The following is a 128,292-nucleotide window of genomic DNA, read 5'->3' on the forward strand; positions in this document are numbered from 1 at the left end:
AAAAAGCAAATAAAATTGATAAACCTCTGGTCAATTTGATTCAAAAAAAGAAAGAAGAAAACCAAATTGCTAGCATCATAAATGAAAAAGGTGAACTCACCACCAATGAGGAGGAAATTAAAGTAATAATTCAGTATTATTTTGCCAAATTCTATGCCAATAAATTTGATAATCTAAGTGAAATGGATGAATATTTACAAAACTCTAAGTTGCCCAGGTTAAATAAAGAGGAGATTAAAAACCTAAACAACCCTATCTCAGAAAAAGAAATTCAATAAGCCATCATTAAATTCCCTAAGAAAATATCTCCAGGGCCAGATGGATTCACAAGGGAATTCTATCAAACATTTAAGGAACAATTGGTTTCAATTCTATTTGTAAAAATAGGTGAAGACAGAACTCTGCCTAACTCTTTCTATGACACCATTATGGTGCTGATACCTAAACCAGGAAGAGTTAAAACAGAGAAAGAAAATTATAGACCTATCTCCCTGATGAATATAGATGCAAAAATCTTAAATAAAATCTTAGCAAAATGACTACAATAAGTTATCACTAGGATAATACATTATGACCAAGTAGGATTTACCCCAGGAATGCAGGGTTGGTTCAATATTAGGAAAACCATCAGTATAATTAATTACATCAATAGCAAACCTATCAGAAATCATATGATTATATCAATAGATGCTGAAAAGGCTTTTGAAAAAAATATAGCACCCATTCCTACTAAAAACAACAGAGAGCATAGGAATAAATGGACTGTTCCTTAGAATAATAAGCAGTATCTATCTGAAACCACCAACAAGCATTATATTCAATGGGTAGAGGCTAGAGGCATTCCCAATAAGATCAGGAGTGAAACAAGGGTACCCATTATCACCATTATTATTCAATATTTTATTAGAAATGTTAGCTTCAGCAATAAGAAAAGAAAAAGAAATTGAAGGAACTAGAATTGGGAAGGAAGAGATAAACTCTCACTATGTGCAGATGACATGATAGTATACTTAGAGAATCCCAAATGATAATCTAAAAAACTACTAGAAATCATTTCCAACTTTAGCAAAGTTGCAGGATATAAAATAAACTCTCAACATTTCTATGACTAGCAAGATGCAATAGAAAGAGCTAGAAAGAGAAATCCCATTCAAAGTAACCTCAGACAATATAAAATACCTGGGAGTCTACCTGTTAAGGTAGACTCAGAAACTTTTTGAAAACAATTAAAAAACACTTCTCACACAAACAAAATCAGTCTTAAATAACTGGGCAGATATCAACTGCTCATGGATATGCTGAGCAAATATAATAAAAATGACAATTCTACCAAAATTAAACTACTTGTTTAGTGCCCTACCAATCAAAATTCCAAAAAATTACTTCAATTAGTTAGAAAAAATTGTAAGTTTCATATGGAGAAATAAAAAGTTGAGAATCTCCAGGGATTTAATGAAAAAAAGTGCAAAAGAAGGTGGCTTAGCCCTACGAGATCTAAAATTATATTATAAAGCATCAGTCATCAAAACTGTCTGGTATTGGCTAAGAAATATAGTGATGAATCAGTGGAATAGACTAGGTGCAGTAGCAGGAAATGATTATAGTAATCTGCTGTTTGATAAACCAAGGAGTCCAGCTATTGGGATACTCTTTCTTCGATAAAAATTGCTGGGAAAATTGGAAGTTAGTATGGAAGAAACTTGGATTAGACCAACACCTCACACCCTTTACCAAGATAAGATCCAAATGGATACAGGATTTAGACATAAACAACAATATTATAAGCAAATTAGAAAATCAAGGAATAGTTTACCTGTCAGATCTATGGAAAGGGAAGCAGTTTATGAGCAAGGAAGAGATGGAGAACATCACTAAAAACAAACTAGATGATTTTGATTACATTAAATTAAAAAGCTTTTACATAGGCAAAACCACTGTAACCAAGATCAAAAGAAATGTAGCATATTAGGAAACAATTTTTATGACTAGTATTTCTGACAAAGGACTCATTTCTAAAATATACAGAGAACTGAGTCAAAATTTTTAAAAAAAGACAACCCATTTCCCCAATTGACAAATGATCAAAGGATATGCAAAGGCAATTTACAGAAATCAAAGCAATCCATAATCATATGAAAATTGCTGTAAATCATTAATTATTAGAGAAATGCTAGTTAAACATCTCTGAGATACCACTTCTCACCTCTCATACTGGCCAAAATGACCAGAAAGGACAATGATCAATGTTGGAAGGGATGTGAGAAATCTGGGACACTAATACATTGTTGGTGGAGCTGTGAACTCATCCAACCCTTCTGGATAGCAATTTGGAATTATGCCAAAGAGCAACAAAAATGTGCATATCCTTTGATTGAGCAATACCACTACTGGGTCTATATCCTGAAGAGATGAGGAAAAAGGATAAAAACATCACCTGTACAAAAATGTTCATTAGCAGCTCTGTTTGTGGTGGCAAAGAAATGCAAACTGAGGGAATGTCCATCAATGGGGGAATGGCTTAACAAACTGTGGTATATGTATGTCATGGAACACTATTATTCTATTAGAAACCAGGAGGGATGGCAATTCAGGGAAGCCTGGAAGAATTTGCATGAACTGATGCTGAGCGAGATGAGCAGAACCAGAAGAACATTATATACCCTAACACCAACATGGGAGTGATGATCAACCTTAATAGTCTTGCTCATACCAAGAGGGCAACAATCAGGCACAATTTGGGGCTACCTGTGTTGGAGAATTCCATCTGTATCCTGAGAAAGAATTGTGGAGTTTGTACAAAGACCAAGGACTATTACCTTTAATTTTAAAAAAAGGTTGTCTTATTATGTAATTCTGCTATGTCTTATACTATATGTTTCTTCCTTAAGGATATGATTTCTCTCTCATCACATTCAATGTCGATCAATGCATTTTATGGGAATGATGTAAAGACTAGCAAACTGGCTTCTGTGGGGGGTGGGGGGAGGGAAGCAAGATTGGGGAAAAATTGTAAAACTCTAAATAAAACCTTTCTAAAATTTAAAAAAATAAAAAAAGTTTTTAAAAAGAGCTACTATAAATATCCTTGTAGAAATAGTTTATGTTTCATTTTAAAAATCTCTTTAAGAGTGACTTAGCTGTGGAATTTCTGGATCAAAGGATATGCACATTGTTACCACCCTTTGGGCATATTTCCCAATTGCTCCCAGAATAAAAAAGTCAGTTTTATGAATGTGATGGAGAGTTGTTCCCAACTATCAGAATCTCTGATAAAATAATTGGCATACTAAGGATGAAAATGAAAGACTATCAATTTCAAGTGCATTCGCTAAAAACAAACTGGAGCTATAGATAATGGTTCCCCAATATTAAACTATTTTCTGATCTGGTAACCTCTCCCCTGTGTGGCTCATCAGTAGGTCTCTTAACTCATTCTCTTAACTTTGGGATTCCTAAGGTTCCAAAGATATAGGGGTATCTTTGGATACTTTATTTCTGTTGATGAAACCAACAATGTTTTTCTCATGAATTAACTAAAATACAACTCACAATATTAAATATTGTTTTTTTAAATGTATGAAGGAACCTTCATTCTCCATCAAAGTTACTCTTATTTCTGTGTGATAAAATAGCAGATTATGGATGATTTCCCTACTTTTGCTAATGTTGGTGTAACAATTAACACCAAGAAAATAGAGGTTTTCCACAATCTATCACCATCCCTATGTAGAACCACTGCTTATCGAAAATGGAGAAATTTTGAATCTTATGATATATTAATTTATCTTGGAAGTGCACTTTCTAGCATGTCCACAATGATGATATAGATGTTAAAAGGAAATAACCTTTGAGTCACTTATTGATTTACTTTGATTTATTCTTTATTGGATTGTAAAGTTAAGGTCCTCTCTTGTAGCCCTGAAAACTAAGCCAGACTAACATAGATTCTCTCAAATCTAGGTTACCTGTAGAATTCATAAATACATAGATAAAACTTTATCATTAGGTCAGAGATAATTTAGAATAAGACACATTTCTTTGTAGGCATAAAGTTATCATGGGATTATAAAACTCTGTTTAAAGGTTAAGGTCTCTTTTGTGGCTGGGAGAAAGGGGGTTAACAAAACACTAAGTTCCTCTTTCTTCAGATTATAGACCCCTTTAAAGCAATACTTATGGTTGCAAAATGCATCAACTGCAGGGCAAGGGCTAATGGGGTAATTACACTTAGACAGGTATGTTGATAAACACAGGATGAATTTTGGTTAAGAAAATCCATGGTACTATTTTATGGAGAACTCACTCAGGGCAAATGCTCTTATAATAGTCAGAAAAAGCAATACAAGGTCAGTCTCAAGATCTCTTAGAAAAACTTTGGAAATGATTGCATGATAAAGCCTGACCTCATCAGAGAGAAGGTACTGTGCTCCATGTGTAAAGCATTGCAGTAGCTCCACAATACGATGGGCTGTGTAAATTTAGAGTCATCACCACTCCATATGCTCATGTGGACTATTTGTGCCCAACATGGAGATTGCATTGGTCTGATCAGTCATGGTCAGACCTAATGTATTTTGACCCTAAAATAGTGATATAATGGTCACCTTTTTACCTGAAGAACCTTAGATATCAACCAACAGAGAAACAAAAAAGTATAATTAAGGAATAAATTATATTGACAAATAAAAGCAATCTTAAAGCAAGGACATAAGATGTTTTGTTCATGAACAGTTCCAACACAATTAGCCTCAAGCCCATGACGTAACAACAGATAACTCTCTTTCATTTGACTGGAAAATCTTATACCCAGGTCAGTTCAGTTGTAATTAATTTCTCCTTGGAATTCTCTTCATGCTTTATCTAGTTAACTTGGTTTCAGTCTTTTAGAAAATAAACTAATCCTTTTCCTTTTCTTTCCTCTTTTTTTGTAATCACTTGTAAATTGTTTCCCCAGATTAAAATGTGTTTGCCAGTTTCTCACAGACATTTCACAGACTTTTTTTTATAGCCTGTTATTTATAACAACTCTGATTTGGAAGAAAATTCATATCATCTTGTCTTTCTCCTAGACAGATCCTCTTATCTCACAGCTAGAACATTTACTTTCTCTCCCATTCTCATAAGCAAACATATTCCATAGAAAGACATGGTTCAACTATACTGGACTAGATAAATTCTGAAGTGTCTTTCACCTTTAAGCCCTATGACTTTTGATGGTTTAGGACTTGGTGATATTCAAGGATGTGGCTATAGACTTCACCACAGAGGAATGGGGGAGGATATAGACCCTTCCCCCCGATGACTCTGAGTCTTCAGTGTAAGGTTAAATATTTGTTCCTGAGGGTGCTGAGTTTCAAGCATTTATCATTTACTAGAAAGGGAAAAGTGTTTGTCTCCTGTGTCCAAGAGAGAGTCCTCCTGCTACCCTTGTTTCTTAAAAAAAGATCTGTACATGATGTGAAAAGAACCTTGAGCTTTTCTTTTTCTTTTTTTAAGTTTCTGTAAGGCAATGGGGTTAAGTGGCTTGCCCAAGGCCACACAGGTAATTATTAAGTGTCTGAGGCCAGATTTGAATTCAGATACTCCTGACTCCAGGGCCAGTGCTCTATCCACTGTGCCATCTAGCCACCCCTGAGCTTCTCTTGTTACTGCTGAAGCTGTCCTTTACCAGTTCTAGGTAACTTAACATGAAAGATCAGATCAGTGAGGTTAAGGTGCTTTCTTTGCAATATGATGTCATTAGGTGATATTATCACCCCCATTTTACAATTGAGAGAAGTGAAGCAAGCAAAAGATAAATGACTTGTCCAAGAGCAAAGAGCTAGTAACTGTATAAGGGCAATTTTTTTTTTTAGGTTTTTGCTAGGCAATGGGGTTAAGTGGCTTGCCCAAGGCCACACAGCTAGGTAATTATTAAGTGTCTGAGACCGGATTTGAACCCAGGTACTCTTGACTCCAGGGCCGGTGCTTTATCCACTGTGCCACCTAGCTGCCCCTTACATTCATGACTTATGATTTAGGGTTTTCTCCAGTAAGTACCAGCTACTTTTACATAATGAAATCTAAGCAATGACTCCATCCTCCTATACATTAACTACAATAAGAACAAATTTTCTGATTCCAAATTGGGTTCATGACCTTTTCTCAATCTCTCACCAAAGTTCAAAAAATACATGCTATGGAAGCATCTTTAAGCAATTTTGGTAGCCATCCTGTGCTCCTTGCCTGCCCGCCACTGTCAATGGCAGGATAAACAGACTGGCCAAGAATAAGAATTTGGATCAACTAACATTCACTGAATTCACCAGCAGGAGATTGTCACCTGAAGGAAAGACTCTCAGAAGGAAAAGAAGATACGGTTTTTTTTTTAGATTTCAGGAAGTGAGAAGCAGGGTAGGGAGACGGGGCAAAGGACAATTCACCAGGGTCATTTTGCTGGGGTTTCAGGCTGACTTTTTTTCTGTTTTTGGACTGAGTTTCTGCTAGAATGGAACAAGGACAGGGGTGGACAGATTACATCTCTCCAAGAACAGGTGGAAAAACAGAATATTGCAGCACATCCTATTTTGTGCTGTTGCAGTATCTCCATAAATGGGAGAATACTATTATATGAAAAATTATCAAAAGTAAAAAAATGCTAATGAAGGAAATCCTTCCTACCGTGTGTGTGTGTTCAAAAAAAATCTGTCCCATTTTGCAATATTAGAAGAGGTATAGCATATTTTCATATTTGTCCTCTGGAGTCCCTTCTTTGACTAGTTCATGTTCTCTGCCCACCAGATACTTTTCTGCTGAAGAGACTTTTATTTGCACATGTGGATTACATGAGATTACTTTCCCCTCCCTAATGAAGGAAGAACAAACCCAAAAGGAAACAGGAAATGAGGGAGGGGAGAAAGTTTTCAATTGGAAGGGGGCGGGGTTAGAGAAATGAATCTGTGAAGTTCTTTGAAATAGTGGAGCCAGGGTAGAAATGAAGAAATGTCTGACCTGAGCTTTTTCCTTAAATAGAAGGGGGGGAGTTCATAACCCAGCCTTAGGGTGGTGAATGATGTAGATGGAAAGACTGGTAAGAAATAAGGTTTGGAATAGCTTCTCTTGGGAGTAATTTATTAGTCAATCAATTTGGGAACAATTTCTAATCAATAAAAGGAATGACTGCTCTCTTACATTGAGAGGTCAGTGTTTGAATAAATAGTTTGCAATGAAGAATAGTGACTCAAGGGATCCTAGTATAAAGGAAAGGTTTGTAAGCTCTTGGACATCTCAAAAAGTGGCAAAAGGATCAATAAATTTATGACCTGTTTAGGAGTTTCTAATTAATACACATAAAGGAAGTTAAAGATGAAATATTGATTACAAATAGTGCTTAAATCAGATGTTTTCAAGAAGAAATGGGGCAGCTAGTTGGTTAATGTGCAGCTGTGTCCAAAGATCTGCTTAGGGTGAGGAGATCTTAGAAGCAGCTGTGGTTGTCTTTTAGTGAGGAAACCACAAAGCTCTGTGACTTAAAAGGATCAAAAAAGGCCACATTTTCATTCACAGGTTACTGCAAATAGGTTACAAGTTAATTCACAGAGTTGTTTAGCAAGGTAAGCAAAGTTAGGTCTTATTCAATGAAGAAACAGCTACAAAAGCATTTGCTGAGAACATAAAGGACAACCAAGTATAGGGACAGGAGCAGTGGAGAGAAATATAGCTGTGACTAAACAGCCAGGCTGATTAGCTAAAGTCAGCTAAGATCAGCAGTTTGGAGAAAGTGAGCAGAACTCTTGGTATCACTTTTTTTTAAATTTAAGGCAATGGCGTTAAGTGACTTGCCCAAGGTCACATAGGTAGGCAATTATTAAGTGTGTCTGAGACCAGATTTGAACTCAGGTCCTCCTGACTCCAGAGCTGGTGCTCTATCCACTGCTCCACCTAGCTGCCCTTGAGCAAAACATTTTCAATTTTTTTAAATGTATTAAGGCAATGGGGTTAAATGACTTGCCCAGGGTCATACAGCTAGGTAATTATTAAATGTCTGAGGTTGGATTTGAACTCAGGTCCTCCTGACTCCAGGGCTGGTGCTCTATCCAGTGCACCACCTAGCTGCCCCGAGCAGAACTCTTTTTTTTTTAAAGTTTTTGCAAGGCAAATGGGGTTAAGTGGCTTACCCAAGGCCACACAGCTAGGTAATTATGAAGTGTCTGAGACCGGATTTGAACCCAGGTACTCCTTACTCCAGGGCCGGTGCTTTATCCACTATGCCACCTAGCCGCCCCCCGCCCCCCCCCCCCCCCCCCCCGAGCAGAACTCTTAAAGGTAACCTAGTTCACCTTCTGTGCAGGGGAATTAGGGGAGGGGTTAGGGTGGCACCAGGAGCCTTGAGGAGCTAATGATGTAGAACAAGCAGAGTTGGTGAGATAACTCGGAGACAACAGTTTAGATAGGATTATATGGCAGACTAATGCAGAGTTTAATACAGGAAGGTTCAACACTTCAGAGGATGAACGATTTTCTTTTTTCTTTTTAGAAGGTATGTAGAAAACTAGGGAACAATTTTCATAGCTAGTGTTTTTATTGACTGACATCTTTTATTTTAATTTTTTTTCACATTGTTACAATAATCTTGCTGTGAAAGTAAACATAAACCCTCCCTCCCCCCAAAAGGTAGAGCTACTTCAAGAGAAATAAAAAAGTGTTCTTCAGTCTTTGTTCAAATATCATTGACTCTGCCTCTGGGATGCATTGTATTCTTTTTTTTTTTTTTTTTTTTAGTTTTTGCAAGGCAATGGGGTTAAGTGGCTTGCCCAAGATCACACAGCTAGGCAATTATGAAGTGTCTGAGGTCAGATTTGAACTCAGGTCCTCCTGACTCCAGGGCCAGTGCTGTATCCACTGTGCCACCTAGCTGCCTCGATGGGTTGTATTCTTTATCATAAATCTATCAGAGAAGTTGCTGCGATATCTTTTCCCACAGTTGCTATTTTTTATTGTATTACCCTCCATTCTATTCCTCCCCACTCCTATTCTATTCTCTCTCTCTACTTTCACCCTGTCCCTCCTCAGAAGTGTGTTGTATTTGACTACCCTCTTCCATGATCTTCCTTCCCTTCTATCACCTATTTCTCTCCTCTCCTCCCGTCTCCCTTATCCCATGTTTCCTCTCATTTTTCCTCTAGTGTAAGATAGATTTCTATACCCTATTGAGTTATATGTTATTTCCTCTCAGCCATTTCTGATGAGAATGGAGGGTCACTCATTCCCCTTACCTTTTCCCCTTCTACTTTATTGCAAAAGCATTTTCTTGACTCTTTGTGAAATATCCTAGCTCATTCTACCTCTCCTTTCCCTTTCTCTTTTTTCACCCATTGACTCGGTCTTTAAACTATTTGATACATTATATTCAGCTCCTTCCTATGCCCTGTGTCTGCTCCTTCTAACTGCTCCTGTAAATGAGAAGGTTCATAAGAATTTCCATCATCCTCTTCCCATGCAGGAATATATGCTATTCAACATCATCAAATCCCTCATAATTAGTCCTTCTGATCCACCCCCCCTCTATGCTTCATCTAAGTTTTGTACTTGGAGATAAATCTTTCTGTTCAGCTCTGGTTGTTTCAACAGGGAAGTTTGAAAGTTCCCTGTTTAATTGAATGTCCATCTTTTTCCTTGAAAGAGGAAGTTCAGTTTTTTGGGTAGTTGATTATTGGCTATTGCAATACAAGCTCTTTTGCCTTCCAAAATATCATGTTCCAAGTCATATGAGCCCTTAATGTAGATGCTGCTCAAACCTGTGTAATTATGATTTTATGCTGCAGAAGCTGAATTGTTTAATTTTGGTTGCTTGTAGTATTTTTATCTTTGACTTGGAGGTTTGGAATGTGGTTATAATATTCCTGGGAGGTTTTTTTGCAGGCTCTTTCCGGAGGTGATTGGTGGATACCCTCAATTTCTATTTTACTCTCTGCTTCTAGGATCTCATGGCAATTTTGCTGAATTATTTCTTGAAAAATGAAATCTAGGCTCTTTTCATGGTTATGATTTTTCAGGTAGCCTAATAATTTTTAAATTATCTTTCCTGAAATAGATTTACTCCTCACTTTAATTAGAAATCACATCTCCCACTTGGGTAGGGTCCTCCCTAAGATGGAAAAGAAAGTTTCCTTGGTTAGTCCCATCTCATTTCTAGTCCTGTCCTTCCAAGATTGTCTGACCTTCAAGGGAATATCTGAAACATGAAGCAAAAAGAGGAAAAAACCAACTGTGAACCCTAAAACAACAAAAATCTTAAAAACACAAGGTTTTAAACAACATAGCAGGAAAATATAGATTTGGGATTTATGAAACAAACCTAAAGGCACTGGAGACTATTGAATGAGGGTCAAAAGGAAACTGGGCAAAAATTAAACTTGGTACTATTTGAGAAAGGGGGAAAAATAATCAACCTCCTTAGTGGTCTGTACATAGGAATTTGCAAAATATCTCTAACTCAAATTTATTTAAAAAGATGATCATTTCTGTATCTCTTTCTGAATTCTTCTCCTAACTCTTCCTGGGAGGATGGTCTCCTTCCATCCTGAGCATTGGTCTAAATTGTAATTAGCACTGAGAGCTTAATTTTTTTTTTTTGTTTTTTGCAAGGCAAATGGGGTTAAGTGGCTTGCCCAAAGCCATACAGCTAGGTAATTATTAAGTGTCTGAGGCAAGATTTGAACTCAGATACTCCTGACTCCAGGGCCGGTGCTCTATCTACTGCACTACCTAGCTGCCCCTAGAGCTTAATTTCTAACTAGTGAGACAAGATGATCTGATACAGACCTAGTATTCTCTTGTGAACCCTAACATTATTAAAACATTCAAAAAAGAGGGTTAGAAAACATAACAGAAAAAATAGACTAGACTTGAAGTTTTACTCGCTGGGATTTATCAAACAAAACCACTAGGTCATGGGGACCAAGCTATGATGGTCCTCAAGAAATTGAGAAAGAAAGTAGATTCTTATATCAACTGGGAAATGTGAAAAATCCTTAACATCCTTAGTGGCCTATGTACAGGAATTTATACAATATCTCTACTTGAAATTCATTTATAAAAGTTATCATTTTTTTTAGGTTTTTGTAAGGCAAGCGGGGTTAAGTGGCTTGCTCAAGGCCACACAGCTAGGTAATTATTAAGTGTCTGAGACCGGATTTGAATCCAGGTACTCCTGACTCCAGGGCCGGTGCTTTATCCACTGCACTACCTAGCTGCCCCCAAAATTATCATTTTTGCATCTCTTCCTGAATTCTTCTCTTGTCTCTTCCTGGCAAGATGGTCTCCTTATATTCTGAGCATTTTTTTCTCCTGGAATTTATGATTACCACACCAGTGTTAATCTGATCGGAAGCCTAGTATTCTCTAAATGGAATTAATCTTTTCTCACAATATAGTTATGAGGCATTATTATTGCTTTCACACTACTAATAACTAAACTACTAATAATTGGTTATGAATAAAGGAAAATAAATATTTCTTTCAATATTATTCCATATGCAGTTTTGTAGTTTTTATCATCAGTGGCCAGACAAGGTAACAGGTAAAAATAACTTCAACCTTCTAAAAACCAGTCCCTGTCCCCACTCCTTAGAACTGGAACAACCAGCTTTCAGCAGTTCCTTCTGAAAAGCTGAGAACATTTCAGGACTATTTCCAAAGAGAAAGGTCTAAGGTACCTGCTATGGCTCCCCCTAAAACTTCCTAGTTATTGAGTATTTACAAGGTCTTTGGTACTTTCCCCAAATGATGTTATTATCTTGATCTTTTTTTTTTTGTTTTTAGGTTTTTGCAAGGCAAATGGGGTTAAGTGGCTTGCCCAAGACCACACAGCTAGGTAATTATTAAGTGTCTGAGACCAGATTTGAACCCAGGTACTCCTGACTCCAAGGCCGGTGCTTTATCCACTGCGCCACCTAGCCGCCCCCATGATCTGTTTTAAAACAAAATATGTCCAATTAAATAGTTTTTAAACAATGGAACTTCATTCTTCATTGATCATTTCATAGCATCATGATCTAAAAATGGGATTTAGTAAGGGTTTAATTGCATGACCCTTATTTTAAAATTTGCAAAATACAATAATTTCAAGAAAACCTAATAAAAGAAATGTTAGAATAAGATAAATGCTATTTTGAAGCTAAAATGTGAGCTCAAATGATTGTAAGTCAATTGACAATAATTCAATTCAATGTATTTCCAAATTATCATACATCAAAAATCACTTCCTGCTTATATTGATTTGCCATTCTGGCTATATTCAGAGACCTAATAGCAACATTTTGATCCAACTTCATTTTTCTGATTCTTAACAATTTTAAATATATATCATCTTCTTATTAAATTTTAAATATTTTATATCAAGGTCTGACCTCCCCAAACAAGGTCAAACATCAGAATTATCCTAATAAAGAAACATGAGGCTTGAAATGATAACCCATTATCATTCAGTTTAGGACAAACTCAATCCCATCCAATCTGGATCTGGAAATATGAATGATACCATAGGGAATCTTATTTCATCCTCAAACTATTTGGCTCTCTCCTTAGTCTGCTGACCAATAGGTTTCACTGCATTCTTTCTACTGAGAAAGAGGAGGATCTGAATCTCAGGAAGGGGGAGGGAGGTGCATGTGGGCTGGGGGGGGAGGAGCTCTCCAAGGTGATCAGGGGACTGAGGCCTAGGTGGAATTGGAGCCTTGAGGAAGAGTTTGGAAGACTGGGAGGAGTCTAGAGAAGAAAAGGGGATCATTTCAGGATTGAGGATCAGTCAGGATCCTGAGGTCCTGGGCAGGGTGGGATTAAAAGGACCCTCCCAGAGTGGGCAGAAAAAAAAGTCATGCCTCTCCATCAAACCCCCCAGCCACTGGCTCCCTGGCATCAGTCTCCCTTTAGGGATTCTAAGTCTTAGCTATAACAGAGGGTTCCAGGAGCCCTCCCAGTACCTAGATAGACTCAGAACCCCGTCCTGCTTTCCCAGACTTAGTGTTCCTCTGGAGCCCTTCTGGGTCTCTCCCTGACCTCGGTGCTAGGAGTTTCCTAGACTCTCCCTCTGCTCCTGCTGCCTTGCCTCCTCTGCTTTCAGTCCTTAGTCCCTACCAGGGACTGATTCCCAAACAGGATTTAACCTCCAAGTCTCAGAATTCCCTTGCTCATTCCCAGGACTCCAGCCCCTGCCCTGCCTTCCTTCCCTCCTGAATCTAGTTAGCAGTCAGTCTGTTGTCTAGATGTGTGTGTGTGTGTGTGTGTGTGTGTGTGTGTGTGTGTGTGTTTGTGTCTTAGTTGGTGAGATGGGATGCAGGGAGGGCTTAATACCACCTGGAGGGAGAGCACTGAATCAAGGGCCACTGAGGCTACGACTGTGTCTCATCCCTTCTGGGACCCTTTGTATCTCTCTTGGAAAGGATGTAGGAGTAGGAGAGGGAGGGGAGCAATCTTCTTGAGAAAGATTCTGGCATGCCGTACTTGGAGTTCCTAAGCCCAGGGAACAAGGCTTCTAGGGATCTCAACACCTTGGTTCTGGGAAGCAGTCCTTCCCCCAACAGAAGATCCTAAGAAAAAGGCCCAAAATGGAGAAAGGCCAGGAAAAAAACAAGGTCTATTGAATGTTACCTTGAAGATAAGAATACCAGCTCAGAGGAGAATATGAATTGGTCTCCAGCCCAGAAAGACTTCTTTGAAGAGATCAGGAAGGCATTTAATCAAATGGAAAAATTGGGAAAAGAAACACAAAAGAAAATTAACTCTATGCAAGAGAAAATTAAAATCTTACAATAAGAAAACAAAGCCTTGAAAATACAATTAGACAAGTGCAAAAAAGAAAATAATTCTCTCAAAAACACAATTACGCAAATGGAAAATTCCTTCAAAAATAGAATTGACCAATTGGAAAAGGAGATGCAAAAGGTAAATGAAGAAAACTTTTCTCTAAAAAAGACTGGAATTTGTGGAAACTAATGACTTCATGAGACACCAAGAATCTGTTTTAAATTTAAACAACATTTAAAAAATGAAAAAAATGGAAGACAATGTAAAATACCTCATCAGCAAAACAACAGACCTGGAAAATACAACCAGGAGAGAATTTAAGAATCATAGGACTTCCTGAACACTTTGAAGAGAAAAAAAAAAACCTGAACTTCATACTTCAAGATAGAGTGAAGTAGAATTGTCCTGATATCCTGATACCAGAGGGCAAAATAGCCACTGAAAGAATACATCCATCTCCTCCTGAAAGGTATCCCAAATGAAAACACCAAAGAATATTGTGACCAAACCCCAGAACTATCAGTTTAAGGAGAAAATCCTGCAAGCAGCCAGAAAGAAACAATTCAAATACCACAGTCAGGATGATACAACACCTGGCTGCATCAATATTATGGGATTGAAGGGCCTGGAATATGATATTCTGGAGAGCAAGAGAGCTTGGAATACATCCAAGAAGTCACTATCCAGCAAGATTGAACCTTCTCTTCCAGGGGAAAAGATGGACATTTAATGATATAGGAGACTTTAAACTCTTCCTGATGAAAAGACCAGAGCTAAACAGAAAATTTGGTCTTCAAGCAGGAGACTCAAGAGATACATGAAAAGGTTAAAAAAATTGTAACTAAATTCATATAGAGAAACAGAAAAATCCAGAATATCATGGGATTTAATGAGAAAAAAACTCAAAAGAAGGTGGTTCAGCCTTCCCAGGTCTAAAATTATATTATAAAGCATCAGTCATCAAAACCATCTGGTATTGGCTAAGAAATAGAGTAGTGAATCAATGGAATAGATTAGATGCAAAAGAGACAGCAGGAAATGATTATAGTAATCTGCTGTTTGACAGACTCATAGAGTCCAGCTTCTGGGATAAGAACTCACTCTTTGAAAAAACAAACTGATGGGAAAACTAGAAAATAGTATGGCAGAAACTGGCATAAGACCAGCAACTGACACCCTCTACCAAGATAAGATCAAAAAGGGTGCAGATTTAGACAAAAAAAGACATTATAAGCCAATTAGGAGAACAAGGAATAGTTTACCTCTCGTATCTATGCAAAGGGCGAGGGGGTTATGACCAAGGAAAAAATAGAGAACATTATAAAAAAATTGGATAATTTTGAATATACTGTATTAAAAAGCTTTTGCACAAATAAAACCACTCTAAGATCAAAAGAAATATAGTAAATTGGGAATTTTTACAACTAGTATTTCTGACAGAGGATTGATTTCTAAAATATAGAGAACTGAGTCAAATTCATAAAAAACAAGCCATTCCCTAACTGACAAACGGTCAAAGGATTTGCAATGGCAATTTTCAGATGAGGAAATCAAAGCTATCTATAAAGGAAAATTTATATCTCTGAATACTTAAATCAAAAAAGTCCCAAAAGAGTATGAAGAATTGGGTAGGCAACTAAAAAAAGGTAAAAAAAAAAGTTTAAATCCCCAATTAAAAACTAAATTGGAGGGGTGGCTAGGTGGTGTAGTGGGTAAAGCACTGGCCCTGGAGTCAGGAGTACCTGGGTTCAAATGTGACCTCACACACTTAATAATGACCTAGCTGTGTGGCCTTGGGCAAGCCACTTAACCCCATGTGCCTTGCAAAAAAAAAGTAATTTGGATCATAATGACTCTTCTACTCTGACATCTTAAAAATGAAGTTTGAGATGATAAAAAATTGAGTCCAAAAGTATTGAATAAGTAAAATTATGAGTTGGTTTTATTAAAAAAAACAAATTAAACAATGAATTCATTTGATTTTTAAAATAGAAGGGTGAACGTACAAAGTCACAAAGTTGAAATTAAGACAAAAGGAGTTATTTTGCCTACTCACTTTAAAAATAAATTCAGCCATTAAAATAAAATGAAAGAATATTTAACAAAATATTAATTGCTTCTAATTGGAGAAGAGGAAATAGGATATGTAGACCTGTTTTAGAAAAGGAACTTGAACACAGCATAAAGGAGTTCCTTAGAAAGCATGGATGTGTGCGGATCGGTGACCAGAGATGTGTTTAGGTATTTACTGGTTGGCAAATTGTGTCTTGCGTTTCTTTTCCATTCTTCATCATTCTAGTTAGCAAGGACATGTTTGTCGGTGCACTAGATCCCTAAGGAAGGCGAGCTGACCTGACTCAGTGCTTCAGAATGTGAATTTCCTGAGGGGCTGTTGTTGGGTCATTTCAGTCTTGCCAGACTGCACCCCTTTAGGGTTTTCCTGACCAGACGTACTGGAGTGTTTTACCATTTTAGACACAAGGCACAAGAAGTGACTGGCCTAGAGTCCGCCAGCTAGCGAGTCTCTGAGTCTAGATTTGAACTCGTAACACTGCATGTGGCCACTGCCAAGCCCTGGGCTCTGTCTGCCGAGCCTCCCGGCGGGGGGGCCCCGCGGTCTCCCTCCGTATCCTCTGCACTTGGCCTAGGCCTGACGCCTAATAGGCGATGGATATGATGACGTCACCTGCCAAGGAAGGAGGGAAGGAAAGGGGGGGAGGGGAGGAAGGCAGGGGGGCCCGGGGGGGGGAGGAAGGGGGGCCCGGGGGGAGGGGAGGAAGGCAGGGGGGCCCCGGGGGGGAGGAAGGAAGGGGGGCCCCGGGGGGAGGGGAGGAAGGAAGGGGGGCCCGGGGGGGAGGAAGGAAGGGGGGCCCCGGGGGGAGGGGAGGAAGGCAGGGGGGCCCCGGGGGGGAGGAAGGAAGGGGGGCCCCGGGGGGGAGGAAGGAAGGGGGGCCCCGGGGGGAGGGGAGGAAGGCAGGGGGCCCCGGGGGGAGGGGCCCCCACGCTGCTCCAGGTGGGCTCCTCTCCAAGCTCTCCCATCCGGGCTCAGACACTCCGTCAGGAGCCCCCGAAGGGCCTGCGGGCCCCAGAGGCCACGCGCCCCCGGGACCCCGGGGCCTCCCCGCAGCCGCTGCGCTTCGGGATCGCCTCGGGGCCCGTTTCCCAGAATCCTCCCCCCGGCCATTGAGGGCCAACGAGGCCGATGGGGGCCCCCCCGGCCCCCCAGTGCCCCCCCCGGCCCCCCACTCCCGGGGCCAATGAGCAGCGGTTTGGCCCCGGACAGGGAGGGGCCGAGTTTCGGACCCGGGAGGCGGGACCCAGGGGCGTGGCTTGGGAGGGAGGGGCGGGGCCTGGGGCCGCAGCCCGGGCTGTGATTGGAGCGGCGGCCCGTGGGCGGGGCCGGCGCGGCTCTCCCAGAGTGCTCTGCCGCCGCCCCTCCCCCTCCCCGGCGCCCGCGCGGCGCTGGGCGCCCCCAGGTAGGCCCGAGCCCCGCCCCCTCCCGAGTGTTCCTCGGCTTCCGGAGCCCCCCCGACTCCTCTCCAGCCCCCCATCACTTCCCCCACGGCGGGCCCCCTCCCCACATTTCCCTTGGCCCCCCAGGGCCCCTGGAGGGGTCCCCAGCTCCCCCTTCCCGCCCCCCCATCGGGCCCGGCCCCCGCCTGCTTCCCGGCAGCCCCCGGGGCTGCAGTCTCCCTTTCGGGGTTCCAAGCCTCCGTGCCCCCGGGGGTCCCCGGATCCTCCGCGGCTCCCGCGTCCCCGGGGCCCGCCGCCCCTGTCCAGGGTCCTGGACCTCCCTGCCGGGCCGGGGCAGCTTCTCTTCCCTCTGGCCCCCCTTCTCTGGGAGCCCCCAGGCTGTGGCCCCCGGTCCCGCCCAGAGGCCCCCCTCCCCGGCTTCCCTCCCCCCCGGAACCTTCTAGATCTGCCTCTAGCTAAGGTGTGGGTGTTAGTGGGGGTCCTGCGGAGGGGCTCTGCCCCCTGGGTCTCAGGAAGGATGGGCAGGAGCGGAGGCAGGAGAGGGGGGATCTTCCTGTCAAGTCTGGCCGAATTTCTCCCCCTGTAGGTGGGGTCTGTGCCCCGAGGACGGGGCCTGGGCCTTCCTAACTCTTGTGGGGACCCCCCCCCATCATTCCTCAGACCAGCCTCCCGCTCAGAGGAACATGGATCCCCCCTCTCTCCTCTTCTGGAATCCTCGTGCCTTCCCAGCCCAGCCCACCGGGGACCAAGGCCTGGGCCAAGTGGGAAGCCCGGAGGGAAGGGCCCCCGGGACCCTCCAACCTCCAACGCAGGTGAGTGCAGTCCTTCCAGATTTGGGCAACATCAGCCGGTGAGGCCACATCCCTACACATAGCGGATGCTCTGGGAAGTTGCCGGTGCCTCGTTGATGGATCATTTTCTTATAAAAATAGACATGAGATCAAATCCAGTAGGACTCGCCGGCTCTCTGCTTTCGGCCTTCAGCAGTGGCCCCTGGGGTCTAGCACTTCCCCCTCACCTCCCCCGTTGCTGCACCCACCCCCACCTCTCATTGCAGCTGACTGCCAAGGATGACCACGTCCGGCCTGCCCAGCAGGGATGGGGGTGGGGAGATTCTAGTGACCAAATTGTCCCTCGTGACAACTGAAGGTTCAGGAAACCCCTTCTCACAGAGTCTTGTGGGCAGAGCCCTGAAGGCCTCCCCAGCTCCTGTGCTTGGCAGTGCAGTCAGCGGAGCAGACAGTGGCCTCCTGGGGCTGCTCATGTCCTCCTGCCTCAGGGCCCCCAGCCTTCTCAGACCTCTCTGAATCCCTCTCCCTTACAAGTTCTTAGTCAGTAAGGATTCAGAAAGGCCCTACTGTGTGCCAGCACTGTTCCAATCATTGGCCACAAAGGAACATGCCTGCCCCCAGGGAACTCCCAGTCTACTGGGGCAGAGATCCTGGCAGCCGCTGTGTCCAAACCAGCCCTACATAGAGAGCATGGGAGGTTCTTTGAGACTGAAGACTCTGCCAGCTTTAGGGACCAAGGAAATCACTTTGTCAGAAAGAGGAATGTTAGCTGAAAACCTGAAGGAAGCCAAGAGGCCTGGTGAGGAGATAGTTTCCCAGACCTGGGAGCCCTTGGAATGGCACAATCAGGTGAAGGGGGGTCCTAGTCAAGGGTCAGCTTGGAGGCCAATGTCTCTAGGGCAGAGAGGACGATGAGTGGAAAGGGAGTTAAGCCTGGTCATAGCAACCCAATGGGGACCATCTGAGGCACCTTAGACATTGTCCCTTATTTGTCTTTGCCCTCCCCTCATTTGAATCCAATTTACTTGCCTGTCTTAGGGTCAACTTCCTGAGGTCATGGTTTTCTTGGAGAAGCAAGGACAAAATAAGACTTGACAATAAGAATGAGATCATCTGTGTCAGAATAAGGATGACTCCTAAATTCAGGTGTTTTCTAGTGTGCCTCCCCTTATTCATTAAGGCCTTTGGATCTCTATGATCTCCCAAGGTCACTTGCAAGTTGATCTGGTAAAGAGATGACTAGACCAGGATGTAGACCCTGGATGGAGAAGGAGGGACAGAATCTGCTTGTGATCTTCATGAGAGTGAGGCTCATGAGAAAGATGCAGGAGTTCAATGAATTTGGAAAGAATTCCACACAGCTTTTTGTTTTTTGGCCAGGCAATGGGGTTAAATGATTTGCCCAAGGTCACACAGCTAAATATTAAGTATCTGAGGTCAAATCTGAACTCAGGTCATCCTGCCCCCAAAGCCAGTGCTCTATTCACTGGGCCACCTAGCTGCCCCCAATTCAGCTTTTGAGCCAGAGATGTCAGGGAAATGAAAAAGTTTTCCCATTCATGTGAATATTAAAATAACAAGAAACTTAAATAGTAATCAGTGCCACCTAAGATAAAGAATAAGGATTTGAAAAACATGTCTGCATCTAGATATTTGCAAATTTTTAAAGTTTAATCTGCTGGAATTGAGTTCAAGAATTAAAAGGATAAAGTGAATCCTACCCTTATGATGGAACTGGAAGATCATCCTTTCTAAGCCCATATGCTGACATATAGTTCTTGAGAAATAGAGATGATCCCTCCCAAGTATCAGGGTATTTTAGATGTGGCCAATCTCTCCTGTATGTGGTCTATCAATTGCTTATTAACTCATTCTCTTGTCTCTTGTTCTCCTGAGGTTCTATCCTTCTAGGGAAATGTTGAGATCATGTCTTTCTCTTAAAATACTGGCAACATTTTTCTGATGAATTGGCTCAAACAGAACCCAAAGTAATTAAAATTGCTTTTTTTAATTAATGAAGCAAGCTTCCCTTCTCTATCATTCAAACTCTTCTTTCTTTGTAACAAAATATATAAAATGACCTCCAGCCCTCTGTGAAAGAACCAGATCACTCCAATTCACTTGCCTTCAAACTACCTCATATCATTCAGATTCTCACCAACACAATCTTATAATCTTCTGCGTCTTTTTATTCAGAGAAGATATCATTTCTGACATTCAGGAAGCAAACTAAATCTGTTCATTAACTTTGTTAAATAAGAGAGCATATAAAACTCTCCACTCACCCCCAGAATACCCTGTATTTGCCAGCTTCTCACAAATTCTTCACAGATTTTTTTTTTTGTGTGATATCATGCCTATCAGGTCATTTTCTTCCTTTCTCCTCTACAAATAAACCTACTTCAGAGATGGAACACATCAATTCTCTAGGATTCCAAAGGAATACATTTCTCAGCTCTTTTTTCTGATTAATCATTAGGCTGTTCTTGCCCATGATTTCAAGTGTTGACTTTGACACTGGTCAAGGGTGTGACCCACATTGAAATCCCTTCTCTGTGCTTCAGGTTCCTCCCAAATTGATGATTTTTTTAGACCAGGGGAATATGGATGTGTCCTGTAACTCTCCATCCTATACTTTTGATACTTTAGGAGATGGTGACATTGAAGGATGTGACTGTGGAGTTCACCCAGGAGGAATGGAACCTCTTGGACCATCCTCAGAAGGAGTTGTACAGAGAGGTCATGTTGGAGAATGTATGGAACCTAGTCTCCGTGGGTAAGGATGTTTCCCCTCCTAATTGAGCCTCTATTCTCTAGAATGCAGGGTCTGGAGCATTTATCAGTTAGTAGAAAGAGAAAAATTCTGGTCTCCTGTGTCAGGGGCAAGGTCCCCTTGATGTCCATTGTCTTATAAAAGGAATCTGAGCATTTCCTTTGTTGCTTCTGAAAATCTAGGTACTTTCAGGTCACAGATCAAATCAGTGGAGCAGCATCTCAGATATGGAACTCATTTCACAGGCTATTTAGGCTAATTACCGCTTGATTTATCAGCTCCAATGGGGAGAACAGATACCTGTTTCAGTATCCATGTGACCCTTTCCCTAAAGAGAATTAAATTACAAATTTTTCTACAAGCTCATCCCTAAATGGTTCCTCATGTCCAGGGCTTCCAGTTCCCAGAGATGATATGATCTCTTATTTTGAGGAAAGGGGAGCACCCTGGATGCTGGAACAACAAGTCCCAAGAAGCCCCTGCCTAGGTGAGTGTGGCAAAAGCAGGTAGATGAGAGATGTTTACTAGAGGCTTCTCTGTTTTATGGTGAAGCAAGTGCTAGATTGGGGGGGGGGGCAGGAAAACCTGCCTTGGAATTCTTTTTCAGATAATCTTTTGGCAGTGACATCCTGGGCTAGTCCCTGAAACAGTGAGCGGCCTGAGTTTTCCCATTTGATAAAATAGAGCCCAGTGTTTGGTGTCAGCCCTGGACTCAGTCAATTTGTCAATCATTGATTAAGCACCTTCTATCTTTTAACCCTTGTGTGGTCTCTGAGCATGCAAAGAAAGGCAAAAGCAATCAATTGCTGCTATCTAAGCTCACAGTCTGGTATACAAACATGGAGATGGTATGAGAAGAAGCAGTAGATCATGACCTTCACACTTAGCTGATCCAGTTGTAAATACATTTAGTTCAACAGGGACATAAGGAAAGAGGAATCACTGTAATAATAGTTTTAGAAGGTGAGCAGAATTGGGGAGGAAAGAACAGAAATCAACAGAATGATAATAATAATAACACACATTTTGTTGTTCAGTTTCTAGTCATTTCTTACACTTTGTGACCCCATTTAGAGGTTGTTCGGGTTTTTTTTAGTTTTTGCATGGCAGTGGGGTTAAGTGACTTGCCCAAGGCCACATAGCTAGGGAATTATAATGTGTCTGAGGCTGGATTTGAACTCAGGTCCCACTTGACTCCAGGACTGGTGCTCTATCCACTGTGCCACCTAGCAGCCCTCCCACTTAGAGTTTTTGACAAAGATACTGGAGTCATTTGCCATTTCCTTTCCAGCTCATTTTACAGATGAGTTAATGAGAAGGGTTAAGAGATTTAATTGGGATCATACAGCTATTAAGGTTAGAAGGCCATATTTGATGTAAGGAGTATAAGTCTTCTTAACTTCAGACTTGGTGCCCTATGCATTGTACCAACTGCCTAGTATTTACATAGAGATGGAGGTGGGCAGGGAGGGAATATGCCATGCATTTTATAAATATTATCTCATTGAATTCTCATAATAAAACTAGGAGTTATGTGCTACTATTATGCCCATATGACAGATGAAGAAACTGAGAAAAACAGAGGTCTTTGACCAAGGCCACAAGATTAGAAAATTTGGGTCATCTTGACTTGAGTCCAAGCATGTTGTTCATTGTACTACCACTGGTATTCCAATTTTTTTTTTAACAAAACACTGCAAAAAACCCCCACAGATGCATGAGTTAAAAATAGAAGAAAAATTGGACAAGCTCTTGCTATGGGTTCGAAATGTATATTTTCTTTTTGATTTTGTTTTTAGCTCCCTTTCTAGTCAATACAACGAACTGCTGTTTACTAAATACAAGATTTTCATCTTGGCTCATGACAAGTTGTGTATTGATAATGCTAAATGAGCTGGAAGGTCAATTTTACATGTTGCTTTGTTAATATTTTTCAAACCATTTATTCTTAAAATCACCTCTGTAAGGATAGAATTTCTTCAGATTTCACTTTCTCTTTTCTCCTTCTGGCAATCCAGCTACATCCTTACTGAAACTCTACTGAATGGCTAATCTGTATTACCAAACAATTCCTTGGAGAGACTTCCAGGGAGCCAAATAATAATAGAAGTGTGTGATGGTTCCCAGTAAGGAGGTTCTGTGCATGTCAATGAGATTTTGCACATGGAAGTTTAGAAAGTATGGAAATAATTTAATGTCAAGTGGAAAGGATATGGGGTACTTAGTCTGACATAGTCTATGATGTCATCACTTAATGATCTCTTAAAACTTTAGAGACCTGATTGCAATGATTTGCAATCATTGCAGACAGAATCTTGTTATGGTGGAAACCATACTTGTTATCAGAAAGGAAAAAATGTCTTTGTAACAAAATTGGGCCTTTTCTTTGCTGCTTAGGGTGCCAGTGACTTCAGTGGTTTTGTGTGTCACTGAATGGGGAGTTCTGCAAGAGGAATCATAGGGAGGCATGCTGTACAATTCCTTGAAAAGCTGCTTTGCTGAATGTCCTAGGGAGTCAGGGAGATGTCAGAAGATTGCTTTGTCAAAAGGAGGGCCCAGCTGAGATGTGTACCCCAAATTTTTTAGTGCACCTAAAAGATGATAGATTCAACTTCCTTTATGAGACAGATTTTCATAAATGGGAAATGACATGCATTTTTTGAACTAGTGTTCTATATAAGTAATTTATTTTATTAAATATCTATATTTTAGACATTGTAAGATAATTTTTTACACAGAATTAATAACTATCTTTCCCAAGCACAGTAATGTGAAGCAGCAAGATTCAAAGTAGAGCCAATTTGTCTGTTACTATGGATAAAGCATGCCCAGTCACAATGTTTGAGTTCCAATCTCAGCTGCTGATATTTGGGTGAAGTCACTCAGTCATAATTCATGGCCTGCGTTGTGAATGTAATGAGAATGCTAGTCCTGCCTGTGTCACAACAGATTCTTGTTTTGGATCCAATGTGATTGTGACTCATCAAGTGATCTAGTGTGAGCTAATGAAATTTTCTAATGATTGATTCTGACCATTTAAGTTTGAAGAATTTTTTCTTTGTCTGGGGTAACAGAATGTAAATTAGTCAGCATTCTGCCAGTAGAGGGAAGGGAATATGATTATATATGGATGTATGTGTGGCTGTGTTTGTCTATGTAATATTTGTATCCTTTAGAAGGAGAGATCAGACTTGAAGTCAAAGAGAAAACTGCGGAGATGAGGCTTTTAGAGGAAAAAACTCAGAAGCAAAGATTCATCAATGATATGTCCTATGAATACACTTGGAGAGAAATCTGTGCTCTATATAAGAGAATTCCCATTGCAGAGAAGCCATATGAATATAATCAATGTGGGAAAATGTTCTATAAAAAAGGTAAACTTGCTAAACATGAGAGATTCCACACTAGGGAAAAATATTATGGATATAATACACATGGAAGGACTTTTACAAGAAGGGTCAACCTTTCTGTACATCAGGCAGAGAAACGCTATACATGTAATCAGTGTGGAAAGATTTTCACACAGAGCTCCAGTCTTTCTGTACATCATAGAATCCATACTGGGGAGAAACCTTTTGAATGTAATCAGTGTGGAAAGACTTTCAGACTGAGTTCCAGTCTTGCTGTACATCAGAGAATCCACACTGGGGAGAAGCCATATGAATGTAATCAGTGTGGAAAGATTTTCACACAGAACTCCCATCTTTCTGAACATCAGAAAATCCACACTGGGGAGAAGCATTATGAATGTAATCACTGTGGAAAGACTTTCATTCGTGGCTCCAGTCTTGCTGGACATAAAAGAATCCACACTGGGGAGAAACCTTATCAATGTAGTCAGTGTGGAAAGACTTTCAGAGAGAGCTCCCATCTTAATATACATCAGAGAATCCACACTGGGGAGAAGCACTATGAATGTAATCAGTGTGGAAAGACTTTCATTCGTGCTTCCAGTCTTGCTGGACATCAGAGAATCCACACTGGGGAGAAACCTTATGAATGTAAGCAGTGTGGAAAAGCATTCAGATGGAGCTCCCACCTTGCTGTACATCAGAGAATCCACACTGGAGACAAACCTTATGAATGTAATCACTGTGGAAAGACATTCCGACTGAACTCCCATCTTTCTGTACATCAGAGAATCCACACTGGGGAGAAACCTTATCAATGTAATCAGTGTGGAAAGACTTATAGACAACGTTCCGGTCTTGCTGAACATCAGAGAATCCACACTGGAGAGAAACCTTATGAATGTAATCAGTGTGGAAGGGCATTCACAACAAACCATATCCTTGCTGAACATCAGAGAACCCACCTTGGGCAGAAACCTTATGAATGTAAACAATGTGGAAGGGCATTCACAACAAATCGAATCCTTGCTGAACATCGGAGAATCCACACTGGGGAGAAGCCTTTCCAATGTAATCAATGTGGAAGAGCATTCACAACAAACCGCATTCTTGCTGGACATCAGAGAATCCACACTGCAGAGAAACCTTATGAATGTAATCAGTGTGGAAAGCCTTTCAGAGAGAACTCCAGTCTTGCTGTTCATCAGAGAATTCACACTGGAGAGAAGCCTTATGAATGTAATCAGTGTGGAAAGACATTCACAACAAATCGCATTCTTGCTGTACATCAGAGAATCCACACTGGAGAGAAACCTTATGAATGTAAACAATGTGGAAAGACTTTCAGACGGAGCTCCCATCTTGCTGAACATGTGAGAATCCACACTGGGGAGAAACCTTATGAATGTAATCAGTGTGGAAAGACTTTCAGACGTAGCTCCCATCTTGCTGTACATCAGAGAATCCACACTGGGGAGAAGCCTTATGAATGTAATCAGTGTGGAAAGACTTTCAGAGAAAGCTCCCATCTTAATGTACATCAGAGAATCCACACTGGGGAGAAGCCTTATGAATGTAATCAGTGTGGAAAGACTTTCATTCGTGGCTCCAGTCTTGCTGGACATCAGAGAATCCACACTGGAGAGAAACCTTATGAATGTAATCCATGTGGAAAGATTTTCACACAGAGCTCCAGTCTTGCTGTCCATCAGAGAATCCACAATATGGAGAAACCTTATGAATGTAATCAATGTGGAAAGACTTTCATTCATGGCTCCAGTCTTACTATACATCAGAGAATCCACACAGGGGAGAAACCTTATGAATGTAATCAGTGTGGAAAGATTTTCACACACAGCTCTGGTCTTGCTGTACATCGTAGAATCCACACTGGGGAGAAACCTTATCAGTGTAATCAGTGTGGAAAGACATTCAGAATGAGCTCCAGTCTTGCCGTACATCAGAGAATCCACACAGGGGAGAAACCTTATGAATGTAATCAGTGTGGAAAGATTTTCACACAGAGCTCCCATCTTGCTGAACATCAGAAAATTCACACTGGGGAGAAACGTTATGAATGTAATCAGTGTGGAAAGACTTTCATTCGTGGCTCCAGTCTTGCTGGACATAAGAGAATCCACACTGGGGAGAAACCTTATCAATGTAGTCAGTGTGGAAAGACGTTCAGAGAGAGCTCCCATCTTAATATACATCAGAGACTCCACACTGGAGAGAAGTGTTATGAATGTAATCAGTGTGGAAAGACTTTCATTCATGGCTCCAGTCTTGCTGTGCATCAGAGAATCCATACTGGAGAGAAACCTCATGAATGTGATCAGTGTGGAAAGACTTTCAGAGAGAGATACCATCTTAATATACACCAGAGAATTCACACTGGGGAGAAACCTTATGAATGTAATCAATGTGGAAAGACTTTCAGGCTGGGCTCCAGTCTTGCTGTACATCAGAGAATCCACACTGGCGACAAACCTTATGTGTGTAATCAGTGTGGAAAGACTTTCAGACGGAGCTCCCATCTTGCTGTACATCAGAGAATCCACACTGGGGAGAAACCTTATGAATGTAATCAATGTGGAAAGACTTTCAGAGAGAGTTCCAGTCTTGCTGTACATCAGAGAATCCACACTGGGGAGAAACCTTATGAATGTAATCAGTGTGGAAAGATTTTCACACAGAGCTCTCATCTTGCTGAACATCAGAAAATACACACTGGGAACAAACCTTATGAGTGTAATCAGTGTGGAAAGACTTTCATTCGTGGCTCCAGTTTTACTCAGCATCAGAAAATCCACACTGGGGAGAAACTTGCTGAATTTAGAGAACTGACAAAGATCTGATCTGCAACAGAACTATTGTCTTCTCTTTTGAATTGCTCTTTTTTTGTTGTAATCACTTATAATATTGACATAAAACATTGGGATTTCTTCCTTTCCAACATATCACAAGTATAAGAATTTATTCACTCACTTATAGTGATAACCTGACCAGTTTCCTGCTTTCTCTTGGTGGTCTTTACTCCCTTTGTGAAAGCCCAAACTTGCAAATGTAATCAGAGGTGGACTAGGCTGTTTCACACAGACAGATCCTGCCTTCATTATCACTGGAGAGATACAGACTTGTGGAGGGCCGAGGCTAACATTTAGACTTTCCTCAATTAGAGACTGCTAAAACAGTCTTTGATCAGAAATATAGAGTTAAAGAGTGTCACACTTAGACATTCCCCCATTTTGATCACATAGCCTTTTCTTTAGATCTATGGGCATGTAAGAAGAAGGATGACATCTTTGGGACCTAGTTTTGTCAAGAGACGTGACTAGGCAATGTAAGGAAGGTCTAAAACAGTAAGTAAAGTGAGTAAATACAATTACATTGTACAAATAAAAGGCAAATTTCAGAGATCAAAAGAGGTCAGTCCCCTCTTGGTTAAATAAATTAGTCAGTTAAGAAACAGAAAATAGCAAAGGGAGAAATTCAGGTCCATTTCATCTGGAGTTATCTGGTGCAGTTCTATGACTTCAAATGTTGTTTCAGAGATTTCTTCAATCTGGTTACTTGTAGAGATTTTCCTTTCTTATGAAAGAACTTTAGAGAACATTTTAAGCAAGTCAAAACCAATTATTTCAATTGCTAGAAAAAGAAATTATGGAATTCTTTAGATCCTCATGATTTGCAATTTGATTTGCCAAATGCCCTATTGATATTCACAGAAAATTCATTTACAAATAGATATTTGCATTATTATTTTTTTGTTGTTGTTTCCCATTTGGAGGATGCTTTTACACTTAAGTAAAATAAACTTTCGGGCAGCTAGGTGGCGCAGTGGATAAAGCACCGGCCTTGGAGTCAGGAGTACCTGGGTTCAAATCCGGTCTCAGACACTTGATAATTACCTAGCTGTGTGGCCTTGGGCAAGCCACTTAACCCCATTGCCTAGCAAAAAAAAGAAAAAGAAAAAGAAAAAGAAACTTTCATAACAATAAAAATTCCTCTGCAAAAGTTATGCCAAAATCTCCCACTAGCTTGGCTGGCTATAAGAATTTAGATGACTTAAAATTTCTATATTCATTTTAATATTGATCACCTGAATTATTATAGCAATTTATCATAAAGATCAGGGACATAAATGGACATGTTCCCTACAACATTTTGATGTCTGTTCCAGACACAGGTTATGTAAGAAGTCAAATGCGTAAAGTCAGACTTTAAGTCTGCCAGGAGAGACACTTTCCAAATGCCACATTTTCAGAAACTAAGTTGGAAAGAATCCAATCTCAGAAATTGTTGAAAATGACCCTTTCAAATCTAATCCCATGGAGCCTTTGACCTGCAGTGTCCAACCCCCATTGGGTTTTCTGGCTTCTATAGAGTGTGACCTACTAGCATTTCTTTGAAACCTGGACTTCAAATTCCAGGTAGAAGGCCATTTTTCAGTCCTATGAAGTCATGGACATCAACTTCCTATAATCAGACAGATTCAACACTAAAGTTATAATCTAAAGAATCATAAAATGTCAGTGATTTCCATGTTAACAATAAGAAAAACATCACAGGGGAAAAATCACAAAATTTTATCCAGGTTTCACAGGTGATTTTACAACAAAATACACCATTGTATCCAGAATCCTTTTAAAAGCTGATTCTGAAACACTTGTATGTATTTCTAGAGATAGTCTAAATTTGAGATGTATAAAAAGAGTTTATATAGTGAGAATACCTAGATATCTTTGCTGAAAATGGAAAGAGAAAAAAATGAATACTAAAAGAAAAAACCCAGCAATAATTGTTTTAAAGAATAATAACCCAACTTATATATGAGGTTGAGAACATTATCTATAATTATTTTTTGATTATTACAGAATTGCAACTGACATTTCAAAATATAAAACTATTATAATGCTATATGAAAAATCTTATACCAATCCTAAAAAGAAAATGAGATTTCTCAGCAATTTAATCTGATATGTCATAAACTCATAACACTAAAGTAACTCTTAAATATGCTATAGAATAAATTTGAATCAAAGCAACAAAAACTTTTATATTTGCAAATTTTAAATGCTTTTACTATTACCCTAATAGCTTATTGTTTCACAAACAATAACCTTGAGAAAAATAGAAACTTCTATGACAGCCATAAGCAATATCATCATATTATGACAATAAATTAGCTTACAGATTTGGAAATTTACTAGAGTTTATAGAAATCAGATAACAAAACTTTTTACAAAACCATCTGAGTTTTTTAAAACAAATAAATATTCTTGATGTTTAAAAAGGTCAATAAATTAAATGAGAAATTGTAGAGTGATACATCTCTTACACAATCTTAAAGCAAAAAAAATCTTAAAATTGAAATACATCAACCATAAATTGCTATAAAATTTATTTTCTGCATTATAAAGTAATCCCACAAAGTTTTTCACATGCAGTAAATCCCAATTACCACTTTCCTTGAATTGAAGGGTATTTACAAAAGGAAATGTCTGTTGGTTTAAGACAATACCTAACTAAATTTTCTTATCAGAAATGCAAAGTTTACTAAGGTCTAAGATTTACCCAAATATAATTTTTTCTTTGGTCATACAGACCGACAAATTTAATGCCTATCTTCTATCTTATATAAATATATTGTTCTTAGAGGGAACTTGTTTGACAATTTAAATTACACAATTATTTCCCTTTCCATGCAAGGATTTTGAAAGTATTTTACAACACTGCCCTTGCTCTTGCAACAAGGTTAGACTAAAGTTCAGAAATGAGGCAATTAAGGAACTAAAAGTTGATTGACCTCATCTTAAGAACCTGAACAGTGGGATGGGGATAGGCCTATATATTACTTTTAGCAATTTAAACTGTGGTCAATGCAGGGGAAATAATTTAAACATTTTTCCTTTCCAAAATTCCTCTACTATATTCTCCATAAGCTCAAAATAACCAATTTACCACTTTTCTTCTGGACAAAAAACCTTAAGTCAAATTTGTTTCAAAGATTGACTTTAAAGAGTGACATCACATGATTAACTGTTTCATTAGCAATTAAGTTAATGAGAATGACAAAAATCAGATGGCTAAAATTCTTAAATGCCCATCAGATTAACTTACAGAAAATTCCTGATAAAGATTTATGACATGTTCTAAATATTCTTTTTTATTATTACAAGATTTTCTTTGTACTTGATCTTTTTTTTCTTTTTCTTTTTCTTTTTTTCTTTTTTGGTTTTTGCAAGGCAAATGGGGTTAAGTGGCTTGCCCAAGGCCACACAGCTAGGTAATTATTAAGTGTCTGAGACCACATTTGAACCCAGCTACTCCTGACTCCAGGGCCGGTGCTTTATCCACTGCGCCACCTAGCCGCCCCTCTTTGTACTTAATCTTATGAAATGCATTAGTTATAGCCAAAAAACTAACAAAAAACTTTGCTTACAATAAGCAATAAGAATACATAAGAAATGCAATTCTTCTTAATTCATTCAGTCTATTTGTTTGTATCACCATTGTTAAACCCCCAATTACTGACCAATGCTTCTTAATATTTGATCCTTCAGGAATATCACAATATCACAATTCAAATTATGCATTTTCAACTTAAAAATCTATCAAATTAAAATAATATTTATATTTAGAAATGCACAGAAAATGATATATGGTTCTCTAATTAAAAAGGTGATGACATAGCTTTAATACCTTTCTTAATTTATGTCATCCTGTTACATTTCCCTTCAGAACTAAATGTTTTATGAAATCAAACCAGATTTAGGTCCTTAATTCCCAATACATATATTCCTATTTAAAAAAATATATAAAAAAAGGTTATTTCTGCAGTTTCTAACTGAAAAATAGTTAATGGCAGAATAAAATTTTCAGCTTCCATTCTTTTTTCTGAAATCAACATTTGGGGCAGCTAGGTGGCGCAGTGGATAAAGCACCGGCCCTGGAGTCAGGAGTACCTGGGTTCAAATCTGGTCTCAGACACTTAATAATTACCTAGCTCTGTGGCCTTGGGCAAGCCACTTAACCCCGTTTGCCTTGCAAAAAAAAAAAAACCTAAAAAAAAAAAGAAATTTGAAATCAACATTTGATGATTTCATGAGAACTCACCAAACCACCACTGTTTCATGATGTGAGGATTCCTTGTAACCCAAACTTGAGCACATCCTAAAGCATTTCAAATATGGGCTCCACACTCCCAGAAAGGTTTCTTTACTTTTTTTAAAAAAATAAAGTACATATATGTAGAGATAATTTTTAATAGAACAAAGCTTGTGTGCTTACATCCAGTCAGTGTTTCAATATTTTTGGAGCTCTGGCATAGCCCCTCTCATCTTGAACACCAAGAAAAGCCCAGTGACCTCTTCTCATTTTTCTTGGACAGAATTTGGATGTTCTCCAGAGAATGTACACAGGGGAGAACCTTTTGAGGAAGCACACTCAAAAAAGCCCAGTCTTTTTCAGTATCAGTGAATACACACAAAAGAAAAACCTTATGAAGATTTAGAATGTGTAAAGTTTTCAATTCATGCTCTTCCCAGCAAATCTGTGATGGCCATACAGAAGTTAGAAAATGGAAAAACATCCTTAATATCCTTAATGGCCCATACATAGGAATTTGCTCAATATCTCTAACTGAATCCAGTCTTTAAAGGTTATCATTTTTATATCTCTTCCTGAATTCTTCTCTTGTCTCTTCCTGGGAATAGATATTGTGAGCAACGCATTAGGGGCTTAAACTAGTAAGGCATCATGACCTGATCTAAGATTTAGTTTTCTCTAAACTGAATTAGTCTTCTATTACAGTATAGTTATGAAAAATTATTACTTTCACAACAGCAACTAGGGGAGGGAACAGAATATCCATAAGAATAGAATCTTCATAAGAAGAATAAACTTGCCTGGAGAGCATTCATTTTTTGATATCAAAGAGGACCAACCTCCAATGCTATTTGGCTTGAGGGAGTCTGAGTTTAAGAGGGCAGGGCAAACACTCTTCGAATTGTAAAGTTCTTTTCTGGACTATAGAGGGCAGGACAAGTTTTCCTTTCAAAGTCTAAGGAGGACACATTCTATTCCTCATTTTAGCTAAGAAAAATGCCCTTGACCAGTAATAGTGGTAAAAACTTAGTTATTATTTTATTTTGACATGAAAAATAATCATTTTGTTCAAGATTATTCCATATGCAGTTTTATATTTTTTATATCACCAATGGCCAGAAAATGTATCAGATAAAAATCACTTCAAACTTCTTTTTTTTCCCTTTTCAAAAATATAATTCCTTTACAAGACAGTAAGTAGCTATTGGGGAGGGTACACTAAAATATATTTGGGGGTATAAATACATATAGATGTGAAGTGTGTGTATATATATATACATATATATGTATATATTACAAATAAACACATATATGCAATATATCTCTGTAGTCACAAAACTTTCAGATGTTAAGTCAAACAATTTTCTTATAAAGTTTTGATTAAATTAGTGCATGGCCATCACAATTTAAAACATCTCTGACAAATATCTTATGGCATTTAAGTGGAAAAGTTCTCTAAGGAGGAAGAAAAAAAAAACCAAACAACCCAGGTAACTTTTCAAAATATCATTAGAGTTTTCAATACTCTAGCAGATTTTCCTCAATTAAAATCACTTATTTCATTGTGACAATGAACTCATTTTTATCATTTGAAGAGCTCTTATTACAGTAAGCAAGCTATAACATCAAAAGGTTATATATATGTGGTATTTACAAATAGCAGAAATATCACCATTCCTAATTATGAGCCATTTTTCTTCGTCACCCTGCTTGTTCTAAGCATCATCCCCCCCCCTTCATGACTGAAGAAATGCAAATGTCCTAATAAACTAATTTCAAGAACATGATCTGGGCAGCGATAGCTTAAAGGAACTAACTAACTAAGATGGGTATACGCTGCGATTTTGTAGGGATGTTGCATTTATCATCTGGCGACTGCTATCCATTTATCTTTGAAACTATGAAGGAAGACTATAAGTACCCAGTGAAAGACACCCCCAAGACAGCTCATTTCAAACTTCTAAAAAACTAGCCCCCTACCCATCCCCTTAGAACTGGGAAAGCTCTTAGTTACTTAGAATTAATCAAACAACTTTATTTAGCTTCTATTGAAGCCTGGGAAGATTTCATTTCCAAGGAAAACACATTCCTCAGGCATGTGTTCTGTTTCTGTCAAAAATTCCTGAGAATTTGAAATGTGTTGGTATTTTTCTTAAATGACATTATTATCATTATTTGTTTTAAAACAAAATATGCCCAATGAAATAGTTTTTAATACTAGAACCATATTCTCAACTAGTTTAATTCATCATTCCACAGCATCAAGATCTAAAGAAGGGTTAATTTAGTAAGGGTTTAATTGCATCACTCTCATTTTAAAATTTGCAACTGTAAAAGCAATAATAATTTTTCATTGTTGCTTGTTCTTCATTTCAAAGAAGACCACAACATCAGGGAGGTGATGCCATGACAAACACATGAATTAGATTTGAGTGAGGGGGTGCTGAGTTAAGTCACTAGCCTGAATTTCTCCTCCAGAGATATCTGGGTCTAGTGGCCAGATATGAACCAGGACAAGTAGAGATGGCCCTGGATGTGGGACAATCAGGGTTAAGTAACTTGTCCAAGTTCACACAGCTGGTTTGTGTCATAAGCTGGATTTGAACTCCTGTCCTCCTGATTCCAAGGTCTGTGCTCTATCCATGCTCCGTCTAGTTGCCCCTAATTTTTCTGAAGATTAATTTAGAGACTACTTGGCTTCAGATCAGGTCACCTTGCCTGACTAGTTAGAAATTTAGCCTCTGGTGTGTTGATCTCAAGATCTAGGAAAACAGTGCTCTAACTTCAAGGAAACCACCCTCCCAGGAAGAGAGAAGAGAAAAAAAATTCAGGAAGAGATATAAAACTGATAATCTTTGTAGATCACTTTGAGTTAGGGATATTGAGGTAATTCCTATGGATAGGTCATTAAGGATGTTAAGTTTGAGGAAGGTGGGGTGTCTGATTATTTGTCTTCCACATAATGTAAGAGGAGATTGTTAGTTGAAATATACATACATATATGTGTGTGTTGTGTGTGTGTGTGTGTATATATATATATATATATATATATATATACACACACACACACACATTACAAAGACTGCCTTCCCCCTGTGGCTGATGGTGTCTACCTGCAGGTACATCATGAGGTTAATGACCCTGACCAGTCATTGAGCTGAGTGAAATCTGACATTAAACTTCTTTACCCGGGGGTAATACAAGAAATATTAGAAAAAGATAAATAGTATTTTGGATTTAAAATGTAAACTAAAATGATTGCCAGTCAATTAACATCAACTCAGTTCAATGCATTTCCAAATAATCATACATAGAAAAATCATTATGCATCTATCAATTTGACAGGCTGTTTGCTTTCAGAGACCCAACAGCATGATTTTGATCCAATTACTCTTTTATGATTCTTATAGTTTTTAAACATATTGCCTCCTTACCAAATTTTAAGTATTTTATATTAAGGTCTGACCTCCTGAAACAAGGTCAAACAGCAAAATATCCTTATCCTACTAAGGATACATATGTTGCTTGAAATGATACTCCATTATCATTCAGTTTAGGACAAATTGCTCTATCCAATCTGAATTTGGAACTATAAATGGTACTCTAGGGAACCTCAGTTTACCCTCAAACTACAGGGCATTCTCCTTAGTATGATGTCCAAAGAGTTTCATGGTATTCTTTCTACTGAGAAGGGGGTCTTAATCTCAGACAAGGAGGGGAGGTGTTTGAGGGATAGGTGGGAGCTTGCCAAGGTAATCAGTGAGTAAAGTGCTCCTTTTCCCATAGATCTGAGAGGTAAACTATTCCTTGTTCTTCTCATTGGCTTATGGTATCACCTTTTAAGTCTAAATCCTGTACCCACTTCTACTTTATCTTGGTATAGGGTAGTCTATGTTTAGTTTCTGCTATACTATTTCCAGTTTTGACAGCAGTTTTTAATCAATGAATGCTTATGAAGCTGGATCCCATTATCACTCATATTATTCAATATTGTATTTGAAATGTTAGCTTTAGCAAATAGAAAAGAAAAAAGAAATTGAAGGAATTAAAATATGTAATGCGGAAATAAAACTCACTCTTGGCAGAGTGAGAATATTAGGTATTCTAGATATAACAGCGTATACTTGAGATGTTTCAGAAATGCTAGAATCTGTGCATAATAGAAAATCATCTAAAAGCAACATGAACATTTTAGCAACTTTAGCAAAACTGCAGGATGTGAAATAAACTCACATAAATCATCAGCATTTCTATTGATTAATAAGAAGACACAGTAGCAAGAGATAGAGAATAGAGGCATAGGGCATCATAACTTACATGGTCAGTGCAGGGATCAATCCAATTAATTATGAAACATATTTCCCTCTCCAATATTTCCTTTACTACATTGCCCAATATCTCAAATTAATATTTTCACACTTATCATAATACCAAAAAACTTAATAAAATTCCTTTCAATTATAGGTTTTTAAATGTTACAGGATATAGTTAACCCATTCATTACCACTTAAATTAATTAAAACTGCCAATCAGGGGGTTGAAATTTACCTTCATGTCCATTCAGATTTCCTTATAGCTGGATATAATTAAGGGGATAATAAAAAGGCATTTGCATTAAAATTTCTATAATATATATAGTCAAGTGAACTTCACTAGGACCCTGGGGAATAGTTCCCCTAATTTTTAAAAATCAGATGTGAGTTGACCTTCAGTGAAGTTTCCTCAAGAATACTCTTACAAACCATTATCTTTTTTTTCACTTTGCAAGTAAGGTCAGTACTGTTTCTTAGCAAGCTTGGATTTCTCAGAAATGAGGTAATTTGACTGGGAACAGGAGTGGCCCGCTTTCTGATTGAATACATTCAAAATTAGTCAAAGGAAACTCATAAGGAGGTTTTATAAAGTTCACTTTTATAGATTAGCTATGAATAATTATAATAAGGGCTTGAAAGCTATAACTTTCTAATAAGATAGAGATTAGTTATGAATCATTAGGATAATGAGAATTGAATTGGCTTTGCACCAGTTGTGGTTGTTTAGTATCAGTGAAAAGATTATGGGCTTGTTTTACCAGCTAATGAGGGATAAAACAGAATTTAGAGGTAGGATTAGGATAATGCAAACCTTTGAGTTTCTATTTTTGTCACTCCCTAGTCAATGCTGCTTGAACAATGGGGGCTATGTCCTTTTCCATGAGAAAATTAAAACCTTTTCTTCTCTCCCACTCACACTCTGAATTCTTGTTTTTGTTTTTGTTTTGTTTTAGATTTTTCAAGGCAATGGGGTTAAGTGACTTGCCCAAGGCCACAGGGCTAGGTGATTATTAAGTGTTAAGTGTCTGAGGCTGGATTTGTACTCAGGTACTCCTGACTCCAAGGCCAATGCTCTATCCACTGTGCCACCTAGCTGCCCCACATTGAATTCTTGATTCCAGTTATCATCCCACACAATTTGGAATTCCCACCAAGATTCCCAGACTCCTCTCTGAAGGGGGAGGCATTATCCAGCCTTGGCCAATTGGTAGGACATTCCACTGAAATCATATCTGCAACCCTCCTCTGATGAGAATGATGCCTGAAGGGAGACTAAGATCAAGAATGAAAAACTCTAAAGAGGGATAGGAAACCACAAAGAATAATTGTAGTTCCAGTGAGTTTGTGCCCATGGGACTTAGGTAACATGCTTGGGTGACTAAATGAGCAGGTTCTGTTGAGCCTTGAGGTTTCGAGACCCAGCACACTGACTAAGAAAAACTCTGAAGAGGACATCTCTGATGGGGGATTCTCAGCCACCTGGGTCTCAGCACTAAGACACCCAGGGCAAGAAAATGAAGGGAATTGGCCTAGGTTTTGTTGGCATGTGTCCCATAAGCTGACCAGACTGAGTTCAGAGATGCAGTGATTTACTAGCAAGAACCAGAGAACAAATTTACTCTTCATCCAGGAGCAGAATTAGGGACTGAGATGAAAAAGCTCCAGTCAAAATGAGTTGGTAAAAACTCCCTTTCCACAAATATTCCTCTAGACAACAGGATTGGGAACAGATGAAGGATGGGGGAGCTAAATTTTTAAGAGTTTATGTTAATGAGACCCAAAACACCCTTTCAACCAATGGGATCCCTTACTTGCTTTGTCTCCTCTGCTTCCTCCCTGTAATTCTCTGCTGCCAAACTCCATCCTCCACCTGCTTTCCTCCACAGCTCACCTTTGCTTCTATCTTGACCCCCTGAAAGAGGAGCAGAAGGGAGGAAATGAGAAAGAAGACTAAATCATAGCAGAGAAAGGGAAATGTTTTGTGAAGACTAGGGAAATAAGTGTTACCAAATGAAGTTTGGGAAGGGAAGGGAAACAAAAAAGGCAACTTTTGGTATTGAAAGGAAAATAATTTAAGGCTATTTTGGATATGACTTTTGGAATTTATAAGATTGTTAAGTGAAGTATTAAGAAAATCTTTTAATCATTAAAAGGGATTTTTAAAAACATCTGGTCTTAAAAATTTTCTGTGTTGCAAAAGTTTTAGGGAGTAAAAGGAATATACATGAGATTGAAATGTGTTACATGTCATTTATAAACTTTGTTAAAAGAGCAGATTCAAAGTAAACATTTTGATAATTTAAAATTGTGAGGTGTAACAAGAAATAAATGAATCAAGCTTTCATCTAATGGTCTAGTCCTTTACTATCAAAATTGTAAAGCTTTCCTATGAGAAAAATCAGAGAATACATTATCAGTGATCTGTCTCTCTCTCTCAAGGTCTTTTTTGATCCAGAGAGTTTGTGACAAACTTTGTTTTCCAACTCGTGTTTATGGAAGGTGAAACATAAATGCATAAATATGTGTATATACACACACAGAGAAAGAAAGACATATATATATATGTATATGATTAAAGGAACTTAACATCTGTCATTTGAAAAGATGTATCTATTAAAGACCTTCAACATAAGTGTAAGACTGCCTGGCATAGGTAAGAGTTCACATTAGTTCTGAAAATATCATATATATATATGTATATATATATACATATATATATGATAAAATTCTTAGAGAATCTCATTTTCTTTTTGTAAATAGAAGTGTATTTAGAATAATAGGTAAATAAATTTGTAAAACAAAAATGTAAATGATTCTATGTTAGAAGGTTAGCCTTAATCAAGAGAACTTTGTTTTCTTTTGTTTTAAGTGAATAAGAAGTCAGCATGGAAATCTTATGTTTCATGTGGTTAATAATTAAATGTTCAATTTTAAAGAAGTTAAAATTGCAGAGTTGTTCCCCCATGTTAATTGCAAGCTTAGAAGGATAGTGGCTAGGAAATTGGAAAGCATATCCCGACTGCAAGATACCTTCCAATACTATTGAGTAAGTATGAGGAGCTCTGAAGAATGGTTGGGAAATTGAAAATTATGTGACCTCTAGTTAGGTAACTTATTGATGAGTAAGATGATGAAAGGTATGTGATCTACTTTTATAGGGTTTGTTTGTTTGGTTTTTTTGCAAGGCAATGGGGTTAAGTGGCTTGCCCAAGGCCACACAGCTAGGTAATTATTAAGTGTCTGAGACTGGATTTGAACTCAGGTACTCCTGACTCCAGGGCTGGTGCTTTATCCACTGCACCACCTAACTGCCCCTCTACTTTTATAATATAAGCTATTTGAGATTACTGTAAAGATGTTGAAGCCTGGAATTAATAATTGATTGCTTTGTAGGGATAATAAGAGGAAATATCAAAAGTCATGACCCTTGGGGACTCCTAACATTTTTAAACAACATATTGAGATGTGCTCTAGATCTATAGGTTCATGTATAATATAGGAATAAAAAGATTGTTTTGGAAGATCTAGTAATTAATGTGTTACTATTATTACTGTTTTGTTACATTTGGAATTAATAAACATCGAAGATTTAAAGTCATCTAAGATGCTTTAATGAATGGAAATAATTCTGAAAGTAATGATTTGTATTTTAAGCATGATTAATAATTAAACAGGCTCACAATAGAGTGGTTTGCATAGGAATTTTTCAGTTGTATATGTTAATTGGGATTATTGTGGTTATATATCCCAAAATTGTGGTTCTTTGCATTCAAGTGAAAGCACCTGAGTAACATGAGAAAGATAAAAATAATGGTAAAAATTTGAGATTTTTCTGTGACAATCTCTAGCTAATTGTTATATGAAAATTCTGGAGATGTTCAACAATCTCCTAGGCAAAGGAGGTGTTTACTGTATAATACTGATGGTTAGGAGGAGGGGTTTCTAGTGAAGAGCTATCTGACATGCCAAATTTATGTAGGGATAGAGTAGATATGATTTCAGACACAGGGATATAGATCTGGAGATCATAAGTGAGTGCCAGTAGAAGGATAGACCTTTAAGTTGAGTTTGGGCATCTATATCTGTGCTATATCTGTGCTATATCTTACTGAACATCAGAAATCTGATAAATGTGTTTAAATTTGCAAATAGTTTCTGACAGTACAACAAATTGGCTGTACATAAGAGAATCCACATGGGAGAGAAACTGTAATCACTGTGGAAAGACTTTCACAAGCAAGTCCAATCTTGTTCAGCATTAGAGAATATACACAAGAGGAAAAACCTTATGAGTATCTGTAATGTGGTAAAGTTTATTTTTAACATTTTTGCAAGGCAGTGGGGTTAAGCAACTTGCCCAAGGCCACACAGCTAGGTAATTATTATGTGTCTGAGGTTGGATTTGAACTCAGGTACTCCTGACTCCAGGACTGGTACTCTATCCACTGCACCACCTAGCTACCCCCTTGGTAAAGTTTTAAAATGCATATTCTTCCCTTACTAAACATCAGAGAATTCATAGTAGACCACAGACCTCATTAATATAATCAATATTATTCAAAATCACTCAGGCTACAGATGGTGCAGTGGATAGAGCACTGACCTTGGAGACAGGAGGAAAGACCTTTGAATCTAGCATCAGACACTTGACAATCATGCTGTGTGACCCTGGGTAAGGGACTTAACCCTGACTGTCTCATGTCTAGGGTCATCTCCAGTCATCCTGATTCAGATCTGGCCACAGGACCCAGCTGGCTCAGAAGGAGAAAGTGAGTCTAGTGACTTAGCACAGCACCCCCCCCCCTTCACTCAAATCCAATTCATGTGCTTGTCATGGTGTCATCTCCCTGATGTCATGGTCCTCTTTCAGAATGAAGGACAAACATTACTATTATTTCTCAACAGAGAATTCACAGAAGATAGAAATCATTTCTTTGTGATGAATGTGGAGGATAGAGCATGTTATACATCAGAAAATTTATCTGAGGAAAAAGCCCCATTTGCACTCAGTTGGGAAGGCCTTCAGTCCCAGATCATTTCTTCCTTTACTTCAAGGATTCATAATTGAGGAAAGACTTATGAATGTAATTAATGAGGTCCTGTCTTCCCCTGGAAGGTAGAAGTAACCAAACACCACAATATTCACACTGGAAGGAAGCCTTATAAAAGCCTAATTATTGAAGGGCCTTTACCAGCTTCTCATACTGGTATGTATATTAGAGAATTCTTGCTGGACATCAAGCATATAGAGCTCATTAACGAGTGAACGTTCCTTCATTACACCAAGATTGTAGAGAAGTCACAAATGCAGTATTTTCCCCCAAAGAAGACTGGGTCTTATATTAATTTTTTCTCCAAAAGACACACACCTTTTTTTTCAAGTCCAGAGCCACTCTGGTGGAGAGGGGGTGGGGGTCCCCTGAAGGCAGTCATTCTGCTTTTTGGGTGGCTGTCATGGAGCAGGCCAATCCCTCCATCTCTGGATGACTCCAGAGTCCCAGGTCCCTAGCTCATCATTCCAGCGCTTTCACAGTAGCTTCATTGGCTTCTCTCCGGATCCAAGTCTTGGCCCGGGCTGCCTCATCCGACACAGCCGCCAGGTCCAGCACGTCCAGAGCCACCGGCCCGGGGAGCCAGCATTCCCGGCGACAGAGCCGCTCCTTACGGAATACTTGGTGGTGATGCCACCCTCGCCACCCCGGGCTTCAGCACCCGCAGGGTGGGGACGTGGGCAGCGAGGAGCCCCAAAGCCCCGCTCTGGGTTGGTACATCCACCTGCTTCACGCTGGCCTCATTGAAGTCCACCTGCGTGGGGGAGGCAAAGGTGAAGGACATCTGGCTGGGGTGGCCTGGCCATAGGTGCGGGCCGGAGGGGCCGGGGCCAGAGCGGGGAGTCCAGGGAGCGGGCCCAGGGCTGCAGGGCCCAGGCCGGAGGGGCCCAGGCCGGAGGGGCGGGCTGGCGGTCACTTTCCATTTCAGGGGATGTCATCTTGTTTTTGAAGAACAACCATCCACACTCATTTATTCATGTTCAGCAGAGGGGAAGAAGGGAGGAGGTGAAAACTTTGGTTCAAAGAAGGATTAACAGATGCTCAGTTAAGAAACTTATTAACATTTCAAATATTAAAAGGGGAAAGGGGGAGGGGAGGAAAGGGGAACTGACAGAAGGGGAGGAAGAAGGAGCCAAAGGGAAAGGGGAAAGATAGGGGAGGGGTGGATATAAGGGGCAAACGCTGAAGGAGGTAGGATTCAGAAGTAAAATACTGGGGAATATGGATAAAGTAAAAAAGGGGGGAAATACAAATAGAGGGAAGATAACATGGTGAGAAATAAAGTTAGTGATTATAACTTTGAATGTGAATGGGATAAACTCTCCCATAAAATGTAAGTGAGTGGCTCAAAAAACCAGAATCCGACAATATGCTGATTACAAGAAACTCATTTGAAGCAGAGAGAGGTACATATAAAGTTAAAAGGTTGGAGTGAAATATATTTTGCTTCAGCTGCCATGAAAAAGGCAGGGGTGGCAATCCTTATCTCAGACAAAGCAGCTGCTAAAAAGAGATAAGGAAGGAAAATATATCCTCTTAAAAAGTACCACAGACAATGAAGCAATTTCAATACTAAATATATATGTACCAGCATACAAATTCATAGAGGAAAGCTGAATGAGCTACAGGAAGACATAGCAAAATTCTACTGGTGGGAGATCTCAACCTCCCTCTCTCAGATTTAGATAAATCTAAACATAAAATAAACAAGAAGGAAGTTCTATATAAGCTTTTTGGAAAAATAGAACTCTGCCTAACTCCTTCTATGACACCATAATGGTGCTGATACCTAAACCAGGAAGAGTCAAAACAGAGAAAGAACATTATAGACCACTTTCCCTAATGAATATAGATGCAAAAATCTTAAATAAAATCTTAGCAAAGAAATTACAGCAAGTTATCACTATGATAATACACTATGAAAAAGCAGGATTTATTGCAGGAATGTAGGGTTGGTTCAATATTGCAAGGTTTTATTTTTAGGGAAATACTTTGAGAAGCAATGATGCTGCATTTTCTGTGTTCAAGAAAAAAAATGATTAATCTCATCCTACACTCTGAGTCCTTCACCTATATCAGGACTTGACTAACATTCATTCCGTCTTTTGTCCTCTGCAGACCTGGTTGTTCATTTTTTTTCTACTAGGAATTCTCCTGGTCATAATTGTAAAAGTTACCTAAATGCATTTTCTCATGATTTTTAGAAAACAATTTTATTTTTTTGATCTTATTTCTCTTGCATGCCTCTAGTTCAGAAAGAAATGAAACCAAAAATCCCATAATTATGAGTATTATGGGAATGTGTTTAAAATGATTGCACATATAAAAACTATATCAAATTGCTTGGGGTCTTAAGGATGGGGAAGGGAGGAAGACAATTTTTCAGAAATGAATATGGAAAACTTTCTACATAGGATTATAAAAAATCAATAAGTTAAAAAATGCATAGTGAAGGAAAACCCAGTCAATACAAGTAAGGAATTAAAATGACGGAGGACTGGAAAAGGCTCATCATGGAAGGTGGGATCCAGCTGGGTCTTCTAGGACCAGCATGGTAGGGAAAGGCCATGGAGTCAGGAGATGAAGTCTCCAGTTCATAGCATAGAAAGGAGGCTCATACACTTGGGTTATATCATATATGGAGGGGAAATTTAGTGTCCCATATTCTCAGGTGCTTCAGGAACCTCTTGGAACTTCACTCTGGGTCTAGTGATGTCTGAGCAAGGTTAGACCCAAAGGTCACTCAATGTAAGGGATGAGGTATGAAAAGGATTCCAAAGCAGGACTGAGCACAGAACCTGCATTTGCCAAGTAGGACAGACACTAGAATTCAGAGATTGGGTTCTGGGGTCATCATTAGGCCCGTCAGTCAAGCATGGATTAAGTAACTCCAAATTTCTAGACTCCAGGCTATTCCTTGGGGTTACAAAGGAAGAGAAAAGACAGTCTCCACTATCGAGGAGCTCCCACTCTGACATACAAGCATGGAGATGATTTGAGAAGAAACTCAGGAAACCTTGAAGTTTGCCATGTGATCTATTTTCAATTGAACATGAGATTCCATTGGAGGGTTATTAACTGACCTAATTTTGATATTGTGTTTCATGGAACAGGGAGGAGCAGGGAAAGGTAGAGAAGTAAAAATGCAAGAAAAAAATAGTTTGTTGATATGCCTTATCCTGTGCCTATGCAAAGTCCTAGCTGGAGAAGAGCAAGGAACTTTCCTAAAAGTTTATTGATCTCATCTCAAGAGCTTGAAAAATGTGTTGGGCTAGGGGCATAGATTTCCTTGGGCACCATAATTTACATGGTCAGTGCAGGAATCAATCTAAATAATTATAAAACATATTTCCCTCTTCAATAATTCCTTTACTACATTTCCCAATATCTCAAATTAATATTTTCACACTTATCATAATAGCCAAAAAATCTTAAGTCAAATTCCTTTCAATTATAGATTTTTAAGAGTTACAGCATATATACAGAGAACTGAGTCAAATTTAAAAAAAAGTCATTCCCCGATTGACAAATGGTCAAAGGATATGCAAAGGCAATTTACAGATGAGGAGATCAAAGCAATTCATAACCATATGAAAAAATGCTCTAAATCATTGCTTATTAGAGAAATGCAAATTAAAGCTTCTCTGAGGTACCATCTCACACCTCTCAGACTGGCCAATATGACCAGAAAGGATAATGATCATTGTTGGGAAGGCTGTGGGAAATCTGGGACACTAATACATTGTTGGTGGAACTGTGAACTCATCCAACCTTTCTGGAGAGCAATTTGGAACTATGATCAAAGGGCAACAAAAATGTGCATCCCCTTTGATCCAGCAATACCACTACTGGGTCTATACCCTGAAGAGATCACGAAAAAGGGTAAAAACATCTCTTGAACAAATATTCATACTAGCCCTGTTTGTAGTGGCAAAGAATTGGAAATCCAGTAAATGTCCTTCAATTGGGGAATGGCTTAGCAAACTGTGGTCTATGTATGTCATGGAACACTATTGCTCTATTAGAAACCAGGAGGGACAGGATTTCAGGGAAGCCTGGAGGGATTTGCATGAACTGATGCTGAGTGAGATGAGCAGAACCAGAAGAACACTGTATACCCTAACAGCAACATGGGAGTGATGTTCAACCTTGATGGACTCGCTCATTCCATCAGTGCAACAACCAGGGACAATTTTTGGCTGTCTGCAAAGGAAAGTGCCATCTGTATCCAGAGAAAGAACTGTGGAGTTTGAACAAAGACCAAGGACTATTATTAACTTTAATTTAGGAAAAAAAACCCCTGATATCTTATTGTCTGATCTTGCTATCTCTTTTACTTTGTTTCTTCCTTAAGGATGTGATTTCTCTCTCATCATATTCAATTTGGATCAATGTAGACCATGGAAACAATGTAAATGTTGGCAAATTGCCTTCTGTGGGGGGTGGGGGGAGGGATGTAAGATTAGGGGGAAAATTGTAAAACTCAAAATAAATAAAATCTTTAAGTATATAAAAAAAGAGCTACAGCATATGGTTAACCCATACATTACCACTTAAAATTAATTAAAATTGCCAGTCAGAGGGTTTAAATTTTCTTGCATGTCCATCCAGATTTCTTTATAGTTAGATATGATTAAAGGGATAATAAAAGAGTCACTTGCCCTAAAATTGTAATAATATATAGTCAAGTGAACTTCACTAGGACGCTGGGGAATAGTTCCCCCAATTTTTAAAAATCAGATGTGAGTTGACCTTCAGTGAAGTTTTCTCAAGAATATATTCTTACATACCCTTCTTTTTTTTCATTTTACAAGTTAGGTCAATGCTATTTCCTTAGCAACCTAGGATTTCTCAGAAATGAGGTAATTTGACTGGGATTGGATACATACAAAATTAGTCAAAGGAAACTCATAAGGAGGTTTTATAAAGCATCACTTTTATAGAATAGCTATCAATAATTATGATAATAGGATTGAAAGCTATAACTTTCTAATAAGATAGAGGTTATGAATAATTAGGATAATGAGGATTGAATTGGCTTTGTGCCAGTTGTGGTTAATATTAGTGAAAAGATTATGAGCTTGTCTTACCAGCCAATGAGGGATAAAACAGAATTTAGAGGTAGGATTAGGATTAGGATAAAGGAAGCCTGTGAGTTTCTATTTTTGACACTCCATGGCTGATGCTGCTTGAGCAATGGGGACTCTGTCTTTTCTCATGAGAAAATTAAAATCTTTTCTTCTCTCTGACTCAGACTCTGAATTCTTATTCCAGTTGTCATCTCCCCACACAATTAGGAATTCCCACACAAGTTGTTGTCAGCCTCACACAAGATTCCTAAACTACTTTCTGAAGGAGGAGGACTTATCCAGCCTTGGCCAATCGGTAGGACATTCCACTGAAATCATATCTGCGGCCTTCGGTCTGGTGGGAGCAATTCTCCTCTGATGAGAATGATACCTGAACGGAGACTGAGACCAAGAATGTAAAACCCTAAGGGGAATAGATCACAAAGAATAATTGTAGTCCTGGTGAGTTTGTGGGCAGGGCCTCAGGTAAAGTACCTGGATGACTGAATGAGCAGGTTCTGTTGAGCCTTGAGTTTTGAAGATCCAGGATATGGACTGAGAAAAGCTCTGATGAGGGCATCCCTGACAGGGAATTCTTAGCCACCTGTGTCTTGGCACCAAGACAACCAGGGAAAGAAATAGAAGGGAATTGACCTAGGTTTTGTTGGTATGTGTCCCATAAGGACTTAGACTGATGAGGCCGAGTTCAGAGATGCAGTGATTTGCTAGCAAGAAACAAAGAGGGAACAAATTTACTCTTCATCCATGAACAGAATTAGGGGCTGAGATGGAAAAGCCCCAGTCAAAATGAGTTAGTAAAAACCTCCTTTCCACAAATACTCCTCTAGATAACTGGATAGGTGTTGAGGGCCAGTTCCTGAGAGTGATATACACATATCTCTGCTGGCCAAGGTCACCAGAGACATGCATGCATTCTTGTTCATTAAATGGATTTTTTGGCTCACCAGTGAACCCTAACCTAAACATCTGTGGAGTTAGAGGTGTGTGGGAAATTTTCTAATAAGGAAGTCTATGAACTTCAAAGGTTAAAAATTCTAGATTCAACTGAGAGAGAGCGATGCAGGAGGGTTTCATCTAACCTGTCATATCTGAGATAAGTTTTGGTATAAAAGTCGGAGTATCCAAGAATAAAATAATAGAGTTTGTATCACGACCTTGTGAACATCTCTATCTGACCTGACTCTTGACCAATGTTCAGACAGAGACCAGAACTATCGCTGGCGATAACTGGTGCCTGAACTAGGAGAGCCTTGGAGGGGAATCAGTCTTGAAAGGAAAGACATTGTCAGGATATCCTGCTGGGTCAAAGAAGAGAGCTCTACAAAGACAGGAGGCATAGAGGTAAATAATTTTTATTTTTCCATCAGATCTAAAATGGAGAGAATTATTATTGGACAGGGACAGTCTAAGGATTGAGGACATTATTTGAAAGTGCTAAAGCAGATAGTTAAAGAAAGAGGCTTGTCAATAACAACAAAATAATTGGAAGAATTTATTGAATGTGTGCAAAAATATTGTCCTTGGTTTCCAGGAGTACTAAATACTGAAAAACAGGAAACTGTAGGGAAGCAGATGAGGGAGCATTTTAAACAAGGTCAGGAGGCATTTCCTATAGGAGAATTTCATTATGGATCTTTTTTTTGCAAGGCAAATGGGGTTAAGTGGCTTGCCCAAGGCCACACAGCTAGGTAATAATTGTCTGAGGCCGGATTTGAACTCAGGGACTCCTGACTCCAGGGCTTGTGCTCTATCCACTGCGCCACCTAGCTGCCCCTTATTTTTTTTTTCATTATGGAATATTTTAAAAATCTGTCTGACTCCACCTGAAGATATTCCTTTGGTTCAGAGTATATTAAAAGTTGATATAGATGTTCAAACTATCCATCAGGAAGATAAGAGTAAAAAAGAAAAGGAGGAAGAAGAATGGTGGCTTTTTCCTCCAGCACCACCTCCTCCTAACTTTAATAACCCACCTTCTGCTCCTTTATGGTCTAAAGAAGAAAATGTTAACAAAGATAAGGGACATATTTTCAACAAGCTGCTCAAATAGCAATAGATAAAGGAGAGGAGATTCCATGGGACATGAAAGGGTTATTGTTCTCCTTTCCTGTGCTTGAGAGACCTGATCCAAGGATTCCAGGGATTGTTTTGGGAGAATACAAAAATTTAGATTTTAAAACATTTAAAGAATTAAAATCAGCAACAAGCACATATGTAATATTAGCCCATATGTTTTAACTATGATAGAAACATTAGCCAAATATTAGCCCCAGAAAATTGGACTATGATAGGAAAAACTGCTCTTACACCAGGAGATTCCACAATTTCTTGCTATGCTGCAGCAGGCAGTTCAAAGGCGAGAGATCAGACAGCCTGTTTGCTCATGGCTCGTTTATCTAGATCTTGAAGTTAAGTGAGAGAGGAATTAAAAAAAAGCACTAGATGAGAGAGAATTGTTTCATGAAGACTTGATAAAATAAAATAAAATGTTAAAAAATTGTTAAAAACGGAATTTATTTAAAGTTTTAGAAACAGAAAAGTGACAGTGAGTATTTGCAGATGAGAAAGCTATGTGTAAAATAAATAATCACAAAAGAAATGCCATCTGACATTAAGAAAGTTTTGAAGAAGTAAATTCCAGAAAGAAAAGATAATCAGGTCCATTTAAAGTACATAATTTGATTATTACAGAAAATAATGGGACAATTGAGGATTTAAAAACAGAAGACTCCCCTCCCAGAAAAGATTTAGGGCTCTTCCCTTAAAAAAGAAGTTATTTGGTTTGCTATAAGCTATTATTGCTATTGCTATTAGGTTGAGGGATTTTTGAGTGACCGTTTGCCTTCTCAAAAGCTGTAGTTATTTATAATTAAAATCAAGAAGTGTTAAATATTAAAACCTTTCAATGGAAGAATGTATTGTGAGAAATGGAATGTTTTCTGCATTTTTCCTCTGGTTTCCTAGAGATTTGTCACCTTTGGTGGTGTTTGTTTTTGATTTTTTTCCAGTCAGAGTGTGTATGTTTATCTGCTATCCTGTTGTTTTTATCTTTGTGTAATGTTTAAAGGGACTCTCTAGTGTGAGAGCAGAGTGGGGTTTCCCCAGACTTCAGGGGCCTCTCTGGTTCTAAATGCTCTGACTCCCTTTAAGTGTCTATGTGTTTGTTTTAAAATAAAGGCGGAGGGAAGCTCTCAGCTGTCTCTCAGGCCTGCTGTTCTCTATGTTCTGATTGGCCAATCTTCTTTCTATTCTCCCTCTTCAAAATTAGATCTTTTATTTTTTCAAAAAACTCATGATTGGTGCCAAAAAATGATTTTCCTGAAGATCATGCTGTTTTTGTAGAAGGAGTTTTATTATTTTCTAATATTTTCTATTGTCCTTTTCTGGTCTGATTGACTAAAAGTTTTATTTACTAATTTGGCAAATTATACTTATAAGGGACCTAGAAGAAGTTGAAATTGTACCTAAAATTATTTTTGGACTGGTCTTAATTAGCATGTTAAAAAAATTTTCTTGGGGGTAAGCAAGGAATGATAAACAGTAAAGGTAAATAATTGGTGCAACTACCTTGATATCTCAAAATGTGAGGAATCTCCAATTCCCAGAACATCATCTTGTTAGTGAGGATAGAAAGTTCTTTTAAATTAGAGCATTAAGAAGTTAGAATAGTACTGATACAGATAAGAAGGATTTGCAAACTTTTATATTTTGAAAAGGAAAATAATTTAAGGTAATTTTGAATATGAGTTTGAAATTTATAAGATTATAAAGAGAACTTTAAAGAAAATCTTGGAATAATAAAAAGGAATTTTAGAAACATCTGGTCTCAAGAATTTTTTTATGTATTACAGAGTTTCAGGGAGTAAAGGGAATATACATTAAATTGAAATGTGTTATGTATAATTAGTAAACTTTGTATAAGAACAGATTCAATTTTTTTTGAAACTTTAAAGTTGTGTTACAATAGCAAACAATGAATGAATTGAAGTGTCATCCATCACATTTGTAAAGATTTGTTAAAAGGAAATTAGAGAATACCTTGCCAACAGGTTATATCTCTCAAGGTCATTTGGCCTAGAGTTTGTGAAAAGCTATGCTCTTCCACCTAGTGTTTCTTGAATGGAATATTTATATGTAAGATCAAAGTAGCTTACCTAATATCTATTATTTAAGAAGAAATTATAAGTATCCTGTAATCCTGGCATTGTAAAAAGTTTTACATTGGATTTCTGAAATTATTACATATATAAAACTAAATTCATAGAGAATCTTATTTTCTTTTTGAAAATAGTAGCACATTTGAACAAGAGGAAAATAAACTTATAAAACAGATGTGGGGGGTGGAGCCAAGATGGTGACATGAAGGGATCCAGTCTTAGGAGCTCTCTGATAAAAACTCATAAACTAAGGACTCTAACTAAACTTTCGAGAGACAGAACTCACAAAGGGACCCAGTGAGGCAGTTCTCCTACTCAAGGTAACCTGGAAAAGAGCGGAAAGGCTCTGCTCCCCAGGGTCGGAGGGGTGGCCCGCCAGAGGGGTGGCCCACCAGAGCCAAAGAACTTCAGCCTCCCGGAGGCAGCCCTAGGGTGCTGGGAGCTGCGGCTCACAGCAGCGGGGGAGTCTCCTGAGCTGCACCCTGGGGAGCACTGGCACAAAGTGGGGGAACAGCGGGGGACCTCTGCCAGAGCAAGCATGTGGAGCCCAGCCCTCAGGGCACACAGCCAGCAGCTTGGTCTTTCTGCAGCCCAGATACTGAAACAGAAGCAGGCAGAGCTGGTAAGCAGGAGCCCCCAGGGCATGAGCCCATTGAGCTGAGGGGAGTGAAGAGAGAGTGTCCTCTGCCTCTGGAACAGGACTCTGGGGCTCTGACCACATTCAGATCCTGATCCCAGTCTAGGCCCCCCCATAGAACAACAGGGCCCCCCCACCTCGGCCCCATGGCAGAGGGGGTTGCTTATGTTCATTCACAGACCAGGAGGGAGGACAGAACCTCACACACTGAGACCCTTGTGGGAGTGTCCCAAAAGCTCAGGAAGCACCCCCAAAAAACAGGCTTAGGCTGGGAAAATGAACAAGCAAAGAAATAAGAGGAAGACCATTGAGAAAAATTTTGCAAATGAGCCCAAGAAGGATCAAAATACTCAGTCTGAAGATGAGGAAGCACAAGCTCCTGCATCTAAAGACTCCAAGAAAAACAGAAATTGGGCTCAGGCTATGATAGAGCTCAAAAAAGACTTTGAAAATCAAATGAGGAAGTTGGAAGAAAAACCGGGAAAAGAAAGGAGAGAGATGCAGGAAAAACATGAAAATGAAGTCAGCAGCTTAGTCAAGGAAATCCAAAAAAATGCTGAAGAAAATAGCATGCTAAAAACCAGCTTAGGTCAAATGGATAAAACAGTTCAAAAAGTTATTGAGAAGAATGCTTTAAAAAGCAAAACTGGCCAGATGGAAAAAGAGATAAGAAAACTCTCTGAGGAGAACAAATCCTTCAGACAAAGAATAGAATTCAGGGAGATTGATGAATTTACCAGAAATCAGGAATCAATACTTCAAAACCAAAAAAATGAAAAATTAGAAGAAAATGTGAAATATCTCATTGAAAAAACAACTGATATGGAAAACAGACTTAGGAAAGATAATTTGAAAATTACTGGAATACCTGAAAGTCATGATCAGGAAAAGAGCCTTGACATCATTTTCAAAGAATTACTACAGGAAAATTGCCCTGATATTCTAGAAGCAGAGGGCAAAATAGAAATGGAGAGAATCCACCGATCCCCCCGAGAAAGAGATCCCAAAAAACCAACTCCCAGGAATATTATAGCCAAGTTCCAGAACTCCCAAGTCAAAGAGAAAATATTACAAACAGCCAGAAGGACACAGTTCAAATATCGTGGAGCTGCAGTCAGGATTACTCAGGAATTAGCAGCAGCTACATTGGAAGCTCGTAGGGCTTGGAATACAATATACCGGAAGGCAAAAGAGCTTAGAATGCAGCCAAGAATCAACTACCCAGCAAGGCTGAATGTCCTCTTCCAGGGAAAAAGATGGACTTTCAATGAACCAGGGGAATTTCAAATGTTCCTTTTGGAATGGCCAGAGCTGAACAGAAGGTTTGATCTTCAGATACAGGACTCAGGTGAAGCATGGAGAATGGAGGAGAGGGGGGAAATATGAGGGACTTAATGAGGATGAACTGCATGTATAGAAAAATGATACTGATAATATTCATATGAACCATCTCAGTTAATAGAGCAGGTAGAGGGAGCTTTTATAGTTGAAGCACAGGAGAAAGCTGAATTTGAAGATAAAATATGGTGTAAAAATGGAGTCAATAGGAAAAAAAGGGAAATGGAAAGGGAGAAAGAAAAAGGAGAGGGGGAATAGGCCAAGATACTTCACATAATAAGATTTTTTTTTATTACAATGAGCTATTGCAATGATATGGAAGGGGAGAGGCAAGGGGGAATGAGGGAACCTTTGCTCTCATCAGAGATGGCTAGGAGAGGAAACAGCAAATATACTCAATGGGGTATAGACAACTGGAGTAAGAAGGATGGGGGAGCAGGGGGAAGGGGTAGGGATGTGAATGAAGGAGGAGAGGATGGACCATGGGGGGAGAGTGGTCAGATATAACACATTTTCTTTTTTTACTTCTTACAAGGGGCTGGGATTGGATGGCCTGCTCAGGACCATAGGGCCAGGTGGATTCTGGGCCTAAGGGGTGGTATGGGGGCTCAGGGCTTCTTGGCCCCAGGACCAGGGATCTGTCTGCTGCGCCACTCAGCGACCCTACAGCAGAGTCAGAGTGAAAGGAGAAAGAAAATATAGTACATAAATAAGAAAGGAGGGAGTTGAGATCAGCAATGGCAATGTTGGAAAAATATGGAATTAACTTTTGTGATGGACTTATCATAAAGAATGTGATCCACTCACGACAGAGTTGATGGTGTTGGAACAAAGACTGAAGCACATTTTTTGTTATTATTATTTGGGGGAGGGTGCAGGGCAAGTGGGGCTGGGTGGCCTGCCTGGAGCCACATAGCAGAATGATCTTTGGGTGTCTGAGGACAGATTCGGACCCAGGTGCTCCTGGCTCAAGGGCCAATGCTCTGTCTGCCACCCAGCCACCCCTACTATTATTACTATTTTATTTTATTTTGGGTCTTTTTTTTCCCCTTCTTTTTGGTTTTTGCAGGGCAGTGGGGATCAGGTGACTTGCATGTCACATGGCTGGGTGATTATTGGGTTTACAAGGCTGGATATGGACTCAGGTGCTCGTGGCTCCAGGGCTGGTGCTTTGTCCATTGCGCCACCTAGCCATACCTACAATTATTACTATTATTTTTTTTATTTTAATTTTTTTTCTCTCCCCTTTACTTTTTCGCCCAAGCAAGTCTATCTATATTCATGGGGGGAGGGGTATTTTGTTTACTTGTAAACAAGTATATTTTATTAATGTAAAAAAACCACTTGTACGAAATGAGAATAAAAAAATTAGAAAATAAAAAAACAGATGTGAAAGAAAAGTTATGGGTAACATTCAGTTATAAGGTTAACTTTTTTAAAAATTTATTTATTTTAGGTTTTTTGCAAGGTAAATGGGGTTAAGTGGCTTGCCCAAGGCCATGGGGCTAGGTAATTATTAAGTGTCTGAGACCGGATTTGAACCCAGGTCCTCCTGACTCCAGGGCCGGTGCTTTATCCACTGCACCACCTAGCCGCCCCTTATAAGGTTAACTTTAAGAGAATGAGATGTCAGCATGGAAACATGTTTCAGGTAAGTTAAGAATTTAATGTTTAATTTTAAAGAAGCAAAAATGGTAAACTCAGAAGAAGAGGGTATAAGAGATTGGGATGTATATCTTAACTGTAATTATTTCCAATGATATTGAATAAATGTGAGGGTCTTTGAAAAGTGATATGATCTAGTTTTGTCAATATAAGCTATTTTACTGTAATGATGTCAAAGCCTGGAGTTAATGATTGTTTTGTAGATATGAGGTAATGAGGGAAAATATCCAAAGTCATGAAATTCTTAAACAATGTGATGGACCTTATTCTAGACTTGTAGGTCCACCATAAATACAATAATAGAAAAGAAATTACAACCTCTTTTTATTTCAAAAGAATGAATTACATGCCTAATTAATGGTATTAAAAGAACAGCCACAAACCCTTTAATATTTTTACAAATGTGGTCAGATACATAGAAACAGCTTTATTAAACACAGCACTGATGAAGAATTGTATCAACTCTTTAAAGAGTTACAAGAAGTTATAAGAGATAGATGCAATCCCTTTTTTATTGCACATATAAATTCCCACACTGGATTGCCTGGATCTATATTTGGAGGCAATCATAGGGCCTGGCCTATCAACCTTTAACCTATTAACCTTTCCACTTCTTATAAGCTTAGAAGAGCAAGCTAGGCAGTCTCACAAAATTTCACCAGAATGCCTCTTTACTAAGGAAAGACTTTAAAATCACCGGAGAGCAAGCAAGGAATGTAGCAAAATCCTGTCAACAATGCATTCCTTATTTACCTACCCCCTCCAAATTATTCTAAGAATCCTAGAGGCCAGGTTCCTAATAAATTGTGGCAGACAGATGTGACTCATTTATACATCTTTTGGAAAAATGAAATTTATTCATATTACTGTAGATACATTTAGTTCATATACAATGGCAACAGCAAAGTTCAGCAGCTATACAAGGTGTGACTGATCATTAATAGCATTGTTTTGCGATTGCAGGGATACCAAAATCCATAAAAACAGATAATGGTCCTGGATATACTCCTATGGTTTTTAAACAATTCTGCCTATATTGCAATATAAAATATATTACAGGCATTCCCATAACCCCACTGGTCAGGCTTTAGTAGAAAGGAAAGATAAAAATCTTAAAGGGGGGGCAGCTAGGTGGTGTAGTGGATAAAGCACCGGCCCTGGAGTCAGGAGGACCTGGGTTCAAATCCAGTCCCAGACACTTAATAATTACCTAGCTGTGTGGCCTTGGGCAAGTCATTTAACCCCATTTGCCTTGCAAAAACCTAAAAAAAAAATCAAAAAAAGAAGAGGGCAGACCACGGAAAAGGAGAGCACAACATGGACTTATAGAACAATTTATGATGTTTACATTGCTAATGAACAATTTGGGGACTGAAAAAGGAATTGAATATTGGACAAAACCATCCATGTGTAGCTACTCTACAATGGGGAGAGAGATGGCTGAAATTGTATTACAAGGGGAAGCTGCAGATCATTTGGGGTATAACAAAGTTCCTACTGGAGATATCAAAGATGAGATGCTGAGAAGAGAAGTTAGATATAATTTTTCTGGTTTAAATACTATGACACCTATGTTTTTGTAAAACATGTACTGTTGAACCATGTGTTAAATTAAGTAAAACTCATCATTCAACTCATCCAAGTATTTATAGCAGGGGAGCATTTCGGATCTTAGAAATGTCAGGAATCCCAGTTGTAGAAAGTACTGAAGGTAGGAAAATATTTCCTATAACCTCATTGTTTAAATTTACATGCTTGGGATTTTAAACACGATCGTTTTTCACCTTGGGTTGCCTGTCACACCCCAAATAGGATTTATGATCATTCTATTTTGTTGTCAGTGTGGAATTCTCCTGGTAGAGTTATTTCATGGGGTATTCCAGGCTATATTAAACTAATTATATACCCAGAAATAGGGTTAGCTAATTCAGAGATATGGAAGGTTATGGCAGCAATAGATGAGATAAGGTATATACAATGGAATAAGACATTGGGCAAAATATCTTATGCAGAAAGGAAATTGTCTGTGACTGCATACACAGGACCAGATATTGCTTTCATGATAGGAGCTTTCAAAAATGTCAATATTATTAAAGAAAAAGAGGGATATAATGCTAACTACTACAATTGCATTATTCGAGCATGTGTAGGTAAAGAAGTGATGAATAAGAAAAAAACAGAAGCAAAACATATTCAAGAATTATCAAAATTGTTACTAGAGAATTAAAGGCTCAGGAGAGAATGAAGATCCTTATTTGATGAATGTATTACAAACTTCTGTAATGAACATAAGGGACAATTGCAATATGTTTATAGATTTTCTGCTATTTGTGTTACTCCTTTAAGATATAATACTTCAATTCCATGGATAATATAAAAAGTTATTTGAATGGAATATGGTAAAATGATTCTATAACTATGGATATTTATCAATTGCATAAAATTGTTAATGATATTGCATTAGCACCTAGAATAGAAATGGGTTCAGATATCGATAATTTGTTTAACTTTGTTAATAGGTTTCATCCTTTCCAATTTATGAACCTATTAGTGAGCATGCATCCTAGTAGGTGCACAATAGGAATAATACACAATATCTTCACATTATTAATGATATTGTGTATTATTCCTATTTGTCTCAAATCCTCTTTTCTCTGGGACAAAATATAGATGTTTCAACACACCATCTAAAGCTTCAGCATGCCTGGTGGTGGTGGTGGGGAATCTGTCAAGGGCCAGCTCCTAAGAGTGATTTACACATATTTTTGGTGACCTCTGCCACCAGAGATACACATATATTCTTGCTCATTAAATGGATTTGTTGGTTTTCCAGCGAACTCTGACCTGAGACATTCTGTGGTGCTGGGAGGTGTTTTTAGGAGGCTTTTCTGAGAAGGAAGTTTGTAGACTTCTAAAGATAAATGTAAAATTTAACCCAAGAAGCCATGTAGTGAGTGGGGTTTCGTCTAACCTATCATTTCTGAGATAAGTTTTTGTTATAAAAGTCTGAGTATTCAAGAATAAAGCAATAGAGTTTTTATCACATTTTGTGTTGAGCATTTCTATTCAACCTGACTCGGAAATGTCCAGATACACACCAGAGCTGTCACAGGTAATCCCCGAGCTGGCTCCTGCTTTTGGCGACCAAATCACTGTCTTCCTATCTTCTCTCCTATCTTTTCTGCTAACCAAGAGACTCAGATATGGGCATGGAGTCTGAGGCCTGACTGTGCATGGAGCTCAGCCCCATATCTGAGTCTTCTTCCTTGCCCCCAACAGCCTGGGGTCAGCCCCTAGCCTGGTCCAGGGATACCTTGGGGCCTGGCCAGTGGTGGCTACTGGTGCTGAGCTGTGTCTTGAGCCTCTCCTGCTCCAGCAGGAGCTGACCCTGGGCCCTGTTGTGGCTCGTCCCTGGCTCCCGCTCCCTCCCCCACCAGATAAGTGTCCTGCACGGAGTTGACACCGCATCCATTCCAAGTGGCCTTGAAGCACTCCATCTTGTGGTCCAGCTTCTGGAACCGCTGTATCTGCTGGCAGAGATTGTGGTCCTGGGACAGGACCAAGCACACCAGAGTCTCCATCTGCTGGCCCGGAGCACTGTCCTGCTCTGGGGGGTAGCTGAGCAGGGCCAGGGCAAGGGGCTGCTGCTGGTGGCTCCCCCCCACCCCAGCTTGTGGAAAGCTTCATCCCCAGGTGCCACTGCCTCTCTGGGTCAGGCTGGGCTGGCTGCTGCAGGGACTCTCCTTGCTGAGCACCGTGGGTGCTGGGCAGCAGTACCAAGCCCATGTTGGCCACTCGTCTCCCCAGGTGGTCAGAGGCGCAGGAGGCACTCAAAGCTGGGCCACTTCTCCACAATGCAGGAAGCCTGGGGCTCCCCAGAGCAGGCCCTGCACTGGCGCCTCCTCTTCATTGTCCTCTGGCTCTGGCAGCTCCCCTTCAGCTTTTGCGCCCCACTCCTCTCCTCGGGGCTGCTGCTGCCGGCTGTCCTCACCCAGACCACGTTAGAGTAAGTAGTCTGGCATGAGAGGCCGGAAATGATCTTCTCTCCGGAGATCTTCTGGAGGTGCCCAGACAGAGCCCCTGGCCTCAGAGACCTGGTGAGGGATGGCTGCAGGAGCCCGGCTGGGGCAATGGAGCTCCCGAGCCCTGGGTTTCCACTTTTCCCCAGCCTCCCCGCAGAAATAATTCTACATTCCTGATCAAAATGAGGTAAGTCTAAATCAGCCTCTTCCCTCTCCAAATCTGTGTCTCTCCAATCATAAATCTGAAGGCAGGATCTATCTGTAGGAAACAGCCTACTCCCTCTGATTGCATTTGCAATTTTGGGCTTTCACAATGAGAATAAAGACCATCATGAGAAGGCAGGAAACTAGCTAAGTCATCACTATATGTGACTGAATAAATTCTTATATATATGATGTTAGAAAAGGAAAGTCCCAATGCTTAATATGTCAATATTATAACTAATAACAATTAAAAAAATCAAGTCAGAAAAGGGAACAGTAGTTCTGTTGAAAATTAGCACTGTCAGTTCTCTAAGTTCAACAAGTTTCTCTCCAGTGTGGATTTTCTGATGCACTGGAGTAAGACTGGAGTTCTCCCTGAAAGACTTTCTACACTGCTTACATTCATAAGGTTTCTCCCTAGTGTGGATTCTCTGATGCTGAGCAAAACTGGAGCCAAAAATGAAAGTCTTTTCACATTGATTACATTCATAAGGTTTGCACCCAGTATGGATTCTATGATGTACAGAAAGATGGGAGGTCCATCTGAAAGTCTTTCCATACTGATTACATTCACAAGGCTTCTCCCCAGTGTGGACTCTGATGTTCAGCAAGACTGGGGTTCTGTGTGAAAGTCTTTCCACACTGATTACATTTGTAAGATGTCTCCCCAGTGTGGATTCTCTGATGTAGAGCAAGACTGGAGCTACAAATCTAAGTCTTTCTACACAGATTACATTAGTAAGCTTTCTCCCTAGTGTGAATTCTCTGATGCACAGCAAGACTGGACACAAGAGTGAAAGTCTTTCCACATTGCTTACATTTGTAAGGTTTCTCCCCAGTATGGATTCTTTGATGTAGAGCAAGACTGGAACTACAAATGTAAATCTTTCCACACTGATTACATTGGTAAGGTTTCTCCTCAGTGTGAATTCTCTGATGTACAACAAAAGTAGATTTCTCTCTGAAAATCTTACCACATTGATTACATTCGTAAGGTTTCTTCCCCATGTGGATTCTCTGATGCACAATAAAACTGGAGTTCTCTCTGAAAGTCTTTCCACACTGCTTACATTCATAAGGCTTCTCCCCAGTGTGGATTCTCTGATGTACAGTAAGGCTGGAGCCATGAAAGAAAGCCTTTCCACACTGCTTACATTCATAAAGCTTCTCTCCAGTATGGATTCTCTGATGTACAGCAAGACTGGAACCACGAATGAAAGTCTTTCCACATTGATTACATTCGTAAGGTTTCTTCCCCATGTGGATTCGCTGATGCACAGTAAGACTGGAGTTCTCTCTGAAAGTCTTTCCACACTGCTTACATTCATAAGGTTTCTCTCCAGTGTGGATTCTCTGATGTACAGCAAGACGGAAGCTACGAATGAAAGTCTTTCCACAGTGATTACATTCATAAGGCTTCTCCCCAGTGTGGATTCTCTGATGTACAGTGAGACTGGAGATCTGTGTGAAAGTCTTTCCACACTGATTACATTCATAGGGTTTCTCCCCAGTGTGGATTCTCTGATGTCCAGAAAGACTGGAGATCCGTGTGAAAGTCTTTCCACACTGATTACATTCATAAGGTTTCTCCCCAGTGTGGATTCTTTGATGTACAGCAAGGTTGGAGCTAAAAATGAAAGACTTTCCACATTGATTACATTCATAAGGTTTCTCCCCAGTGTGGATTCTCTGATGTATAGCAAGATGGGAGTTCAGTCGGAATGTCTTTCTACACTGATTACATTCATAAGGTTTGTCCCCAGTATGGATTCTCTGATGAACAGTAAGACTGGAGCTCTTAATGAAAGTCTTCCCACACTGCTTACATTTATAAGGTTTCTCTCCAGTGTGGATTCTCTGATGCACAGTAAGACTGGAGTTCTCTCTGAAAGTCTTTCCACACTGCTTACATTCATAAGGCTTCTCCCCAGTGTGGATTCTCTGATGTACAGCAAGACGGGAGCCATGAATGAAAGTCTTTCCACACTGCTTACATTCATAAGGTTTCTCCCCAGTGTGGATTCTCTGATGTACAGTAAGACGGGAGCTCCATCTAAATGTTTTTCCACACTCCTTACATTCATAAGGCTTCCCCCTAGTGTGGATTTTCTGATGTACAGCAAGACTGGAGCCACGAATGAAAGTCTTTCCACACTGATTACATTCATAAGATTTCTTCCCAGTGTGGATTCTCTGATGCACAGTAAGACCAGAGTGCTGTCTGAACATCTTTCCACATTGATTACATTTGTAAGGTTTCTCCCCAGTGTGGATTCTCTGATGTGCAGCAAGACTGGAGTTCTGTGTGAAAGTCTTTCCACACTGATTACATATGTAAGGTGCCTCTCCAGTGTGGATTCTCTGATGTAGAGCAAGACTGGAGCTACGAATGTAAGTCTTTCCACACTGATTACATTTGTAAGGTTTCTCCCCAGTGTGGATTCTCTGATGTGCAGCAAGACTAGAGCTCTGTGTGAAAATCTTTCCACAATGATTACATGTATAGCATTTCTCTGCAGTAACATTTCTCTGATGTACAGCAAGGTTGACCCTTCTTGTAAAAGTCTTTCCATGTGGATTACACTCAGAAGTTTTTCCCCTAGTGTGGAATCTCCCATGTTTAGCAAGTTTCTCTTTTTTATGGGAAGTTTTTCCACACTGATTGCATTCATATGGCTTCTCTCCAGTGGGAATTCTCTGAAATGTAGTACAGATTTCTCTCCAAGTGCATTCATAGGAAATGTCATCCATGAATCTTTGCTTGTTGGTTTTTTCCTCTAAAGGCCTCATCTCTGCAGTAGTCTCTTTGACTTCAAGTCTGATCTCTCCTTCTAAAGGGGAAAAAATGTTAAATAGTGAAAAAGTCATCAGCTCACATTAGAGTACCTGATGAGTCACAATCACATTGAATCTAAAAAAAATATCTGTTGTTATACAGGCAGGACTAACATTCTCATTACATTCACAATTCAGGCCATGAGTTCAGATTGACTGAGTGACTTCACCCAAATATCAGAAACTGAGATTGTATGAAAATATATGTCTCATAAAGGAACTTGAGTTCAGCATCTTTTGGGTGCACTACAAATTTGGGATACACATCTTGGCTGGGCTCTCCTTTTGGAAAGGCAATCTTTTGACATCTCCCTGACTCCCTAAGACACTTAGCAAAGCAGCAGGGTTTTTTTTTTTAAATTTTCTTTATTTAAGGCAATGGTGTTAAATAACTTGCCCAAGATCACATAGCTAGACAATTATTAAGTATCTGAGGCCTGATTTGAACTCAGGTCTTCCTGACTCCAGGGCTGGTGCTCTATCCAATGCACCACCTAGTTGCTTCCAAAGCAGCTTTACAAGGAAGTAGATAGCATGTCTCCCTGTGAGTCCTCTTGCAGCCCTTCCCATTCAGTGGCTCACAAATCCATTGAAGATTCAAGACAGTGATCCAAGGGGTTTGTGATAAAAATTTGTTACTGGTACCTTAAGCAGCAAAGAAAGGTCCAAAGACATCTTTCCTTTTTGATAGCAAGTATGGTTTCCACTATAACAAGACTGCCTGCAGTGATTCCAAGTCATTATTATCAGGTCTATGAACCTTTTGGGGATCATAAAGGGATCACATCACAGACTATGTGAAACTAAGTACATCATATTCTTTCTACTTGACATCAAATTGATTCCAAACTTCATCTGCAAAATCTCACTGACATGCTTAGAGCCTCCTTACTGGGAACCACAGTTCACTTCTACTGTTCTTTGTCTCCCAGCAGTCTCTCCAAGGAATTATCTGGCAATGCAGATTAGCCATTCAGTAGTTTCAGTAAGAGTGTGGCTGGATTACTAGCAGGAAAAAAGAGAAACTGAAGGCTGAAAAAATTCTATTCTTACAGAGGTGATTTTAAGAATTAAACAGTCTGAAAGAAAAACAAAGCAACATGTAAAATTGACCTTCCAGTTCATTTAGCCTTATCATTACACAACTTGTCCAGAGCCAAGATGAAAATCTTGTATATAGTAACCAGCAATTCATTATATTGACTAGAAAGGGAGTTACAAACAAAATTTAAAAAATGCATTTCCATTCCAAAGCAAAAGCATGTCCAGTTTTTCTTCCACTTTCATCTCAAGCATGTGTGAATTTTTTAAGCATTGTCTTAAAAAATTGGAATACCACTGGAAGTACAATAAATAACATGCTGGACCTCAAGTTAAGAAGACCTAAATTTTCTAATCCTGTGACCTTGGGTGAAAGACCTTGATTTTACTTAGTTTCTTCATCTGTCATATGGGTATAATAGTAGCATATAACTCCTAGTTTTATTATGAGAATCCAATGAGATATTTACAAAATGCATGGCAGACTCCCTCCCTATGTAAATGTTGGTACAATGGATAGAGCACTAGGTCTGAAGTCAAGAAGATTTATCTTCCATACATCAGATATGGCCTTCCAACCTTAACAGTTGCGTGATCCCAAATAAGTCTCTTAATGCTTTCCATTAACTCATCTGTGAAAAGGAATTGGCAAACCACTCCAGTGTCTTTGTCAACATCTCTAAATGGGGTCACAAAGTATAAGAAATGACTAGAAATTGAGCAACAATAAAAAGCGTGTGCTGTTACTATTTTCCTTTTGTTGAATTCTGTTCTTTGCTCCCCAATTTTGCTCACCTAAAACTATTATTACAGTGATTCCCCTTTCCTTATGTCCATTAAATTAAAAGCATTTGTAACTGGATCAGCTAAGTGTGAGGGTCATGATCTGATGCTTCATACCATCTCCAGGTTTGTATAAGACCGTGAGTTCAGTGAGAGCAGCGGCTAATAGGCTTTTCCCTTCCTTTGCATGATCACGGTGAGCACAATGTTTAAAAAACAGAAGGGGATTAATCAATGATGGATGAAAACCCCGCATTCTTGCTCAATCTCTGCCTTTTATTCCCTTCCCCATTTGTCAAAGGCAAGTTCTGCCTTCAGTCATCTATCTACGTCCTTTTTTTTTAGGTTTTTGCAAGGCAAATGCCACATGGCTAGGTAATTATTAAGTGTCTGAGGTCGGATTTGAACCCAGGTCCTCCTGACTCCAAGGCCGGTGCTCTATCCACTGTGCCACCTAGCTGTCCCTATCTACCTCTTTCTAACGCCTAATCAGCTCTGAAACCTAGACTCAGCACTGAAGATCAGAGGAGTCTGTCTAGGCTCCTTGAGTTTCCTATTATGGATAATCTGGGTATCCCTACCATGCCACCTACCAAAACCAAGGTACTGTTCACCTGGATGAACCTGGCCAATGATTCTCCAAGGAAAGAGCCTTGATCTGATGATTTGTACAAAACTTAGCCTTAGATGACTTCTAAATATGGCAGACCCCTTCACACAGAGAAAATCATGAAACCTTTTTGGGTGGATGCACTACAAATTGAAGCTACACATCTCAGCCACCTTCTGGCAAAGCAATCTCCCTTAGTGACTCCCTAGGACACTCAGCAAAGCAGCTATTCAAGATCTTTTCATATGACCTCATATTATTCCTTCTGGCTAACTTGCACCCCCTTCCTCTCTCCATATAATATCAACTGAGAACCTGGTCTCATAATTCACTGAAAAACTGGACCTCCTTTCTCTTCCATGAAGAGCACACTTGACCTCCTAACTGAAACTTTTTCACCCTTTCCCTGTTGCTTAGGATGCTTGCCATAGTATTTCTGAAGCCCAGTTACAGCCCAACTTCTACAATTAATCTATTCCAGTCCCCCTTAATTTTAAAACCTCCCCTCTCTTGAGAAGTTCAATTTATCCTGTCCATAGTAGGTTTTTACACAGAGATTTATGTGTTTGCAACCCCTCCACACTGGGTTCCATGACAGCAGGGGAAGATCCCTGCATTTCCTTACATCGCCAGTGCTTAGGGCCTGGCAAGGAACAGGCACTGAAATGTTTGTTTACACAAAGACCTAAAATAGAGCCCATACTGTGTAGCCTAAGACTGAGTATCATGTCGCCAGATTCCAATGACTTTTTATAGATTCATGGAATAATCAATGGAAAGGAACTGAAAGGTTAAAATGCATTCTTTCATTTTTATCAAATGGGAAAACTCAGGCTGCTCACTGGCCCAGGAAGTCAATGCTATAAGAAAATCTGAAAAAAGAATTCCAAGGCAAATTTTCCTGCCCACCAAAGCTAGCACTTGCTTAACCACAACACAGAGAAGCCTCTAGTAAACACATCTCTCATCTTTCTGCTTTCACCACACTCACCTAGGCAGGGGCTCCTTGGGACTTGTTGTTCCAGCATCCAAGGTGCTCCCCTTGCCTTCACATCATCTCTGAGAACTGGAAGCCCTGGACACGAGGAAGCATTTAGAGGTGAGCTTGAAGAAAAATTTGTAATGTAGTTCTCTTGAGGGAAAAGCTCAGGTGGATACTGAAACAGGTATCTGTTCTCCCCATTGGTGATGATAAACCAAGTAGTAATTAGACTAAACAACCTCTGAAATTAGTTCCATAACTGAGATGCTTCTATGCTAATTTGACCTTTAACCTGAAGCTACCTAGTTTCAGAAGCAACAAAGGAAATGCTCTGGTTCCTTTAATTGGACAATGGACATCAAGAGGACCTTGTCTCTTAGACCCAGGAGAACAGTATTTTTCTCTATTAACTGATAAATGCTCCAGACCCTGCAATCTAGAACAGAAGCTCACTTATGTGGGGAAACATCCTTACCCACAGAGACTAGGTTCCACACATTCTCCAACATGACTTCTCTGTACAACTCCTTCTGAAGATGGTCCAAGAGGCCCCATTCCTCCTGGGTGAAATCCACAGTCACATCCTTGAATGCCACCAACTCCTAGAATATCAAAAGTATAGGATGGAGAGTTACAGGACACATCAGTATTCCCCTAGTCTAAAAATCATCAATTTAGGAGGAACCTGAAGCACAGAGAAGGGATTTGAATGTAGGTCACACCCTTGACCAGTGTCAAATTCAACACTTGAAATCATGGGCATGAACAACCTAATGATTAATTAGAAAAGAGTTGAGAAATGTCTTCCTTTGGAAACATGGAGAATTGATGTGTTCTATATCTGAAGTAGATTTGACCTGATATAACTGATATCACATAAAGAAACATCTGTGAAGAATGTTTGAGAAGTTGGCAGATACAGGATGTTCTGGGAGTAAGTGGAGTTTTATATTTCTTAAAAGATAATAAAGTTAATGAAAAGATCTAGTTTGTTCTTGAATGGCAGAAATGATATCTTCTCTGGATAAGAAGATGCTGAGGATTGTAGAGATTCTATTGATCAGAATCTAGACAGCACTGAGTGATATGAGGTGGTTCCAAGGCAAGTGAATGTGAGCAATCTGGTTCTTTCATGGATGGCCTGAGGTCATTTTATATACTTTGTTATGAAGAAAGAAGAGTTGGAACAATGGAAAAGGGAAGCTTGCTTCATTAATTAAAAGGGCAATTTTTAATTATCTTGGTTTTGTTTGAGCAAATTCATCAAAAAAATGTAGTTTCTTTATGAGAAATACATGTTCTCTACATTTACCTAGAAGAATAGAACCCTGGGGAGAAAGAGTCAAGACAATGAGTTAATAAGCAATTGATAGACCACATACAGGAGAGGTTGGCCACATCTAAAATACCCTGATACTTGGGAGGGATCATCTCTATTTCTCAAGTACTATATGTCAGCATATGGGCTTAGAAAGGATGATCTTCCATTTCCATCAGAAAGATAGGACTCATTTTATCAGGGATTCAGATGTTTGAGAACCATTATTCATCTATCCATAAAATTAACTTTTCTTTTTCATTACAACAACTTCTCTTTTAAAAAATCTGACCGGAAAACCTGGAAAGACTTACATGAACTGATGCATCACCAAGTGAACAGAACCAGGAGAATGTTATACACAGTAGCAGCAATACAATAAAAGCTATGAATGGGTGAGCTATTTTCAGCAACACAGTGACCCATGACTATGCTAAAGGACTGATGAGGTGTAGCATTTGCCTCTAGAGAAAGAGATGTTATCTGAATGCATGCTATATGAATACATGAAGCATGCTATTTGTCACTTTCTTTTCTTTCATTTGTGTCTTCTTGTACAAAATGACTAACATGGAAATGTTTCATGTGATTGCATAATCTATATCTGATTACTCACTGTCAGTGAGCAGGAGGGGTAGGGAAGAAAGGATGGAATTTGGAACTGCATAAGAAAAAAGATTTAAAAATGGCTTTAATATAATGGGAAAATAAATATATTTAATTCATTGAAAAATTAAAATCTGATTTACGGTATATTTGTAATTGTGAATTCATCTTCCATTTCCTTTATTTGATTATTTTACTTTTGAGCAAATGAGGAATTTATTGCTTTGACCCACTTTTTGGGATTCCCAAGAATTTTCAAAGAATTCCTTTCTGAGTCACTCTTCTCCATTACAAGGGATTCAGCGTAGGTTTTCATCAAAAGAAGACAATTTTTATTGAAAGTTCACTGAACTCTAATTGATTCCCTAACTCATCCCTGAGAGGCTACTCCTAAACTCTTTTTTTCAGCAAGTGCCTCTCTTAGCCATCCTCCACCATCAGGGAAGGCAGATCTAAGATCCATTTCATTACAAGGGAGATGGATCCTTTAATAAACTGCTATTGGCTTGAAGTTCTGTCTCAATTTCTCTATTGGAGGCTTGAAGCTCATAAGAGAGAGAAAAAGACAACTTATCCCCACATGAGCTTCATCTCTGAGTCAAAGAAGCAGCTTTTTGGTTGCTCACAGAGACTACAGAACATGATTCCTGTAAAGAAACAACAAATAATTTCCTCACTAATCAAATTATGTAGCCAATATTTTAGAGAGCTAAATAAAATCCCAGTAAAATTCGTTTGGAAAAACCAAAGATTCACAATATCAAGGGAAATGATGAAACAGAGTGAGAACATGGCAGGGGCAACACCAGCAGACCCCCAACCGCATTCTAAAGCAGCAGTTCCTTGAGACCATCTGGTGCTGGAAAATAGAGAGAAAAATTGATAGAAACAGATCTGCCAAAAAGTCAAAGAATGACAACTAAAACTAAATGCTGGTTCTTTAAGAAAGGTAAAATCAAAGGAAAAACCAGAATAAGGAAAGAGAAAACATTATGCAGAGTTTTATGTTAAAGAAACAGAGATTCCTTCCAAAATAGTTCAACTATGAGAATATTGCCATGGAATTACTAGGCAGAAAGCAAATAGTTAAATTCTAGGCCTTTCTGTAGTAGACTACTTCATAGGGTATGCTGGCTTTGTTATTCTGAGGAATTTTTTTTTTTTTTAATATTCTTTGCTACTCTCTCTGAGAAAAAGTCCTGAGATTTTCCTCCCTTATATCAGATCTTGTATTGGTTACAGCTAACCACTGTCTCTGTCAAATAGCTATAGATCCCCTGCCTCCAGGATTCTACAAGGATATGGAAACAGAGGTAGGAGCCACACATGATAATAAACTCTTAGTTCTTTGCTTTCCAAAATGTCTTTGTTACCCCTGAATATCTTTTCAAAACAACTTCATTGACACCTCAACATCTGAAGGCCATCCCATGTACCCCTAGCCTTTCCCCTGATTGTCTCTGGTTATTTTAATTAAAAATTCAGGAAAACAAAAGCTCAGGATGCTGAAAATCTATCTTATTCTGATGATACTTAAAGATAACAATGCATCAGATAGTCTAGAATAATGATGATAATGTTTGAGGAGCAACTGGGCAATTTAATATTGCACAACCTTCATAGTGAGGCCACTAAAGAGGCTGATTTTCCCTACACATTGTTTTTGGATAAATATCATTCCCCCTCCCCAATATGGGGTGGTCATCTTAAACAGATGAACTCCACTTTTAGGTTTCTGGTAACCCCAGAGAAGAAAACTTTATTTTTAACCTACATTTTCAGTCATTTTATTTTAACCCTATATATTTTAAGGTTTACTTGGCCAAACAATCAATTTACACATTAGCACAGAAAGGAGTCATTGATTACTTTATGCTCCTCTTATGCATTGAATCACTAATCAGTGAAGCTCTTCCATGTCCCTAGTATGACCTGAACAAAAATAGTAGAACAAGTTAAGAGCATAGTGACCTTGTAGTAAAACAGTCATATAATTGGGAACTTGGCCAGTCCCTAAAAAAGGAGGGGAGCATTTATTAGAAACTTGGTCAATCCTGTAAACATATTCCCCTTTCCTCAATTATCTGGGGAAGAAACATCCTCCTGAAACTTGGCCTGTTTCAGGATGGATCTTCTGAGTTCAGAGTCACAGATATTGGCACCAGCCCTTCTTTGTTCAAGGTCCTGAAATTACACAAGCCTTGAGCAATTCCTTTGCAATTTCACCCATAGACAGGCAGCTCTACCTGGGAGGCTTCTGATCTGAATTGTGAAGGAGACTGCTTGAAATTTGGGATTTCCCAGCCTGAAGTTTGCTTTCACTGAGTTGAAGCTTCTCCTGATTTTCTTTTTTGATTGATTGGTAAAACTTTCTGCCTGCACTGATCATCTTTGAGGAAAACTATTTATTGCATTGATGATCTTTGATAATGTTTCCTATGTGTTTCATTATCTTAATTAGTTATTGTTGTAAGTTTTCTGTGACTTTACCTTTGTTGTAATAATAATAATCAACTATTTTTGTGCTTTCCCCCCTTTTTGCAGTATCTTACTGTAGGTGGGAATCTGAACTAAAACTATTAAATACACACCCATCAATAAGGTCTTTTGTCAGAACTGACAAAAGATGCAAATAGTAGCAGGATATCTATCTCCCATGTTAATTTTATATTTTATGTTGGTAACAGATTAGATATAGAGATATAAAATATTGTAAATATAATTGTAAACATAAAATATCATAAGTATAAGAATTGATCTAAGTCTGTTATAGAGAACCAGAGCAGTTTTTTGAATTCTCAGGTTGACCTTTGTCTAACTGTTGTTGACACATCTGGGAAAGCCAAATTAGTAGATGGACTTTGAGGTGGACCAGGCTGTTTCACACAGAGTCAATCTTCAAATGTATAACTGAAGAGATACAGATCTTGAGGAAGAGACAAGATAACATTCAGACTTATATGGAGTTCTGTAGAAATATAATATTAAGTCTCACTTTCATAATAGGTACTGCTCATCATTCTAAGGAAAACCCCATTTATTCTTATTCTCCCTAGTGTTTTTATTAGGAAAGGGTATGGTATTTTGCCAAAGGCTCTTTCAGCATCTTTTGTGATGATCATAGGCATTAATAAGTTTTCTTTTTGATATGGTCAGTTATGCTGATTGAACAACAAAGTGTCTCAGGCTGGTCATTCTTGGGACCTCAACAGCTCAGATTGAATGACAACAGCAATTGCTTCTCCATTGGCCAGAATCACTGAGGATCTTCCTCTCCAGACTAATTTTCTTTAAACTCACCTAAAGAGGCTCTTCTTTGCTACATTTCTTTCATACCTGTCTAGGTCACAGAGAAATCCTGAGGGTCTTAGCTTCCCAGTTTAACTTTTTTTTCACCAAAGCAAAATGTGTCAATTCTTGGTCTTTTTGCCTCATCTTTCTTACCTATTTTTTTTTATATTTTTGTAAGGCAATGGGATTAAGTGACTTGCCCAAGACCACACAGCTAGGTAATTAAGTGTCTGAGGCCAGATTTGAACTCAGGTACTCCTGCCTCCAGGGCTGGTGCTCTATCCACTATACCACCTAGCCTTATCCACTACTTTCTTACCTATTCTTAATCACTGGATGAGTACTGTCTCCAGAAACTGTGATGTGGGAAAAATCTAGCTTCAAAAGACCAAGGTCTAATACTGCATCCAAGGTCATTTCCAGTCCATATCTGGTCACTGGACCCAAATGATGCTGAAGGAGAAAGTGTTGCTTGTAACTTTGCAAGGTACCCCTCAGGAAATTCACTTGCATGGTATAACATCACCTCCCTGATGTACTGATCTTCTGTTAACAAAGGCAATTATACATTTGTCAAGAATTTCTCATTTCATTTAATTTGTTAAGTTTATTGATCATGGAATTGGACAAAAGAACTCTTTATAACTGCTTTAATTTCATTAACCTTAGAGATAGTCACCCAATTTATTTTTTCTAGTAGATTTTGAGGAATTCATTGAACCGCTGGCAAGGACCTTGCTCCCCAGTAAGAAATCAGGAAATCCCTGCCCCTAGGCACAAGGAAAACAAGAAAACACCTGCCCTAGTCTGAAAAGATGAAGTCTCTAAAGCAGGACCTTCAGCTGTATGTGCCTGATTAATTCACCTTTGCTAGTTGAGCTACTGCCCCACCTCTGCATGACCCTGATTACTTAACCCTAACCTGACATCCTGATTTGGGGAAAGTCTGAGTCTGAATTCTTTTCAGAGAACATGTTTCCTGAACCTCAACAATTTGGTTTTCATCTCTAACTCAGACACATGTCACTGGACAATGGAAGTATCAGTGTGGATTCATGTTAGCTAGTTCTGAAGAAGCCTTCCCAAAACATTTACATACTGTTACAATTTTTAAAAAGCCTCTTAGTTTCCAAGCGCATTTTCCCCTTGCATGGTCCATTTGACTATAGCTTCAGAGGTAATTTCATTTCATCTTTTCATAACTGTTCTTCTGGAAACTTGTCTCTTGTCTTTGCTATACTATCTCTTCAATCTCTTCTCAATGAATACATCTGGAAATTGTCCTAAAGTAATGAAATCTAATCCTTTCATTTTTGTGGTAAGGAAACTGAACCCCAGAAGAATAGTCTCTTTTCCATCTACTCTTTAATTTACTTTTGATTTTTTAAACTCCATTTCAGCAGAGAAAACTTTAAAAAACTGCCATGATCCAGATGCAGAAGTGTTTTTCAAATCCTTATTCTTACATCTTAAATTTCCCCCCCAAAATCTAGCACTGATTACTATTTAAGTTCCTCAATATTTTAATATTCTCATTAATGGTCAAACTTTTTCATATCCCTGACACCTCTGGGTTAAAAGCTGTAGAGGGGGCAGCTAGGTGACTGGCCTTGGAGTTAGGACAACCTGAGTTCAAATCTGCCTTCAGAGACTTGATACTTAATAAAATGTGTAATCTTGGGGAATTCATTTAACCCCATTGCCTTGCCAAAAAAAGAAAAAGCTGCGTGGAATTCAGTCCAAATTCATTGAACCCCTGTATCTTTCTCACCAGCCTCACTCTGCTGAACACCAGCTGCTTCTGTCCCTCCTTCTCCCTCCAGGTTCCACCTCCTGCACTAGTCATCTGTCCACTAGAACAGAAGCTTGCAAGTGTCCTTGGGAGATCATAGAGATCCAAAGACCTCAAGGAATAAGGGGAGGAGCACTAGAAAACTTGTGAATTTAGGAGTCATCCTTGTTCTGACATAAATGATCTCATTCTTATTGTCAAATCCTATTTTGTCCTTGCTTCCCCCCAGAAGACCATGACCTAAGGGAGTTAATCCTAAAACAGGTAAGTAAATTGGATTAAAGTAAGGGGAGGGCACTCTGCAAAGATACCAGCCTCACTTTCACCTCCAGAGCCATCTGGGTGCAGGGGCCCAGCATGGATTAGGAAGAATGGAAATGTCCCTGGATGCAATGAAAGACCCAGGTCTTTTAAAGCTAGATTTTTCCAAGGTCAGAGTAGTATAGATAAAAGAGAGATGAGGGAAAGAGATCAAGAATGACCACTTATGCTTTATCAAAAAAAACAAAACAAATTAAACTGGGAGGACAATATCCTCAGGTTTCTCAGTTATTATAGCAGGGAAAGACCAGTGGCCAAGAATAGGCTCATTAGCAGAGTCAAAAACCATCGATCTGGGAGGGGCAGATCATCCGAGATTCTGGCCAGAGGAGAAACTACTATTTCCCTTCACTCTAAGCTAATCGGGGCCCAACCAGGGCCAAGTGGGCACAACCTAGGACCCACTGCTGATCAACAAGAAGAGGAGTGACTGAGGGGCTCTTTGAGCAGATGGCGAGCGTGTACATGAAGAAGAAAAGGGAAGAAAAGAGAAGGGAGGGGCATGGAAGATTTTGTTGTTGAGAGTATCTAGTCTGGTGACCCAAACCCCCATTTTTCTTAGTAATAAGATCCTAGAGGGACAGTCCTTCTCCAGCTCATTTTACAGTTCAGAAAACTGGGCTAAATGGGTAAAACAGGGCCATGTTCATACAGCTGCTAAGAGTCTGAGTATGGATTTAAACTTAGGTGATTCAGAATCTTGGCCTGGCACTCTATCCAGGGCACTTACCTTGCTGCCCCACTGTTTGCATTGGACTTGTCAAAATTGGAAAGGTTTCAGGCTAACTTGAGGGGGGCTTGTAAGCACCTTAGTGAGTGAGGGAATTTATGAATTTAAATGTCTATTCTTGTGAGATGTTGAGAAATTGGTGTTTGTCCTTGCTTCTGTAAGAAGACCATGACATCAGGGCGGCGTTATCATGACAAGCAAGTGGGGGGGGGGTAGATGTAGAGTCAGTAGTCACACCCTCTCCTCTGGGAGCCAGCCATGGTAAATGGGCAGATAAGGATCAGGATAAGGGGAGATGGCCCTGAAACCTTTTTGGAACTAAAGTGTTTGCCAGGTCTCAGAGAAGAGACAAAGAGGCCAACAAGGACCATAGCCAGTAAATTCAGATAGAAAATTGGGAGGACAAGACTCTCAAGGTTTCTCAGTGATTAAGATGCCTAAGAAAGAAATGAAGCAAGAATATTCTCTTTGCATAATGAAAAATAAAAATTAAGCCAGGAGGGAAGACCTTCAGTTCCTGGTCAAAACAGAAGCAATTGCAATTTACATTTACTTCCTAGCAATCAGGGCTCAAATAAGGATTAACTGGGCTTAGCCTGAGACCCAATGGTGCACAGTCCCGGAAAACCAGAGTGATATGGGGGCCTGTAAATGCCAAGAAATTTTTCAGGTCTTCTGGCAGAGAACCACAGGGATGGGAAGGAGGAAGGGCAAGAAGGAAGGAAAGAAAAGAAGGAAGTTATGGAGCCTTTGTTCAATTATAATTATGAGAAAATCTTTATTGCATTGTTTGAACTCAACCTGGGACAGGCTGGACCACCTCTCCTTCATGCTTAGAGAACCTTAACTAAGGACCTTGGGGGGTGCTGATCAGAAACCCAAGATCTATAATATCTATGCAAAGAGTTTTCTGGCAATAGGACTGCTGGGGTATGACCAGACAGGATAATGATCAATGATGGGAGGGGATGTGGGAATTCTGGGACACTAATGCACTGTTGGGGAGTTGTAAACTCATCTGACCTTTCTGGAAAGCAGTTTGGAATTATGCCTAAAGGGGATAAAATGTGTAGACCCTTTGATCCAGCAATCCTAATACAGGGACTGTACTCTGAAGACATCATGAAAAAGGGTAAAAATCCCACGAGTACAAAAATATTCATAGCAACTCATTTTGTGGTAAGCAAAGAATTGGAAATTGAGGGGATGCCCATCCATTGGTGAATGGCTGAACAAATTGTAGTACATGGATGTGATGGAACAGTATTGTTCTGAAAGAAATCATGAGGGCCCTGGAGTCAGGAGTACCTGGGGTCAAATCTGGTCTCAGACACTTAATTCCCTAGCTGTGTGGCCTTGGGCAAGCCACTTAACCCCATTTACCTTGCAAAAACCTAAAAAAAAAAAAAAAAAGAAATCATGAGGGATGGGATTTCAGAAAAGCCTAGAAAAACTAGCAGGAACTAGGCACAGTGAAGTGAGCAGAACCAGAAGAACATTGTACACACTAACAACATGGGCTGACGATCAACTTTGTTGGGTTTGTACATTCCATCAGGGAAATAATGGGGAACAATTTTAAGGGATCTGTGATAGAGAATGCCTTCTGCATCCAGAGGACTGTGGAGTTTAAATGACGACCAAAGCTTATCATTACTTCTTAAAAGTTGTCCTATGCGCTGAGCAATTTTATTCTCTCTAATGTTTGCTTTCTTACTTTTGTAGCTGATTCTTCTCTCAGAATACGATTGATGACAATCTATGCTCATCATGATTGCAGATATAAATCCTGGGGGGGGGTAGGGAAGTAGGAGGGTGGGGGGAAGGAAGAGAAACTGTAGAACTCAACCCTTGGCACGAAAAGGGGGCTGGTAGGAACTACCAGTGTGGAGGAGGCAATCCACGTGTACATCTGTGTATGAACTGAAAGTATTGGTACCACTGAAGGGCACTTGGGTCCGTCTCCAGAGACTGCGGCGCTTCTGGAGGGAGACCGTGGCGGCCAGTCTGTCCGGCCCCCTCGGCCGCCCCCGGGCAGGCCCCTGCCGTTGCCTACAAGAGGACCAAGTTGGGGACACCCGTCTCAGGTGCCTCAGGGGATCCCGTGGGGGGCAGTGGCCAGGCCCGACGCCCCTTCCATTCTCCCTACATCCCCCCCCCTTCTCCGCCCCCGAGCCGACCCTGCCCAGGACCCCTTCACCTGTGTCTCCCAAGGGCTCCCGGGCCCGGGGAGTCGGGGCTCCTCACCAGGCCTCTGGTCTTCCTTCAGGCTCCGGCTCCCCGCCGACAGAGGGGGGTCCCCGGAGCCCCCCCTCTCCAACACCCTCCCCGCCCCCGGAGCCGCTGCCGGGGTCTCTGCCCCGCAGATTGGGGGCTCCCCGGGCCGGGGCCCCCCCTGGGGCCGCTGAAGGCTCCGCCAGCCCGACACGCAGCGGGGGGGGCCGGGCCCGGGGGGGCAGCGGGGGGCGGGGAGGCCTGGGGGGGCCGGGCCCCGGGGGGCAGCGGGGGGCGGGGAGGCCTGGGGGGGCCGGGCCCGGGGGGGCCCCCGCACTCACCTGGGCGGGGGGGGGCGGGGAGGCCTGGGGGGGCCGGGCCCGGGGGGGCCCCCGCACTCACCTGGGCCGGGGCGCCGCGCGGCTCCTGGGCTGGGCAGGCACAAGGGTCCCGGGGCGGGACGGACGGGGGGTCCATGGTCTTGGGGTGCAGGAGGCGGCCTGGGGGGGAGGGAGGGGTCAGGGAGGCCCCGGCGGGAGCCCCGCCCCTGCTCCGCGCCCCCTCCCCAGCCTCCCCCGGCCCCGCCAGCGCCCCCGGGGTCTAGAGAGACGGGGCTCTAGAAGGTTCTAGAGGGAGGGGAGTGGGGGGCCGGAGGGGGGGCACAGGGAGGAGCGAGCCGGGGACGCGGGGTGGGGCCCGTGAGGCCGGGACCCAGGAGGGGAGGGGGCGCGCCGCGGAGGAGTCCTGGGGGGCAGGAAAGCAGGCGGGGGCGGAGCCGGGGGCGGAGCCGGGGCCACGGGCCCCCCTGGGCGCCGCCCGCACTGCGCAGGCCCGGGGGGGGGGGGCCGCTGGGTCTAGAGTTCGCGCGGGGACTCTGGGAGATCCTCCTCTGCAGCCCCGCCCCCGCCGTTTCCTCCAATCACCGCCTGGTCCGACACCTCAGGCCCGCCCCCTGCATGCGCCTCGGCCAATAGGCCGGAGCCTCCGCTGCCCCGACTGCGCCCCGCCCCCACTCTCTCAGGCTCCTCTCGGGGAGAAACCCGGAAGCGCCGAGGGAGGGGCCGGCCCGGCGGGAGGCGCTGACGTCACGTCCGGGGTGCGGACAGTCTTGGCAGCCCTCGATGCTGAGCGCCCCGCCCCGGCACACCCCTCTGCTCCCAGCCGGCCGCGCATGCTCTCCGAGGCCTTCCCTCGAGCCTGCAGCACTCCTGTCCTCCACTAGGGGCCGCCTCCCCTCCGGCCCCAGCGGCGCGTGTTCATCTCCCCGCACTGCAGCGCCTTGGCGCTTTCCAGTGTTGTTTTAGAAACCGAGGTTAACAAATTGGGTGTTTTGAACTGACATGAAATCCCCGGTTTAGTTGTTCGTTACTGTTTTCAATTCAGTTTTATTCATGTCTCCTTTAACCTTCAGGATTTCCAGTTTGGTGACCCTTTGGGGATTTTTAGCTCCTCGGGTTTTTAGTTTCTCTCCTTGCTTACCAGTGCTTATCATCCTCTTGGTATCGTATTGCCATAAACATTCAAAGACATACGTTTTCCTCCAGTCACTGCATTCGCCGTGCTCTGAGTTTTAATGTTTTCTCATGATCGCCATTCTCTTTAAAGAAAGTGTTTGTGATTAAGCCACTTGTTCTTTAAGACTGCGTTATTTAACCTCAAATTCGGTTTTTTATCCGTTGCCTTGGTCCTGCAGTAAGTATAATTTTAATAAAACAGTATCATCTTAAAAGAATACTTTAGTATTTTTATTTTTGGAACTTTAACCATGGTGGCTTCTCCTTCCTTATCAAAGAAGATCAAAATAACATCATTATGGAATAAATGAATTAAAATGTATATGACTGGCTAATCAAATAAATAGCATGGAATGCTCTGCCACAGGTTGGGCACAAGTAGTTCATGGGAACAGCTGGGGTGGGTACTTTAAACTTACGTATCTCATATTTCCTTTGAGCTGCTTCCATTCTGCCTTCCTTGTAGAGCACGGGCCCCCTCTGATGAGGGCACACCACGCCGGGTTGCACAATTGCACAATCAATTCCAAAGTTCTTAAGAGAGACCTTCAAGGTGTCCCAGCATCGCTTCTTCTGACCTCCTGTGTGAATTCCCCATAAAATAGTCTTTGACAAGTGTACATTTGGCATTCTGACAATGTGCCCAGCCCATCATAGTTGCACACTCCATAGTAAGGTTGGAATGCTAGGCAGTCTAGCTGAGAAAGGACCTCGGGGTCTGGCATCTTCTCATGCCAGCAGATCTTCAGAGTCTTCTTAAGTCAATTTAAATGGAAGCAATTCAGTTTCCTGACATGGCACTGGTAGACTGTCCAGGTTTCAAAGGCCAAAGCTATGAGTTCAGCACCATGGTAGTCTGTCTAAAATCTGTTCTCTCTCATACTTTCTTTCAAAGCCTCCCAAATACTGAGCTAGCTCAGTTTGTTTTTTCTGAACTTCATTTTACAGAGGAGGAAACAGGCCCTCAAACCTGAAATGGTCCACAAGTATCTCTGCTCCACCCTATCTACCCTTTGGGGCATTGCCCTGACTTTGAGGAGAAGAGTTGCCTTAACCCTGGAAGTGCATTTCCTTTCCCTTTCTACTCTCCCTGATAAATCCCAAAGGACCATGAGCCCAAGTCTGAGAAGGGCAGCACCCAACAGGACAGGGTCTCTCATCTTTCAGACCTAGTCAACTTGCCTCTCTCTTCATTTAATCAGTCTGTTAGCTTCCCACTATCACAGTTCACTGCTGACTGATCATGAGCCTGCCAACCCCTGAGGCTCGCAGAGACAAGATGATTCCTACTCTTGTCTCCCCCATTAGGTGAAGTTGATTTTTCAAACGTAAGCACAAATAGTCTGCATTCTGCCCTCCTCATTTTTACAACTATTCTCCTGAGGTCTTCCCAGGATTTCAGACTGCAAAGAACTCCAGAATCAGGTAGCCTCATCTGGCTGGGGAAACCTACTGCTAACAATGACATTGATGGAGTTGTATTAGTTAGCATGAGGGTCGCCACATTTCATCCCTTCTCCAGACCTGAGACATATCTTCCATTTTCCAGGTTTTCAAAAGGCACTGACAACAGTTTAAGAATTGGGGTCTGGCGACTTAGCCATGTTAAGGGAAGCAGGAGCTCTCTGACTTCTTGAGTCTCAAGTCCCTGATGGTCATTTTTTTGTTCTGTTCTTTCCAGTTCAAAGTTCATTTTCCTCAGAACAGAAAACAAGAGTAAGCAACCCTTCCCTTCATGTAAGGCTGCTCAATGGGGAATAAAGTACTCTTTCAGGCTCAGGTGGTAAGGTAACTGCTTGTCACTGAAGGTTTTCTTCTTCTTTTAGTCTTTGTTAGGAGAAAATGTTCACTGAATGGGTGGGAGGGATACATCTGGAAAGGGATCTCTGGCTAAAAAACCAAAGGTATCAATGAAAAATGTAGACATGTCACTTTATCTTTACCCCTTAAATGGATCTAGCTATACTCTCTATCTGTCCATCTATCTAATCTCTCAATCTATATTGGGAAAATAAGAGAAACTTTCAAACGATGCCTCCTCAGGAAAGTCCAACGGGATTGGGAGAACATTGAAGGTATTGATTGATAAATGACAAGTGGATGGATGCAAAGGACCTTGGACTACATCAAGAATCAACTACCTCACATAAATTGAGCATGATATTTCAGGGACAAATATGAACATTCAATGAAATAGGGGACTTTCAAACTTTCCTACTGAAAAGACCAAAATTGAACAGAGAATTCAATCTTCAATTACAAGACTAAAAAGAAGCATAAAAAGGTACCCAGAAAAGAAAAAAAATCGAACATTCAATAGGATTAAACTGTTCATCTTCACAGGAAGATGATAACATAATTGTTGAGAACTGTAATCAATGTGGAAAAACTTAACAATGTTTGTTATAATTTTAATACCACACTTATAAAATTATGGGGCAGCTAGGTGATGTAGTAGATAGAGTGCTGGGTCTGGTCAGAAAAATCTGAGTTCAGATTTGATCTGCTGTGTGATCCTGGACAAATCACTTAATTCTGTTTGCTTCAGTTTCTTCATCTATAAAATGAACTAGAGAAAGAAAAAGTAAAACACTCCAATATTTTTGTCAAGAAAATTCCATATGTGGTCACAAGGAGTTGGATATGACTAACAAAGACATCAATAACAATAATTAAATCATGAAGGAAAATATTTTTCAGGACTGAAGGAAATAAAAAATATTCATTAAAAAAAGGAAAAGTTCTACCGTAACAAGGGAAATGATGAAAAAAAAATAAGGATATAGGGGAATGGCACTTCCAGATCTCAGTATGGTGTAAAGCATCAAAAAAAAACCACAAAGTAGAATATGGAGTACTTCCCTTATTATATGAAATTTTAAATGTATTTCTGATTATTTGGTAGTTTACATTTTTTAAATGAAAAATGAGGAAAATTTTAAAAGTAATGGAATTACCTTGTTATCTCCTAAGTCCCCTTGTGGAATTAGGGGATCTTAAGAGTTTTTAAGAACTCAAATTGGAAGTCACCATGTGCTAAAACTTCCTCTTGCTATAGTCACTCAAATAGCCCTTGTACAAAAATAATACTAAATAAATTGAAATTATAAATTGAATCTCTGTAATACCTAGGATATTATCTGTAATATCTAGGTATAATGTATTTTGGTCTCATTTTATTTGAAATTTAGGATCATTACTATATTAGGTAACTTCTCAGTGATTTTAAGCCAAGCTTTCTGATTTGTAAAAGTTAGAGGAACTATTTCTAGGGTTCTAGTGAAGATCACTTGACTAGATACTGTAACCTGTAATTGTTATAAGGCAAATGCTATTTAGATTATACCTTTAATTAAAGATAACTATAAGGAAGTCCAGATGGGCATTCAATAAAATTTAAGCCACCTGATTGTTAGTTTGAATTGAGTGGTAATGAATGGGTTAATGAGGTATCGCTCTTAAAAACCTTTATTAGAAATTTGACTTTTTATTTTTGGCTATTATTTTGTTACATGCCCATTAGGACTCCGAGAATAGTTCCTCCAACTTTTACAAATCACATAATTTGGCTTATAACCACTTAATTATGGGTTTTATAAAGTGTAAATGCTGTGGTATCTCATGACCTCCAATTTCCAGGGAAAGACAGGACCTCATTGAGCATATTCCTAAATCTTATCTCCATTATAAACCCTTGATGTATAGGGAGAGAGGATTTCTAGCTGAAGGTCTTCCCTATTGAGTTCATGTGGGGCTTGTTCCCCAGATGAATTTTCTCATGCCTAACAAGCTGTCCCCCATTTGTATGCCATTCCACATTCATTGCAAGGAAACGATTTCTATCTCCTGTCAATTCTGATGGGAAACCAGGGATGACTGCAGTCTAAATGATTTTTTTGTAATAATCATATTATTGACCATACTCTGGAATGGAGCAGTCATTACAAGCTTTACCACATTCTAAATACTCATAAGGGTTTTCTCTTCTATATTTTCTGATGCTGAACAAGACTACTTACATATGAAAGTCTTTTCACATTAATTACAGTTATAAGATTTCTTCCCCTTGTGGATGCTCTGATGTACAGTTAATTTGTTGTATTTTCGGGAACACTTTCCATATTAAGACCTTCATAAGATTTCTGATAGTCAACAAGATTACAATACCATGTGAAGGTGTCTTCACAATGATCACATTCACATGGTTGCTTTCCATTATGGATTCTTGCATGGCTAGGAAGATAGCTGCCTACAGACTATATTTATAAAATTTCTCTACAGTGTAGACTCTCTGATGGTTAGTAAGACCAGAATTTTTCCTCTCAGTTTTTGCACATAAATAACATTGAAGGTTTTTCTTCAGTAAGGATTCTCACAGATGGGAAGCAAGATGGGAATTGTATCTAAAAGCCTTTCCAGGTTGATTATATGACTGCACTATGGATTAACTGATGTTTAGCAAGAGTGTAGGGGTATTTGAAAACCTTTCCACACTGATCACATTCATACAGTTCTTATCTGTGTGAATTCTCTGAGTTATGATAAGGGATGTGTCTTCACTAAACTCTCACCACACTCAATACACTCATGTGGTTTCTCTCCAATTTAAATTTTTTCACAGTTCCTAAGGGATGACTGTTGCCAAAGACTTTTCCACAATGATGATATTCCTAAGGTTTTTCTCCTGTATGAATTCTCTGAAGTATATCACAGATTAGACTCCCAGGGTAGTCACAGGGACCATCTCTCATGAAGCCTTGCTTGTGAGTTCCTTCCAGCAATGCTTAGCTTTGTTGTAATCTCTTTCATCTCAAATCTAATCTCTCCTCCTGCAAGAAACAAACAATATATATATATATATATATATATATATAGACTCATTATATATAATTATAACCCCTTGCCTACTTCGGGAGAAATTTAACTAATTAATCTCCTACTTAATTCCCTCAGGCTGAGAGAAAAGCCTTCAAAGTTAAATGGACTTAAGTTTGCATTCAGAAGATGACTTATTCTATAAAGAGCTTCACGCATAATCACAGTGGATCCTGACAACACACCTGTGACAAAGGAAGACCCAACATTCTCATTACATTAACAAGCCAGGCCATGAGCTCGGAATGACTGAGTGACCTGACCAAAATCCCTACTATGCTGAGACTGGAGTCCAATCCTGTGACTGAGCATGTTCTGTTCAAAGGATACGGTGGCCTTTCTCCATTGCACTTTGTGCTGTTTGTTAAATTAACTTATTCTTGCATATTGATGTGTTTTCTACCTTTCCTAGGGTAGTTCTCTTCCCTGAAACACAACACTATCAAAATTAGGGTAATGGAAAAATCCTACAATAGGCTCTAAGTGTTCAAGGGAAAATGGTCCATGTGAAAAACTTCAATATCGCCTTATTTTATGAAATAGATATAGCCACCCCAACTTTTAGTAACCACCATCCTGGTCAGTCAGCAACCATCAAGATCAGGCTCTAAAGACTGATATGTTGGTTAAATTTGATTTAGTAATAGCAATTTAAATTAAGGAATGTTTATTGGACTTTTAAAAGATATTATAGCCTTGATCATGTGTTAGATTCCAGTAGAATATAACCATAGCTTTGCTATGTACTGGGAAACCAAAAAAATTATATGACTTACTTTATTCTCCCCTTCAATTTACTACACTGCTCTGGAACCAATTAGCGCTATCTGAGAAGGGACTGTATTTTTTTTAATTTTTGTTCTTTCTTCCCTATTACTACTTTCTTCAACCATTATTAGCCTCATTCCTTGTATTCTTTGTATTATTTCCCAATGAACTAAGTGTCTTTCCATTTGGAAAAAAGTCTCCTTCCCTTGGATTTGCTAAGAGTAAGGTTCCTGTGCAGTTGCTTCTTATCAAATCACTGTATGATGGCTTGCCAGATTGGGAGCTCCTTCTTAGCAGGACTGGCTCTTCACTTCCTTTATATCCTCAAGGTATAGCCCCATGCCTAAAAAATGGAAGTGCTTAGTCCATGGTTCTAGACCGACTGACTGGACCAGAGGCTGACCCCAGGTCCGAATCCCTGTAGGCACTTGCAAGTTCTTGCCTCAGTCCTATTTCTTAATCATTCTCATACCTCGTCCCCTATACTGAGTGACTTTTTTCTGCTTCTAACTCTGATGGGAATTGACTAAACCCAGGGTGAAGTTCACAGAGGCTTCTATCTAGGCTCCTAAAGCATCTCAATCTGTGGGAAACCTAATAGTCCCTCACTATATTTCCCCTCCATATAGGATATAATCCAGTGATATGAGCCTCCTGTCTGTTTTTCTCCTGTGCATAGCAGATTTCTGTATAGTTGTTTATATGTTGTCTGTCTGCCCTGCCATGCTGAGATTCATGAGCATGATGGAAGCCTTTTTATTTATTTCCTGTGCTTCACATAGGCCTAGTTCATAGCACTTAAATATTTGTTCACTTGAAGAGGACTGAAGGAGACTTCAGAAAGAGATCATATTGTGTAGCCTAAGACAATTTCATTCACCCCAAATTCCAATGACTTTTTTTTGCAAGGTAATGGGGATAAGTGACTTGTCCAAGGTCATACAGCTAGATATTTATTAAGTATCTGAGGCCAGATTTGAATTCAGGTCCTCCTGACTCTGGGCTGGTGCTCTATCCACTATGCTACCTAGTTGCCCCTCCAATGACTTTTTATAAGATCACAGGTTAATCACAGGACAAGAACTGAAATCTTTCTTATGGAGTCCAACCCTCTCATTTTTACAAATAGGAAAACAGGGGGTGGCTCACTGGTTCAGGTATTTGCCCAGGAAGCCACATCTAAAGAAAATCTGAAATAAATTCAAGGTAGGTTTTCCTGCCCCTCCCCTAAATCTAGCCCTTGCTTCACCACAACACAAACCTCTTATAATCACATCTTTCATTTACCTGCTTTCACCACATCACACTGCTTTCACCACATCACACTGCTCAGGTCTTCTTGCTCCAGCATCCAGGGTGCTCCTCTGCTCAAAATAAGAGATCACATATTCTCTGGGAACTGGAAGCCCTGGACATGAAGAAGCATTTAGGGATGAGCTTGGAGAGAAACTTGGAATTTAGTTATCTTTAGGGAAAGGGTTATGTGTATATTCAAATGTATATATATATATATATATAATTCATGTTAAGTTGAGGATAGACTAAATAACCTCAGAGATTAGTTCTATATCTGAGATATTTCCTCTTTATTTGATCTTTGACCTGAAAGTATATAGAGCTTCAGAAGCAACAAAAGAAACCCTTAGGTTCCTATCACACCATGCAAAGACCTTTTACAGTAAGAGGACTCTCTTTTAGACACAGGAGAGCAGCACTTTTCTCTAATAACTGATAAATTCTCCAAACCCTGCACACTAGGGAATGGAGACTCAGAGTTACCAGGGGAAGTAGCCTTACTCACAGAGAGCATTCAGCATGACATCCTTGAACTCCTTCTGAGCATGGTCTAAGAGGTCCCATTGCTCGGGGTGAAATCCACAGACACATCCTTGAATATCACCAATTTCTAAATCATCAAAAGTACAGGATGTAGAGCTGAAGAATATTCCAGACTCCCCCTAGCCTAACCAATATCAATTTAGGAGGAAAGGGAAGCACAGAGAAGGGAAATGGCCAAAAGCCAATCCCTTTATACCTCTCAGAGTCAACATTTGAAACCATCCTCATGAAGAGTCTAATGATTAGTTGAAAAAAAAAAGCTGCAAAATGTTTCCTTATGGAATCAGGTTGAAATTATATGTTCAATCTTTGACGTAGGTGGATCCTTAGGGGGGAAAGTGAAATTTCTTCCTTATCAGATCAGTACACAATATTCTGGAGGATGAGAGAGTTTTATGTGATCACTTAAAAGAGAACAAAGTTAAAAAATCAGTTTGGTTCCTGAATGGCAGAAATTGGAATTTATCACGAAGAGAATTGTGAAGATATACTATTAATCAGAACCTGGATTGCACTGAGTGATATGAGATAGTTCCTAGGCAAGTGAAGGAGAGTGTTTAATAGAGAGCTTGAAGTCACTCTGTAGATGATGTGTCATAGTCACAATAGCTTATACCTTTGGTTTATGATTGCTTTCATTTGTCTATGATGTATATTTCTTAATAATAATATTTCATTACAAAGAAACAAGATGGAGAAGGGAGAGTTGCTTCATTAATTCATAAAGTGATATTAAATTACCTTTGGTTTTATTTGAGCAAAGTCATCAGAAAAATGTTGTCAGTTTTTTTGCAAGAACTGCATCATCTAAACATGCCACAGGAACTTGACAAGGGTCAAGAGAGTAAGGTAAAATACTGACTGATTGACCAACAAAGTATCTCAGTTTGAGGCCACTTGGTCATTTTTTGGGATCTTCATTGGCTCACATTGAATGGAAATAGCAGTTTTTTCTTCTTTGGTCAGAATCCCTTAGGGCCTTCTCTTCCCAGATTGATTTTTTAAGACTATGCTAAAGAGACTCTTCTTTGCTAGATATCTTCCTTAGTTGGCTAGAATACAGGGAAATTCTGAGGGTCTTGGCATCCCAGTTTAATTGTTTTTTAAACAAACCAAAAGTGGTGATTCTTGGCCTCTTTGCCTCTCTCTTGCTTATACTGAAATCCTGGATGGACATTGTCTTCATCAAAGTAAGACAGGAAAAACACCTAGTATTAAAAGGCCACTGCATCCATGGTCTCCTACTGCATCCACAGTCAACTCCAGCCATCTTGATCCATATCTGGACCTAGGGAGCTGTGGAGGAGTAAGTGAGGGCAGTAACTTTGCAAAGCACCCCTCACATAAATCCAGTCTACTTCCTGGTCATGGCATCATCTCCCTAAAGTTCTGGACTTTGTTGATAATGAAAGATAACCAACAATGCCAACTGGATCCCAACTCACTAGGCAAGTCATCTATGAAGTTGGGTCCTCCCCTAAACTGCCTTCCCCTGCCTCTGAACCTCCCTCCCCCACCTTCTGAGAAGAAAGACTACGAAGATAAAATGTGAGCACCAGACTCCCTGAAAGAAGTGGGGAGTGGGGGGTGGGGAGAGTCTGTGCTTGGAGGTGCTGGCAGCAAAGCCTCTTGGAAACATTGGGATTCTATATACTGCTTGTAACTGAGAAAGCAAAAATAAATGTTATTTCTCCTAATCAAAATTTTATGGAAAGTCATTTGTGTCTCCTATTTGATAATTAGGTTTTTGACTCAGATTACATCTTCCTACTATATAGAATTAAAAGTGACACACCTTTGCACTTCATTAATTTCAAGAGATGCCAACCTTGATTCAAAATGACATTCTAGGGGTGGCTAGGTGGTGCAGTGGATAGAGCACCAGTCTTGGAGTCAGGAGGACCTGAGTTCAAATCTGGCCTCAGACACTTAATAATTACCTAGCTGTGTGGCCTTGGGCAAGCCACTTAACCCCACTGCCTTGTAAAAAAAATAATAAAAATAAATGACATTCCATATGTAACTAGAGTTGGTATTTTGTCTAGAAATGCAAAAAATAAGAAAATGCCTCAAATTCTCTTAAACTGGGAATTCAAGCATGTTAATTCAAAAAGCATTTATTAAGCAATCAATAACTTACTAGGAGCCAGGCAGGCAAGCTAAGTGCTGAGGACACAAAGATAGTCCCTTCCCTAAAGGAGACACTACCTGCCACAATAGATAGAGCTCTGAGCCTGTCAAATGTGGACCCAGACACTTACTAGCTGTGGGATTATGGGCTAGTCACTCACCCCTGTTTGCCTCAGTTTCTCATTTGTAAAAGGAAGGAAGAAGGAATCTGAAGGAAGAAAAATGGCAAAGCACTCCAGCGTCTCTGCAAAGAAAATCCGAAATGGGGTCACAAAGAGTTTGACTTGACTGAAACTGAAGCAGGGGAACTTTGGGGAAGAAAAAATATTGTAATATTTGCCCCTTTTTACTCAGTTATTAAAAGATAAATGTAATCTTTTCCTTTCTCTGTATTGTTCCTTATAAGTAAACCCCCGATAAGCAAGGAATGTACTTAAGCAAATAGGCACTGTTAAAATAATTATTCTTCTTAAAACTGGTACACCTTCCCTATTTTTATATTGATTTTGTGTTATTCTGTTATTTATTCCTATCAAAACTAGTATCTCGCCATGTTCTCCTAGTCATATGTCATCAATTCCTTTCAGCTCCTTGAGTTAAAAAAGACACTAAACTCCCAGTCAAGCTGTTGCCTTCAGTTAAGGTACTTAAGCTTAATTTAAGAATTTATGGTTAACCTAAAATTGCAACCTCAGACAGATTCTCTCATTCATTAAGCCACTCCTTAGTCCATCCCTGGAATCTCTGTTTTGCCCCTAACTCCACCTGATCCCGCCCCAAAAGGTTCTTTGACACACTCCAGCCTTTCCCTCTCCATGGTGCCGATCAGATCACCTGGACAGCTCTTGGCTACTTCTGTTCCAGGCTAGTTGCTATAGCAACTTTACCTGGCTACTTTTCTTTTTTTTTTGCAAGGCATTGGGGTTAAGTGACTTGTCCAAGGCCACACAACTAGGTAATTATTAAGTGTCTGAGGCTGATTTGAACTCAGGTACTCCTGACTCCAGGGCCGGTGCTCCATCCACTGCGCCACCTAACTGTCCCATGGCTACCTTTCTTAAGGATGCTCTTAATCCCCATAAAAAAACACAACTGGCCAACGCCCGAGACTGTGGAAGCCTCTGCAATAAAGTTTCTTTTTATTTTTACCTTGTGGGGTCAGAGAGTTCTGATTTACTCACTTAGAACTACAGCTATCTCTAGAATCTCCCTACCTCCCAGTCAACCTCCAGGATCAGCAGCAAAATGACACAAAAACAGCCACTCAGAAAGTTCCCATTCTAAAGGACTGAATCAAGTGACAAGGATTTATGAAGCATCTAATGCACAAGAGAAACAGACAGGGAGGCTCTAGAAATACCTTCAAGAACAAAGAGGAACAACTTGCCAGACAACACAATTTGTCCAAATCAACACAAGTGCATGCATTCTTACTATGCTTGCTAGGCTCAATGATGGCCTGTTAGGTATTTTTTTTTTTCTAAAATAGGCCTATTTAGGTATTCTATTTTCACTTCTAATAGAAGAAATTTATGATTGATACTATTCTGCCATGTCACATAATTTATTATATTTATTGTTCATAAAACTCCTTATAATTGTCTCAATTTCATATTCCTTTTTGGTATATTTACCTCAGATGTTCACATAGTCTGTCTGTGCCCAACCTGTGGTAGAGCATTCCGAGCTTGTATTGGTCTGATCAGCTTTTGAAAAGGAAGGACAATGGGACAGCTAGGTGGTATAGTGGATAGAGCACCGGCCCTGGAGTCAGGAGTACCTGGGTTCAAAGCCGGTCTCAGACACTTAATAATTACCTAGCTGTGTGGCCTTGGGCAAGCCACTTAACCCTGTTTGCCTTGCAAAAACTTAAAAAAAAAGACAAGAACCATTCACCTTATTTTTGATACTAGTGATTTGGATGAAGTCATTGAACCTCTAGGAAGGACCTTACTCACCACTAAGAAATGAGTAAATCCATGCTTCTAGGTGTAAGACACACAGGACAATAAATGCCTGCCCTAGCCTCTGACGTATACCCCTTATATGGATGTCCCTAACTAGTTCATCTTTGCTCTCTGAGCTACTGCCCCTCATCTACGTGACCCTGATTACCTAACCCTAGCCCTATATTATGACCTGGAGAAGGTCTGAATCAGAATACTTTTGAGAGAATATCTGTATCCTGAACCTCAACAACTTGCTTATCTTCTCTTAGACAGGTACATATGTCATGGGGCACTGGAGAAGTCAGTGTGGATTATTAGTTCTGAAGATTTCCCTAGAAATTTAGACTATTACAATCTAACAATAAGTCTCTAAGTTACCAAATGAATTTTTTCCTTAAATAGTTAATTTTTCTATAGTTTGGAGGTACTTTTATTTCATCTCTTTTATTTCCTCTGTTGTTCTTCCCCAAATTTGTATCTCTCTTCTTTGCTCTGTTATCCCTTCATTCTCTGCTCCTCAATGAGTACATCAGCTGGAAAATTTTCCTATAGGCAAGGACAGTGTCTTTCTCATCTCTTCTTTAATTTCCTTTTCATTCTGGAAATCAACTCCAGAAAACTTTAACAGAATAAACTCCAGGAAACTTTAACAGAATAAACTCCTCTTTAAAATACTTAATCTCTCTTTTATCTTACCACCCTTTCCAGAATAAACTGCTCTTTAAAATTCTTAGTCTCTTTTATCTTCATTAAATTTTCCTGAGAAATTTGACCCCTTTTACTACTGCATTTCTGTTATTTGCATATCCACAGTAATAGGTAAACTATTTTATGTCCCTCACAAACTCTGGTTCAAATGCTGAATGGGATTCTTTCCAAATTCCTCGAACCTCTACATCTTTCTCATAAGCATCACTATCATGAACATCCCCAGTTGATTCTGCCCTTCCTTCTCCCTCCTGGTCTAGTCATCTATCTGTCTAGTAGATCAAAAACTTGCTGTAGGGAAGCTAGGTGGCATAGTGGCTAGAGCACCAGCACTGGAGTCAGGAGGACCTGAGTTCAGATCCAACCTCAGACACTTAGCTGCTCAACCTTAGGCAAGTCACTTAAAACCATTGTCTTGCAACCCACCCAAAGCTTGCTGTTAAGGGGCCCTGGGAGATCATAGAGATCCAGAGGGTTGATAACAGGAGATGGGTGATGCAGTCCCAAAGATCAGGGCTCATTCCTTAAATGAAAAACTCAAGATTCTGACCTAGGAGGTATAAAAGCTCAGAATATTAAATTCACAAGCCTGAAAAATTCACGAAGCTGACAGCAAACAGTTCACAGATTTAATTCATTTGTAGAGTCAGCAAGTGACTTGAAAACAGCCTGAATAATAAGGGTCTAGACAAGGCCAGAGGGAAAGGGGGAAGTATCTTACCTCTCCCTTCCTTTTAGAGACTCTTAAGAGTTGATGATGCAGACCAGAATACCTAGGTCTCTCAACACTAATGCTGTAGGGAGTAGGAGGTGAAGAGAGGGGAGGAAAGGACCACCTCTTTTTCTGATTTCAGGGAAATGCACTTGTTCACTCTCCCTCCCAACTCAAAAAGCCCCATGTCTTTCCTTCAATTAGAAATCATTTAACTATCTTATATCCTCATTTATTTCCTGTGTATTATTCCCTTTTAATGCATACCATCCTGTTCTCCCCCTGCCCCCATTTGGAGCTTAGTCCCAAACTGGGGAGGCCCTGTCTGGATTAGATTTGCAATGGGCAATGATAGTTCAATAAATCTGTATGCTCAGAAGTTGCACCTTTTCTTTCCCCAGTCACTTTTTTTTACATTGGTTCTCAGACAAGGTAGTGGATAGTGATTAGGGGACCAGGAAGTGGGATGTGTTAAAACTTTATCTTGGGGCGACTAGGTGGCGCAGTGGATGGAGCACCAGCCCTGGGGTCAGGAGTACCTGAATTCAAATCTGCCCTCAGACACTTAATAATTAATTACCTAGCTGTGTGGCCTTGGGCAAGCCACTTTAACCCCATTGCCTTGCAAAAAAACAACAAACCTAAAAAAACCCCTTTATCTTGTCCTGGTCCCCCTGGTCATTCTCTCCCCTTTCCCCCTTATCCTAAATGTTCCTTTAAGCAGAAAATAAGATTGCAAAGGGGAACCAGTAAGTCACATACAAACCATCCCAAAGCTCAAAAGAGCACAATTTATCACATCTGAATTATTTTATATCAGAGTAAATAAAATTCACATGCTGAATGTGTAAATCTGATACCCTTTAATTCTATATTTCTGATCCAAAATTATTTTATCAGCCTCTAACTGAAGTTGATAAGTCTGAGTGTTAGCCTCTGCCCTCCTCAAGGTTTGTGTTTCTCCAGTTATAAATCTGAAGGCAGGCAGGCTGCCCATAAAACCAGGATGTTTCCCCTTCTAATTGCATCTTCAAGTTTGGGCTTTCACTGCTGTGTAAACAATCAGAGTAAAAACTATCCTGAGAAGGCAGGAAATAGTTCTGGCTATCTCTATAAGAGATTGAATAAATTCTTATATATTGCTTTGGAAAGGGAGAAATCCCAGATTTTTTTTATGTCTATATCATATCTGATAACATCATAAAATAGCAAGTCAGAAGAGGAAACAGTTGTCCTGTTGCTAATTGGATCTCTGTAAGTTCTGACATAGAACTGGCATAATGGATGGGTTAGAGAATCATAAAGTAATCAATGGCAATTTTGTGTATTAATGTGAAACCTGATTGTTTGACCACCAAAATTTTATGATTCAATGTGAAATTTTAATAAATATCATTTCCTCATTAAGCCTGTTGGGATCTGTAATGATACTGTCCATTCATGGTTTTGGTAAGATCCTAAAGAAAACTTCACAGATAAAACTAACTTTTTGTTATTTCATTTTAGTCTAAGAAAATAAGGGTTAACACTAGGAAAATGTGCAGACTCAGCAGAGACCAACTAGATGATGCGGTTTTAAAGGGTTCTGGTCCTAGAATGTGTGAATTCTAGAGCCAACCTAGATCTCAACTCCAGACCAGAAGAATATCAAAAGGCCTTTGGATGAGGATTTGGAGATAATCTGAAAATGTTAACGGACAGATCCCAAGAAAAGAGTTGGTCTTTTCCCTCTTCCCTCCTCCAAGCTTCTTTCTCCTCCATAGGATCCATAAATCCTAGTAATTCCATCTCTAATTCATGGTTAAATAAATGAGTGATGCCCTTCACTTGACCCCTCCCCATTCTGCTTCCCTTCACCATCCTCCTTCCCTGTTCATAAGCCACCCCCTCTCCCTCTGTACCCCTCTCCACTTTTCTTGATTACTATCTTGTTTCATGCTATAGTCTTTCCCAAGGAATACTCAAAGACCCAAGCATACTTGTCCCCATTTCTTTGATTATCAATTCACTTGGGGCCTGGGATGAAGGCAGGCAACAATCTCCAACCAGGAACTAGGGTCAGGGATACAGGACACCAGGATGGATCCCTTATAGCCTGAGGGTTGAGAAAGTGTGACCCAATGGTGAAGTTGGGGTGTGGGGCTGTCCTGGGGGCCTTGGATGTATTTGGGAGTCTGGTTGAGATTCAGGGGCAGGGAAGCCAGGCAGGAACTGGGTCTAGCAGGGAAGAATATTCCTGAGAGCACCAGAGGACACTCATGAAGAGATATGAGGGGGAGAATGAGGTCCAAGGAACCAGGAGGAGCTTGCTGCCTTCTAAGGATGTAACCTTAAATGAAAACTCCATCTGAAGAGTAGGCTGGCAGAGAGCAGTGATCTCAGCTTCTAGGTCTCCTACTTAAGCCAGTTCCTGTTGGGTTGAACCTCCCAGTTCTAAGAGCCTCACCCTGCCCAAACAATGAGGTCCCAGAATGGGTCCTTCCTCCTTTGTGTCCCTAGGTAAGTATCTGAGGACCTGCTCTCCCTCACAGGTAAAGTCCCAACTCCCTTTCCAGTCTTATATGTCACTCTCTCCACTTCTGGTCTGAGCCAGGGACACAGGCCTCCTAGCTTCCAGAAGACAGAGCCATCTTGGCTCCAAGGCAAAAACACAGATGGATCTTACCAGAAAGGGTTCTCAAAGGAGTCCCAAAAGGCCCCACCCTGCCCAGCCTCCAAGATGATCCCTTTTCTCCTAGGAGATCCTAAGTTGGGACCTGCCTCCTGTATAAGACCAGTCTTTCAAGTGTGAGAAAGTGGTCCCTGTTGGGCAGTTTCAAGTCCCTCCAACTCTGGCCAATCCCAGGCAAACTCCCCTTTTCCCTTCAGTAAATCCACAGGGTCAATAAGATACCCATTAAGAGCTTAACAAATGCGAATTAGATAACTGACTCACAAACAAACCAAAACACACACACAAGTAAAGGCCTTGGAACACTTTAATCCTTTTTCATTCACTTTTTCTTTTTCTTCTTCCCCTCACACCTTCTACTTCTTACCCCAAACTCTCCTCAGGAGGAGACAATCTACATAAACATCTCTATAGGAATTTAAAACAAGGATGACACCGACAGTTTCTTGGGTCCATCCTGTTGATATGATGTCCTGAGTGGACACAAAATGGAGACCAACCTGCCTGGCTGTCTCCTAAGCTGCCTCTAGAACAGACCCTGACAATTTTTGGAAGAGGATCAAATAAAAGACTATGTCTAAGGGACCTCAGATGGTTCCCAGTAGGTGGCTAGAACCAGCTCCAACCTCCTTTCCATTCTCCCTACATCTCACTCCCCTCCTCTTCTTCTTCTCCTCTGCCTTAGACACTGGCCTCCAAAGCTGACCCTTGACTAGGACCCCCATCACCTGACTGCTTTTCCAAGGGTTGTCTCCCAGGTCTGGGAAGCTGTACCTCCTCATCAGGCCTCTTGACTTCCTTCAAGTTTTAGCTAGCATCTCCCCTTCTGACAGTGATTTCCTGGTCCCTAAAGCTGTCAGAGGAGGGTGCAGGTCCTCTGGTTTGGATACAGCTACTGCTTGGCTATCTTCCCAGTAGACTAGGAACTCCCGGGGGCAGAGCCTGTTCCTTTGTGGTCACTGAAGATCTGAACAGTGCTGGAACACAGTAGGGCCTTTCTAAATCCTTACTGAATGGACCTGAGAACTGAAAAAGAAGAAATTCAGAGAAGCTTGGGAAGGGCGGGGTGACCTGAGGCAGGAGAACATGAGCAGCTCCAGAAGCCCAATGTCTGCTCTTCTAATAGCACAGCCAAAGACAAGAGTTGGGGAGGCCTTTAGGGTTCTGCCCCTGGCTTGGCCACAGGAGACTCCATGGGAAGGGGTTTCCTGGATCTTCAGTTATCACAAGGGAGAATTTGATCACCAGAATGCAATCCGAATCCCACACAGTTGTGTATTTGGAGAAGGGGTTAGGAAGGTCCAAGGGATCAAAGTCATGATTCCTGTGGACCAGAAGGGATCATCCTTGGGAGACAGCTGGAATGAGAACTTAAAAACAAAAAATGGGGGGCAGAAACTTGGGGAGAGAGGGGTGAGTACTAGACATGCCAGGTGACAACGACTCAGTTTGAAACAGAAGCAGAGAGCAGGGGCAGAGGTCCTACTGGATTCAATCTCATACCTATTTTATAATGAAACAATCCATATGTGAGGCATTGTCAGCTTCATAGATTATTCTCTGTCTAGGGAAATGGCCTCAATGGCTGATGTTGGTCCAGTCTGGAAGGACTACACTCACCTGGGATGGGGGTCTGTGGTTCTCAGGGGCCACTGTCTCTGGTTCCAGGTGCCCTCCTTGGGCCAGGTCTTGGTCCTCTGCAGACTGAGCTGGGGAGGGAGTAGGATCCCAGAGGGGCAGAGGTCCCTTTCTTCCTGGGAAGGAGGTTAGCCTATGAAGATTTACAGAAGGTGAGGTCCCATTGGGGTTAGAAAGGCCCAGGTCCAGTCCTCAGGGTAGAGCTTCCACCCTATAGAAGGAGGGTCAGGCTTGAAAATGAAGTCAATCTGAAGAAGAAGACCCTCCCTCTCTTCTGCCTTCCTCTCCTTCCCATCTTCCTACAGGGACCCAAGAGGCAGAAAAGGCTTTGGGATCTTGGGTGGAATGAGCTCAGTCAGTCCCCAGGGCTGGTTGGTTAGAGCTCTCCCTCCCACTGACCTCCCAGCATCTCCTCTCCCCAATTAAAACACACATATTAGCTACACAACAGGATGCTTAGAGAGAGAGAGAGAAGCCAGGGCACTGAGTTGGAACCTCCAGGGAATGACTAAGGGAAGTCAGAACCTGGGAAACAAAACCTGGTCTGAGATTCAGCCTTGAGGACTCTGAGAAAAGAGGGGGTAGAGAAGCAGCATCCGGAGATACTCAGGAGCCAAGAGAAACCCCGGTAGAGGAGACTAGAGCCAGGAGCCAGGGTTTAGGATCTGATGGGAACCAGCCCAAAAGCCAGGACCTAATGGGTATGCTGAAAGAAGGATACCTGGGTCCATATGGGCAATGTCTGAAGTTCAGGAAACTGAGCCAAGGCTTCATGTGGGGAGGAGGGCACCCCAATGTTTGAGAAGTAACTGGGGATCTGGAAATGCAGCAGGGGAGGGGGCCAGGAGTGAGGTGGGAGGGGTTGTGATAAAGCAAGTGGCTCCTGGGGACTGACCAGACACTCACCTGGAGGTGGGAGCAGGAGATCAAAGATCCAAGGAGGGGAATCTGAGGGACTGGGGAGGGGCAGAGTCCTACCTGTGACCTGCAAGCACAAGGCAGAGACCCCAGATAGGAGGAAGGAGGAGAGGTGATCTTGCCCCCAGAGCTTCATCTTAGAGCTAGCCAGGGCTGGGTATTTCTCTGGCTTACTGAAGATCCACCCAGTGCAGCCCAGAGGACCCCAGGAAGGGCAGTGTCCTCCAATCACAGACTGGCATGAGCACCACCCTCCTCCACAGGCAATGTCTGGCCAATGGGATGAAGTCTCTTCTGCAGGAAATTCCACTGTGCCACCAAATTCCTCCCCCCCAGGGCTCAAACTCCATCCACTTGGGCACATGCTGCACTTGGTAGGTCATCCCTGAGGGTGGCCCTTCCCCCATCTCCCCCTACCCTGCTCTGGGACTCTCCCTTCCCCCTTCTTAGCAGAGTAGTCCAGATCCATGGGGGGAGGGGAACATAAAGGGGTCTGAGCTGTGAGGGGCTGAGAGCAAGAGACACTCAGGAAACTGAGGTGCTTGAGAGCATTTGTAACTGGAAATGAGGATGTGATGGATCTGAGTGTCTCCTGATCAAATTTTATGGAAAGTCTCCCCTTTGATAAATGGCATCTTTGGCCCTTAGATCACATTTCAGTCTGAAAAGACTTAACTTGTGGTAGTGAAGCCTCAGAGTTAGAGGCTGAAAGGACGAGAATTCAGGGTAACTGTATCAGAATAATTGTTCTGCTCTGAAGTCAATCTGTCTAATGTCAGATGGACATAGGGAGGAAGTGATTTTTCTGTTATTCAGAAATGCATTCAGCCGAATGGAGGTCATTTGGCATTTTATAAATCTGTAGCATTGCTTCTGTTATTATTTGGATTTTCATTTTTCTCCATTTGAAATTTTTGGGAAAACATTCTCCAATAAAGAAATTATTTTTATGTGGTGGTTTGTTTGATCACTGATTATGAAAAGTATAAAATCACACCTGAAATAATTATTTGTGTATGGAAGTGATAGACTGTTGAACTGCCTCAGTCTCTGATTCAAAATGGCATTCTTTCCTTGGCTCAAGTTGATTTTGCCATATACAGGAATGCAGAAACAAAGAAAATGCCCCAAATTCTTTGAAATGGAAGCGATGTGTGAAAATCTTTCCATACTGATTACATTCATAAGGTTTCTCTACAGTGTGGATTTCTCTGAAACAGCAAGAATGGAATTTGCTGTGAAGGTCCTTCCATATTGATTATATTCTTAAGTTTTCTCTCTAGTGTGAATTCTTTGATGTATAGCAAGACTGGAGTTCCGTCTGAAAGTCTTTCCACAGTAATTACATTCATAAGGTTTTTCCCCAGTGTGAATTCTGTGATGTACAGCAAGATGGGAGCTCCATCTGAAAGTCTTTCCACACTGATTGCATTCATAAGGCTTTTCCCCAGTGTGAATTCTCTGATGTACAGCAAGACTGGTGCTTGTTGTGAAAGTCCTTCCACACTGATTGCATTCATAAGGTTTCTCACCAGTGTGAATTCTCTGATGTACAGCAAGACTGGAGCTCCGACTGAAAGTCTTGCCACAATGATTACATTCATAAGGTTTGTCTCCTGTGTGGATTCTTTGATGTTCCACAAGACTGGAGCTCTGTGTGAAAATCTTTCCACACTGATTACATTCATAAGGTTTCTCTCCAGTGTGGATTCTTTGATGTACAGCAAGAATGCCATTTGTTCTGAAAGTCCTTCCACACTGATTACATTCATAAGGTTTCTCTCCAGTGTGGATTCTACGATGGTCAGAAAGAGAGGAGCTTTTTCTGAAAGTCTTTCCACATTGATTACATTCATAAGGTTTTTCCCCACTGTGAATTCTCTGATGTACAGAAAGACTAGTGCTTGTTGTGAAAGTCCTTCCACACTGATTACATTCATAAGGTTTCTCACCAGTGTGGATTCTCTGATGTACAGCAAGATGGGAGCTGGTTGTGAAAGTCTTTCCACATTGATTACATTCATAAGGTTTCTCTCCAGTGTGGATTCTCTGATGTACAGTAAGACTGGAGTGCTGTGTGAAAATCTTCCCACATTGATTGCATTCGTAAGGTTTCTCTCCAGTGTGAATTCTCTGATGTACAGCAAGACTGGTGCTTGTTGTGAATGTCCTTCCACATTGATTACATTCATAAAGTTTTTTCCCAATGTGGATTCTCTGATGTACAGCAAGATGGGAGCGCTGTGTGAAAATCTTTCCATTCTGATTACATTCATAAGGTTTCTTTCCAGTGGGAATTCTCTGATATATAGCACAGATTTCTCTCCAAGTGCAGTCATAGGGAACATTATTCATGAATCTTTGCTTGTGATTCTTTTCATCTGAAAGCCTCATCTCTGCAGCAGTCTCTTTGATTTCAAGTCTGATCTCTCCTTCTAAAAGACAAAAATATTAAATATACATACATAGTCACATATGCACACATGTATAATTATATCCCCTTCTCTATTGGCAGAGTACAAACTGATTTACATTCTGCTTCAAGAGGCAAAAAGAAAACTCTTCAAACTTAAAGAATCAGAATCAAATTATTTGGAAATGTCATTGGTTTACATTACATCACCTGATGGTTCACAATTATATCAGATCTGCAAAACAAAGCTGTTGTGATACAGAAAGGACTGACATTCTCATTACATTCATAACTCAGGTCATGAGTTCAGATTGGCTGAGTGACTTGACCTAGATATCAACAGTTGAGACTGGAACACACTGTGATTAGGCAAGTTCTGTCCATCATACTAGAAAAATTATCTCCACTTTGAACTGTGCTGCTTAACTTTCAGGTTCAATGCCTGCACTTTTAATCTTTTCTTTTTAAACATCATGCTATTTTGTGAACAAATACTAAATGTACCTATTATTTCATAACATAGCTTATCTGTTATGCATAATGAAATTTCCTTGGTTAGCAATTTCTTTTTCATTTTTTTTGATTTTGTTTTTTTGCAAGGTTAAGTGGCTTGCCCAAGGCCACACAGCTAGGTAATTATTAAGTGTCTGAGGCCAGATTTGAACTCAGGTCCCCCTGACTCCAGGGATGGTTCTTTATCTACTGCGCCACCTAACTGCCCCAAGCAATTTCAATCTTATTTATCCTACTTCAGTGTCTAAGATTGAGATGAATGACCACATTCACTTTTGTATATACCGGAAGCATAAGAAATTTTGTTTGGGCTCATTACTGTGTTCAGGCAAGATAGCTATTATTTCTTTATAAAAAAATTATCTTTAAATGCCTAAAGAATATGCATTTAAAAATATGAATTCCTTATACTGAACACAATTTCACCAAATGCATGTCATTTCCCATGTCTGAAAACATGTCTCATAAAGGAACCTGAGTTAATCGTCTTTTCATAAAGAAACACACAGCTTGATTCCCTATGAGTCCTCATGCAGTCCTTCCCATTCAGAGGCTCACAGAGCTCTAGCCAGAAGTCTAAGGGCTTTGTGCTTAAAAAAATTGTTACTGGCACCTTAAGTGGTAAATGAAGACCCAATTTTGTAACAAAGACATTTTCCTTTTTGATAAAAGCTATGATTTCCACCATAAATAAAATTCTGTCTGCAGTGATTCCAAACCATGACAATCTGGCCTATAATGCTTTTGGAGATATCATGAAGTGATGACAATGTACTCTACCTTCAGACTGAATAAAACATATTCTTTCAACTAGACAACAAATTACTTCCAAGCTTTCCAAACTTCTGTGTACAAATTGTCACTAACATATACAGACCCTCCTTACTGAAAGTTATCATCCATTTCAATTACTATTTCTCTCCCAGGCAGTATCTCCAAGGAATTGTTTGGCAATAAAAATAAGCAATTCAGTAGTTTCACAAGAGTGTAGCTGAATTGCCAGCAGAAGAAAAAATAAGCTGAAGTGTAAAGAAATTCTGTCCTTACAAAGATGGTTTTAAGAATATATACATTGTTTGAAAAAACAACAAAATACTAAAATTGGCCTTCCAGTCCATTTAGTGTTATCAATACACTGCTTGTCATGAGCCAGGATAAAAGAAAAAAACAATGAAATTTTGATATAGTAACCAGCAAATTCATTATATTGACTGGCTAAGGAATTAAAAACAAAATCCAAAAGAAAATATGCATTTACATCCCTAAGCAAGAGCTGGCCCAATTCTTCTCCCATTTTCCACCCAAGCAAGTGTGACTTTTTTTTTTTAGTGTTCTGGTTAAAAATCAGAATACCACTGGTAGTACAATAAATAGCATGCTGGACCTCAAGTCAGGAAAACCCAAATTTTCTAGTACCATGACCCTTGGTTAAAGACTTTTGTTTTAATCAGTTTTTTCATGTATCATATGGACATATATTAGCACATAACTCCTAGTTTTATTATGAGGATTCAACGAGATAATATTTATAAAATTCATGGCACACTACCTCCCACCCTATCTATGTAAATGCTAGCTGGTTGGTACAGTGAATAGAGCACCAGGCCTGAAATCAGGAAGACTCAGCTTCCTTACTTCAAATCACTTAACCCTTTTAATTAATTCATCTGTAAAATGAGCTGGAAAGGAAATGGCAAACCACTTCAGTATCTTTGCCAAAAAAACTATAAATGGGGTCACAAAGAATAAGAAATGACTGGAAAATGACTTAGAAACAACAAAATGGGTGTGCTGTAACTATTATCATCATTATGTTGACTTCTGCTCTTTCCTTCCTAATTCTGTTAACCTTCTTAAATTATTGTTACACTCACCCCTCTTTCCTTATGTTCTTATTGAATAGCTAAGTATAAGGGTCATTATTTGTTGCTTCTTCTCAAACCATCTCCATGTTTATATAGTAGACTGTGATCTCAGTGACAACAGTGATTGGTTTTTGCCTTCCTTTCCATGCTCAAGGCCAACATAATGAGAAGACAGAAGGTGCTTAATCAATGATTGATGGACTGACTGGATCCAAGCCTCAGGCTCTAGCTCAATCTCTGCCTTCTATTCTCTCCCATACTTGTCAAAGGCAAGTTCTGTCCTCTTCTGTCTAGGCTCCTGAAGAGTTTCCTATTATGGAAAACCTGGGAATCTTATCCTCTCAGCTCCCTAAGCCAAGGTATTGATCACCTATATGAACCAAGTCAATGTTTCTCCAAGAATGAGACAGAGATGGAGCTACAGAGATCAGGAAAGGGCCTTGAGCTGATGATTTATACAAAACTTAGCCTCAGATGATTTCCAAGTATGGCAGTCCCCTTCACACAGAGAAAATCATGAAATTGGGCTAGGTGGGTGTACAACAAACTTAAGATACAACATCTCATCTGGGACCACCTTGTAGCAAGGCAATCTTTTGACATCTCCCTGACTGATTCCCTAGGTTACTCAGCAAAGCAGCTTTTCAAGATTTTTTCATTCAACCCCACACTCTCCCTTCTGGCTAACTTGTCCCTCTCTTCCTCTCTCCATATATTAGCAGTTGAGAACTTGGTCTCATAATTCAATGAAAAACTGGACCTCCTTTCTATTCCATGAATGGGATACTTCACCTCCTGACTCTGAGACTTTTTCTCCTTTGCTCTGTTGCCCAGAATGCTTGCCACAGCTTTCATGAAGCCCTAGCTAGAACCCACCTTCTACAATCATTCTTGTCCAATTTTCCGTAACTTTAGGTACTTTCCCCTCTTACCCAGTTCCAATTTATCCTATCTAAAGTATGTTTTTAAATACATGTCTTTGTGTTTTCTGCCCCTCCAGACTGTGAGTTCCATGAGAGCAGTGAAGGCCCTTGCCTCTCCTAATGTCTCCAGTGCTTAGGACATGGCAGGTAGCAGACACTTAAATGTTCATTCACTTGAACAAGACCTAAGGTAGAGCTGTGTAGCCTAAGACTTAGTTTCATGTCCTCAAATTCCAATGACTTTTATAGGATCAGATTAATCACTAGAAAGGAGTTGAAAGGTTATAGTCCAACCCTTCATTTTACCATGGGAAAACTGAGGGATACTCACAGGTTCAGGGATTTGCCCAGGAAGCCACTGCCAAAAGGAAATGTGAAAAAAAGAATTCCAAGGCAGGTTTTTCTGTCCCCCAAAGCTAGCACTTGCTTCACCACAATGTAGAGAAATCTTTTGTAATCACAGCTCTCATATGCTGCATTCACATCGCTCACCTCGATGGTGGTTCCTCAGGCCTTCTTGCTCTAGCATCCAGGGTTCTCCCCTTTGCTCAAAATAAGAGATCACATCTTCTCTGGAAACTGGAAGCCCTGGACAGGAGGAATTAGCTAGGGATGAGCTTGGAGAAAAACTTATAATTTAGTTCTCTTTAGGGAAAGGACTGTGCATATGGTCAAACATATCTAACTGTTCTCCCTATTGGTGTTGATAATCCAAGTAGTGCTTAGACTAAATAACCTCTGAGATTAGTTCTACATCTGAGATGCTTCTATACAGATTTGATCTTTGAACTGAAGGTACCTAGACCTTCAGAAGCAACAAAAGAATCCCTCAGGTTCCTAACACATACTTTTTACAGGACAATGGGCAGCAAGAGGAACATGTCTCTTAGACACTGGAGACCTGTATTTTTCTCTTTCTAATAACTGATAATTCCTCCAAACTCTAGGGAATAGAGATTCAGAATTATGAGGGGAAGCATCCTTACCCACAGAGAGAAGGTTCCACACATTCGCCAACATGACCTCTTTGTACAACTCCTTTTGAGGACTGTCTAAGAGGCCCCATTCCTCTTGGGTGAAATCCACAGCCACATCCTTGAATGTCACCAACTCCTAAATTGTCAAAAGAATAGGATATAGAGTTATAGGATACTTCAGAATTCCCCCTGACTAACCATCATCAATTTAGGAGGAAACTAAAGCACTGGGAAGGGATTTGAATGAAGACCATATCTTTTATGAGTGTCAAAGTTGACAGTTGAAACCATCGTCATGAACAGCCTAATAATTATTTGGGAAAAAACCCTGGAAAATGTCTTTGTATGAAATCAGGGATAAAGTATGTGAAACAGATTTATCTATAGGGGAGAAAATAACTTGATAAATGATATCTTACCAAAAATTCTGTGAAGAATTTGTGAGAAGCTGATCAATAGAGTATTCTGGGGGTGAGTGGAAAGTTTTAGGTGATCACTTAAAAGAAAATAAAGTTAAAAGTTATAGTTTGTTTCCTGAATGGCAGAAATGATATCTGGATAAAATACATTCAGAGAATTGTAAAGAAATACTAATAATCAGAATGTGGATTGCACTGAGTGATAAGAAATGGTTCCCAGGCAAGTGAAGAAGAACTATCTGTTTGTTTCTTTGTGAAAAATGCATAATTTGAACCTTCCCCTAGAAGTATAGAGCTTCTGGAGAACAGAAATTCAAGAGAATGAATTAAAAGGCCAACTGATGGGCCATATACAGGAGAAGTTGGCCACAACTTCTAAAATACCCTGATAGCTGGGAGGGATCATCTCTATTTCCCAAGTACTACAGGTCCATCATAAGTCTTGCCAATGGGCTTAGAATTGATGACCTTTCATTACATTTTCTTCCATTTCCATCATAAGGATAGGATTCATTTCATCAGAGATTTTAATGTTTGTGAAACAGTCTCCATCTATCCATAAAATTACCTTTTCTTATTCATTATAGTGATTTCTTTAGAAAAATCTGACTAGCATTTTTAATACAATATTGTAATATAGTATTAGAAATGTTAGCTTTAGCAGTAAGAGAAGAAAAAAGAAATTAGAATTGGCATTGGGAAAGCAAAGCTTTCACTCTTTGCAGATAATATGATGTTATAGACAGAGGACATGAGAAAGCATCTTAAAAACTAAATGAAACAATTAACAAATTCAGGAAAGTAGCAGGATATAAAATAAACCCACATAAATCATCAGCATTTCTATATATATGAACAACAAAGTCCAAGAGCAAGAGATAGAAAGAGAAATTCCATTTAAAGTAATGGGAGACAACATTAAATACTTGGGAATCAATCTTCTAAGACAAACCCAGAATCTGCATGAACACAATTGTAAAATTCTTTTCACATAAATAAAGCCAGATCTAAACAATTGGAAAAATATTAATTGCTCATGGTTAGGTTGAGATAATACAATAAAAAAATCACAATTCTACCCAAATTAAGTTACTTATTCAGTGCCATACCAATCAATCTACCAAATAACTATTAAATCGTGCTATTAAAAAACAGTAACACAATTCATATGGAGCAACAAAAGGATGAAAAAAAAAAGGTAAAGGAAGGTGGAATAGCTCTGCCAGATCTAAACCTATACCATAAAATGGCAGTCATCAAGATTGCCTGGTACTGGTTAAGAAACAGAATAATCAGTGGATTAGAATAGGTTCAAAAGAAACAGTAGTAAATAACAACAGTAATCTATTGTTTGATAAACCCAAAGACATTAGGTTCTAGGATAAGAACTCACTATTGACAAAAAATGTTGTGAAAACAGGAAAATAGCTCAGCAAAAATTAGGCATGGACCCACATCTCACACCTATACCAAAATAAAGTCAAAATGGTTACAGGATTTAGACTTAAAGGGCGATACAACAGACCAATAAGCAGATCAAGAAATACTCTATCTGTCAGATCTATGGAATGGAAAAAAATTTATGACCAAGCAAGAAATAGAGTACATTATCAATTGCAAAATGGACCATTCTGACTAGATTAAAAGTTTTTGCATTAATAAAATCAATGCTACCAAGATTAGAAGGAAAACAGCTGGGAAACAATTATCACAGCTAGGGGCTCTAATAAAGGTCTCATTTCTAAAATATATAGAGAACTTATCAAATTCATAAGATTACATTTCATTCCCCAATTAATAAATCATCAAAGGATATGAATAGGCAGTTTTCAAATGAAGAAATTAGTTATATATAATCATATGTAAAAATGCTCCAAATCATTACTGATGAAAGAAATACAAAGTAAAACAACTATGAGGTTCTACCTCACACATATCAGATTGACTAAGATGACAAAATGGGAAAATAATCAATGTTGGAGAAGTTGTAGGAGAATTGGGACATTAATGCATTGTTGGTGGAGTTGTGAAATGATCCAATGATTCTGGAGAGCAATATGGGACTATGCTCAAAGAGTAATAATTCATTCCTTTTGACCCAGTAAAACCAATACTAGGCCTATATTCAGAAGAAATCATAAAAAATGGGAAAAGTTCCATATATTCCAAAATATTCATAGCAACTTTTTTATAGTGGCAAAGAACTGGAAATTGAGAGGATACCCATCAAATTCAGGAATGGTGAACAAGTTATGGTAGATGAATGAATGGTATGGAGGACTGTTGCTCTTTAAGAAACCATGAAAGGTTAGACTCTAGAGAAGAACGGGATGAATTACAAGAATTGATGATGACTGAAGGGAACAGAACCAAGAGAGCATTATCAACAACATGAGCTGATCAACCTTGATAGATGAAGTTCATTTTAGCAATTCAGAAAGTAGGACAACCGTAAGAGACCTGCTATGGGCAATGCTATCTACATCCAGAGGAAGAAAATCAAAACAAAACAAACAAAATCAAAAAACCCTACAGAATCTGGACAAATACAACATTCACTTTTAAAAATTTTTCTTCTGTTTTTGTTTTCTTTCTTTTCCATTAATCCTAATTCCTCATACAGAAAATGAGTAATCTGCAACATGTTAAACACAAATGTATATGTACAGTATGCTCCAGACTGTCACTGTTGAGGGGTGGGGTGATGGTGGAAGGAAATCATGTAACTTAAAAATATGCATATGCATTTGAATTACTGTTGAAAAACTTTCTTAACATGTAATAGGAAAAATAAAATAAAATATAATTTGGGGGAAAAAATCTGACAAGAAAATCTAGTATGATTTACATGAACTGATGCATAATGAAGTAAACAGAACCAGGAAAATGATGTACACAGCAGGAGCAATTATTATAAGAACTGTGAATGGCTTAGCTATTCTGAGCAATGCAATAATCCAGGACTAATCCAAAGGACTGGTGAGGTAAAGTGTTTGACTCCAGAGAAAGAAGTGCTACTGTTTGAGTACATACTATAAATACATGAAGCATGCTATTTTTCACTATCTTTCTTTTCATTCATTTGAATCTTCTTGTACAAATGACTAACATGGAAATGTTTTACAAATTAAATAAAATTTATTAAGTTTATTTAAAAATTAAAATCTGATTCATGGTCTATTTGAATTCCTGAATTCACCTTCCACTTCCTTTATTTTATTATTTTACTTCTGAGCAAATGAGGAATTTGTTTCTCTGGTCCACTTTTTTTTAGATTCTCATGAATTTTAAATAATTTCTTTTTGAACCTCTCTTCTTCACTGCATGTTTTTCATTAAAAGAAGGCAGTCCTTTAATTGAAAGTTAACTGAACTCTTGATTCCCTAACTCACTCCTATCAGGAGCTACTCCTAACCGCTTTTTTTCCTTAAATGCCTCTCTCAGCTATCCTCCACCACCAGGGAATGAGGAAGATCTCAGGTCTATTTCATTACATGTGCCATGGATCCTTTAATAAACTGCTACTGGTTTGAAGCTCTGTCTCTATTTTATTCTAAGTTTGAATCTTTTTGACTTCTCACAGAGATTACAGAACATGATTCCTGAATAAAATTACTCAATAAAATCAAATATAAAATACAGGATCTAGAATTAATTCTCTCCCTAATCAAATTATGAAGGGGGATATTTTAGAGAGTTAAATAAAATTCATTTGAAATGATGAGAAATGGGAACAGCACCTGTAGACTTTAAATTATATTCTATAGCAGCAATTCCCTGAAATCATCTGGCACTGGTAGAAAGAAAAATCAATGAAAAGGGAAATAGAACCAATGAAAACCAAAAAATGAAAGCAAAGAAAAGCAAAACTAAAAAGCTGGTTCTTTGAAAAGCCAAAATTTGGAGGCAACTAGGTAAGCACAGTGAATAGAGCACTGGCCCTGGAGTCAAAAGGACCTGAGTTCAAATTCAGTTTCAGACACTTAATAAGTTACCTGTGTAACTTGGGTGAGTCATTTAAACCCCACTGCCTTTCGAAAACAAACAAAAACAAGAAAAGATAAAATTTACAAAGTCCTTAGCTAATCCCACTGCAAATAGAGAGTAGAAAAATAAAGCTGAGAATGAATAAGGTAAAATCACAGAAAAATCAGAATAAGAAAGAACAATCATTATGCAGAGATTTAAGCTAAGGAAACAGAGGCAGGAGTCCAACATAATAGTTCTTTGCTTCCCAAAAGGTATTCCCTGAATACCTTTTTCACTACAACTGCATTAACTCCTAAACATTTGGAGGCCACTTCCTGTACCCTATATAAATCCTATCCTGTTCCCCTGAATATCTCTGGTTATATTTATTAAAATTTCAGGAAGACAATGATCGGGATGCTGAAAATTTCGTTTACCCTCATGATACTTAAAGATAACAATGCACCAGAAAATAATAAGGAGGATAACCTATGAGGATCAATTGGGTACCTTAATATTCTATAACATTAATGGTCAGACCACCAAGGAGGTTAATGATTTTTCCTATTCTTGTTTTTGGAAAAATATTTCCCCTCTCTCCCTTTGGAGTTAGATGTCCTCTACCTATATAGGTTTATGGTAATCCTAGAGAAGAAAACTTCATCTCTAACCTATATTTTCTATCTTTTTTATTTTTAACCCTATAATTTTGAGGTTTACATGGCCAACCAATCAGTTTACACATTAATACATAAAGATGTCATTGATTACTTTATGATCTTCTTACCCATCTGTGGGAAAGAATCAAGTACTTTGCTTTCACAAGGGTGAGAAAGGGTATTGCCAGAATCTCACAGATGTCTGTGAGGATAATACCTTACAATAGCCAGGATGTTCGGGTCTGGGTCAAGAGATGACAACCTGTTTACAGGAAGGAGAGAGTTAGACAAAGGGAAAAGGTGAAGTAACTTTGCAGGGGTTGAATAGGAGTCTGTGCTAAAGTCCTTTGCACCTGGTCAAGAAGGTAGCCGTACTTGCTCATTAGTATAATGAGCAGGGAGGCAAAAACCTATGGGGGAAGGGGTGACTAGATGTCGTAGTGGATAGAGCACCGTCCCTGGAGTCAGGAGCACCTGAGTTCAAATCCAGCCTCAGACACTTAATAATTACCTGGCTGTGTGGTCTTGGGCAAGTCACTTAACCCCATTGCCTAGCAAAAACAAAACCCAAAAAACCCCTTAAAAACCTATTGGGGGGGGGTTGTGAATGTATCAATTAGATTTGTGACCCTAGCCAATGATCAGCCTGAAGGGGTTGGAAGAAAGTACATAAAATCTAGCATTTCGGAATTTCAGGGCCCCTCTCCCCATGAAAGAGGTGTGCCATTTATTAAGATGTCTTAGTAAAAAAAAATTTTTTTAAACACTCTGGACTGAGTATTCATGAGCTATTTATAACAGTTTGGGTGTTTGTCTGATATTATCATGTAAATATTTTCGATATTATCCTGGAAGAACACAATGTACACCAATGCCTTGATTTCAAGCACTTTCTTGGTGTTCTCTGCTGTGGAAATATCTCAGATTCCTGCGAAGACTCCAGGGTTTGGAGCTCAAAATGGTTAATATGTCTGGGGGGGGGGGTAAGAACCAAGGTAAGGGGTGATCTCCAGGGTGGTGTGGTGGTGGCCAGAGCAACCCTGGGCTGGCTGTGAAGTCCTCCAGGTGGGAGATCTATCCGGAAGAAAAGGCCAGAGGATGTTAGATTGCCTCAAAAGGGGAGAGGGGGGATTTGGGGTCACTCACAGGAATTTCCCCAAAAGCCAAAACCCACCAAGAGGAAAGATGCAGGCTGAAGACTTGTGGCTGGTAGCCAGAATGCAGAAGGAAAAAAAGCCTACATATGGATCCAATGTGAGTGTGGTCCAACAGGGGTGTGCATGTGTATGTGTGCTCTGCTTAGTGTAAGTGGTCTGGCTTAGTCATTTCTGGTCAGAGTACCCAGCTTAAGTTTTTTTGTTTTTAATTTTTATTTATTTAAGGCAATGGGGTTTGAGTGACTTGCCCAAGGTCACACAGCTAGGCAATTATTAAGTGTCTGAGGCCGGATTTGAACTCAGATCCTCCTGATTCCAGGGCCAGTGCTCTATCCACTGTGCCACCTAGTTGCCCCCCACCCCGCTTAACTTTTAAACTGTGGGGGGAAGAAGAAAGGAAATCTGCTGCCCCTGGCATCTTCCTCATGGAGCTTGGCCCCACCCCCACTGAGCCAGCAGTAACAGCACTGGTGAATGGAACTGGAGAGAAGAGGGGGAGGCTCTTAATGTCTCTGCTCTGGCCATATGGCCTAAAAGTGCTGACCCTCAGTCTATTTTTAAGGTTGACCCATTTCTGGGTTTTGGTAATTACTCTGAGGATTTTAAAAGAGGGGGGATTAGTGTTGCTAAATTCTGACAAAATTTGTATAGATGGAAGGAATTAAATAACCTAGATTATTAAATTGGTTTGGGATTTTAAATTTTATTGAAACAACTTTTGAGTTAAAGAAAATGGTATTGTGTCACCAAGAAGAAAAATATATAATTATGTTATCAGGAAATTTACTGATTTCTTTTGGGAAAGAGAAATACTATATTAAAATCTGTGATGTTCTGTTTTGATATTAAATTGATATTGATAATACATTGTCAACCATCTCACAAGGTCTTTTTGTTGGTGAAAGAGGAAAGTTTAATAATTTTGCCTTATCACCTTTATGGAAGGGTTTTATATATGTGTGCATGTGTGTGTGTATAATAAGACTAAAAGTAAAATCTACTTAGCATCTGTTATTTGAAAATAAGAATGTATTAACAGTGCTGAGCATTTATAGCATAAATAAAAACTGCACTGGGGTTTTAAATGTATCATAATGTATTAGGTTGGATTCTTAGAGGTTCTGGGTAAAGAGGTCCGGAAGACAAAAGTGTAAAGCAAGTGGGATATTCATTTTGCTCTTGTTCTAAGGAGAATGAGATGTTTAAAAATAAGAATCTTATGATTAATGTAAATAAATAATGTATGTTTAATTTTAAAGAAGTCAAGAATGTGGACTTTTCTCATGGTAACTGGGTACAAGTGAAGTAGGGGATTCTGATGGATAACTAAACAAAGAGCAATTGTGTGATCCCACTGTAAGGTAATTTACTGATGAGTAATGTGTATTTTTAAGTTATGTAATATTCTTTTGTAACTGTAGAGATTATATTTACAATATCTGGTTACCTCTTGTGAACAAATAAGCTATTTGAAACTGTAATGTTAATATCTGAAATTTGCATAAAAGGGGTAATAATGGAAATAGCAAAAATTCTGACCACTTTTAGGATAGATCTATGGGTTCATGTATAATGTAATAATGGAAGAGCTGTTATGTGCAATTTAGTGCAATTAGTTATGTGCAATTTGCATGACATTCTTGTTGTTGTTTTGTTATACTGGAATTAATAGCACATGTTGGAAATTGAAAATCACCCAAGATGCTCTAATGGTTTTAAAGAATTCTGAAAATGGGCAGCTAGGTGGCACAGTGGGTAGAGCATTGGCTCTAATTTGAGATTTTTCTGTGACAATATTTAACTGATTGTTATGTGAGAATTTAAGAGATGATAGGCAACCTCCTAGCCAAAAGAGGTGTTGTGTTTGTGGGAAAATACAACAAGCTAGAAGGTGGGTTCTCTAGCTAAGGGTAATTTGATATAACATCTTTATATGGAGATAGAACAGATATGATTTCAGACAAAGGGATGTGGATCTGGAGATCAGAGGCCTCGAATAAAAGGTAGAAGATGAGTAATGCAAGACCAGAAGTGGAATTCCTGGTTTAGGAAGGACACTCAGAGTTTTGAGCAGGGGATTCATTAATTGGGATCCATTAAGACTATAATTGGGGGGTGGCTAGGTGGCGCAGTGGATTAAGCACCGGCCCTGGAGTCAGGAGTACCTGGGTTCAAATCCAGTCTCAGACACTTAATAATTACCTAGCTGTGTGGCCTTGGGCAAGCCACTTAACCCCACTTGCCTTGCAAAAACCTAAAGAAAAAAAAAAAGACTATAACTGGGAATTTAGTGAATTAGACTCACTTGAAATTCTAATTAGATAAAATTACTATATTAGATCATGGGATTTTAATCAATTTTCTATTTTTATGTCTGATACCAGGATGGTCAGCAAGAAGAAAGTATTAACTGGGTCAATGTGTTCTTGAAGCGAAGGAAGGCCAATTGACTGAAAATTTCATGTGACAAGGATATATGGTTGCTTTTCAGTACTGCCTGAAGTTGGGACCTCTTGACTTGATTTCCCCAAAAGTAACATTTAGATAATGTCTCACGTAGTAGAATGAATCTGGTCTAAGAAATTTGACTACTCACATGACCTTTCCCTGGACACTGACATTCAAAAATTATATCTACAAAGAAATTTTCCTTTGATGTCCTGGATCTTTATAGTAAAATGATAAGCAAATCTGATGTAGAAGTTATGGGTCAGTTAGATTTAATAGTCAGATAGGTTAGGTGTATAGCTCTGACACCTGCTGTCACCTATATGTTTGAATAGAAATGAAGATTCCTTAATTTTTAGGCAAGAAGAAGAATGGGGAAATTTTTAGGATAATTACAATTTCAAGGTCTATTTTAAGGAAAGGAATGAGTCAGATAAGTGCATCAGGAAAAGGAAAATCTATGGAATATTTGGGAATATTTTGGGAAAAAAATTCATTTTGCTTAAGGTCTCAACAAGTCACCTGCACTGGAAAAACTTTCTGTAACAGATACAGAAGATGCAGAAGAACATCAGATGCCTCCATGGGAGAAGAGAAGAGAGGAGAGACACTGGACCAATCCATCCCCACCATCTCTTGCCTATGTGTACGTTGTATAGTCGGGATCTGCCCCTTTTGATACTTTGATTCTGTAAGTGTGACACCCTTTTCCTTTCCCTCTCCTTAGATAATAAAGGTTTTGATGAAAAGGAGAGGCAGAGTGAAGATGTTCTAAAAAAGGAGGTCGAGATTATTGAGTGGCATATCCTACATCAGTCTGTATATCCTGTCTAGGGAGAGTCCTATCTGATTTAAAGAATAGCATATTTGCAATATTGGGAGGAGAATCTAGCCAACAGAAGTCATTGCCCAGTCTTGTGGTGTGGCTAACCATTGAACTTGCAGTTTGAGAACTGGTCTTGGGTGCCAGTCCCTCTGAGTCTACCTAGATTCTCAGTTCTTGGTCAGAGGTGCACAGTGGCACAAGATTTCGGACCAGAGGAGAGAAACACCAGTGGCATATGACTGAGTCAGTTTAGGGTGATCACTGTCTATATATCATTCTAGATAGCATATTTTCTTGGGAGTAGCAAATGGCTGTGGACTTATATCCAGAAGCAGGATACACATATTCTAGACTGTACAACTAACAGAGAAAGGTAGACCGAGACTCATATGAGATGTAATGATGATACCTGGATCCCTTTAGAGGGTGCATCATGGTAAAGAAAATTGTGATTACCTATCTGTCAAGGGTTAATCAGGGAATTGTTATCTAGACTTACAGGCCTGCTACCTGGGCACAGGATGGGAGTTGGTTATGGAACCTCAATTTAATATCCTTTTAAAATTCTAAGCTGTAGTGGAAACAATTACCAATTAGACAGCTAGGGTCCTGGACTTGATGGCTGGCTAAGCCATGCAAACAAGAGAGACAAGCTGTTAGTTGGAGAAGGAGGAGTTTGTAGTAAATAAAATCTATCAAACTGTTGTCTAAAGAGAGATGACAAGAGGAAAGTTGTAAAAGAAATAAGCAAGGACAATAGAAAGTTGGCAAACCTGGACAATAGGAAGGGTCCATGCCTGATCATGAGGAAGTAAGATCTAGATGGAAAAAGTCAGTAGTCATGTCAATAATAAGGATTATGATTTGAAGGAGGAATTACTAGAAAGTAAAACTGATAAAAAGAAAAAAGGGGGGAATTGTGAGAAAGAATCAAGTGTTTTGCTTTCACAAGTATGAGAAAGGGTATTGCTAGAGTCTCACAGATGAATGTGAGGGTAATATATTACAAAAGCCAGGATGTCTGGTCTTTGTGGAAACTCAAGAGATCCCTTCCTGTTCACAAGAAGGAGAGAGTTAGACAAAGGGAAAAGGCGAAATAATTTTGCAGATGTTGAACAGAAGTCTGTGCCATTGTCCTTTGCACCTGGTCATGGAGGTAGCTGTTCTTGCTCATTACTATAATGAACAGAGTGGGGAAAATGTATGGGAGCAGTTGTATCAATTTAGAATTGTGACCTCAGCCAATGATCAGCATGAAGGAGGAGAAATCAAGTCTTTCAAGTGCATATAACTTCTGTATTTCAGGATCTCAGGGCCCCTCTCCCCATGAGACAGGTGTGCCATTTATTAATATGTCTTAATAAAAAAAATTTAATCACTCTGGACTAAGTATTCATGAGTCATTTATAACACAATCCATAAGGTCAATTCTATGTCAGAATTGAAAAAGATCCAATTAGAACCAGGACTTCTGATTTTGATTAGAGCCAGTACCTATTTGGATTTGAGATTTGAGATTTTATGTTGTTAATAAATGTTATAGAGACATACAATATTGGGATTTTTCCCTTTCCAAAAAGTCATAAGTATAAGACTTTATGTAACTCTGTGATAAGAGAGAGCCAGACTAGTATTTTGAAATCTCAGGATGACTTTTGTCTAATTGTTGACAAAACCTTGGTAAAGCCAAAGAAGCTGATGAACTTTGAGGTGCATCAGGTTATTATACACAGAGCCAATCTTCCTATGTATATAAAGAGACACATACGTTGCAGAGAGCATAAGACTTATAAAACTTAAGAGTCTGAGAAGATAATTTTTATCAGAAATATAATTTAAAAAACCTACTTTCACAAAGATACTGCTTATCATTCTAACTCTTCTGCTCTCAAGTGGCTTTATTTTTTTTTAGGATTTTTGCAAGGCAAATGGGGTTAAGTGACTTGCCCAAGGCCACACAGCTAGGTAATTATTGTCTGAGGTGGATTTGAACTCAGGTACTCCTGACTCCAGGGCTGGTGCTCTATCCACTGTGCCACCTAGCTGCCCCTCTCAAGTGTTTTAATAGGAAAGGGTACTGTATTTTGTCAAAGGTCTTTTCAAAATCTATTGAGATAACCATGTTTTTGTAAGCTTTATTTTTGATGTGGTCAATTATGCTGATTGACCAACAAAGTGTCTCAGGTGAGTCATATTTGGAACCTTCATTGGCTCAGATGGGAACAGCAATTGATTTTACATTGAATTCCTGAGGATCTTTCTCTCTCAGATTGTTTAAAACTAGGCTAAAGAGGCTGTTCTTTGCTATATTTTTTTCTTACCTGTCTAGATTATTGAGAAATCTTGAGATTCTTAGCCTCCTAAATTAATTTTTTAACAACATAAAAGTAGGGATTCTTAGTGTCTTTTCCTCATCTTTTTTGCCTATATTTAATCATTTGGATGGGCACTGTCTCAACAAACTAGGACTTGGGGAAAACCTAGCTTTAAAAGGCTGAGGCTTCCCACTGCATTCAGGATCATCTCCAGCCATCTCCATATCTGACCAGTGGACCCAGATGGTTCTGGAGTCAAAAGTGAGGCTTGGTGACTTTGAAAAGCACTCCCTCATGTAAATCCAATTCACTTGAATGTCACAGCATCACCTCCCTGATGTCCTGATCTTCTCTGAGAATGAAAGACAAAGAGCAACAACCACCTGGGCCCCACCAACAGCCATGTCTGAGATTGACTTCTCCCCAATGCTTCCCTCCCCGTTCTGAAACTCCCCCAAACCTTGATCTGAGTGGAAAGCCTGCCAAGATAAAAAAGAGAGCACCAGATTCCCTGAAATGGTTGGGGGGGGGGGCTGTTCTTTGAGGTGTTCACAGCAAAGTCTCTTGGGAAAATTGGAATTGTGTATATTGCTTTTTAACTTTAAAATCAATTTTGATTGGACTTTCAATCAAAATTTTATGGAGTCAGATGTGCTTTCCCATTTGATAACTGGATTTTTAATTCAGATTTTATCTACATGATAATTAATTAAAATTTGGTATTTAGGCTATAGGTTTAGGAGCTATAAGAAAAGCAATAAAAGTAATTGAGCCATAATGACTCTTCTACTCTTAATTCATTCAGCCTAGTGTCAAATGAACAGATGGATGAAGTGAACTTCCAATGTATGATTATTCAGAAATAACATAACTGAATTGAATCATCTGGCAATTTTCTTTCATGTTTTAAAGCTGTGGCATTGTTAAGGTTACTATTGTACTTTACATTTTTCTTCTATTGGGATTTTGGAAAAATTCACCAATAAAAAATTACTTTAATCTGACTAATAATCAGGAGAATTTTAAAATCAAAATGACACACTTCTGAACATTAATCTCAAGACATGTCAGCCTTGATTAAAAATGGCATTCCATTCTTGTGACTATAGTTGGTATTATGTCCAGAAATACAGAAAATAAGAAAATGCCTCAAATTCTCTTGAATTGGGACCTCAAACACGTTAATTCAAGAAGCATTTATTAAGCAATTAATAACCTACTATGAGGGGCAGCTAGGTGCCACAGTGGTTAGAGCACTGGTCCTGGAATCAGGAGGACCTGAGTTCAAATCCAGCCTCAGACACTTAATAATTATCTAGCTGTGTGGCTGTGCACAAGCCACTTAATCCCACTACCTTGCAAAAAAAAAAGGACAAAAAGATCCTAAAATAACCTAGTATGAGTCAGGCAGGAGGCTAAGTGCTGAGGATACAAAGAAAGATTAAATTATGCCTTCCTTCAAATAGGGACTACTGGGGCAGCTAGGTGGTACAGTGGATAGAGCACCAGCCCTTGAGTTAGGAGGATCTGAGTTCAAGTCTGGCCTCAGACACTTAATACTTGCCTGGCTGTGTGACCTTGGGCAAGTCACTTAACCCCATTGCCTTAAACAATTTTTTTTTAAAAGAAGGGACTATGGGCAGCTAGGTGGCGCAGTGGATAAAGCACTGGCCCTGGAGTCAGGAATACCTGGGTTCAAATCCAGGCTCAGACACTTAATAATTACCTAGCAATAATTACCTAGCTGTGTGGCCTTGGGCAAGCCACTTAACCCCATTGCCTTGCAAAAATCCTAAAAAAAAAAAAAAAAAAAAAAAAAAGGGGGACTACCTGACATAGTAGATAGAGCTCTGGGCTTGAAATCAGGAAGGCTCATTGGTGAGTTCAAATCTGGACTCAGACACTTATTAGCTGTGGGACTCTGGGCCAGTCATTTACCCTTTTTGCCTCAGTTCCTCATTTATAAAATGAACTGGAGGAGGAAATGGCAAAGCACTATACTGTTTCTGCCAAGAAAACCCCATATAGGATCTCAAAGAGTCTGACATGACTGAAACTGAAGCAGTGGAACTGTGGGCAGGAAGAAATATTTTACCCCCCCCCATTTTTCCTATATTAAGAGATAAACATAATCCTTTCCTTTCTCTATAGTATTTCTTACAAGCAAATCCCCTATAAACAAGAAATGTATCTAAGCAAACAGGCATTCTGTTAAAATAGTTAATCTTTTAAAACTGTTAGACCTTCCTTATTTCTATATTGACTTTGTATTAGCCTAGTATTTATTCCTATCAAAAGTAGTGTCTCCAAGTTATTTCACCAGGCTCTCCTTATTATATATCAATTCCCTACGTCTCCCTTGAGTTAACTAAGACCCTTAACCCCTAGTCAAGCTGATGCCTTCAGTTAAGTTGCTTAAGTTTAATTTAAGAATTGAAGACTAACCTAAAACTTTGCATCCTGAGACATACTTAGATATACAAGCTTCTTTTCTTCATTAAGTCACTCCTTAGTCCCTCCCAGGTATCTCCCAGTCTTGCCCCTAACTCCCCCTGATTCCTCCCCAAATCCATTTGACAAAGCTCAGCCTTTCCCTCTCCATGGTGCTGATCAACTGGACAACTCTTGTGGCTGCCTCCTTTGCAGGTCAATTTTCTTAGGGATTCTCTTAAACTCTGTAAGATAACTTAGCTGGCCAACTTTCAATACAACCTTAACTTTGCAATAAAGTTTCTTTTTATTCTTAACTTCCTGGGACACAGAGCTCTGTGATTTTCTCATTTAAAAAGAACCATAGGGGTGGCTAGGTGGCGCAGTGGATAGAGCATGGGCCCTGGAATCAGGAGTACCTGAGTTCAAATAAGGCCTCAGACACTTAATAATACCTAGTTTTGTGGCCCTGGGCAAGCCACTTAACCCCATTGCCTTGCAAAAAACAAACAAACAAACAAAAAGAGCCACAACAGTCTCTAGGATCTCCTCACCCTCCAGCCAATCATGGGGAACAGCCAAAATGACATAACAGTCTGTCAGGAAGTTCATATTCTAAAGGATTGAGTCAAGTCTAAAAGAGAAACAAGTAGAGAGACTGTGTAAATACCAAGAATTGAAAAAAAAAGGAAAGAAAAGACAAGCTGCAAACCACTAATTACACAAACACAACTGTACGAACCAATACAAATATATACATTCTTCCAAGTGACCTCATTTATCCCTGTTCAATTTCTTTTTCTAAAAGAATATTCTATTTCCTCTTCTGTTATTTGTCAATATTCTGCCATTTCACCTAATTTGTTAAATTTATTGTTTATATTCTTAATAATGGTTTTAATTTCATAATTCTTGGTGGTGCATTCACCCTCCTTTATTTTTCATAGTGGTAATTTTGATGAATTCATTGAACTTTTGGGAAGGACCTTACTCTCCATTAGGGAATTCTTAAATCCTTGCCCCAGGCACAAGACAAACAACACAATAAAAACCTGATCTAGCCTGAAAAGATTTGTCACTGAAATATGACCCTCATCTCTATGTTCCTTATCAATTCATCTGTGCTCTGAGCTACTGCTTTTTATCTGCATAATTCTGATTACCTAACCCTAACCCTCAGCCTGACTTGGAGAAAGTCTGAATCAGAATTCTTTTGAGAGAACATCTGAGTCCTGAACCTCAACAATTTGGTTTTCTTTTCTTAGAAAGGTACACATGTAACTGGACAATAGAGATGTCAGAGTGGATTCATGTTAGTTCTGAAGCCTTCTCTAGACATTTAAGAGACTGTTATTCAAAAATGAGCCTCTAAAGTTTCCAAGGGTATTTTTGCCTTATATAGTCAATTTTACTACAGACTCAGAGGTATTTTAATTTCATCTCTTTTCATAATTATTGTTTTTGGAAACCTGTCCCTCTTCTTTGCTAGGCTAGCTCTTCAGGCTCTGCTACTCAATGACTTCAACAACAGGAAAACTGTTCAAAAGTGATTACATTTAATCTTTTCATTTTGGAGGTCAAGAAACTTGAGTCCCAGAAGAAGTCTCTTTTCTATCTATTCTTTAATTTCCTTTTCATTCTTGAATTCAATTCCAGAATAGGAAACTTTTAAAAATTGCAACTATACAGTTGCAGAAGTGTTTTTCAATGTTAAAGTAGGTTCTAACTTTCAGACTCAGTCCTGTTATAGCAGTGGAAATTTAAGGTGGAGAAAAATGGTATGCCAATGAATAATTAAAACTTTCACCTCTAGGCTGGCCACGTCAAATAATTAAGCTAATTTCTGTCTGTGGTGGCCTTGTATATCTAAATATGCAACTCTCATTGTTATCTAGGCAGAAACCACCAGGACTGGAATATGAAAGCTATCTTAGTGCTGTTAGTCTCCCATAGAAATTTCAAAACTATCTTACCAAAAGGAATAAGTTAGGCTCTCATCCTACTGGCTCCACATAAAGTTATCCCATCAAAGTGATGTTAAGACACATGAAAACACTGAGATAACAGGAACAGTCCCAACTTCTTCAGGAATAAATCCTTCAAAATCCTTACTCTCTTTTATTTTTGCTAAATTTTCTTAAAAATATCTAGCACTGGTTAGTTTAATTTACTAGTTATTTGAATATTCACAGTAATGAGTAAACTTTTCATAATCCTGACACCACTAGCTCAAAGCTGTGTGGAATTCTTTCCAGATTCATTGAACTCCAGCATCTTTCTCACCAGCATCACTCACATGAAAATCACCAATTGTTTCTGCCCCTCATTCTCCCTCCAAGTTCAAGCTCCTGGCCTAGCCATCTGTCTACAAGATCAAAAGTTTGCAAGTAACCTTGGGAGATCATAGAGATCCAATGACCTCAATGAGTAAACTGAGAGAAACCAAAAGTAGCTGAATTTAGGAGTCATCTATAGTCTGACATAAATGATCTCATTCTTATTGTCAACTGCTCTTTGTTCTTGCTTATTCAAGAAGACCAAGACCTCAGGGAGTTGATCCTATGACATGCAAATAAATTGGATTTAAGTGAGGGGAGGGCACTCTGCAAAGTCACAGGCCTCACTTTCAACTCCTGAGCCATCTGGGTCCAGTGGCCAGATATGGATCAGAAAGACTGGAAATGTTCCTGAATGCCATGAGAAACCTGAGCCTTTTAGAGCTAGGTTTTCCCAGGTCAGAGTTTGATGAGACAAAGTCATCCAGTAATTAAGTTTCAGTGAGAGAGATAAAGAGGCCATGAAAGACCACTTCTGCTTTGTCAAAAAAAAAAAAAAAATTAACTGGGAGGCTGAGATCCTCAGGGTTTGTCAATGATTTAGGCAGGTAAAGACCAGTAGCCTTTAGCATAGTCAAAGACCATCAATCTGGGAGGGGAAGACCCTCAGAGATTCTGACTAGAGTAGAAACTACTGCTATTTCCATTCACTCTAAGGGTATCAGGCCCCAAACAATGACCAAGGGGGTTCAGCCTGGGACCCAGTTTTCTTCAGTCAATAACAGGAGTGATTTGGGGCTCTTTGGGTAGAGTATGTGCATGTGTATGGAGAAGAAAAGGGAAGAACAGAGAAGGGGTAGGAGTGTAGGAGTTTACTGTTGATTAATACATAGTCTGATGACACTAATCCCCTTTGGGATTTTCTTGGTAAAGATCCTAGAGAGATTGGCCTTCCTTCTCCATGTCATTTTAAAGATAAGGAAACTGAGGTAAACAGGGGTAAGTGATTTGCCCATGATCATACAGCTTATAAGAGTCTGAGTAAGATTTGAACTTAGGTGCTTCTGAATCAAGGCCTGGCACTCTATCCAGGGCACTTGTCTAGCTGACCCACTGGTTGTGTGGGGTTGCTCAAACTGGAAAGACCGTAGGCTAATTTGAAAGGGGTTTGTTGAGCACCTTGGGAGTGAAGGGATTGTGAGAATCTAGCAAACCACACTGACTTTTTTATGACCTAAAAAAATCTGGAGCTAGCTTAGTCCCCTGTCTGTTCCATTGTGGGTCTAGTCCAATAATCTATCTTGAGAGATGTTGATAAATTGATGTTTGTCCTTCCTTCTATCAGAAGACCATGACACTCAATTTGGATCAACAATGTAAAGACTGACAAACTGCTTTCTGTGGGGGATGGGGGGAGGGAAGTAAGATGGGGGAAAATTGTAAAATTTAAAATAAATAAAATCTTCAACAGAAAAAAAAAAAGAAGACCATGGCATCAGGGAGGTGATGCCATGATAAGCAAGGAAGTGGCAGGGAGCTATGCAGTCACCAACCATACTCTCTCTTCTGGAGCTAGCCATGGCTAGTGGGCAGATGTGGATCAGGACAAGTGAATGCAGTGAGAAACCTGGGCCTTTTTTGGAGCAAAGGTCTTTCCCAGGTCACAGGGATGAGACAAAGAGGCCAACAGTTTTACATCAGAATTTCTCAAGTGTAATCACTTGAGCTAAGAAAGAATATTTTCTGTGCATAGTGAAAACCAAAAACCAAAATGGGAGACCTTCAGTTTCTGGTCAAAACGGAAGCAATTGCTCTTTAAATTCACTGTCACCAAATCAGGGCTCAAACAGTGATTAACCGGGCTTAGCCTGGGACCCACTGTCGGTCAGTCCCTGAGAACCCGAGGGATTTGGGGCCTGTAAATCCCCAAATTATTTTCTGGTCTTTTGGCAGAGCATCACAGGGATGGGAAGGAAGAAGAAGGAAGGGAGGGTGTAAGAAAAGAAGGAAGTTGTGGAGCCTTTGTACAATTATCAGAATTATGAGAAAACCTTCATGCAGTGTATCACCCAGCCTCCTGCTTAGAGACCCTTAACTAAGGACCTTGGGGATCCTGATCAGAAACTCAGATCCAAAATATCTGTGCAAGAGGTTTTCCATTGATACCACTGTAAGGGATCGGTCTTGAGTGGACACAAAATGGTGGTCAATCTGACTGGCTGCCTCTAGCAAGGACCCTGCCATTTCCTGCACCAGGATCAAATAAGAGACAATGCCTAAGGTGCTTCAGGTGACCCCCAATGGGTGGCTATGCCCAAGTCCACCTCCCTTCCCATTCTTCCTTTACCTTGCTCCCCCCTCCTCTTCTTTGCCCGAGGTGCAGTGGCCTCCAAGCTGACCCTTGACCAGGACCCCCTTCCCCTAAGTGTACCTTTCCAAGGGCTCTCTCCCAAGTCTCCCGGGAGGGTGGACCTCCTCACCAGGCCTCTTGTCTCCCCTTCGGACAAAGGGATTCCCCTCGTCCCTGAAGCTACCGCAGTGTCCATTCTCCGAGGACCTGCCTCCTCCCCTGGGTCAGGCTGGTCTGGCCAGCTTCTGCCAGCTCCCCGGGGCAGACCCTGCCCCCTGTGGCCACTGAAGCTCTGAGGAGCGCCGGCACACAGTAGGGCCTCACCCCTTACTGCCCGGCCTTGAAGCTGGCGGCAGGAGATGCCGGCCGGGCCGGGGCGGTTCCGGGACGGGGCGTTCGGGAGGGAGAGTGGGGTCACCAGGCTCTCCCCCGTCTCATGCCTGTGGCTTGTGTGCCCCCGAAGGCCAGAGCCTAGGAAAGGGGGCGCTCATCCCTGGGAGCCGGCTGCCGGGAGAAGCTGGAAAGCAAAAACGGGGGGCCCCTGCTGGAGGCAGGCTCAGGCCCCTGGGGTGGGGCAGGGGGCCGCGCGGCCTCGGGGGCCGGTACTCACCGGGGCCGGGGGGCCGGGGGGCCCAGGGGCCATGGTCTCCGGGCTCCCCGCTCGCTTCGGGCCTCGCTCCTCCGGGGCTGGGAAGGCACAAGGGCGCCGGGGCCAGGCGCGGCCCGAAGCCGTGTGAGCAGGGGCCCCTCTGCCCCCCGAGGCGGGGAGAGGCTCGGGGCTGCGGGGCCGGGGGGCCGGAGCTTCCGGGGGGCCGGAAGGGAGCGCGGTCACGTGGGCTCCGTGGGGGCGCAGGCAAGGTCTGACATCCGGGAAAGTGTGAGGCCGGGGTGACTGGGGGGGGCCCCGGGGGAGGGGGCGGGGGCGGGGCCCCGGGGCGGGGCGGGGCTCGGGCCTACCTGGGGGCGCCCAGCGCCGCGCGGGCGCCGGGGAGGGGGAGGGGCGGCGGCAGAGCACTCTGGGAGAGCCGCGCCGGCCCCGCCCCCGCCCGCCCCCGGGCCGCCCCTCCAATCACAGCCCGGGCTGCGGCCCCAGGCCCCGCCCCTCCCTCCCAAGCCACGCCCCTGGGTCCCGCCTCCCGGGTCCGAAACTCGGCCCCGCCCTGTCCGGGGCCAAACCGCTGCTCATTGGCCCCGGGAGTGGGGGGCCGGGGGGGGCCGGGGGGGCCCCGTGAGCATCGGCCTCGTTGGCCCTCAATGGCCGGGGGGAGGATTCTGGGAAACGGGCCCCGAGGCGATCCCGAAGCGCAGCGGCTGCGGGGAGGCCCCGGGGTCCCGGGGGCGCGTGGCCTCTGGGGCCCGCAGGCCCTTCGGGGGGCTCCTGACGGAGTGTCTGAGCCCGGATGGGAGAGCTTGGAGAGGAGCCCACCTGGAGCAGCGTGGGGGCCCCTCCCCCTTCCCCCTCCATTATCAAAGACCGCCATAAAAACCGATCGTGTGACAGGTACTGTGGCCAGACTGCGATACTGAGAGGGTTAATAAAGCTTAAAAGTTTTCTAGACTTTCTAGACAATAATTCGGGACTATAGGAGAGAATTCGTTACTACTTGATTACCGTTTGACCTAGACTGAACCAAAAGGTCTTCTATGGAAAAACATAGCCCCAGATCACTATCTGGAAATAAAATACAGGGAAGAAATGGCTGCCCATCGAGGTCTGAACCCACTGTGGATTGTGAACGCCTTTGACTTTTATTTAGTTATACAAAGAGGGAGCTCTAACAATTTCTGAGAAGCCGAAAAAAACTGATAGGATGGAATGGTGAAGAAAGAAAGCCCAATTCTGATGTCAGTATACACAGTGACATGACTTTAAACATCTGTTAAGTGAATTTTAATGAAGGGCCTACTATGTGCAAGTCATTGTGTTAAGTACTGGAGACACAAAGCAGACAAAAGAAAATCTCTGGCCTCAAGAACTTTACAATCTAAGGGGGGGGGGAGATAACTTGTAAGAAAATATAAGAAAGCAACAGACCAGATGAATAGGAAATAATAGAGAGAAGGCACCCCAGTTTAAGAGGTGTTGGGGAAGAGGTTCTGGGAAGGTCAGCAGTCAGAGAAGAGGACAGAGAGTATGTTCCAGGCTTGTGGACAAGCCAGAGAAAGTGCATGGACTGGACAGATGGAGTGTCTTGTTTATGGAACAGTCAGAAAGCCAGTCTCCCTAAATTGAAGAGTCAATGCTGGGGAGTAAGTGCTAAGAAAGCTGGAAAAGGAGGAGAACAGGATTCTGAAGGGCTTGGAATTCCAAACAAAACATTTTGTATTTGATCTTCTATGCAATAGAAAGCCACTGGAATTTATTGAGAAAGAGGGAAGAGGTCAGGGACATAATCAGATTTGGGTTTTTTTTCTTTAGGTTTTTGCAAGGCAAATGGGGTTAAGTGGCTTGCCCAAGGCCACACGGCTAGGTCATTATTAAGTGTCTGAGACTGGATTTGAACCCAGGGACTCCTGACTCCAGGGCCAGTGCTTTAGCCACTGCAGACTTGGGTTTTAAAAGAAATTTCCTTAGTGACTGAATGGAGATTGTAGTGGGGTGGGGAGACTTGAGGTAAGCAGTAGCTATTGTTAAGGGGATGAGAGCCACATTAGAGGGTGGCAGTGTCAGAGGAAAGAACCAGGCCATTTCAAGAGCTGTAAATGATAGGAAGACTTCATGTCCTTTAAATTTCGATGAATTGGAGTGAATAATGTGAATTAATTCCTGATAACTGATCCCACCATCTCTTCCATAGAGAGGTGAGGGACTCAATGGATAAACTGGGGTGCAGCAGCTGCTTCATCACTGTTGGGCTGGCTGGCTAATCTGCTATTCATATTCAGGAGATAAGATTCACTTGAGCAGGATGGAGGGAAGACTAAGGATCAGGGTACCAACAAGAGGAAAGAACAGGAAGGGGCAGAGCCAAGATGGCAGAATGGAGGCAGGAATGCCCACAAGGTACCCTCGGATCACTCCCAACGCAGTGAAATTATGACTCTGTCCAAATTCTAGAACCCACAGAAAGACCAAGACAACTTGGAAGATTGACAGGAAAGGTCTGTTCTACCAGAGTTGGAAGGAGCTGCAGCCTAGCCCCACACTGGAGCAAATCAGTTCCAGTCTTCCAGGAACAGCCCTTGGGGTCCCTGGGGTCCCTGGGTACCTGGGGGTGCTTGAATCCTTGGCAATAGGAGGGATTTCCAGATCTCTCAGGCCAGAGATCATCAAGAACAACTTGGAAGGTCACTGAGAAAACTGCCATAGCAGAGTGAGCATGGAGCCCAGGCTAGCACAGACCTCTGCACAGCACCACGCCAGGAGTCGGCAGAGCCACCAGGCAGCTGCTTCCAGAGTGCTAAACCCACAGATAGTAAGGAGGTCTGGAGAGATGGCAGAAATCTCTTTGCTATCCCTGGGGCAGGACTCCACTGCCTTGCCCATATTCAGACCCTGGTGGCAGTCTGGTACCCCCATTGCCATAGTGGAGCAGAGACCCTCTTCACAGCTTCAGGGCAGGGGGGGAGCCTGTGGTCATCCACAAGAGCACAGTTCAGGAGAGCTGTTAGAGTCTATCACAAGACCCCCAAAAGCTTTGAAAGTTTGTGTTGATATCAAGTCATAGACTGAGGAAATGAACAAACAACAGAAGAAAAAGAATCTGACCATAGAAAATTATTTTGGTCCTATGGAGGGTCAAAATACATACTCAGAAGATGACAAAGTCAAAGCTTTTGAATCCAAAACCTCCAAGAAAAATAGGAGTTGCTTTCCGGCTACAGAAGAGCTCAAAAAAGACTTTGAAAAGCAAGTAAGGGAGTTAGAGGAAAACTTGGGAAGAGAAATGAGCAGAATTGGTCAGATGGAAAAGGAGATTTAAAAAATAGTACTCTGAAGAAAACAACTCCTTGAAATATACAGTGGAGGTAAGAGAAGCTGATGATTTTGTGAGAAATCAAGAAACAAACAAAACCAAGAGAAAAAAATAAAAAAAATTGAAATATTTCATTGGAAAAACAACTGACCTGGGAAACAGATCTGAGAGAGATAATTTAAAAATTATTGGGCTACCTGAAAGTCACGACCAGGAAAAAAGGCTGAACTTCATTTTTCAAGAAATGAGCCAGCAAAATTGCCCTGATTCTAGAAGGGGGGGTGGTGGTGTAAAATAGAAAGAATTCATTGCCCCCCTGAAACACATCCCAGAATAAAAACTGCCAGGAATATCATTGCCAAATTCCAGAATTCCCAATTCAAAAAGAAAATACTACAAGTAGCCAGAAACAAAAAATTCTGTTTTTGTGGAGCTATAGTCAGTTTTACACAGGACTTAATGTAGACATTAAGGGCACACAGAGCTTGGAATATTCCAAAAGGTAAAAGAACTTGGATTACAACCAAGAACCAACTACCCAGTAAAACTGAACATCCTCCTTCAGGGGAAAAGATGGACTTTCAATGAAACAGGGGACTTTCAAACTCTCCTGTTGAAACAACTAGAGTTGAAAGTCTCATCTTCAGATACAGGACTCAGGGGAACCATAGAGAGGGTGGATGGGAAGGGCAAATGATGAGGGATATAAGATGTTGAACTGCATGTATTCTTGTATGGGAGGAAGATACTGATAACTCATATGAACATTCTCAGTTAATAGAGCAGTTAGAAGGAGTAGGGAGTTTAATATAAAGGTACAGTATGTTATAAAGATGGAGTCAATAGGTTAAAAAGAAATGTACTAGAAGAAAAGAAAGGGAGAGATAGAATGGGTTAAGATGTTTCATGTAAAAAAAGTCAAGAAAAATATTTTGTAATAGAGTGAAAGGAGGAAAGGGTGGGGGGGGCATGAGTGAGCCTTCATTCTCATTGGAAGAGGCTCAGAGAGGAAATAACACATATAATCAATAGGGTATAGAAATCTATCTCACTCTAGAGCATGGCTGTCCAAAACACAACCCATGGACTGCATGCAGCCCACAGCGCTATTTTATGTGACCCGCCCCTGAGTTTTAATTTTCATGACTAAAAAAAGAAAATAATTTGCATAGAATGCATATTAGATTTTTAATTCCATCACTAATAAAATAATCTCATTGATGTTTATTTTCTTTGGTGTTTTTAAGCAGTATTTCAGGAAGGAATATATTACACAGAATTTTCAATTGATGTATGGAATGTGTTCCATCTGTGTGATGCAGACTGCTCAATATGTACCTACCTTTGTACTGTTGGCTTGTCACTTTGTGGTTTTGCTTTTGCTTTTGTGCTTCCCACCTTTGCCTGTCATATTGATGACACATTTCCCCACTTATATATTTTGTTCATATTCTCCAACCAATGAACCCTAGGTTTTTGCTTTGGTATTTACCTAATGATACTTCTAGGAATGTTTTTGTATAGGCAATGTGGGGAGGGGGGCAGGACTGGGGAGAGTCAGACAATTCCATCACAGGATATAATTCCACACAAACAAAGGAAGAAAGAGTTCTTACCTTGCTTCCTTACAGCAATTACCAGATCTCCTAGCATCCCTTCACTCAAATCCAATTCCTATGCTTGTTATGGCATCACCTCCCTGATGACATGGTCTTCCTTGAGAATGAAAGACAAACAGCCAGATCTCTGGTGTCATCATGACCCACATGTCCTGGTTCACATCTCAGCCAATGAGCTCAAATTGACTGAGTGACCTGAACTCCAGCCCTGACTGGGAGTGCTCCATCTACAGTACTTGATTGTCTTCCTCCAGCTTATTTTCATAGGTCTATTTAATTTTACTTTTTATTTTTTCTGCTTTTCTGTACTGATCAGTTTTGCTACACTATCACATGGTCATTCTTTAGAAATTTCCTCTGTTGAAATGAGAAATAAGTTTATTCTTTTTAACTGTTACGTAATAATACACATCAATACTGTTCAGTGTATATACAATTTTACTTAGAGTATATGAGGACTGACTGATATGTGCCAATTGATGCATATGCTAAATGTGCATATTATTTGATTATTTATTAAATCATTAAGTATAGCAATTTTCCTGGTGAAACTTTTTATCCTTCATTTTTCTGTTCTTAGACCTGAGATCATAACCTGAGTGGTAGTCAAATTTGTCAATTCCTCTGTGGCCTAGATTGTTAGGATAGTCATTATTCACATTTTTTAAACTATGTGAATAACTCCAAACTGCCATCATATGGCATAGAAAGATTTGGGGGCATATGCAATAATTCTAGGGAAGCCTGTCTGCTTCTGACTCTGTGCAACAAATACCGCCACCATTTTACAGTACAGAGACCTGACACCCACTTTCTAAGAAGTATCTGAGGTCAGATTCAAAGTTAGATTTTTCTGAATTGATGCAAAAAATTCTATTCACTGTCCCTCCTAGCTCCTGATTATGAATGTGCAAGTTTTTAATTATAAATTGTCTCCTGTTTTAACGATCTTGGAATCCCCAGAACCATTGAGTTACCTGGATCACATCAGATACTTAATAAGAGCTCATTGATTTGTCTTTTTTTTTTATTAAAACCATTGGAGCACTGACCCTGGAGTCAGGAGTACCCAGGTTAAAATGTGACCTCAGACACTTAATAATGACCTAGCTGTGTGGCCTTGGGCAAGCTACTTAACCCCATTGCCTTGCCAAAAAAAAAAAAAACCTCAAAAAGAAAGTAAAGGGTTTTGGAGTTTTGCAAAGACTTCAGAAAGGGTTTTACCACCACTGAAATATAAAAGATTTAGTAATATTTTGTTTCCATTATTTATTTATTTATTTTCCCAACTACATAAAAAGAAAGTTTTCAACATTCACTTTTTGGTAAGATTTTGAGTTCCACATCTTTTCTCCCCATGGATGCTAACATAACAACAACAATAAAGAAAAATAGAATAGACACAAAGTTTTATTGCTCTGAGATTTTACCCACCCCCAATAGGTAATGGAGACCATCTTAAGGAAATGATCTCCCAGAGCTGAGGGAGATCAGAAAGACTATGAAGGAGGAGAATAGAATATTCATAGCAAGAGCAGACAAAACCTTAACCTTACCTGGAGACTATTCTATTAATGGATCTCAGAGGAACATTTTCCTATAATGCTATTTTCCTTGAGGGAGGTAAACTGTTGCTGAGTTTAGGCACTAGGGGGCAGATTAAGTACTTGTTTTTGAAGTCTAAAGGTGGACTGAATTCTTTTCTTGATTTAAGGAAGGGTCAGGCAAGATTTTTCTTTTCAAATTATAAAGGGATTAAAGAGGGCAGGACAAGTCTTCCTTTCAAAGTCTAAAAAAAGACACATTCCAGTCCTCACAATAGCTAAAACAAACAACCTTGGACTAGGAAAATAGTTTATAAAAACTTAGAGTAATTATTATATTCAACAGGGGAAAAAAAATCTTATAGGTGGAAAATTGCATAATGTCATCTGCATTCAGACTCCATGGTTCTTTCTCTGAATGGGGATGGTATTTTCCATCACAAGATTCAGGAATATTTTAAGCAGTAACACTTGGATAGTTGCTGCATGTTTTCCTTTGACAATTAATATAAAAAATAAAATAAGCTTTATAAGCTGTGTTAGACTTGGCTCATGATTACTTAGACCAGCGTGGTTAAAATTTTTTTTATTAAAACACCTTAATAAATGACACACCTTTCTCAAAGGGGGAGGGCACAAAATCCTGGAAATGTTGGGTGTTATATGTACAGGCTTTGTTCCTGCCCATTCATGCCAATCATTTGCTGGGGTCACAAATCTAATTGATATATTCATCCCCATATGGTTTCCTCATTCTGCTCATTATACTAAGGAGCAAGAACAGTTGTCTTCTTGAGCATGAGCAAAGGGTTAGACCCTAAGGTTAACACTGGACTAGGTGGGAAAGACCTCACCTAATCTCAGGTTTTGATCAGATTGAGACTTTGTAATGTTAACTAAAAATTCCCTCTTGTGGGAACCAAACACCCCCATATTCTTCATAATTCCCCCTTTTTTATTTTTATTTTTTTAGGTTTTTGCAAGGCAAATGGGTTAAGTGGCTTGCCCAAGGCCACACAGCTAGGTAATTAATTATTAAGTGTCTGAGACCGGATTTGAACCCAGGTACTCCTGACTCCAGGGCTGGTGTTTTATCTACTACACCACCTAGCTGCCCCTATTGTTTTTTTTTATTAAAAATAATGAGTTTTACAATTTTCCCCCCATCTTACTTCCCCCCTCCCCCACGGAAAGCAATCTGTCAGTCTTTACTTTGTTTCCATGTTGTACATTGATCCAAATTGAGTGTGATGAGAGAGAGTAATCATATCCTTAAGGAATAGACAAGAAGTCTAAGAGGTAACAATATCAGACAATTAAGATATCAGGTTTTTTTTTCTAAGTTAAAGGGAATAGTCCTTGAACTTTGTTCAAATTCTACTGCTGTTTCTCTGGATACAGATGGTATTCTCCTTTGCAGACAGCCCCAAATTGTCCCTGATTGTCACACTGATGGAATGAGCAAGTCCATCAAGGTTGATCATCACCCCCATGTTGCTGTTAGGGTATACAGTGTTTTTCTGGTTCTGCTCATCTCACTCAGCATCAGTTCATGCAAATCCCTCCAGGCTTCCCTGAAATCCCATAAAACAATAGTGTTCCATGACATATATATACCACAGTTTGCTAAGACATTCCCCAATTGAAGGACATTTATTTGATTTCCA

At 40.2% G+C, this 128,292-nt stretch overlaps 3 protein-coding genes across 5 annotated transcripts; 1 reads left to right on the top strand and 2 right to left on the bottom strand.

Annotated features, from left to right (window-relative positions):
* Positions 1-17,234: 17,234 nt before the first annotated feature.
* On the top strand, positions 17,235-38,279 carry LOC141511800 (uncharacterized). Of its 3 annotated transcripts, none has more exons than XM_074220841.1 (5): positions 17,235-17,261; positions 17,920-18,071; positions 20,700-20,826; positions 21,215-21,310; positions 24,000-38,279. In XM_074220841.1, the coding sequence occupies exons 2-5, from the start codon at positions 17,943-17,945 to the stop codon at positions 27,029-27,031; spliced, it is 3,384 nt and encodes a 1,127-aa protein (XP_074076942.1). In that variant the 5' UTR covers positions 17,235-17,261; positions 17,920-17,942; the 3' UTR covers positions 27,032-38,279. The 3 variants fall into 3 exon arrangements, with proteins under 3 accessions (XP_074076942.1, XP_074076936.1, XP_074076943.1); XM_074220835.1 differs by having other exon boundaries at positions 17,244-17,261; positions 17,846-18,071; XM_074220842.1 differs by lacking the exon at positions 21,215-21,310 and having other exon boundaries at positions 17,244-17,261; positions 17,846-18,071.
* A 20,127-nt stretch (positions 38,280-58,406) lies between these two features.
* Positions 58,407-74,864, bottom strand: LOC141512021 (uncharacterized). Its single transcript, XM_074220947.1, has 4 exons — positions 74,686-74,864; positions 64,487-64,613; positions 64,021-64,104; positions 58,407-60,591 (listed from the first exon to the last, which is right to left on the bottom strand). Exons 1-4 carry the CDS (start codon positions 74,758-74,760, stop codon positions 58,496-58,498), a joined length of 2,382 nt encoding a protein of 793 aa, XP_074077048.1. The 5' UTR covers positions 74,761-74,864; the 3' UTR covers positions 58,407-58,495.
* Positions 74,865-75,520: 656 nt separating this feature from the next.
* LOC141512337 (uncharacterized) lies at positions 75,521-120,427 on the bottom strand. Its single transcript, XM_074221195.1, has 7 exons — positions 120,156-120,427; positions 100,706-100,832; positions 100,212-100,307; positions 93,070-96,440; positions 83,242-85,653; positions 82,728-82,848; positions 75,521-80,626 (listed from the first exon to the last, which is right to left on the bottom strand). Exons 1-4 carry the CDS (start codon positions 120,186-120,188, stop codon positions 95,272-95,274), a joined length of 1,425 nt encoding a protein of 474 aa, XP_074077296.1. The 5' UTR covers positions 120,189-120,427; the 3' UTR covers positions 75,521-80,626; positions 82,728-82,848; positions 83,242-85,653; positions 93,070-95,271.
* Between the last annotated feature and the right edge of the window lie 7,865 nt (positions 120,428-128,292).

The sequence above is a fragment of the Macrotis lagotis genome, chromosome 1 (genome assembly GCF_037893015.1).
Source record: "Macrotis lagotis isolate mMagLag1 chromosome 1, bilby.v1.9.chrom.fasta, whole genome shotgun sequence".
Lineage (NCBI taxonomy): Eukaryota > Metazoa > Chordata > Mammalia > Peramelemorphia > Peramelidae > Macrotis > Macrotis lagotis.

Bases quoted from the DNA above. Each gene is read 5' to 3' on its own strand.
- LOC141511800 (XM_074220841.1), top strand. From the start codon at position 17,943: ATGGATCCCCCCTCTCTCCTCTTCTGGAATCCTCGTGCCTTCCCAGCC. The intron at 18,072-20,699 runs GTGAGTGCAGTC...TTGATACTTTAG, and splicing joins CCCTCCAACCTCCAACGCAG to GAGATGGTGACATTGAAGGA. The intron at 21,311-23,999 runs GTGAGTGTGGCA...TGTATCCTTTAG, and splicing joins CCCAAGAAGCCCCTGCCTAG to AAGGAGAGATCAGACTTGAA.
- LOC141512021 (XM_074220947.1), bottom strand. From the start codon at position 74,760: ATGGACCCCCCGTCCGTCCCGCCCCGGGACCCTTGTGCCTGCCCAGCC. The intron at 64,614-74,685 runs GTGAGTGCGGGG...TTGATATTCTAG, and splicing joins CGCGCGGCGCCCCGGCCCAG to GAGTTGGTGGCATTCAAGGA. The intron at 60,592-64,020 runs GTGAGTGTGGTG...TTTCCCCTTTAG, and splicing joins CCCAAGGAGCCCCTGCCTAG to AAGGAGAGATCAGACTTGAA.
- LOC141512337 (XM_074221195.1), bottom strand. From the start codon at position 120,188: ATGGCCCCTGGGCCCCCCGGCCCCCCGGCCCCG. The intron at 100,833-120,155 runs GTGAGTACCGGC...TTGACAATTTAG, and splicing joins CCCCCGGCCCCCCGGCCCCG to GAGTTGGTGACATTCAAGGA. The intron at 100,308-100,705 runs GTAAGGATGCTT...CCTCCTGTCCAG, and splicing joins GTGGAACCTTCTCTCTGTGG to GGCTTCCAGTTTCCAGAGAA.